The 144179-nt window shown below is 41.1% G+C and overlaps 6 protein-coding genes, 2 long non-coding RNA genes, 1 pseudogene and 1 gene segment (V, D, J or C); 4 read left to right on the plus strand and 6 right to left on the minus strand.

The window, feature by feature from the left end:
- Positions 1-6437: 6437 nt before the first annotated feature.
- On the plus strand, positions 6438-14913 carry LOC125310983 (C-reactive protein-like). The gene is given in 5 exon segments (XM_048268783.1): positions 6438-6738; positions 14179-14205; positions 14208-14271; positions 14495-14639; positions 14641-14913. Coding segments are annotated over 5 exon segments (810 nt in total).
- A 793-nt stretch (positions 14914-15706) lies between these two features.
- LOC125310122 (angiopoietin-4-like) lies at positions 15707-27577 on the minus strand. 3 transcript variants are annotated; one of them, XM_048267283.1, is made up of 8 exons: positions 27146-27577; positions 26290-26367; positions 26154-26181; positions 25946-26037; positions 25555-25672; positions 24806-24991; positions 24372-24620; positions 15707-15780 (listed from the first exon to the last, which is right to left on the minus strand). In XM_048267283.1, exons 1-8 carry the CDS (start codon positions 27146-27148, stop codon positions 15728-15730), a joined length of 807 nt encoding a protein of 268 aa, XP_048123240.1. In that variant the 5' UTR covers positions 27149-27577; the 3' UTR covers positions 15707-15727. The 3 variants fall into 3 exon arrangements, with proteins under 3 accessions (XP_048123240.1, XP_048123239.1, XP_048123241.1); XM_048267282.1 differs by lacking the exon at positions 15707-15780 and having other exon boundaries at positions 23743-24620; XM_048267284.1 differs by lacking the exon at positions 15707-15780 and having other exon boundaries at positions 23743-24620; positions 26980-27577.
- Positions 27578-30996: 3419 nt separating this feature from the next.
- On the minus strand, positions 30997-33275 carry LOC125310123. The gene is made up of 5 exons (XR_007196241.1): positions 33042-33275; positions 32356-32462; positions 31867-31945; positions 31182-31250; positions 30997-31058 (listed from the first exon to the last, which is right to left on the minus strand). It is a non-coding gene; the product is annotated as an uncharacterized LOC125310123 (long non-coding RNA).
- Positions 33276-39273: 5998 nt separating this feature from the next.
- On the plus strand, positions 39274-42312 carry LOC125310984. The gene is made up of 3 exons (XM_048268784.1): positions 39274-39709; positions 40946-41923; positions 42232-42312. The coding sequence occupies exons 1-3, from the start codon at positions 39380-39382 to the stop codon at positions 42310-42312; spliced, it is 1389 nt and encodes a 462-aa protein (XP_048124741.1). The 5' UTR covers positions 39274-39379.
- Positions 42313-47655: 5343 nt separating this feature from the next.
- selenoo2 (selenoprotein O2) lies at positions 47656-82085 on the minus strand. The gene is made up of 10 exons (XM_048268785.1): positions 81182-82085; positions 80389-80592; positions 79786-79963; positions 79336-79466; positions 78894-79171; positions 78302-78435; positions 77702-77733; positions 48278-48463; positions 47987-48152; positions 47656-47856 (listed from the first exon to the last, which is right to left on the minus strand). Exons 1-10 carry the CDS (start codon positions 81634-81636, stop codon positions 47656-47658), a joined length of 1965 nt encoding a protein of 654 aa, XP_048124742.1. The 5' UTR covers positions 81637-82085.
- On the minus strand, positions 68379-72924 carry LOC125310679 (annotated as a pseudogene).
- A 2424-nt stretch (positions 82086-84509) lies between the features above and the next one.
- LOC125310759 (tetraspanin-7-like) lies at positions 84510-86751 on the minus strand. Its single transcript, XM_048268433.1, has one exon. The coding sequence runs from the start codon at positions 86746-86748 to the stop codon at positions 85618-85620; it is 1131 nt and encodes a 376-aa protein (XP_048124390.1). The 5' UTR covers positions 86749-86751; the 3' UTR covers positions 84510-85617.
- Positions 86752-87256: 505 nt separating this feature from the next.
- On the plus strand, positions 87257-90818 carry LOC125310986. The segment is given in 2 exon segments: positions 87257-87332; positions 90433-90818. Coding segments are annotated over 2 exon segments (462 nt in total).
- A 15310-nt stretch (positions 90819-106128) lies between these two features.
- LOC125310898 lies at positions 106129-106792 on the minus strand. Its single transcript, XR_007196381.1, has 2 exons — positions 106757-106792; positions 106129-106246 (listed from the first exon to the last, which is right to left on the minus strand). It is a non-coding gene; the product is annotated as an uncharacterized LOC125310898 (long non-coding RNA).
- A 23635-nt stretch (positions 106793-130427) lies between these two features.
- LOC125310840 (carcinoembryonic antigen-related cell adhesion molecule 5-like) lies at positions 130428-134108 on the plus strand. Its single transcript, XM_048268573.1, has 7 exons — positions 130428-130624; positions 131219-131491; positions 131790-132086; positions 132221-132490; positions 132718-132996; positions 133233-133481; positions 133921-134108. The coding sequence occupies exons 1-7, from the start codon at positions 130480-130482 to the stop codon at positions 133941-133943; spliced, it is 1536 nt and encodes a 511-aa protein (XP_048124530.1). The 5' UTR covers positions 130428-130479; the 3' UTR covers positions 133944-134108.
- The last annotated feature ends 10071 nt before the right edge of the window (positions 134109-144179 follow it).

Consider the following 144179-nt stretch of genomic DNA (forward strand, 5'->3'; position numbering starts at 1 on the left):
TAAACATGTATCCACCGACGCTACAATACACTGCTAATTGTACCAGGGGTGCAAATAGCCTTACTCTTGTTTATCTGATCTAGCAACAGTAACATAGGTATGTGGGACTTGACAGGGTGAATGGTCGTGCAATTTGCGTATCAATGGTAATAATGTGAACGCACAATGGATCTACTTTGAAACTGGAACGGTCTTTGTGGACATGGAACGGATTTGTTCCTAAAATCCGTTATTAAAACGAATATGCTGTAGTGTAGACAAAGCCTCAGAGTCATCAAGGAATAAATACAGTGAGTGTAATGCCTGTGAAATAGGGCTGCAGCTATGGATTCTTTTTGGAATCGAGTATTCTAGCAATTATTTAATTGAGTAATCATAAAAAAAACATTTTGCGTTATGAAGTGCAATTTATTAATATGTACAACAAATGGCATGCTGTAAACTAGCCCTAATCACTTCTTATCGCTTCTGCAGCATTTACCATTACTACCAAATAATCTCCCTTACAAAGAATAATACAGTTTACAGTGCTACAATACAGTTATACTACAATACAGTGCAGTACTTTAGTATTTTCATGTCCAAAACACTGCATTTCTGCAGTAAAGTGCAGTAGGCTACTATGCAGTACAATGCAGTTTTTTCATGTCCAAAATAAGCTACTGTACAGTATTTCCTGCATAAGAACTGGAAATATTTCTTACAAAAACGTTTTGATACTAAGAAAACTGCCGTTTTGACACTTGAAGTAATGCATTTATTTTTCTATAATAATTATGTCTGGGGGTAGGCCTATTTGGTGAGGTAGCTCACCTAACACCGGGATTGTGTGTGTGCGTGTGTGTGTGTGTGTATGTGCGCGCAAGAGAGAGACAAGATGAGTGGGTGTGATGAGTTTTTTAGTGTATTGCTCACTTGCAATTGAACATGAATTAGTTTACTACTTAAAAGTTTTGACAACAATCATATCAGCGCGCGACATTAGTCTACAGCTGCTACAAATACTGTACGTTCTAACTAATACATTCAGTTAACATCAATGTTTACGTTGGCTTCTGTCGGCTACGCTTGATGGTGTTAACAACTGGATGCTTTCATCGTTGACATGCTGTTGTGATACGCCAGTTCTGCTTTGCAGTGGACACATTGCACCTTGTCTTGTCATGCCCTGGCTCATACCAGTGGTGGCTACGAACAGGGTCTCGAGAGCGTGAGTGACCTCGACAGAGACCGCTGTGGGTCACGAGAGCGTGAGTGACCTCGACAGAGACCGCTGTGAGCCAAGGAGGATGGAACCATCCGACGCAGACTCACACACCAATAAACATCCAAAAAAGTATGAAGCATTTATCTGTGACCTAAACATAGGACAGTTAATGTTGTTTGATTTTACTTTTTTGTTTGATTTTACTTGTTTGTTTGATGATAATAATAAAATAAGGGTCGTTTGATGTCAAATCACCCATAATTCAGACATTTTCCCAGTCTGAATCACAAGTATTGTTAAACTATGAACTATAAGCATTTTTTTGTCTTGATAAGGCATCTATCTTTTTGTATAGTTGTTTATTAACACCTCAGTCATACATGAATCTCATCTCAAATATTACAGTATAAATTAATATGTTACAAAATCTCTGTGTTAGTTTTGGATTATTTTGTTAACATAAATCACAAAAGCTAAAACATCACACTTCTACACATATATCTACTGTAGACTGTAATAAGGTCATGACAACAACACACATGAGTAGTTTAATAAAAAAACAAAATAAATAAATGTAAATGTCAATCTCTGTAACCCTATAGTCTAAATTAATGAATGCTAAAGAGAGTTCCTGTTACAGTATTTGCAGAAGGTTATTTCCCTGCCGAAGCAGTTTCTCTGTGAAGAAATTTCAGTCCGTCACTTGACATCCTCCACTTGAGGCTGTTGTTTCCATTCTTGAAAAGCTGGTTTCTTATCTATCAAATGACGAAAACGGAAATGAAAGATATCTCTGAGAGTATTACTGTTTTGCCACCAAAACACCATAACAACTACCAAGAAAACAGGACAACCTGTTCCAATTACTCTGCAATTTCCTTAAAGAGTTAGACTAAGCCATGCAGTACCTTAGTGTTGGCACACTATTATGTGTGATTAAGAAACGATTGCAGACTGGACATGCCACTCACCAAATCCAAGATGGCTTGTTGAATAATGTGGCTATTTGAGTCCACACCTGTCTCCAGTATGATGGATACCCTCACCACAGACTTTATAGTAGCTATGGCACAGTAATAGTAGTACAATGAACAGGAATATATTCACATTTTGATGATTGAAAACATTGAGGAAGAAATACAACCTTGAAGGGACAACAAATTTATTATGAGAAATAAATAAAATAAATTAATATTTTTTAACAAAAACAATGTGACACAAATACTACTAAAAGTTGAAGTTTCATTCCATAGAACATGACTCCAGGCAAACTCTCCAAAATAGCATTTTAGCAACATCGGCCATTTATATTTATAATCAAATGATAGGAAAGCCTTTTTGCTGGCATGTCTTATCTTTTAGCACAGTGGTTCTCAACCTTTTTTCAGTGATGTACCCCCTGTGAAATATTTTCTCAGCAAAGTACCCCCTAACCAGCGCAAAGCATTTTTAATTGAGAAAAAAGTATTTAAAACAGAGCATTGTGCCATCAGTGTCTAATTTATTAAACTTTGGAACTGATAAACACATACAAAATTCAAACATTTGAAAAAAAAAAACAATTTTGAACATTTTACATTTTAATAATCCAAGACTACATTTATTGCAAATGATTCAAACTAATGTAGGGAAAACAGTGACCATATAACCATTTAAAACTATAAAATGAACCATTTAAAACTCCATAAATATGCAAAACACTAATTTTTAGTGTTCTCTCTTGAACTATAAAAAGATTCATTTTATGAACTTATATTTTCCTAAAATATTTATTAAATAATTGTTTTTAAAGTATTTTTGCATGGATTCTACTTTTTAGATATATGTATATTTTAAAATCTCATGTACCCCCTGGAGTGCCTTCACGTACTGTACCCCCAGGGGTACGCATACCCCCATTTGAGAACCACTGTTTTAGCATAATAGTCATGACTGATGTTTTGCCTCCTATCATCCCCCTCACTATGTGTGGGGACAAAATAAATGTGGGTCTTTGTCCAGGCAAAGTTCCAGTTTATTGGAACTTTTTAATTATTGTTTTAACTGTGCTACAGGAATTCTGAGATTTCTTTCTAAAGACTGTTGTTGGTGCTTTCCCTCTATGTTATATCGGAATTATGTTCATACCTTGTTGCTGACAGTGGAACAAAAAAGGCTTTACATAATTCCACATTACCTGGCAATTCACAAATGACACCTGCATCTTCACCGTGATCGCAGTTTTGATCTCCCCAGGCATTTGAACTGCAGCTACTCAGTGACAGCTCTGTCCCCGTGCACGCCACATTGTCTAGCCAAATGGTCCCTGACCCTTGTCCAAAGTAGGCACTGCCTGGGGCTTCAGTTGCCTCTCCACAGCCAACCTCTCTGCACACCACCGTGGCAGCGTTTATGTCCCAGTCATCATCACACACGGTTCCCCACTGCCCGGAGTAATAGACCTCCACCCTGCCAGCGCAGGGGCTGCCTCCATACAGCCTCACAGTACTTGAGACAGGGGCCACTGCACAAACAATCAACACGTCATCAGAATACGAGGAAGGGTGTACTCTCAAAGTATTCATACTATTATTATTACAATTTCTCATTACTGCAAAGATTTCCTCTAAAATGCTTGAATTGTGGTGTGGATATGCATTTTTGAGGCAGATATGATTACTAGTGGATGTTTCACTACAACTGACAATTTATCAATACCATAAAACCTAAGAAATAAATATTATAAATGCTGTACTGTACATCAAGTAATGAAGACCCCACTGATCAATAGAGACATGCTAAGTGAATTATTCTACGGTATCTTTAATTGAAATTATTCTTACCCAATAGGAGAAAGAGACACAATAAAGTCTTCATGGTCACTGGTGTAACAAAAAAAATATTAACATAAAGCAAGAAATGTTTACGACAATATATTAATTATCATCATGTGTTTTCAGCATGTTTAGCCACATATAGATGCATCTGACCAAATGCTTAAGGCGTCATGTTGCCACTATTTGCAATGGAAATGCCCCCATGCCTCATGTGCAAGGGAAATGTATTTGCAGGATGATGCGTGCCAGCTGTTAACAGAATGAGTGTAATACCTAATATTATCAGACACAAAAGGACCAGTTTCCACTACATGGATTGAGCATAGTCCTAGACTAAAAGCTTTTTTTCAGTGGAGATTTTCATCTCAAATTCTGTCTTCTTTTAGTTTAAGACTTACAGTAAGTGGAGGACCTTAGAGCATTTCATTTTTACCCATTTTGTTAAGAGCCTTTCATATGTCAATGTAGTAAAAATGGAAGGAAAATTATAAAGCTCACCTCTTTAGTAGTGTTAGACTTCAGCTTTTGTGTGATGACCAGATTGTGGTCAGATGGTCTTAGTGGTCTCTAGATCCCAATACTGTCAGCCCCAACATGAGTGAACCAATCATCAGCCTCCACAGCTGACCTTAAATGCTCCTCCCTTTGAAGCTTGTTTAGAATGGAACCTTTTTCCAGGTATATTCTAGTTAAAGGTATGATTAATTTGGTTTGCAATTGTTAATAGTTAATAATATTACTGTGTTATTGTTGACTAAATACTGTTTAATGAACTTGCAATCAAATTCACCACAGTTCACACAAAGATGATTTTTAAAAGAAGGGTTCTGTCCCCCAGTTATTCAAACTGAGCCCTTCTAGCCTACTTAACGTTAATTGACCTGAGGGTAAGTCAAACAATGAAACCACAGATAGCGAAGATGAATTACTACAGAAGAGAATAGTGAAAACAGAGCAGATGATATTGAAATCTTCACACAAATTTGTGCCTATTGAACTGAAACTAAAGATTACTCCTCTGAGCCATTGTGAAACTGAATAGGGATACCCTTGTAATCCTTGTAGTCATGAGAAGGACTTATTACATTTTCAGAGGCTGTCCTAAGCTCAGTGCTGCATCTAGAACTTGACATGCTAGCAAGACGGGGAGAGGGCTACATAATGCTTTAAACCTAGCCAACATTTTGGTGAGGCCAAAAATTGGAATATTCATTAAAAAAACAAAATGCATGATCATTTTTTTTTTTATCTGACGTGGCCATTTTCAGTCTTGTTGTTTGAATGATCGCTCTCTTACAAGTGAGTGTTATTTGAGATAAATTATTATAATGCGTCTTTTTTTGTTATGCAGTGTTTGACTTTTGAACAAATTGAAGTATACATAGCAATTGTCTTAACTCATTGAATGCCAAGCTGTTTTCGGAAGCTTTGTCCTAGAGTGCCAGCAATCTAGACCATTGTTGATTATTTTAGCCACAGCATATTCTGTGTTATAGCTATGAACACATACAATGGCTCGTTTGAAAGGTGAGACTTTAAGCTCTCAGTGGGTGCAAACTGTGTATTTCTACACGCCTCTGTTCCTGAGAAATCCCAAGCTAAACAGTGGCTAGTTTTCATCAAAATCCCTGTTTTTTTTTCTAGAAATGGAGATATTGCGTCTTGCGTCTTTTATGAGTTACTATCATCGACATATTCAGCACTCTGGCAAGGGCGTGCCCTCTTGCAAGCGCGACTCGGCCCACCACCCACTCCGCTAGGCCTGGCTCATGGTGGAGATGGAACTCCCTCCTCAGCACGGTGTTCAGTCACTCCTTGTAAAGTTTTTGACCTGTCGTGGTCAGAGTCATCTTGTCTTAGTAGAAAGGTGGACTCATCCAGCGTTGTCTGGTGAAAACGCACCTGCTGCAATATCTTTTTCTTCGACTTTTTAATTTCTCTCTTCAGCACCTGCGAAGTTGCCTGCAAAGTTTCTGGGAAGAGATCTAACGAGACCTGCCACCTAGTGATAAACCCACGAAAATAAATGACCTGATTTTGACCTGGCGTGCATGTCACTGATAGGCTAATCAGTGACTGATTCGAAACAAAGCGGCAACCATCAAAAGCCGAGTTAAGATCAAACGTCCAGATAAAATGTCCAGATCTTGTGTTTTCATGAGTTTTCGATCGTCATATATCTCATTTCCATTCATCACAGAGTTCCCAAAATCACATATAAGGTGTGTTAGAGTGTCTAGTTTCGTAATTAAAAAAAAAAGCTAAAAACGTAATATTACGTTTTTGGCACTCAACGCATTGGCACTCAATGAGTTAAGTACAGCAGTCAGATTATCACCACAACTCACCTTCAAATTGTAACCCTATCTTTTAAATATCCTTAATGAAACACAAAGCCAGAGAGAGGTCAGTGGATGAGGTGTCCTCACACAGACTTCACCCTCATTCGAGTGGCTTGTAGGGAGTATGGGGCCGGGCCTTTCCACGTGCGCCAGTGCACCCCTGACGCCCAGCCTATGTTGTCCCCCGCTGGGTGCCAGTCTCCGTGGAGGTTGGCTGAGCCACAACGGCTGAACCACCAGCCGCCCCCACCCTCTGATGAGCTACATTCGCGCTCAGCGATGTCTCCAAAGATGCACGGGGAGCAGCCGTCATTGTCTTGGTCCTTTGTGCTGAATCCAAAGCCTTTCTGGTCAATGCCACTGTATGCTCTGCGTATAGCATCACCTGGTGGTCACTATGAAGTTACAGAAGAGGTCAGGCAGTATAGGGACATACAGGAGAAAAAGAACCTCATAAAATTACGCAAAAGTTCTAAGGAGGAGGTCAGGCACAGGATCAACATAATAGAGACTCTGCTTAATATTGTTTATTGCCGGGGGTCAACATTTATCCCCCCCTCCGGCCCCTGGCCCTTCATATTGAGTAATGATACTTCATATGAGTAAAGCGCTGCAACGTGAGAACAGTCTAGTAAATAATAATCTGATGCACCCTAATAATTATTATAACACCATAATCAGAAACGCACCGCCACCCCTACTGCAGATCAGCATTAGTCCTCCATGGCCTGGGTCTCCTTCAGAGGGAGAGGATAGACTCGACCACAAGGTGGCAGCATACCAGACAGGAGGTAGATTGCAAGTCCCATGGATGGTGAGGTGGAACATGATCGAACTTCATAACCACTTCTTGCGCAAGCCATTACAGTTCTACCATTTCACATGGTAAAACACAATTTGCAGATCTCACTTACAATTTTTAGCAAAACTTTGAACACATTCTCATTCTCAAAACACATTCTGCACTCTAATGCACATGCCATCCATACTGGTAAACACAAGTGGCAAAAATTAAATAGAAAGACATAAACATGTCATTGATTACACACAACCACTCAAAATTGATTTTCCCTTGTTTCAAATGATGTGACACAACCAGCCAGTTCAGAGAGCAAACAGGTTGTTGAAGGTAGGAATGAGAATGGAGAGAAGAAACTATGTGAGAGGACGAGGACGAGTGCATATGTGAGATGAGGGACGAGGAGGAAGGAGATTAGGGCAAGAAAGAGGATTTGTATTGGACACTGTACTGTACAGTGCATTGTAGGCTGTATACTGTACAATACTGTAAACAAGTCATATGGCCCTGAACATTGTGCTTTCCATTTGTTTACAGTACTGACTGATTTTGACTGGTTGCAAGTTCATATCAACAAAGAACAAGAATCAAAGGACAAGTTTGTGAGATGAAGGGTACTGTAAAAATAGGGGTCCAAGGAGGAGGAAGAACAAAAAAATAAACAGATTCCAAAAATAATTCAGTGGAAATGCATGGATTCCAGTTGCTGCTACTGGAAGAAACTGGAATCCATGCATTTCCACTGAATTATTTTTGGAATCTGATCCCTTATCATACCTGTTCATTCTTACTCGTTGCTCGACTTATCGTGACTAAATTCAAGATGGCTGCAAACGCTAAACTTCGTGAAGGTACTGTCTGTATAAATCATCTTGTAAGTAAACTACCAGTGCTTTTTCAAAGTTCTCAATGTCTCGTTTTAAATGTCAGGGCCCTCGGAAGTCTACCAATGAAGTGTGGAGATACATTGAGCCTCGTAAATGGGTGTAAAACAGTGATTTATTTGCATGGCTAGCCCGATGCCGAAGCACCACTATTGAAAAAGCTGTTGGTAGCATCGGCTAACTAGCCCAGATTTTGGAGTGCAGGGGACAAGCCGAGATGGGCTATGAGACATACGTTCACACTCGGTATCATGTTTCAATACACTTTAGGTCAATATCACACCGGAATTCTCCTTTAATTATGGTTTCCACCTGTCTCTTGTTCCTTGTCCACCTGTGCCCTGTTAACCCCTGTGTATTTAAACCCTCTGTCTCCCCTCAGTCCCCTGTCAGTCATTGATGTTGTAATGTGGTTGTCCGTATTAAAGATTCCTGTTTTGCGCCAAGCTTGCCTCTCCTCAACTTGCCTTGCACTTCGGTCCAGCTCTCCCCAGCAACCGTTACAAGCACATATCTGAAGGCACCACTGTTCAATATATAAGAAGTTTAGTGATGGCGAGCTGAAGCTTTCTGAACCAGTGAAGCTTTCAATCCAATTGTATCGAAAAAAGGTTCAGTACTCGAAGCTTCAGAACTCTATGAGGACCTCTGCTGGTGAAAGTTAAGGATAGCATTGTGTCACGAAGTGTTTCAGACATTAGCCATGAATGTCTTTTGAGTCGAAGATGAATAAATGTTGAGCATGAATTAATGGATAAAAAAATAATGTCATAAATAGGCCTAACTAAGCCTATTTTGTACCCTGCATAAATACAAATGTAATTGCCTTCTCTACAAAAACAATAAAGGTAGTATTTTGGCTGTGAACATTTCTTGTATTCGTAAACAAATACATCAATTTAGAAGGGAGATGAATAAAGAATTGGCATGCACATTGCACACACATTTCTGTGATTATATTGAGTACGTAGCCTAGACCAATTGTAATCTGGGTTGTGTTGTAACTGTGCGATTCAGTTCTGCACACGCCCGATACAGACGCACCTTATAACGGGAGTCGATCGTGCTGATAATTGAGCTAAAAGCCCGGGCTAATAAGCTTTCGTGTCAGCAGCACTATTGAGTCTGTTGGCTCTCCTTCTTCAACAACCCAGCGCCCCCCGTGTCGCGCAACTTTAATGCTTTGAATTAAATTTCGAAGCAGTCACGTGGGTGTGTGTGAAACAAAGCTTCGGACGTCACTGATCACTTGATTATCACAAAAGCGAATCAAGCTCGATACAAAGCTTCACTCCAAATTGGTTCATGCTTCGATACACGCTTCGAAGCAGGGGGTTCACGGGTGACATCACTAGAGAACTTTACAGATAAATGCTTGCTGGTTGAGAATTATATAATTGAAAGAGTCACCAGTCATGGTCACTGGTTTAGCATAAACATGTTTGACAATATGTATTAATTATTATCATCATGTATTTTCATCATGTTTAGCCGCATGTAGATGGCATCTGGCCATTTCCGTGGTTCCAAATGAATAAGGCGTCATGTTGCCACTATTTGCATTGGAAATGCCCTCCTGCCTCATGTGCAAGGGAGATGTATTTGCAAGATGATGCGTGCCAGCTTAATCCCTTAATCCTATTGGGTGTTGTGCAAAACATTGTGTGAGGGGCATGGGGTTCTTCCCCAGAAAAACAATCTTACATTTCATATAGATAGATACTTTATTGATCCCCAAGGGGAAATTCAAGAAATGAATATATTCAATGCTCAAAGATTTTGGGGATGGGTTATTGTAAAACTTAACCAAATCTGTTTCTGTAACTTGATAATCTTTCACTTCACTGTATATTTGAGAAATACGGAATTTATTGGTAGATGTAATTCATGCTGCTATCAGGTTACACCACTGATTCCCTAGCTGGTTCAAGTCTTGGGAAAGCCCATAAAGCATTTAGATTTTACCCATTTGTTAAAAACATAAATGTGAATGTGGTAAAAATGGAGGGGAAATCATAAAGCTCAGCTTTTTGTAGTGTGCTTCAGACTTCAGCGCTGACCCCAAAAATAGTCTTAGCGGTCTTGTCAGCCTCAAAATGAGCGAACCAATCAGCCACCACAAGTTTAAAAGAAACTTGTGGTGGCACTTTTAAAAGAAAAGTTCTGTCCCCCAGTTATTCAAAGCCTACTTAATTGACCTGAGGGTAAATCAAACAGTGAAACCACTGATAGAGAAGGTGAGTTACTGAAGAAAAAAATAGTGAAAACAGAGTAGATGATATTCAAATCTTCACACAAATTTGTACTAAAGGGTTTGCCTATTGAACTGAAACTTAATAATAATAATAATAATAATAATAATAATAATAATAATAATAATAATAATAATAAGCTTTATTTGTATAGCTCCTTTCATACACAGAATGCAGCTCAAAGTGCTTTACATTTGAAGCATGTAACACAATAATAGTCAGTCAGTCATTATCAATCACTTTTATGGCCGTTTATGATCCACTCAGCAACATATCAAAAATATAGAAAATGACATGTCATGTCAAGACTGGCAGCCTTAACCCTCTTACCCCCCACAAGCACGCCATATGGCAACTGTGGCAAGGAAAAACTCCCATATTCCAGGAAGAAACCTTGAGCAGAACCTGACTTAATAGGGGGAGCCCATCTGCTTCTGGCTGGCTGCGCAGCAGATGTAGAATAAAAAAGTAGTCTACATGATAAGATGAGTTAACTAAAAGCTTTCCTGTACAGGTATGTTTTCAGATCTTTTTTAAAAATATTTACTGAACTCGCCTGCTTGATGTACAGAGGCAGGGTGTTCCATAGTTTGGGGGCATAATGGATAAAAGCAGCTTCTCCACTTTGTTTGTGGAGCACTTTGGGTACAATTAAAAGATTAGAATTGGATTATCTAAGTTTCCTTTGTGGTTGATAAGATATTAAAAGCTCAGAGATATATGAAGGTGCTATGCCATTCAGAGCTTTGTAAGTAATTAACATAACCTTAAAATCAATTCTATAGGAAATTGGGAGCCAGTGCAGTTCAGCCACTTAAGACCACTCCTCTGAGCCATTGTGAAACTGAATAAGGATACCTCCTTTGTAATCCTGATGGTAACATAGTCAAATGTGCATCTACTTTGGAGACACTATGTCCTGATGAGATATTGTAATATAATTGGATTAACTGGAACCTTGGAAAAACAAGGTAATGAGCATTTCTTTGTAGTCATGATAAGTACTCATTGCAGTTAGTCACTGGTATGAACAAATGCAGTAAGTGCACTTGCAGTTGTGGGGTAGAGACATGATAGGTGGGGCACAACAGATGGCAGGGAATGTGAGCTTTATTGATGCCTGTCTTTCTTGACAATAAAAGATCCTACACAAAACAACCACACTCAAACAAAGGAGTCATTAATACAACTTGTTACTGACGCACTAATTGTCACAATTAATTCATTTAAAGGGATATTCCACCATTTGGGGAATTACACTCATTTTCCACCTCCCCTCGAGTTAACCCTCAGAACCCTAGACTGCTTTAAGGGCATTTTCACTACCTGTAGTTAAAAGCATTTATCCTGGTCATACTCACATGCTATATTGTTTTTACAGCAGAGGCTAGGCTACCCAGATCTGCCACAATTTAATGTATTGTAATAAACCTCCTGGGTAGGAAAAGGTCCCCCTCTAGCGACCCCCTTTGTCCCCCAGATAGACAACTCAGAGAATAGGCAGACCCCACACCACCACAGATAGTGCAAAAGTAGCTTTATTTCATAGACGCAGCCAGGCGGCTCCGGACATTATAGCCCATCAAATGACAGATTTGGGGGATCCTCAATAACAATCCGTGCAAAACAGCAATCCAATAAATAAGCACAGCAATTCATAAACACCACAAAGAGGAAAACGTCTCCATTCGGGTATCACAGCACACCGCTCCAGTGTTCACGATAAAAGGTTCCCCGCACCCCTGTCACTAATAAATTATATTGCACTAGTGACCCGGCTTTCATTTATAAAAACAGACACAGATACACGATAATCTAATTAGTTAAAAGGGAGACTTCCCTGCTCCCCAAGACCCTCCCCTGGGGCCTGATGGCACTGGACAGTGGATCGAACGTTCAGGTGGCCAGCGAGGTTCCAGTTTTTAAGTGTCATTTACACATGCTATATTTTTACATGATGATACCTTTCTGCGCTCCATATCTGTGACATGAACTGATCTGACCTGACTTGACCCGAGATGTGGTATTTAGGCTCTGCTCCTGCCATGCCCTTTGCTTAGTCTTTGTTAGGCATTGCTTTGTTACACTGCCTAGCCTTGCTACTGAACTCTGTTTTGCGGCACTCTGGTACTTTCGGACTTGTGTTTTGGATTATTCTCTTGGATTGCCCCTGTATGGAATACTGTTTGGACTAAAACTCCACTTTGTGGAAAAACTGAACTTTGTTAAGGTACGGTTGCAAAGTTGCCTCTGTTTGGATTTTTCTCTCCTTTGTTGGATTTTGTGATCTCCTCTGTGTCTTGGAAAAGAAGCTTCATGTTGGAATAAAGAGTTACTGTCTAGATAGTCTCTGCACTTGAGTCAACCCAACTGCTGGTAGCTCATTAGGTAAAGAGTCAATACTTGGATCCAGAGGCCCGGGTTCAATCCCCGAGCGTGACCAGAAGGATGTACTCCACTGATATGGTATCAACTGATAGCTCTGTGTCTCCTCTTTCCTCTGACATGCGCGGCATATCTATCCGATCACGGGTTCGTGAGTAATTCAAATGAGAGTAATGGGGGTGCAGCGTTGGTTTTTCTACATTACGTTATTTTGCAGTCACTTCGTCTGTAATTTCACATCAATATTCATAAATCCATCGTTCTTAGTGGAACGGCATAGACCACTCGTCTGACCACTCCTCTTAAGGAGAGTTTTCCTAAACGCATCATTCACGTCACTTCATGTGGGAATAAGAGATGGGAAACTGGGGGAAGATTTTGCTACCTGAGTTGACCAGTTGGGGGCTCGTAGTCCATGTGACCTTTCATGTCCAACAATTTTAATGTGAACTTGGGAATTTTCCAAAATTGCAAATGTCTTACACCATGGACCCCTTTTTGGCAATCAGAAACGGATGGCCAGAGGCGTAAAGTTTCTTAAAGCTGTGCTTAAATGATTTCATAACAGGCCAAATATAAAATAAGTATACATATTAAATATAGCCTAGATATCTGTAAATATTAGATCAGATTTACAGTTCTATGTCATGTTTCATGTTTTTGTAATGTATCACACAGTGATGCAGGTCTACTGCTGTGAATAGGCTAAATACAACTTTGATCATTTTTATAGCCTACTACTGTATAGTTAACTTTGGCCTTGGTGCCCTGACATGTGGCCTTTGTGCCCCCCCACCAAATATGCCCAACTGAAGGCCAAGTGGCCTTGCCCCTAGAATGGTGAAATTCCAAGCCTGGTTTCGTCATCCATGTTTTTCACACATTCCCAGAGCAAATCACATGAACACTCCCAGTGAGAAAAACAACGTAATCACAGGGGCGGTCCCTGATATTCCAGACAATCATTCATCTCTCGTAGTCTTATGATCCTTTCATGCCACCTGGGAATATCAGGGACCACACTTGTGATTGTGTTTTTCCCACTGCAAGTGTTCATTGTGCTTTGCCGTTGCTTTAATATGGTGTAAGAAGAATATGCAGCTTTAGTGACAAACGGCAAATTCCCAAGGTCACATTAAAATTGGACTACAAATGAACTACAACGTAATGACAAAAGTGACGAGACCACAACTCGGGTAGCAAAATCTTCCCCCAGTTTCCCACATGAAGTGACATGAATGACAATGTTTTCACTGGTAAAAATGTTTTTCCCATGCGCATGAATGTGTCAAACTTTATCTGGAAGACTCACTGGACATACAATGTCACAAGATGGCCAACTTGGATGTGGGCGGGATTGGATGTCCAACTTTGCCTTCCTACAATTTGCAGCTAATTAATTGAAATAATAAATTACATTCATGACTTCAAGCTTAGCATGAGCCTTGAAAATATCTCGCAATATATAATTTTTATCACTGTTTTCTGAATAGATCTATCAGGCAAAATGTTCACCTTTCCAACACTGCTAGAGTCAAACTCCAACCATCACAAAATAATTTCAGCTCTGTGACAGTCTGCCTCTGGTTGGTGTCAGTTCATATTCATGATTTTTTACTAAAATTGCTTTGAGTTTTTTTTAAATTTGAATTAATATGGACACAGATACTAGCAAGTCATCTTCTGTTCACTTTATTTCAGTCTCCATATCATGTGTCGTATATTGTTAAAACGTAATGTATCCAACAGTACACTGCAAAATTCATCCCTACCTACATAAACCATGGCATTGTATTTTTTCTTTTCCAGGTTCCTTACTCAACTTGCTCGAGACTACTCTCTCTTTTCTTTGGCATCCGATGCCAGTGCCAAGGACTTTGTAATCGCCTGGTACTCCATTTGTGCCACCTGGGAATCCAACTCTGGATTGTCTCGGGTCTGGATCAATGGGAATCCCAAGTGCAAGGAAGGTTGGATTCAAAGGTACTCTGGATAAAAATCCAACTATCATCCTGGGTCAAGAGCAGGACAGTGTGGATGGAGGGTATGATTCTAGCCAGTCATTCTTAGGGAAGATGACTGATGTACATTTGTGGGACTATGTCATCTCTGCTTGTGAGAGCCTGTGGTTTGCTAACAACTTGAATTTCACCCCTGGTAATGTCCTCAACTGGAAGGCCCTTGATTTCACCATCACTGGAGATGTTACAGTTGAGGACACGGGTTAATATTTGCCAGAGCAAGCTGGAGAATGCTCCGGAAACCCTAGAATTAAACACATTTTCTGTAATATTTAATGTTGTCACTCATTTCTCATTAAGGTTTTTTTTAAATCGCTTGTTTGCCTATGTTTGATGCATTTAAACCAGCAAAAGTACAAATATAATGCCATGGTTAATGTAAGTATGGATGGGTTTCTGTAAGAAATGTACAGTATATAGCATTGATTTTAAAGTATTCCTGTTTTTTTTTTGTTTTTTTTTATTATTGCATGAAACCGGGTCCAACTATCTAGGAGACATGTTCCATCATATGCCCACTCAACCCATTAGATCACAAAAGAGACTTTTACTGGTTGAACTCCCAAACTAAGTGTGGTTAAGCTGCTTTTAGTTAGTATGCAGTACAGTCAGATTGTGGAACCAACTACAGTATAACCACAGCAAAATTGCCCTGACAACTTCAAGACTAGATTTAAAACATTTTTTCCCTCTTTTGCATTTTCTTAGCTGATCTTATGTATTTTTACACATTTTTATTCAAATGTATTTTACGTCTCCTGTTTTATTTTATACTTTTATGTATCCATTTTATACCCATGTGTTCATTTGTGTTTATCTAGATTTATTATGACCGCCGCTAGCGAAGCGGTCATAAAGGGATTGTCAAAGTTTGTGGGTTTTTTTTTTTTTTTTTTTTTTTTTTTTTCAGCTAATTTTCCATCACTCAATGAAATTACTGGAGCAAGCACAGAAATCTTACTGGACCAGAAGCCTGAGTGTCTCAGCCTAAACCCTCTGAGTCACACTGGATGAGGTGTCCTCACACAGACTTCACCATCATTCGAGTGGCTTGTAGGGAGTATGGGGCCGGGCCTTTCCATGTGCACCCCTGACACGATTACTAGTAGTGGATGTTTCTCTACAATTGACAATTTATTAATACCATAAAAGATAAGAAATTAATATTATAAATGCCTTCCAATGAAGCACATGCTGTATATCAAGTAATGAAGACCCCACTGATCAATAGAGACATGAGAACTTTACAGATAATTGCTGGCTGATTATGAATTATTGTACTTGAAATTATTTTTACCCAATAGTCACTGGTTTAACAAAAAAAAATATTTGAAGCAACAAATGTTTGACAATATATATTAATTATTATGTGTTTTCATCATAAATGTTTAGCCACATATAGATGGCATCAGACAATTTCTGTGATTCCAAATGAATAAGCCTTCATGTTGTCAGTATTTGCATTGGAAATTCATTAATGCCTCAAGGGAAATGTATTTGCAAGTTGCGTGCCAGCTGTCTACAGAATACATGTAATACCTGTTAGGTTTTAATACCTTAATCCCAGGTTGCTGTGCAAGACAACATTTTGTGAGGGGCATGGGGTCCTTCCCCAGAACAAAAATAAAGATGCAATATACATTTCACATGCTCAAAGACAGGGCTGCCACTCCCCATACGCAGAGTACTCAGAGCGCGTAGGGCCCCAAGTACCTGGCGGGGGCTACAAAAATGTTAAGATAATTATTACATTTCAAAAAATATAGAAATTAGTTATGAACAGGTCCACTGTTGTGTACCCTATCGCTTAATTTGGGCAAATTAGGTGTTTTTACCTAATATATAAAAAGAGTAATAGTTATAAAGACATTATATAATCTAGATTTCATAATGCATGTGACAATTTGCAAATAGTTGACAGTTGTCAGTGTAGACAAAATTTTAGACTAGCAGTCTGCAAAGTGCACTGCAAGATTAGCAGCATGTTTTGGTATTTTTATTTAGCTTTTTGCTAATCACATTTTTTTGTATTTCAAAAATATTCACAGGATGAATGCTAAAATATGAGCAACACATAGCCAGCAGGAAGATTCAGATGATGATGATAAGCAACTATCCACAAGCATTTGAAGCAAGCCGCCAACAACCCCAGCATCCTGAACAACTCCAGCAACCGTCCACCGAAGGCTTCAGTTCAGTACAAAGCTGTGATGAACCATCCTCAAGTTCAGGTACACAACACACATGTCACCTCAGAAGGTGTTGTATCCACACCCATCACTGAAAGCCTTCCAGCAGATGATGAAGAGATGAATGTGCCATCTCCAACAGACCCCACCCTTTGGCCTGCACTTATTTCAGACACTGCTGTTGCTGCTGTTATTTTGTTCCTCTATGATGACAGGAACGATCTTTTGCCTTCTTCTTTACCCTGTGCCCAAAAAAGTGGGAAAGAGGTGGCTGAATGAACACACCTTTTAAAAGAATTATCTGGAGTAAAATGCACTTTAGATCAATTTACGGATGATTGGGAGTACATACGTTGAGTTGACATCAAAATCATGTCATTCGGATGTGTTTTGAGAAAGTTCGATTTTACCGTTTTTAGTCAAAACTCGTTAGCCTGGAAGTGATCAGGGAAAGTAATTTCGCCACTACAAAACGCTATTTTTATACCTCTTCTACAGTTCCAAACAACATTACACTTACGTGGTAGTGAGTAGAGGGTAAGAGAAGTAGAGAAGGGGTAGAGAGGGCAGAGAAGTAATTATTTACAGTTACTTCTTCCAAAAAGTAACTAAACTAGATGTACCCCATATCGGTACAAAATATGATCGCCGCTCAGTCCTGTACATCCCTTCCGCGATTGTCTCCATATTTTACTCCATCCCCCACTCTTGAAACTTTTGTGTATGCTTGTTTGGCATGCCTGAGTGTGTGTGTGCGGCTGCACAGAAAGTAGCCTACTGGTGCTGAAAAGGTGAATAGATTGTAGAATAGCCAAAGAAGTTGTAGCATTGTTATAAAACCTTTAAAATCTCTAAACAATCACAAGTAGGGCAGTTCATCACAGTTCATCCATTGCAACTGGATTGATGAAAGGTCACTTACACCTGTAGGCTACATTGTATTTGGGAAAAGCGAAAGGTATCAGCATAATTTTATTTATTTATTTATTTATTATGTATTTATAAACAAAAACATCTCTGTCAGTTCCATGCCGTTTTCAACAGCTAGGCCTATCAAAAACGAAGGTCATTTTTGGATGGATGGATTTTTTGTGAATGTTTCTTCTTCTACATAAGATTTTAGTAATCTTTAGTTCATGTAATACTTTATTGTCAATGCACAAATTAAGTAACAGTAGTCTGAAACGTTATTGTTAATGCACAAATTAAGTAACAGTAGACTGAAACGAAATGCTATTTTACATCTAACCAGTGGTGCAAATAACTGACATGTCCAAATGATGAAATGCGTCGCTAGACTGTTCATACACATTTTAACGGGCCAAAGTTGAAGAGCTGTTGTCCGTTATTGTTCGTGCAAATAGGCTGATTCATGTTCCCTTGCATTGTGTAACTGAGGTCCATGGCTAGTCTGGCTTTCACCAGACCAAGCTCAATCTTTTAAGAAATCAAAAAATAAATAGCGGGCAGATCAGGCTGGGTTGTTTAATTTTCCGATTGAGATATCCACGCTCTGGCTATTCTAAATGCAAAAATGCATCAGGGAGTTATGACAAAACTGTAACTAACAAACTAGATCCTAATAGAAAGCTGTTAGCTTCCCTAAGCTACAGGTAGGCTTATAAGGTAGGCCTATTTACAACATAAATTGTCAATAGGCTATGCTGGCTGGCGACACAAATAAAATCTCCTTTGGAAACCAATGGCTCACGCCTTACAGTATCAAGCGGACTTAAACTGCCATATCGTGACGAAAAAGTTGTAATAAAATTCACGCAGCTCCATGAGTCAAGGAAAGCGCGAATGAAGTAGCCACTTCTAAATGGGACCCACTACACAGTAGCTTAAGGTGTGTTGCTAAATCAGCCATAATGAAATGAAGGTGTCATTGTTTGGATACTTCACACACACGTGCTTTTTAATTTCACAGACTACAACTACCAAGCTGGAATCAAAGCACATCGATTCCCCCCCGCACGCACTTAAAACAAAATAAACAGGCGTCTCAGTCTCACGCATGTATAGGCAAAACTGTATCAGACCGGTGTAACGTTGGTAAATCTTCCATTGCACAGAATGATTTTTGTAGCACGTGCAACAAATGACAGTCGAAAGATACAATTACAGTGCTGCTATCAATTTGCTTGGTATAACCGCATAGTTTTCTACAAATGCAATCAATCAAATTGGCCTCCATCACTCAACCAACGCTAACGGTAACATTACCTATTGATATTATAAGATTAACGTACCTGCAGTAAAAAGCAAGCATGTCCGATAAACATCTTCAGATTTATTTCGGCTTCAAGAAAAATGGGAATTACATTTCATGTGAACATCGTCCTATCCTTATTAGACGTTCTCTGCAGTAGCCTAAACTACAGTCCTTTCCTTATTCTCCATGATCCCTTCTTTTTGAAAACACCAATTTGACTTGTCTTATGCAAATCTTTCTTTTTTATTTTCCACCCTGAAAATGGGCAAAATGACCCATTGACATCAATATGTTTATATAGAGTCACCACACTGCCACCTGTGGTTGTATAGAGAAACCTGTGGTAGCTCTATACAAAACATATTGATGTCAATGGTGCATTTTGCCCATGTTCAGGGTGGAAAAGATTTGCATAAGACAAGTCAAATTGGTGTTTTTAAAAATAAAAGATCATGGAGAATAAAGAAAAAAATATTTAAAAAAACTTTGTATATTCCCACAAGGTGTTTAGGTGCTCTGAAAATGAGAACCAAAATTATTTTTTAGACTTCTAAGGTCTGCTGTTCAGACCCTGAAGGAATTTATTTTCTGTTCATTGTTTTTTGTGAGAGTGTTTCTACTTATCTCAGTAAGGAAAATAAATCAAGAGCCTATGTTGGGTACAAATATGTCTTCTGAAGGCTTAAACAGAGCCCAGACAAAAACTCCAATAAAATTTGTATCAACTTTGAGGGACAGCTATGACCATGCAGGATTATCCAGACCAAACGTGACGATTTTGCTACATACTATTCCTATTTATGTACCAGCATGCAAAATTTGAGCCTCCTACATGGTTTAGTTCTTGCGCTGTGGGCTTGTGAACTTTGACAAAAAAAAAGAGGCTGGACAAAATCGACACCCCCCTCCCCCTGTAAAACTGGCTGTCTCTTGGAAAGTATTGATCTTACATAAGAGTAATTTTACAGTGTGTCTCCTGGGTAACATAGGTACACCTGGTAATTTTTTCAGAATTTTTTGAGACCTAAGTGCGTGGGCCCTGGCTGAATTGACGTGGAATGACCCATTACTTTTTCAAGGTAACTGTGGCAACACTGCCCCCAACACACACACACCATACCCTCACACATACACATACACATTCATAAACTCACAAACAAACACACACACACTCTCCACGAGTGAACACACACAGAAGCAAACACACACAAATTCACTTACATATACATAGCATGAGTTGCAAGATTAGGGGATGGAGACAATTTGATCATTTTTAAGGGGAAGGGGGTTGTCCTGTCAGAGAATTAGTTCTCTGCATTTTACCCATCCAGGGGTAGTGTTTCATACACACACACTTGGAGCAGTGAGCTGGGAGTCCACACATACTAGGAGCACACCTACACACCCGGAGCAGTGGGCAGTCCTTAATCCGGCGCCCAGCGAGCAGTTGGGGAGTTAGGTGCCTTACTCAAGGGCACCACATAACCAGTAGGCCGCGGATGCCCCAGAATGTGCAGGAGTGGTCATATTTTGTACTGCTATGCAGTCTTGGGCAAGTTACTTCAAAAGCGTAATGCATTATTTATTACTTGTTACTGTCATCTCAAAGTAATTTGCTACATTACAATATTATTGTCTTTGAATTGTAAGGCATTACACTACGTTTGCATTACTTTCACCAAAATAACAGGAAATATGGATTTGGTGTTCTCAATAGATCTTCATGTGTTCAATGCAGCTCATTACATGGCAGGAGGTGATGTGGTATGGAATAATGACTGAGCTAGGCTTAAGGCTAACAAAAGAACAATATAATGGTTGCAGTTATGGCTCATGGGACAATGTAGGCTGTAAAGGCCAAAGGTCACTCACAACTTAATATAGTAAAATATAGCCATAGTGAAATTGTATGTTGACTTGAAATGGTTTTTATCATTGCTGGTTGTCTTTCCTTCCACTTACAGTGTGTAGACTTAATGCAAATAGTTTGAGAATAATGGCTACGATCTTTGTAAAAGCAACATTTTAGTTATTCTCACTGCTTGAAATGAGAAGTATAGCCTAACCATGTTAGATCTGTTGCATGAATGTTTTGAATGAAAAAATTCCCTTTCTACAGTCATTTAAATAAGGCAATCAAATTCCAGGACCAGCATAGATGACTTTTTTAATTCTTGGATAATCTTCTCTGGTGCCAATTGAGCTTTTCTCAATTTTGAATTAAAAAGCAGTAACTTCAGTTACTGAGAATTGTACCAAGTAAAATATTACTGAAATTGTATTGGTAATGCCTTACATTACTGCATTACAGCAAAAAGCAATGCATTACTGTAATTACATTACTTTTTTAATGCATTACTCCCAACACTGCTGCTATGCGGTACATTTATAGCCTGGGAATACCCATACGAACCTTTGGCAAATTTGGGATTTGCGCTGTATGCTGCCATACAATAAATGAATATGTATATTTAGTGACTGTACACCCATCGGCCTGTAGTGTTGTGGTAGGGTTGAGTGATAAGGGACGGTGGTAAATTGAGATGTGGACACACAAAGCACACACACACACACACACACAAACACACACACTCCCATGGGTACACCCCCCCTCCCACACACATACACAAACCCCATTACCCCCAAACACACACACACACACACACACCGCACCCCCACAAAGTTTTTATCACTATTTCCCATCACTGTTATCTAAACAGATCTATCAGGCAAAATGTTCAACTTTAAAGGGGAACTTGGCAACTATTTCAACGTAATAAACCCGTTTAGAAATCATTTGGATGGTTAAATGACCTGTTCCGGTAAAAATGGTGACTTTCCCCGCTGCGCTTAGCGTCCCCAGGCGGAAAACCAACCTTGCAACATTGAGACTTACCGTCCCGGAAAGAGAAGTGAGAAACAAGAAACTCGTTTTAAATCGTGTTTCTTACCTTGTAACATCGTAACCAAACTTATGCTAACCGTTCGCTAGCTTGTAAACAAATCCATGTGCTTTATCGTTACCTTTTTCCAGTTTGAAATAGCATAATGCACAATTTCTCCAGCAGAGGGGGAAATCCTGCCAAGTTTCCCTTTAACGTACAGACATGTTGAAATAACCGTTTTGTAGGTCTGGAGTTGGACAACAGAGTAACTTTTTCAGATTTTCTTAAAAGTTTATACTTTTTGAGAAATAGGGGATTAAAAATGGTAAAAAGCTGATTTTTCCCACATAGACTTGAATGGCTGTGATGTCATAATGGCCTAAAGCCAGCTGCACTTGTTAAGCTCCCAGAGTAGTTCCCGGCAGAGCCATATAAAGGTACCTTTATATGGCTCTGGTTCCCGGGCTAATTAGAACACTGGCACAGGTGTCACCTGTGAATCAAACTGTCTCAGCTTCTAATGCATACAATCTGGTGCTCTCTAAAACTACACATCCTGTTTAAGTGTTTCCCTTGTGTCAATAAAAGTCACAGCCATATCTCATGCTTTGCGCATTATATCTCCAGAACGGTTTGACGCATATGCTTCAAATTTGGTTCAAGTGTTTGTATGGACTCAAAGATGAAGTGAGTTGATGTTGGAGGTCAAAGGTCAAGTCAATGAACACTAAGTGCGATATCTCAAGAATGCCTTGACATACATGCCTGAAATTTGGTATGAGTATTTGTATGGATTCAAAGATGAAGTGAATTGATGTTGGAGGTCAAATGTCAAGGTCAAAAACATCTTGAATGTTATATCTCAAGAACGCCTTGACACACAAGGTCTTTTGGTACGAGGGTTTGTATGAACTCAAAGATTAAGTGATTTAATGTTTTTTTTTTTCAGGTATTTCCCCACCAACATTAAGCCAGCAGCTTTCCATCCACTATTGTAATTCCTCTGGCATTACATTCTAGTTTATGTTTGTTTTTCCATTGTATACCTATGTTTTTATACCTTTGTTTATCTATTTATTTAAATGCATTTTACCTTACTTTTATTCTTTTATCCTTATTGTACTTCTATTACTTTAAGTTTTCTTTTTTTAAATGTTGCTTTTATTTTATCTTCCATTCTTATTTCTTTCTATCTTATTTCATTACATTTACCTTATTCATGTTTTTAGTTGTTTTACTTCATTCATATATTTTATTATTTCTTATTCATTTTTTTAAATCTTTTTACAACTTTTATTATATTTTGAATATTGTGATTTGCTGATGCTTGCTGAGTTCAACTGATGATGTAAAGAACATTGAACTGCCTTGGTAAGAAATGTGCTATATACTGTAAATAAAACTGCCTTGCCTAAATCGAAAGAGAGAGAGAGAGAGAGAGAGAGAGAGATGTGAATGCTCAGGTTAGGCAGAGCACGCAACGTCACAGGACCTAACAGCATCAACTGGCCCACTGAAGCCTGGTCTCTATCAAATAGCCGTCCATTCCATCAATCAATGAATCAAATCTTTATTTCAGACACCAAAAGGGTCCATAGCATTTAGGAAATGTATAAATATATTGGGCATACATAAATCAGAACAAAAAAAAGTAAAAGGTGTTTTGTGTGATCATGCCAAAGACTACATCCATAATGACCCAGAGACACAAGGAACAGGATGCGCAAACAGAAGTAGCACACAGAGATTGACATTTAATGAAACTTTATTTATACTTAATATACACTTTATTCCTACATAATATGCACTCAAAGCATAGTCAGATCCCAGTTAGTAGGCCCATTACACACAGAACGTAGACACAAGGCACATGGAAGAAGTCCAGAGTGTTAAAACGATCAGCAGCCACAGAACAGAAACTGATCATTAATCAAAACGTTCACAAAGCAAGGCAAAGAATATTCCAAAATCTAGAAGAGCAGTACTCCCACAAAAAAGATCCAGAATGGTCGGCCAGGTCTGTGGCGGCCCATTTTATGCACAGTATGTTGGGCCACTCCACAGGGTATAGACATGTGTGTGTGATTATGTTTACTCACTCTTCTAAAATATCAATAGCCTGATCACATCAGTCACCTCAACTAGATATACTGCAAAGCTGTGCGTGATGCGACTGCCGCCGCATAAAGTGAGAGAACTAAGAGAAATAAGAACACAATTTTCACTCAATGAAATTACTGGAGCAAGCACAGAAATCTTACTGGACCAGAAGCCTGAGTGTCTCAGATTAAACCCTCTGAGTGTCACACTGGATGAGGTGTCCTCACACAGACTTCACCATCATTCGAGTGGCTTGTAGGGAGTATGGGGCCGGGCCTTTCCACGTGCGCCAGTGCACCCCTGACGCCCAGCCTACGTTGTCCCCCGCTGGGTGCCAGTCTCCATGGAGGTTGGCTGAGCCACAACGGCTGAACCACCAGCCGCCCCCACCCTCTGATGAGCTGCATTCGCGCTCAGCGATGTCTCCAAAGATGCACGGGGAGCAGCCGTCATTGTCTCGGTCCTTTGTGCTGAATCCAAAGCCATTCTGGTCAATGCCACTGTATGCTCCGCGTATAGCATCACCTGGTTAGTATGAGGATTACATAGGCGATCAGGAACAATATCAACATCACTTCAGAGGTTTCAGGTAATGCTAGCCACTCTATTTTGTTGTGTGGGTATAGCCGCTAGTTTTTGACTTGAATTATTTTTCAGCAAAAATAAAAATAAATAAAAATAAATAAAAAAAATCAGCTTTGTTTCCATACCTGCAGTGCCTTTATAAGTTCCGACACTCAGTTTGTAGGCCGCCGCCTCATTGCCAATTCTGAAATCTCTGTACTCTGCAAAAGCTGATCCCCCCTCAAAGTCCCACAGGCCTACTCTGAGGATGGACTTCTGATCATTGCTCCTGGTAAGAGCCCACACTTTGGCCAGGCCCAACCAGTGATCCTCTGAAACGAGAGCCAGTTACAGTTATGTGAATGCTAGTACTGTACTTCATGGCACTGGAATCCACTGATCTTCATCTTAGCACAGCTGGAGTCATCTCTTGCAAATGTGTTAACACTCTTTTTCGAACCACTTAACATAGCTTTCAAAGACTCCAAACTGTGTGAACAAATGGGAAAGATTTATTCACAGCTAACAGATATTGCTTGAAAGTCTTTTACACAATTCTTCAATCAGCAATCACTCCTCATTCATAAAAGATACCACCTTTGCGTTGCTATTGCACTAAAGTGACTAAGTCCGCATACTGAACAACTTACAGGCTTTTGCAGGCAATCCACTTAATTATGCTGTCTGTACGGATTGTTCTGAGAAATACACTTATAGTGCAAATATTAAGGATGATTAATGCACCTTGAGAAAAGCGTAAAGGTTTCTTTGATGGGTATACTGATCATATATACGGTATATCTGGTGGTAGTGATGCTGTAGATCAAAAGGATGCTTATAGAACATGACAAATTAATTAATAAATGAAGGCAACAGAGCGGTCCCAGGGCCTTACTTTTGAGGTATCCAAAGCCATGTTTGTACTCTGCCCAGTTTCTTTGGAAGGATACTTTCCCCCCTGTACGTCTCTGGAACACTGTCCAGCCCCCATCAGCCAGCATCTCACAGTACACCTGCGTAAGGGTCAAACAAAAGGTACGTACACTGTCAGAAAAAAGTGACAGTTGAGGTTCTCTAAGGTTCAACATTTGCCAATGTATTCCACAGGGGTCACAATTGAATGCTTCTCAATTATACATGTACATAGCTGAGGTAAAAAAATAAAAAGAACTCTGCATCAATTTGATGACATACACTGTACATACATTGTATTTTATGGAACAGTTTAAGAACAGTGTCTGGCTGCATATAATCATTGAAAGAATTGGAAACATTTTCACCAGTACCTTGAAAGGTTTATGAACTCCTTTCGGCTGTATAATGTAAATTCCACTTTGAGCATTAGGACTGGAATCTTTGATGGCTGTACAGTCTTGGCCTGAAAGTCATGAGTGGAGAAGAAGATCATAATCTAAACTTTTTTGAGGATTTACAGCAAATTGTTAATTTGGAACTTTTTATTGCTCACGATACACAGACTCAGTGTTGCAATACCTTGAGACGTTAATGTGGGTTTTTGCACCTGGAAGTTGATTAAATAGAATTAAAATGAGCTATAATGTAAAAAATTAACCGATGAAGTTAAAACTGAAGTCATTCTCTGGCCAGCATGTCTTTAGGATAGCCTTACCTTATGCTGATGGGTCTGGTCAGTAAGGGTGCAGCAGAGAAGCAGCAGTCCAGCTATTGCTGACAGCTTTCTTTCCATCTGATTGCAAAAGAGAATTAGTTCACATCTAAACTGGGGAAATCATAAACTACCAATCCCAATCCAGTCATTCAACATTAAAGAAACTAAATTGGGTTTTTATGAAAAATAATATTTTTCATATTTTCTGCATTCCCTTTTAAAGATTTGGGAGATGGTATGTGCGTTTACATGATTCAGTTTTCATATATGTCAATTGATCTGACTACATCCAACTGAGAAAAGACAGTCCAGGACATACTATTCCACACACATCACAACAACCAGCACTTCTCTCACATTTAACAAGACACTCTGCTTGCCATTACACTAACATTTAAGCAGCTGATGAGAGAGAACTGCAGAATGAACTTGATTGTGGAATAACCTGCTCATTTCAGGTTATCTCTGACACAGCTGTTGTCAGAAACATGTTGCACAGAAAAAGAAACACTTAATCAGCATATTGCATATTTTTACAATATAAACCATGTTAACTTTACACAGTTGAAAATAGGTTTTTACACTAGTTGACAGTAGGTTGTTACTTGACTAGTCAATGTGACCACAGGCCTATGTTTATAAAGGCTTTGCTAAATGCTAGTGTAAAATACACAATCTGAATCTACTCACAGTTTCTTGTTTCAAAGTTCCAAAGTGTGTTCACTATTGCACAGGCAGTTCAAAGCCCAGCCTTTTATAGTGCCCAACCCCAGACGTTCTCCAGTTCCATTAGAATTCAAAGTATGTCCTCACTATGAAATGACTCAAATGCTGGGAACTAAACGAATGTGCTTACCATGTGAAGTTATGCTTGTTCAAAGGTTAAAACTGATTCCTGCTGTTCAGTAAATTACTCTTTTTCTCCTTATCTCTCCTGAGTGGTTAGCAGTGCTGTTCTTTCAGGCCTGACTTCACAAACACTCAGAGCAAACACACATACACACATTTTACACACCAGTGAAATGAGGGTGGAGCTTAAGACGTCATCCAATACAAGAGAGCCTTTCAACTGCTACGGGGCTCTCCAATCAGACTAATTACACCCCACTGTTCAAAGTGTGAGTATAAGTACAGTGATTGTGTTTTTCTGAACTATGAAAAACATAATGTGTCCTGTATTGAGCTGGATATTAAAATAGAAAAGTTACATTTTGCCATGTACTGTCAATTAGAGTTAAAAAAGTAACAAGGACCGTTCGTGCCCTGAAAGGCAAGTCTTTCACATTCATATTCGGTTACATCTGCCAAGATTGATGGAGAGAGCTGACACATTGAGTAACGAGTAATGAGTAATGAGTAAATTTTAGCTCTACCGTAAAACCTTATAGCGGCGTGGACAGAGAGAATGACTGCTAATGTGTTGAATCTTCACCTAAATAAAGTCAGGGTTTAACAGTCTAAATCAGTGGTCTCCCAGCGCACCTTCTAAAAATAGCCAACAGGTCGCCTGCAGATCACGCTCTAAAAACACCCTCCATTGTGAAGTTTTCAATAGATATTTAAGTCTAGACCAGAACCATTTTAAGAGTGTATATGGCCATACATCTATAACATTAAATTGATATTGGTGATACCTTACAAATTGTAGCTGCGTTAAATTTTAGCCTTTGGCTCCAAATCCGTTTCACATTCAATCTTTAAAGGGGAACTTGGCAACTATTTCAACGTAATAAACCCGTTTAGAAATTATTTGGATGGTTAAATGACCTGTTCCGGTGAAAATGGTGACTTTCCCCGCTGCGTCTAGCGTCCCCAGGCGGAAAACCAACCTTGCAACATTGAGACTACCGTCCCGGAAAGAGAAGTGAGAAACAAGAAACTCGTTTTAAATCGTGTTTCTTACCTTGTAACATCCACATAGTTCTGCCAAACTTATGCTAACCGTTTGCTAGCTTGTAAACAAATCCATGTGCTTTATCGTTACCTTTTCCCACAGTTTGAAATAGCATAATGCACAATTTCTCCAGCAGAGGGGGAAATCCTGCCAAGTTTCCCTTTAAACAACAACGGAAGCCGAGCGCATACACGCTGCTTGCATTCGACAGCATATAGTCTACACTTTCATATTGTGAACAAATTTCACGGATAAACTGTTAAACTATTGACTGTTAAAGCAACACCAAATAACTTTCCCTCTGCACGCACGCTATTTGTTTATCCAGCAGCGGATTTGCAAATAACGATGTCCACAGACAAGGTAGAATATGTTGCACGATTTATGAAAGTACGATAGTGTTAATTTCGTCAGACGAGACAAGAGGAAATATGTTCGTCAACAACCTTTTTTTTCATGACTAAGACGAGACGATGACGAGACAGCAGTCATGTCCTGAAACACTGACTAAGACTATCTTAAGATGCATTATTGTTGACGAAAAATACAGAGACTAAAATGTTTTGCATGAAATAAAAACTAAGATAAAATCTCCCTTCATGTTCGTCTACAAAATGAGAAGACAGAATATCTAGCTGTTATGTTTTCAAAATATTCGAATGAGTTCATAATGCAACAGCTTTCCTGTAGGCTAGTCTACGTGCTGCTGCTGCAACCCTGTGGCTGCAACACGAAAACTACATGGAACAAGAACACTAGAGATTTCTGCCAGAGTTAGCAAGCTAACTACCTAAGCTTTATGCCACAATGCTACATACCCAGAAGTTGAAGCTTCTCTCATACAAATTAACATCCCCAGAATGTCCATACGAAAATGTTCAGCATGTAATGTCAACTATTCATCTAGTTAGACTGATGATGCAAAGTTTGCTAGCAAGTAAGCTAATATGGAAAGTTAAGCTAGCAGGTTAGCTATGGCTAAGATGGAGAGTCTGTTTGGGGAATGTGTTGTGTTTGTTTGAGCATATAAGCCACCTAGCGGTAGGAGTAAAACATTAATAGTTTGGCCTACAACAGTGTTTCTCAAACTTTTTTCAGTTTCAGGACCACTTAACTAACCCTAGCTAAAAAAAAATTACATCTTACATAGACAGTGTTGCAGAACTGTTTGGATTTACATACAAGTTATATTGCAAACAACTCATCTATATTATATTTTACCACGTCTGCTTTCAAGGACCACTTGGGATAGCTTGCAGACCACCAGTGATCCCCGGACCACACTTTGAGAAACACTGGTCTACGAATATGACAGTGGTCCAGTCAAATCTTTTACTGTCTATGGTCAAATCCCAGCCGAGCTATAACTGTAGCTTGACTTACCTGTGCATGTAAACATACTGACTGACAAAAAATCAGAATGAGTAATTATAACAGACGAGTAGCCCTGTGGACACACAATATTGTTGGAAAATTGAGATGTGTGAAACACTATTTGACTCAAATGGTAATCAGAAATAATTTGTTATAAAAAAAAAGAAAATGTGTTGACTAAAACTGACTAAGACTAAGATACCTTTAGTTTTCTTTTGACTAAAACTACACTAAAATGACGAGACTTTTAGTCGACTAAAACTTGACTAACAAAAATGATATTTGAATGACTAAATATGACAAAGACTAAAAAGGACATTTCGTCACAAGACTAAGACTAAGACTAAATTAAAAATAGGTGATAAAATTAACACTAAAGTACGATGTATTGCGACATCAGATGCAAGTCAAATTTGTAGTTTCTTATGTCTTGAACCATCGAACTACGGACCCGGTACCCGATCTGGCAAACTTACATAGTGCGGTTATAGCCGATAGAGGTCTGCAAAGCGAATGCAGAAGTGCCGTTCACCCTGTTACAAGTTGATGAACCACTGAAACGATTTTGGAAACATTATTTTAAGGTACAAAAAACTCTTTGGTGTTGCTCTAAACCCTGACTTTATTTAGGTGAAGATTAAACACAGTTAGCAGTCATTCCATTTGTCCACGCCGCTATAAGGTTTTACAGTAGAGCTAAAATTTACTCATTAGGCTACTCGTTACTCAATGTGTAAGCTCTCTATCGTTCTTGGCAGATGTAACCGAATATGAATGTGAAAGACTTGCCTTTCAGGGCACGAACGGTCAAAAGCACGAACATTTAGAAATATCCTGGCGTCATTTTACGGACCAGGAGAAGTTTTCCATTAACGTAGCACATTTTAAAAGTGGGCCTATAGCCTGCACAATCTGTGTACACAGAACTTCTTCTCCCCTTACTTCCCCCGAAATACATTAATTCTATTCTATAGTGACACCTTATGACCGTCCCCAGGTATGAACTAGGGGCAGAAATAGACACTCACTTTCGGTTGATAAAACTGGACATAGTCAGTCATCCGCTTCAAAGTCACGCTACTGTAAGGCTAATAATTGCTGTGTCCTCACATTATCGCACGTGACAATTTACTTAAAAAGGTGATTTTCTCCTCTTCTGGCGTAATGTGACAGGAGAACCATGCCAACTTTGGATGCGGTTATCTTAGCGATACTTTTTGCAATACCCTCGATATACATATCGTTGGAAAGCTTAGTCAATGGCCGTTCATGTGAGCACATTAACTTAATTTTGTAAATTTTACCAAAACGACTGGTTTCGCCTTGCAGGGTCACATTTCACAGTGACCCTACACTTCCTGAGCAGTAGTATGTCTGTGTGATATCATACCTTATCGCAACATTGCCTGCAGCAGCACTTGCCTTCTTGCTTACAATTTACCTTAACATAGATCATCCCCCATCGGACTTGCAAAAGCAGGCTGGGACTGCTGGGTGGCACCTAAAAAAAAATAAAACACCATTTGCCATACATCTGGTTATTGTTGATTAAGATAAAAATCATAGAATTAAAAAAATAAGGAAAGGCAAGTCAATCTGGTGTACAAAAATAAATTATAAATACCTTCTGAAGGCACACTTGCCACCATCACCATCTATGTTAATTCTTGATATCAGTTTATTTGTGAGGACTCTGTCAATAAAAGATAGGATTAAACCAAATTATGCATGCTGTACAATAAATTGAGTTGCTGTACAATTTTTTAAATAATGATTATGATCAGTTTGGCAGATATTCACTGCTCACATTACCACCAACACAATGGTAAACGTGGCTAAATTGCAAAATTCAAGACCATTTTAAGTAGCTGCAATATTCATGATTAGTTTCTGTATTAAAGGTTGTATCAGCGATAGCTAGCTCGCTACTCTCTCCCCCTCACTCCCGTACAATTAAAACTCTCCTAAACGCACATCTTGTCAGTTATTGGTTGAAACACTTTATTTTGCCTTTGAGTGTTTGCCAACCCTTGTTGGTAGCAATTGTTTTTGTGTACAGATCTCAGAGCCTAGGCTACAGAGACGCATTTTTTTGGCGGCCTGCTTATGGGGCAGACAGCTAGCAGATCGTTAGGAAAGATTAGATGAATGTGATCATTTATGTTTGGGCCTTTTTTGGGCCTGAAATCGCTGATACAACCTTTAATGCATTACATAGCACATATGTCAAACAAATTAGAGCATGCACAATAACATACCCCATAGCCCTCACCATGGAAAAAAAATATATTCAAAACACAAACACTTACACCGCGTTGAAAGCAGCAGCGATGGCTACTAGACATCATCAAGCAGCAGGTAGTGCCATCAGGACAGACCAACTTTGACCTAGACAGTTGATGGAGCACACATAGCAACAGACACATAAAAACAGGGGATAAACTAAACACAGTTACAGACACAAATACATCCTCAAATACTTTTTTGTTTACTTCTATACTATTTGGTAAAGTTGCAAGCATAGTCTACAATGAAAGTAATGAGCGGTGCAAAATTATGATTTATTTATGTATTTTTGGACAACGTAGGGCTACCGGTAAGTAAAGCGGGAGATGTGTGTTGCTTATACTGTAAGCTGCAAAGCTGTGTGAAACACTAGAAAGGGTGTGTCGCGGTTCTGCCTTTTCACACACCGACACACAGGTTAGTGGATATGAGTATTGCGATTTAGGTTTCAAATTGCATATCGTTACAGCCCTAATGTAATTCTACGTGTATGTGTGTGTGTGTGTCTCTACCTGATGAGTGAACTCTCTTGCGGGCGTCTGTATGGAAGTGGCACACATTTGGAATATTCCAGAATGCACTCAGCATTCTCAGGGAAGCAGTCCTCATAACACACAGTCTGTAAACAGAGGGAACAGAAGGAGACTAAGATTAATAAATTAAAAAACACACAGAACATGAAAAGACCATCACTGAAGCACTGCTACACTCACATGCATGTTAAGTAAACACATGTCTCAGAGCAAGTACCCCCCACACACACACACACACACACACACACACACACACACACACACACACACACCCAAGTTAGCAAGGTAACGTTAACAACTTTCATCTGTGTCTCATGGTAATAGACATGTAAACACACTTTAAATGTAGCAGCTAGCTAAGTTAGCTAGAGCTAACCTACTTGTGCCAGATATTTCATTCAAACTAAAACTCTATTCATAACGACATCTCAGACAGAATTATTGCTAGATATGATATTAACACATCATTCAACACAGATATTCCACATAATGGTGAAGTTAGTTACTGGAAAAGCTAACATTCACAGCTAACATCATAACGTTAGCGATGTTAGCTCATAATAATTCTAACATATTTGGTTAACATTCCATTATGAAAACAATAAAAGCTATATTTCTAATAAATTCCCGTTTTCAATTGACACACAAAGTACTTTAATTCTTACCTTGAATGATAAGGACAGGCAGAGTTTGAACAGCTTACACATGTAATCAGCTGCATGACAGAAAAGTGACAGTTGACGTCACTGGTGGCTGGAGTTGAAATGTCAGTCAGGGGTGGGGGATGGGAATTGCTGTGTGTGCGCATGCGCTTATCAAGAGCGTTAAAAACAATCGTAGCCTATGTGAAAATTATTAACTGTTGCCATTTTAGACTGTTACATTGAAATGGCTACTAAACTGATTGATAGAAGTGTCCAAACAATAGTAACAATAGCCTAGTGGGCTATTATTACTACTATTATGATTATTATGGTTCTCATATGGTGTGACGTCAATTTCAGATCAATTTGACTGATTTAACATTAATCATATTGACCCAAGTTTTATAGTGACTACATGTCCCTGTTGAACCTCTTTACAATCACAAGCAAGCCAGCTTGTAAAGCTAAAATAGTATGAAATTATGCTCAACATGTTGGTCAAAGCCTTGACTAATTCTTGACATCAAATTGACATCAAGGTGCCCGCTGGGTACACTGTAATCCCACATTTTGTTTGAACCTATAAAAAGTTGTATATTGCACACAAATCTCAGAATATCCCACATATTACCAATTTTGAGTGTGCAGAATGGTTTTCATGAATTTGTAGAATCAACTGGGATCTTTCAGTTGTATCAACTTTCTGAGCAACAGGTGGCCCAGGAAAGAAGATTTGATTGGATTCCGCCAAAATGCACTTTTTTTTCCACTCTAAACTTGGGGATTTCCGCTCATCCCACAGGCGACAGAGATAGAAGTCACAGGCGGTTCATGACACAAGAGAGCAAGACACAGACTGTTTAAAATAGGAGCAAGACAGAAAAAAAAAAAAGCCAAGGTATTTACCCCCTTTTGTTTCTTATCTTGTTATCCGATTACCAACATAAGTTTGCTATTAGATAGCCTCCGCTAAGTAGCAGTTTAGCCAGTAACTGTAAATAAGTTAGCATTAGCCATTTTACACTAGCTATTACATAGGCCTGTGTGAGAATGCTAACGTAATCTCGCTAGCTAATATGTAATAACGTTCCGTCTTCTGACGACATGCCAAATTATTATGCAGCAACATTAAAATAAAGAAAGGAACATGAATTGGAAATGCAAATATTAGCATTTAATTGTGAGAAAGAGGGACAAATATTAAAGCATTACAGGCTGAAGCATGGTAGCTGTACTAGAAGCCGAACCGTTTCCTTGTCCTTCGAGGAGTGTCTGTGCACGTTTAGGTCCTTTGGCACGCTTAGGACTCACGTGTCGCGATTTCATTTGGCAGGTCAGTCGCAGCAATCTGCCCCAGCTTTCCCAATTAAGTTACGTTGTCAGCTTTGCGATTTCCTTGAATCTTGCCAAGAAACGGAATATTTCACCCATCTTCGTAGCAGACATCTTCGAGATCACCGAAAGGTCCATTGTCCGTTTAAAGGCTGTGATTTTGAGAGCAGTGTGTACTCAACTTTCAATGCACATAAAAGTAAGCAGCACAGAAATCATAACTGGAGGATGTTTAAATCAGAATTAATAGCTGGTGCTGGTTTAGAACACGAAAGCACAGACAATGATATTTCCCATAATGTTATGGTTGATACAGATAGCTTGGAGGACGTCACTGAAGACACATATGAAGCAGAATCTGACAATTTAGCAGAACATTTGGAGCATAACTTGGCAGCTCTGTTTTTTTTTTAAATGCAAACAGTGCTGCACATACCAGAAAAGTCTGTCCAGGAAGTCATTCAGCAACTCTGTCTGTTAGTTCAGTTGTCCCATCCACTTATATACAAAACAGTGAAAACTGTTCTCCAGAATTATTATCCTGACATTGATGAGTCAGTTGTAAAAGAAGTGGTTGAGGCTGTGACAGAAAGCAACATTGTCACTACCTGCTGTGACAAAGATGGATGTCTTGCGACCATAAAAAGAAGAATTTCCAGTGGTAATGCCTATTGAATATGTAGTGGAGAAAGGCAGCAAAACAGTTGCTTATGTTCCTCTCCTGCAAATGCTTCAAAAATTGCTTGGTAGGCAAGACATTTTACAGAAGGCTATGTCAAAGCCAGCTCATGTCCCAGATGAGTACAATACTTGTAGAGATACAAGGATACAAGGAAGTTTATTGTCACATGCATATAGTTACTGGAAGTAAGAAATGCAGTGAAATTAAATCTGGTGTCAGCCTATTTGTGCATTAATGGGGGGGGGTAAAAAGTGCAGTAGAAGAGGGGTTTAGTAGATTAAGTGGCAAGGGCTGCATAAAAAAGGTGGGGGGAGGATTGGGATTGGGTGGGGGGGCACCAACAAGGAGCACCCAAGAGCAACAGGGGAAAGGAAAAACTCCCTTACCAAGGAAGAAACCTTGGGCAGATCCACGGCTCAAGGGGCTAACCCAACTGCCAGGGGTCTTGGTGTGTGTGTTGGGGGATGACAGGGGAGATGGGATAGTGTGCTGTGTATGTGGGGAGAGGGCAGTGTGCAATATGTGTGTTGGAGAAGCTTCCTCATGAGAATGTGCTGTGTATTGGGGGGGCAGTGTGCTGTAAGTATGTTGGGGATGTGTGTTGGAGAAGCTTCCTGATGAAATAATGTGCTGTGTATGTAGGGGGGGGGGGGGACTTACTATTGCAAGCAGAGTACTGTATGTAATGTATGTGAGTGATGACAGTGAAGATGTGTGTGTGTGGGCAGGAGGGAGTGGAGCAGTGACTGTGTGTGTGTGTGTGTGTGTGTGTGTGTAGTGTGTAGGTGGGTAGGTGGGGGCAGTGTGCTGTAAGTATGTAGAGGATGTGTGTTGGAGAAGATCCTGAAGACAATGTGCTGTGTATGTGGGGGGGGCAGTGTGCAGCAAGTATGTAGAGGAGGCTTACTGTAGCAATCAGTGTGCTGTATGTATGTGAGGTGATGACAGTGATGATGTAAGTGTGTGTGTTTGGGGGTCAGGGACTTACTATTGCAAGCAGAGTACTGTATGTAATGTATGTGAGTGATGACAGTGAAGATGTGTGTGTGGGCCGGAGTGGAGCAGTGACTGTGTGTGTGTGTGTGTGTGGGTAGGTGGGGGCAGTGTGCTGTAAGTATGTAGAGGATGTGTGTTGGAGAAGATCCTGAAGACAATGTGCTGTGTATGTGGGGGGCAGTGTGCAGCAAGTATGTAGAGGAGTGCTGTATGTATGTGAAGTGATGACAGTGATGATGTAAGTGTGTGTGTTGGGGATGGAGGTGGGGTGGGGTGGGGGGGCAGAAAGGCTAGGCAATCAAGGACATGGGTAGATGGAGGAGAAATCAAAAATAATAAATAAAAAGTGTGCAAAAGTTGGAGAAAGTCAGATATGTGTGTGTGTGTGTGTGTGTTTTGACGTGTGATGAAATAAGAAAATAAATAAAAGGTCTGTAGCATAGGGAGAGGGATGTAAAAGTGCTAAAAGTCTTGTAGGTGTGGGGGGGGGGGGTCATGAGTGCAAAGTCAGTATAGTGTGAGTTCAGAGTTGGGAAATGTTTGAGAGTGCTGAGGAGTGAATGTGTGCAAAGTCAGTATAGTGTGAGTTCAGAGTTCGGATGGCCTGGGGATAAAAACTTCTCCTGAGTCTCTCAGTTCTGGCTTTGTGACTACATAGGCGTCTTCTTGATTTCAGCGGTAGGAATAATCCATTGTTAGGATGAGAAGAGTCCTTCAGAATCTTTTGGGCTCTTAGGCGTACTCTTCTGGAATAGATATCTTGTAGAGCAGGGAGTTGAGTTCTTATAGTACGTTCAGCTGAGCGCACTACTCTCTGAGTACTACAATCTCTAACTGTGGAGTTCCCATACCAGGTGATGATGCTACCAGTTAGAACACTCTCAACCGCTGAAGTGTAGAAGGCCTTCATGATGGATGTAGAAACTTTGAATTTCCTTAGCTGGCCTAAGGAAGTAGAGTCGTTGTCTGGACTTCTTCAGAACATATTGAGTGTTAACAGTCCATGTTAAGTCTTCAGTAATGTGGACACCAAGGTATTTAAAACTTGTGACTCTCTCTACAGGTTGCCCGCTGATCATTAGTGGGGTGTAACTGTAGTTCTGCTGCTGCCTTCTGTAATCCACTACCATTTCCTTGGTTTTATTGATATTCAGTGTCAAGCTGTTAGATTGACACCACTGTGCCACCTCATCAACCTGATCCAAGTAGAACTGTTCATTGTTGTTACTAATCAGGCCCAAGATCACTGTGTCATCTGCAAACTTGATGATGGAGGTATGACTACTGTTGGCTTTGCAGTCATGTGTGTAGATGTTGTACAGCAGTGGACTCAAAACACAGCCTTGGGGAGCACCAGTGCTGATCCAGTGACACAGGGTGGTGTTCAGTCCTAAGGCCTTCATCTTTGTGACCAAGGTGAGAGGTACTATCGTGTTGAATGCTGAACTAAAGTCAATGAACAGCATCCTCACATAATTCCCATTCCCTCCTCCAGGTGAGTTAAGGTGGTGTGCATGAGGTTTGAGATGGCATCCTCTGTAGACCTGTTGGCTCTGTAAGCAAATTGGAGGGGGTCGAAGGAGGCAGGGAGGGATGAGCAGATAATGTTTTTCACAAGCTTCTCAAAACACTTCATCACTGTAGGCGTCCAGGGCTACTGGGCGTCATTCAGACATGATGGACTTTGTTTTTTTTTTACTGGAACAATAACAGACTGCTTGAGGCAAGTAGGAACTGTCTCTTGAGCCAATGATGTGTTAAAGATATAAGTGAACACAGGAGCTAACTGAGCAGCGCAGGATTTCAAAACCCTGTTAGAAATTCCATCCGGTCCAGTAGCTTTTCTACAATTTACCCTCCTAAAGGCATTGCTCACATCGACCTCAGAGACACAGAAAGGTGCATCCTCATTTGCTTCACATGCTGCAGCTAGTCCAATATAGTCTGTGTTTTTCATGTCAAAGCGAGCATAAAAAAGCATTAAGTTCATCAGGGAGGGCTTTACTCACATTCATCATAGGAGGGGACTTTCTTTCAAAGCCAGTGATGGTTCGAGTCCTTTCCACACTTTCGTGCTGGATCACCCTCCAAGAAATCAGCTTCAACTCTGTCTCTATAGCGCCGCTTAGCATCTTTAATTGCACTAGCCTACGTAAACTATAAGATGCTGCTTTGTAATCCGTCATATCCCCTGAAATAAGCCCAGCATTATAAGTCATGGTGCGTGTCTTTAATGCCGTTCTCACTTCTCTATCCATCCATGGTTTCTGGTTAGGGAAGCTTCGGATCTTTACAGTTGGGATGATGGAATCAGTTAGCATATTGATGTAACTCAATGATACTTCCGTAAACTCATTGATGTCAGCAGAGTTCGTCTTGAACATCTCCCAGTCAACGTTGCTAAGGGCGTCCTGTAGCCTGGCTTCCGATTGGTCAGTCCAGCTTTGACCTCCTTCGTCACTGGGGGTCCGTCCGACTTCTCTGTTTGTACATAGGCAGTAGGAAAACAGCGGCATGATCTGATTTTCCGAAAGCTGGTAGAGACTTCGCTTTGTAACTGTTCTTGAACTGTGTGTAGCAGTGATCCAGTGTGTTGTCACCACGTGTAGGAAGTGAATGTGTTGAATAAATTCAGGCATGGACCGGTTCAGATGTACTTGATTGAAATCACCGCCACAATAAGCGCAGCTTCAGGGTGCGTGTGTTGTTGTCTATTTAACACTTCTTCACGATTCTGAAACCGCAGCATCTGTGTTGGCTTGTGGAGGAATGTAGACAGCGTTGAATATTACCGAAGTAAACTCACGGGCAGGTAGAAGGGTCGACAGACGATCGCTAGATGTTCTAGATGAGGCGAGCAGGACTTTGAGAGAACGGTGACATTTCTAGGATCACACCACTTGCTGTTCGTCATGATGCAAACACCGCCACCTTTTCGATTTTCCAGATTCCTCAGTCCTGTCAGAGCGAAAGCAGCAGAGAAAAACTCCACCGGAGTGATGGCACTGTCCGAACAAGTTCAGTTAGCCATGTCTCAGTAAAGCATAGAATGTTACAGTCCCTGATGTCTCTTTGAAACTGTATCCTCGCTCTTAGTTCATCCATCTTGTTCACAAGAGACTGGACATTGGCTAGGAGAATGCTAGGCAGTGGAGGCCTATGAGCTCTATTCCGCAATCTGTTACGGGCCCCGGCTCGTTTTCCTCGGTGTTTTTTCCTGATGGCAGATGGCAGGTGCTTCAGAGGAAATGACCTTCTGTGTAGTGATGAGTTTACAATTGCCCTGACCCTGTATATAGATGATTTTGAGGTTGCTAATCCATTAGGGACATCAAGGGGGAAGCATAAGATGTGTGCGATATACTGGACCATTGCGAACATACCAGCAAAATACAGATCGACACTTAATTCAATTCAGCTGGCACTTTTGTGCAATACAACAACAGTTAAAGAGTATGGCTATGACAAAGTACTGTACCCACTCATTTGTGATTTAGTCTCTCTTGAGCAACAAGGTGTTTACATTGAGCACCTTGGTGCATGTGTCAAAGGAACTGTGTTGTTTGTGTCTGCAGATAACTTGGGTGCACACTCTCTTGCAGGCTTTTTTGAGAGCTTCTCAGTGGAAAAATTCTGCAGATTCTGTATGGCATCCAGGACTGACACTCAACTCCAACAGGTACACTCTGGTGCATTTCAAATCAGAGATAAAGATACACATAACGTGCAGGTACAAGAGTCTTTGCATGATCCAACATTGTGGAAAAATACAGGTGTGAAAAGAGCTGGTCCACTCACTGCAAAATTGGAGTATTTCCATGTTATAGGTGGTTATCCTCCTGACCTTTTACATGATGTGTTCGAGGGCATAGTTCCCATAGAGATGTCTCTTTGCATTGCAGACTTGGTGGCAAAGAAGTACTTCACTCTAGATGTACTGAATGCGGCTATCCGATCTTTTCCATACTCATTCACAGACAAAACTGATCGGCCACAACAGATTGGTAAGGGCTTCTCCACCAAGGAAACAATAGGAGGTAATGGCCATGAGAATTGGTGCCTAATTCGACTCCTTCCTCTTCTCATTGGCCATTACATTCCTGAGGGCGATAACACTTGGGAAATACTCATGCTCCTTAAGGACATTGTTGCACTGGTTGTTGCCCAAAGACATACCACCGAGTCATTGTACATCCTTGAATTGAAGGTAGCTGAGCACAGAGAACTTCTGCAGAGCACATTCACAAAATTTAGGCTACCACCCAAACACCACTTCCTAGAGCATTACCCTCAGCTTATTAAGCTGTATGGTCCACTTTGTGAAGTGTGGACAATGCGATTTGAAGGAAAACATAAGTTCTTCAAAAAGGTTATTCGGGATGCTCAGAACTTTAAGAATGGACCAATGACGCTTGCTGTGAGACACCAGAAAGCTGTCAGCTACCAGTTAGACTGCAGTTCCTTTTACAGCCCACAGGTGGCGATGGCTAAAGTTACATCTGTACAGGTTGCTGATTTACCAGAGAACGTTCAGAGAGCGCTTGGTCAAAAACTCCCCAATACAGCTGCAGTTCTTGTTGCATCCTCTGTCTGTATTGATGGAATTGACTACAAAGCAGAGATGGTACTTTCAGCAGGATCATGTTCATGTCTTCCTGAATTTAATCTAATCACTCATGTTATTGCTGTGAACACAGAAATAATGTTTGTATGCAAAATCATGACGGCATGGTACACTGAACACCTTCGGGTCATATGAGCTTTGCAGTGCAGATGTTCCGCTCTTTTGTGTGCTTCAGCTTACAGACCTGAATGATCATTTCCCTCTTTCATCTTATAATGTACAGGGGAGACAAATGGTGACACCGAGACATTTTATTCATTGCTGAATGTTCTTTTTGATTTTTCTCCACAGATGGCCTCCCAAACAATGACTATGCGTGTTATCCTCTGCGACGGGGACATCAGGAAACTCATGCTGGCTTCAAGGCCCAGTTCAGTGGACGATTTGATCACCTGTCTGAAAATCACACTCTCACTTCAGTACAATTTCACTTTACAGTTTAGAGACCCAGAATTTGATAATGAACTTTGCAACCTCACTGATGTGTCTGAACTCCCAGATAAACCAACTGTGAAGATAATTCCTGTGCTTGAATTGGTGGAGATCGCAAGCGAAAATTTGGATGATAGTGTAAGTACAGCCGATACAGTGCTGCTGTCCACGTCATCACAGCAGATGAGAAAGCCATGGCCTGATGAGTTTTCCCTCCCCAAGTTCTCTGTAGATGTAGAATTTAGACTCCGACAAGGGAATTTAAGCTACCTCAAGGATGGAACATACTTGACCGTTTCAAAAGAGTTGAAACACGACATTCTCCACAAGATAGCTGAAACCCTATATGCAAGGTTCAAAGCATACCCCCAAAAAAAGGACCTTAGAGCAGTAGCGAAGGCATTAATTGCAGCTCATCCCTGTCTTCAAGAAACGGCATCGCCAACTGGTTACGATGGATGGATACAGAGCCTAGCGGATAAGATGGGTAACTACAGGTCAAAAATGAGGGCCCTGGGACACGAGGATGTCAAGGTGAATTCTGGTAAACGTGGAAGACACTCTGTTGGTGGGGAGCCACCAAACAAGAGCATCAAGAAACCGAAAAAAGGGGAAGTCAATTTCCTACCCAATTTTCCAGACGGACATGATGCCACGAGCCTTGAAAAGGCCCGACAACTACTGGTGGATGAGATGAAAAAGAAGAACCCAGATGCAGTCTTCATCAATCAGCAGATGGACTTCACGTTGTCTCTTAGAAGAAAGGAGGTTGTGATGGACAAGCCTCCTGTAAGCCAGATGATACAGCGTTGGCCGGCTCTCTTTGTTGAAAATCAGGTAAGGTTTGATTGTCTCTGTTAATGTCTGTAAAAGCCTAATATAATGCGGCCATGTGAAGTTAACATAATGTTACTGTAGCTTTTGATATACATTACCCCCCCACACACACATATTCAATACCCCCATCCCCCAGACGCACACACACACACAGGTACATCCCCCTCCATCATTTCATCACCCCAATTCCTTTTATGTGTACATGACAAAAAACAGAGTAGAGCCCTGTAATATGAAGTGTCAAGTGAACTACATAAATGATTGTTCACAGTGTCTTGATAAACATGATTTATTTCTGTGTGTTTCAGGTCTCCCAGGAATTCAGCAGAGTGGTAGGGAAAAACCTGAAACAGGAATTCTATGAGTCTCTGGATGCCTCTTTGCCCTAAACTGGTTGAAATCATCAGGTCAAAGAGAGGTCTAAAGGGACAACTTCTGGATGGTCTGTTGCGCCAAACAAAGGTTTGTAAGCTGAAGTGATACTACTGATTTTGGTGTATGGATGTCTTGAATGACAGCTGTCTCTAATGTTACTGTGTTGTCTCTGCTTTCACTGCAATCCAGACATCGGACACTGCTGACATCAGATGCCTTGTCCTGAGAGGGCTTCCAATACTCTTTGATGACAACTCAGCTGATTTCTTCAAGACTTGCTTTGTAAGTAGCATCACTGAAGTATAATTCTTCAGTTGTTAGATATATGACTAAGGCCAATAATGCCATGAAGATTTGCTTTAGGTAAGACATTTGTGGTTCATCCTAATGGGACACGAAATTACAATTTATATTATAATATAAAATGTGAAATCAGCATGCCATTCCTTATGTAATCTAGGTTTCATTTCACTTTATAATCTTAAATCAGTACTCAAATATGTTACTGTGTGCTCTGATTTTCCTTTGTACCTATAAGCCCAACATGACCACGAGGGTGGCTGGTCACAATTTTCAACCTGGACCTTTTTGTATTTCCAGTCTGAATATGTATTTGGTAATGCCAATGCACAATGCCCAATTATGATGTAATAACAATGTGTTGTATTTCTAAATAAATATATATATGTGTGTGTGTGTGTGTGTTATGTTTAGGTCACTGATGACGAGGACGTATACAGACACATTGGAATAGGAATCCTCTGCTTCACTGAGGAAGATGTTGCACCACATCCTCTGACTCCATCTTCTGTAGGAATCGTCTTGGAGGGGACTCTTGTGATGGACAATCTGGACATTCCAAATGCCATGTGCCTTCTGTTTGGCCTGACCTATGCACTCCACTTAAATTATCCTAAGTGCATGACCAACACATTCCGTTTCATTCAACAGGTCCTGTTGAGCATTGAGAAGACCGAGCTAAAAGGGAAAGTATTAACACTGACAAATCAGCTGTAAAGTGTGTGTGTGTTGGGGGCAGTTGTATTGTGTACCTAGCTGTGGTATTGTGGGGATGCTAAAAAGGTAAGTATTAACACTGACGAATCAGCTGTAAAGTGTATGTGTGTGGGAGACGGGGAGAGCGCAATTGTATTGTGTACCTAGCTGTTTGCAGGGTGGTATTGTGGGGATGCTAAAAGGGAAAGTATTAACACTGACAAATCAGCTGTAAAGTGTGTGTGTGTGTTGGGGGATGGGGGGCAGTTGTATTGTGTACCTAGCTGTGGTATTGTGGGGATGCTAAAAAGAAAAGTATTAACACTGACACATTTGCTGTAAAGTGTGAGTGTGAGTGTGAGTGAGTGTGTCTGAGTGAATGTGAATGAGATGGGGAGAGAGCAATTGTATTGTGTACCCAGGTTTTTGAAGGGTGGTATTGTGGTGGATGTTAATGTTTATAATAATACCTCAGTGTTTGTGTGTGTACACCTCTTCAGTGTTTGTGTGTGTGCACCTATCCAGTGTTTGAGAGTGGTACTTTTTGACTGCCTTGTTAATGCCCATGTTCATTTTTTGCATAAAGGTGCATTTTGATTATTTGTTACTTTTCATAGTATGCTATGAGCTGTAATATAATTTCTTTGTGGATGTGTGTGGGGTCTGGCCCATTTTGCCTTTTCCCACTTTGGGAAAGGTCTAGATAAGCTGACATGTTTTTTATAGTGTGTTCTTGATATTGCATTGATAATGCAGATGTATTCTACATCTTGTGTGTATGTAGAGTTTATATAGAGCTTATTTCTATTCTCTGTGATTTTGAATAAACTCTTAAGTGTTCTGAATAAAAACTGTTTCTCTTACTTTCATAGCTTAATCAGCTTAAAACACATTTAACTATAAGAAATGTCTAATGAACTTTTAATTAAATTAAAAAGACATTTTATGTTCACTTAACTAAAAGCTCAAGTTAAAATAGTAAGTATTTATAAGTTACATAAACATACATTGAAGGTATTCTTTCATCGCAAGTTTACGTTGTTGTAACATGCAAAACTAGTTTATTGTACTAAAATTCATAAGGCATTACTATTTGGCACATCGTACACTTGACGTAAATTTGTTAGTTTATTGAACAATACATAACATAAAATATTTAGGGCAACGTGTTACCTCGAAAATGTTATGTTTATTGAACGTATTAGGGTTTACAGTGTAGGGTATAGCTTACACTTTATAGGACTAGCCTATACAGGCTGCAACTTCACATGAAAAAAAGTTCACTTCCCCTCAAATAGAAGACACAATTCAAGCAAGTGGTCCACACAAAATGCACCGCACTGGTGCATCTGCCAATTTAAGACCTAAATAAATATAGGCTATTTAATATAGGCTATTTGGTTTGTGAACCACTCCGCTTCAGTCAAGGGCTCGATGGGAGCACGACACAGTCCAAACTGCAGGGTCCCCCTGGGGAATGCAAGGGGCTGAAGGCATTGAGCGCCTTTAAGAAAACTATGTATAAGTCTATGTGAATCAACAGTCAAATCCTCCACTTAGATAGATAGATAGATAGATAGATACTTTATTGATCCCCAAGGGGAAATTAAAAAAAAAAAAAAAAACATTAAACTTTAACATGCTATGCAGAAATGGCAGCCATGTACACAGGACCTATAGGCCTAGCCTACTTTCACAGAGGGGGCCTTACCCTAATCAAGAAAATTCTGTCATAATTTCAATATAGCCTAACAAAGGCAAAGTGTAGGCAAAACTCCTGAAGCTTCACAAATACAGGCTAGGCCTATTTTATATTTTAAATGTTAGACTTCAAAGACCCCACGGAAACCCTGGATATGGTACATTCAATGTAAACCGATAACTCTTGGTTAAATTAACAGATAGCTGGTTAAACAATAATATTTGTTATTTCATTTTCTTAAAGTGAGTGCTGACCAATTAAATTGGTTGTTGAGAAAAAAAAATCCATGAACAAATGAGATTGGTTAATGGATAACCTATGTGTCTTAGTTAAATTAACCAATATTTGCTTAACTAATGATGTTGGTTAATGAATAACTAATGTATTGGTTTAATAATTACCAATATATTTGTTAAATTAACTAATATATGCTTAACCAACGATATTAGTTGTTTTTTTAACCAATCTGTTTTTAGAGTGAACCTGTATCTTAGTGGATAGATTTACAATTGCTAACATAGTGAAATCAGAAAAAGCACTGTTCAAATATCAACTGAGAAACCAGGTAGTGACTTGCATTTGTTGTTTAATTCAGTAAGCAACTAACAGTCATGAAACACCTGCACTGATAGTATTAAGATGAGACAGGACACACCTCCTATTAAGCCACAGCTGTGTGTTGATGGCCTACCTAGACAAACAGTAAGGCACTTAGGATACAGTCTGAAAGCTCACTACTGTATACTGCTGCAGTCACACACAATGCATCCTGTTAAAAACAAACAAACAAAAAACCCTGAAGTTATATAATACAGAGCCCCTAAACGAGGTCAGTTTACTTAAACATACAGAGATCATAAATTGTGTGCAGAATACAGTTTCTATAACTTACTCGTGGGAACATTAAAGTAAATTGTGTGTGCATTAGAAGAATCATTTTCAGCGTACTAAAATGTGGGCACATTATTAAATTGAGCTCACAATGATACATAGAGTGCTCATCTAAAGTAAATTGTATGCACATTACGTTGTGAACTCAATTCACTAAATGGGCACAGATGATAATAAATGATGCACACATTGTAATGAATTCAGAAAATGTGGCTAATCCACATAGTGGATGTCCCCTATAATCAATAAATCATGTCAAACATTTTAAAATGGCAGAAGGCAATCACTTTTCCCTGTGTATTCCCCCTAACAGCAAGCTACAGAAAATATTGAGCCTTTTATCCAGTTCTTAGGGTTTGATTGTGTTGGGTTTGGTAATGGCTATTGTGTGTGTTTTCACAATGACTCACTTCTGCCTTTATGATCAAGGGGATTATGTGTAGACAATAGTTGCACAAGTTGGTCTTTTATGCTGTAATAGTTTGCTCAGCATAGAGTGCTGTATGCTTGCAATAGAGTTGCTCAGTTTGTTCAATTTACTCTGTTTCTTCCCTGCTACGTAGTGCTGTGTGACGTGTCAAAGATTTAACTAATATTGGAATCACTGTGTGGCACCACAGTTAACTACAATGAATGACTGATGTCACACAATAACCCAGTTGTCCAAAGTGGTGCCTCTGTATCCATTGCAGGAGACATAAGCATAATCCCATAATAAAACAGTGGCACCAACAAGTATATGTATTTATGACAAAACAGAAGCAGGCAGAAAATATATGAATATATGGTGTATTTGCATTCAGCATTACAGATTTACATAATGAACAAGTCTCTAGTCCAGAAATCAGTGAGCTTTCTTCAACTTCATTAGTATGAGCATTATTTAAGGTTGTTATTTAGGTCAATTTAGGTCCATACATATTTAAGCTTAACATAAAAAGGTATGTTTTATAGACTTTCCTTGTCATGACAGATGTAGTACTGCAGGCATGATTCAAGTACTATAGTGACCTAGATGTAAACAGTATAATGACACATACCGAAAACTGAGGAACTGACGACGTTGTAAAGTACAGCAATACAAGAGCTAGGAACTTCAGAAAATCAGTAATTCTGATATTGCATGCTGTACCTAGATGATTATGTTTTTGTGTGCGTGTATATAAAAGCTTAAAATCAGAAACACCCTTGTCCATCATGTTCAGACCTGTCACTGTCGACTGGTGGTCTGAGCAGTCATTTTCAACCACAGAAATGCCGAATTTTGTGTACACAAGCAAGAGCACAAAGTTGTATGGTATGTGCACACAGTGGACAGTCACAGGAAATGACCCGTCCACATCACAGTTGTCATCAAACGTATTACAATTCAAATCAAATATTTGGATACAAAGTGCCAGTACACACTTTAAAGTATTCACAGCAATAACACATTTGACATCTCTGCTTCAGATACACAGTCTCTATGCATAATGTGATTACAAGGGTTTCCTGCCAGTTGCCTCTCCTCCCATGATAACCGCAGACTGACTGGAAGAAGGGAAAAGAAAAAAAGATGTTTATGATCTAAACTCTCTTTATTCTTGCTGTTGATAGACTCCCGCCAAGGGAAAAATTCAGTCAAACCATCTATTTCCTAGGGCCCATGGCATATTCACATAGTAACAACTTCCTCAAATGCCTTGACTGAATTCAACCACCAATGTCAGCCTCAACATACAGTGCGCGGACGGGGATACAGTCTACAACCTCAGCACCTTCTCCATGGTCAGCTGGGGTTGGTGACTAGCCTGTCATAGGGGAGGCAACGTGCCACTGAGTCTGGATCCTTCCCGTACGCTCCCGCCGGCTCCACCTGGTCCGCCAACACCACCGCGTCCCCTTGATGAGCTTGCCCAAGCCAGCCAGGATGTTCCACACCAGGCTGTGCGGAGTAAGGCCTCTCAAGAAGCTTCAGAACCCGCTGAACCTACAAGCACCAAATTGTACATATCTTGTTTAAAAAGTCAGAAAAAGACGAAGTCTGGTCTCAGTTCTATATGGTTTTAATAAACTAAAGTGAGTAAAAAACAAGAGTCTAAAGCGGATTAGTATCTGACCTCTGAGAAGTCTCCTTTCTCTGCAGCTTCAATTGCATTCTGGGCAATGTAGTTGCGAAGAATGAACCGTGGGTTGGTGCTGTCCATAGTTTGGATCCTCTTCATGTTTAGTCTCTCCACATTGGGCTTGTCACACTCCTTCTCACACTCACGCGCCAACCTCCTCCTTTCAAGTTCAAAGAGGAAATGCAAAACAAAACATGGCATTCATAACATATCTCTACATCTTTCTCTGTACAATTTTGCTCACAAAAGCCTCCAACGTGCACCAGAGTTTGCATGTCGCCTAACCTGTATCGCTGGATCCACCGGAGCCAGTCGCCCCTCTGCTTGGCCGCCAGATCCTCCTTGTTGGTCTCCAGCAGCTCCTTCAGCCTGCCGAGCTTCCGCAGCTGCTTGGCCACCTCCGGCTTGCTGGCCATGATGCTGAACATGGCTGGGTTAGCCTGGCTCATGGAGAGCATCATCTCCAACTCACTGCACACAGAATGCCGGACAGGGGAGAGGTGGAGAATGACAAAGGATAAGATGAAGTATACAGTGATCTTGTGTCTGAAGTGGTGAGCAGCTGTGTGCATAATGGCAAAGCTACTTCATTTCCATAACCTAGACCATTGGTTCCCAAAGACTAGGTCGCGACCCACGGGTGGGCCGCAGGAGATTTTATTTGGGTCGACAGCACAATTTATGTTGTGTAATAGCCCTAGCTTATACCATTTAGCCAGGAAAGCTAACAGTTTTTTTATTAGGATCTAGTTTGTTAACTACAGTCATGGCCCTCTGTGCAATTTTGCATTTAGAATAGCTTTGAAACTGGGGGGCGAACGCGTTGCAGAGGGGACAGCATGGACATCTCACTCGCAAAATGGAACATTTCTGTGGGGCACCTGCCATTGACCTCGCAGTTGCAAAATGCAAGGGACATGAATCTGCCTTTTTGCACGAACATCCATGGCATTGTGCAAGTAGGCTGATTCATGTCCCTTGCATTTTGCAACTGCGAGGTTAATGGCAGGTGCCCCACAGAACTGTCCACGCTCTGGCACCCCGCCTGTGACGCGTTCGCCCCCCAGTTTCATGAGCTATTCTATATATAAAAATGCACATTGGGAGACAAAACCATGACTGTGGTAGTTAACAAACTACACCCTAATAGAAAACTATTAGCTTTCCTGGTTAAATGGTATCAGTTAGGCCTTTTACACAACATAAGTTGTCTTGGTGACCCAAATAAAAATTTTGCGACCCAGTCTTTGGGAACCAATGGTTTAAGGTCACCAAGTATTATTAGTATTAGTACCAAGTAGTATTGTCCGTAGGAAAAAAATACATAGTTTTCTATTAGGATATAGTTTGTTTACCACAGTCACAGCCCTAGAATAGCCCTGAAACCGTCGCAGAGGGGACAGCGTGCATCTCACTCGCAAAATATAACATTTCTGTGGGGCGCCTGCCATGGACCTTGCAGTTGCAAAATGCAAGGGACATGAATCAGCGCAAACATTAGCGGACAGCTGCTTCCGTTGACCGATTAAAATCTAGTTACCATGCTGTCAACTAAAGCAGACATACGTACTGTATACTGGACATGGCTATTCAATTTGAGCCATAGGCTGTCGATATTTTCGATTGTAGATACACTCTTTAAAGTTAATAGCAACTTCCTCACATTCCTTATTAATTCGGATTTAAAACGCACTACAGTGCATTATATTAGGCTACAATTTAAATGGACATTTTAAACGCTATGATTTCCTCTCGTTTTCCACCTCGTGAACTCTACTAGGATAGCCTACAATAAATGCTATTCTTAAAAAGCCTCTTGTTCCATTCTTACAACATAGCCTGTCACAACATACCGTGACAGGCGTATCTTTTCAGTAGTCATTTCCAACTTTCCACGCTGATGATGCTCAAAATGCAACACAACTGTGCTCAAAGCAGGATAAGAAAAAGCTGAAGTTGTGTGTTTGTACAAAACTTTTTACAGCTTTGAATATTTTAACATTGTTTCATGTGTAATTGAGATTGCAGAATTGTGGGAAACCGAGTCAGTGCATCACCAATCCCTGTAATAGTAGTGGTAGTAGGCGCTATTACGTACAGTGGGCATCGCTTTCAAATGACCACTTCATTCGCGCATTACGCGGCGTGAAGCTGCGTGAAGCTTTAGTACCACTTTCAGCCACTGGGCGTCGCTCTGCCACTGTACATCGCTCTGCCTGCCGTCCCTTACATAATTGCCGAGAGTAATCCCAGCCTACAAATTCAATAACAAAATAAATCATGCATAATTAAACATTACCTCGATTTAGGCTACTTGGGTATGGCTTAAGGCTTGACTACACGAAAATCGAAATCGAAATTCGCTGTCTACATTATTGTCAGTGTTGGGGTTAACGCAACTACGCAAATCAAAACAGTGGTGTGATAATTGAGCCAGTAGAGAAATAACTGTTCAGAATTAATCTGTAGCCTTGGGTAGGCTTCTGCAGAAAACAATGTTGTTGCCGATTTAATACTATCTGGCGACGTTTTTAACAGGCTACCCAATAGAGGCTTATGACCCACGCTTTGGTTTCAGAATTAATTTGTCCCTACTTCTTGACTGCAATGTAGTCAATTGACTGCTTGACATGTCATTTTTATTTTTCTGTACAATAAACAATTACATCTGCTTTATGCCGCAGAATTACATTCATATTTGGCTGACTGCTGACGCGCCACTTCCCTCCCCATATTCCAAGATTAAGATAGTATGAAGTGCTTTTTGTATAGGCTACTATCATAAAAAAATAGTTAAAACGAATAGCTATTTGCAATTTGACAAAACACTGGTCCTCATTTTGCGAATCGCGAGGGACGATATGAGCCTGTTGCATTTAGTTAGATGTCCGAGTCACGTATAATGTTTGAAAACCACTGGCTCGTAATCACAATAATTTAACACACGACAGTTGGATAACCTACTTCATCATGTGTGTGAGTAGCATAGAGATCGTTAAAATCAATAAAGTATGGCTCTCCGTTTGGGACATCGAAAACTTATATTTTTAATAGACTACCGTCGAAGATGCTGACTTGCAAAAGCCTCGGGATAACACGTTATCTCCACTATCATCAGTCATGCCCCTTGATTAAAGTGGGGAATGAAATAAACGTTTGAGAACAAGTTATAGCTTATTAACAAGTTACCTACAGTCCAGAACACAGAATCTGTTGCAATATTCTGATGATCGGCGATGATATCGGCAAATGTTTGTTTTCCAAAGTAAGAATTTCACTTCACCATTCACCTTCGACAATCCCTGGCCTACCTGGTATCATTACAAACATTATTATGTGTCCTAAAACTGGCATATTGTATGGCATTGTGTCATGTAGCCTAAGTTCGTTGCAAAATCTAGAGAAATGTGTGAGGTGGTCAGCGGGGGACAATTGAGACACACATTGGATTGTGTTATTACTTGAACATTCCACACTATCCACAGCTGTGGTAGGCCTATCAGGGGCAGGAGGATTACTGTCAGCGCAGGCTTTATATAAAATTCTTCAACAGAAGGCCTCGAATGTTGTCTTGTTTGTGGAGCGCTTTGCTTCGCTTCTGTAATTTCGGCTTCATTGAAAATGAGGGCTTCCCTCAATGACCCTCCGAGAATAAATAAAGGTTGAATGAATGAATGAATGCAGGCTTGCCCAAAATAAAGGCATGTGGTTTGCGCAGCCTACAGTAAATAACAGACCCGCCAGAATGTGCGTTATGATGTTTTTGGTACCCTACGCACACTGCATGTTCTTAACAAGGATCATCAGTAATATTCGACCATTAATTTGGGTAAATGGGCAAGCGTGACCACCTTGATTGGCTGATTGGCTGATGATTGTAACGCGGGCATGATTCCAAACACCTCCCTTACGATGATGAATGACAGGTCTCAGAATGCATGCGCTACACAAGGAGGAAGATGATGAATAACTGGGGCCGTAGGCTATTCACAAAGGCTTTTATCTTACTAGGAGTAGGCTACTCCTAAATCGCATTTAAAGATTTTAGATTGGAGTTTTCTCTTAAAAGTTATTCACAAAGCCTTTCAGACAACTCCTAAACTAGGAGTGAGTCTTCGTGGCTATGGATGACGCCATTACTCATGCACGAGCTTGACTGAAGTGACCACCTTGATTGGCTGACGATTGTAACGCTGAATTCCAAACACCTCTCTTCCGATGATGACTGACAGGTGACAGGTCTGAGAATGCGCGGCTACACAAGTAGTGCGAAGGACGGAAGATGATTAATAACTAAATAAAAAGGCTAGCCTAAAATGAATAAAGAGTAAGGCAAAACAAATAGCTTAGTAGCCTAATGAAACATAGGCCTATGGATTGATGCAGTAGCCTACCTTTGCAACATTATTAAATTAATCTGTCACCATATCCCTAGGCTATGTTTGCAAAGAGGAGAACATTTTAATTTGATTCACAGTGAAACGTTACATTTCATTTACATGTTAACAATGAGTAGTTTTGGTTGTTGTTGGTGGCGTTATTGCATCCCTTTTATGAATGCAAAATTGTTCCCTCGCGATAGGAAGCTCCTGTTGCGCATAGGCTACGCATGTCAAAACATCGCAAAGTAAAATGCCACAAAAAAGCTGTTTATGAATAGGTCTTAGTGAGTTAGGAGTCCTCTCGACTTAAGCTGTTCCAGACTTAGGTGCTACTTTTAGGTCTAAAATGCTTCATGAATTACTTTTTGTGAAAAATTAGGAGTCCTAAAGTTAGGAGTAACACAAATTCTTTGTGAATACGGCCCCTGAATAAAAAGGCCTAGCCTAAATGAATCAAGGCTAAACAAATAGCCTAGTAGCCCAATGAAACATAATGGATTGATGTAGTATCTTTTTGTAACATTATTAAATTATTCTGTTACTATGCCTACGCTTGCAAAAGAGAACATTTTAATTTGATTCACAATAATGTTACATTTAATTTACATGTTGACAATGATTAGCCTAGTTTGGTTGTTGTTGGCCTACGTTATTGCATGTTAGTTATGCCTACAATGCAAAATTTGCTTCCTCGCGATTGGAAGCTCCTGTAGCTGCATAGGATTTCAAAACCGCAGGTTTGTGAATAGGTCTGTGAGTAAGGAGTCCTCTTGACTTCTTTTAAGCTGTCAGAGTTGGGAAGGTGTGATTTTTTGGGGAAGGGCCGGATTAACTGGGCACAATTTGTCTGATGGCCCCTTCCCCAGCCAACGGAATCGGGTGGTTAGTTAATAGGCCTATCGTGAAGATTTTCCTGCCATCTAACACAACACAGACCCCGCTTCTCTCGCGTCAGTCACTGACATGAACGAAACACAGAACCCGCTTCTCTCACGGCAGTCACTGACAGTAACCTAGAATAAATGCATGGGGAAAAACACTTCCCCATGACAAAGACATCGTAAAACACTGAAAGTTAATATTTTGTCACTAGCAACATTCATCTGTCCTTTGTCAAATGTATTATGTTCCAAGTACCCTATGCGTAATTCTGCTTCATAAAGTTGAACAAATACATTTGCTTATTTCACAGAAAAATATAAATAGCCAGTCTACAGTGCAGAGTTGGTAAATTATGGTAGGCCAACCTGCAGTGAACGCATAAACAGGGAAATTATTTATCTTGCAGCTGAGTAGCCTCAGGTGCGCGTGAGACATAAGGCCGAACATGCAAGCGCTTAATGAATCGCGGTTTCTCACGACAATCGCGACCGTTAAACTTAAATAGGTTAACATCACTCTAAGTTCGCCTTCAAGCAAGGAAAACGATGATTTGAAGACATCTGTTTCGTTGGAAGGGCAAGGGGTAACAACAGGGCAACACAGAGACAGGCCCGATGGCAGGGATGTTATGAGAGTATTAAAATATGGGATATTCACGGAAAACATTAAAACGGCAAGACAGCCGGAAAGTTAAAATAATGTGATAAACACAGAAAAAGTTGGCATGCATTGTTTCGGTCCCCGTGCACAGGGATTATTTGTCATACTATTAATCACATATGATTATTTGTGAAATTGTGCAAACAGGCGCAACACATTTGAAAAGGAAGGACTGGTAGCATGCAAGCTCACGGAAAGATTGATTTAAGAACGTTATCACAAAGTGTGTGGCTGTGGCGCTGGGCGGAAGACAATTGGCAGTGGAGGGTCATGTCTTTTTAACAATTCTGTCAGAGGGTCATTGAACAATTTCTAGCAGGCAAGAGAGGGTCATGCAACTTCCAACTGAAGCACTCAAAATTCCTCCGGTGGCCCCTTCAATAAATAACGATCAGTCCCTAGATTGCTGCTGGGCTATATGTCTTGGTTCTGTTAACAACTCATTGTCAAACGCATAGCCTATCTCATCGGTTGCATCCATTACAAACAAACATGCAATGTGAACGCCTGGGATTGGGGAGAGCACTAAATGCTCTACTGAATAAGCACGAAGTCAAACCTTTAAATGAAAAACACTCTTTAATAATCCAAAAAATAAACCGCTAATGAAGTAAACTTGTGACCATCAAAAATCGCTTATCGCTTGTAACTCCGTGATAACAGGACGTAACAGGAAGGCATTTGGCTGAGCAACGGAGGTTAATATGCTCCATGTTTTGTCCAAATGATGACTGTCATCGTTGCACTCGGAGAAAACCGGAATGTTTCATTCGTCCCCGTTTCAATCGTCCCGGTTACCTAGCCTACTCAAAACGCAGATAGAACCTTATTATTCTAAGGTAGCGAAAATAGCGCTTCAGCATGATTCATGCCCAATTAATTCCCCTGTTAAAGTGTTCGCCTTTGTAGTTTGGTTTCGTGATAGCCTATGATAAACGGCTTATGGCCAAATATGTGAAAAACGTTAAAATACAGTAGGTGATAAACCCGAAAAAAGTTGACAGTGATTTTTTCATAATCACTTTGGAGGTCATAGAAAAATGTATTGCTGGCGAGGGAGGGTCACGCCTTTTGGACTAATGCTCCCAAAACTCCTCCTGTAGCCCCTTAAATAAATAAAAAACGAACAGTCCCTAATGAAGTAAACTTGTGACCATCAAAAATCGTTTATCGCCTGTAACTCCGGTCAAGACAAGCAAGTTTACCTGTGCAAGTTCACCGAGCACAGGCACCGACAAAGGCAAAATGTGCCGTTCCACCATATCTGTTATCACCGGCCATTGCAGAAAACGGCATCATGCCAAAAGGGGCAGAAACCTCCAGGAACTTAAACGGTCCTCACCGACAGAAACCTCCTTCTCCATGGGCTTGTGGAACTGTCAATCCGCAGTCAACAAAACGGACTTCATAGCTGGCTATGCCAACCACCTTTCATTGGAACTCCTTGCTCTCACTGAGACTTGGATCAAACCAGAGAACACTGCCACCCCGGCTGCACTCTCCACTAACCTTACACTATCCCACACCCCTCGCCTATCTGGACGAGGAGGCGGGACGGGCCTGCTGATCTCCAACAAATGGAAATTCACCCCGCTACTGCCTTCAAACAAATATGTCTCATTCGAATTCCATGCCATCACAGTGATCGCCCCAGCAAAACTCTACGTGCTGGTCATCTACCGCCCTCCAGGCCAACTAGGCGACTTTATGGACGAACTTGACACTCTGCTATCCTCCATCCCTGAGCATGACTGTCCGCTTCTTGTTCTCGGTGATATGAACATCCACTTAGATGCCCCAGGCTCAGGGGACTTTTGGCCCTGGTCCACCTTTGACCTCGAACTGGTTCAAAGCCCACCCGACTCACAAAGCTGGCAAAGAGCTTGACTTGATCTTCACTCGGAACTGCAGCACAGACACCCTCATGGTGACGCCTCTCCATCTTTCTGACCACTTCTTCATCCAGTTCAACGTCAACCTGACAGAACAGCCTCCGGCTCCTCAGCCGATGGTCACGTTCCGCCGCAACATCCGGAACCTGTCTCCAACGCACTTCTCCTCTGTGGTTGTGTAAGACGTTACTCGTCAGGACCAATGAGGGAACTGGGAGTGGTCGAAGGAAATCGTGAAGCTGTCCGCGCGCTGTTGGAAATAACAATTGATTATAGAACCCCTGTTAACCTAATGATTCTGACCCCGCTAGATATGAAGAAGTTTCGGTCAACGTAATATTACTATCCATAGTAGGCCGATGTGGGCCTACCCACAATGCTGTTACAAGAATGCCTTCTAGCTATTTAATTAGACGATCTTCCCCAAGAATAGTGTGCGAGGCCCTCCTCGGCCGATTAATTCGAGGAGGCTTCACTTGAGTAATGATCCTAGTGTGAAAGTCGGTCAGAGGCTATAGTGCTGGCCTGGACCACTATGCTCATCTGGACAGAAAACCTTACCGAAGCTACAGAGGGTTCAGGGTGTGCTAAGGTTAGCTGTCTAATTCCAGACTACTAATAAAATCAGTGACCCACCACAGTACAGTACGATGGCCAGTTCTCCTGGTAGCATGCCTACACTTTCACTGATTTAGCCCCCACGGCCCTGGAGACTAATCCTAGCCATTCCTCCTGGCCCATCTTCAACTTGAGGGATATCTAAAGAAACTCTAGAAAACTATGCGGGTCAAAGCATAACAATTTATTTGTCAGACACAAGCTATTCATCCAATACATTATAGAAGGTACATCTAAATGAATAATGTGAAAGTCACGAAAACAGGTTAAAGGAACATTTAGGAAACCATATGAAGCAATCAGAGAATGAACATACCAGCTCAGAGGATGATGACTACACACCTTAGTGGTGTGGGAGATTCTGACTACAGAATGGCTCCTAGAATGCTCTGTGAACCTCACTTAAATACGGTAGGCTACCTAGTTTGTGGTTGGTTACATTGATATGGATCACATGATTGGAGGTCAGCTGATTTGGGATCACATGGTTGGAGGTCATCTGATTTGAGAGTACTTTGATGAGACTTGAGATTGTTGTAGTGAGAGTGAATCAATCAAGACATGACAAGGTATACATTTGATTACATTTCCTGTCCCTATAGTTAACTGCTCCTGTGGACATGTGACAGTAGGCCCACAATAGGCCCACACTTAGTAGTTGATCAAGAGTCAATATATGACTGAAAAGATTATCATCAGCCTGGTAATTAGGATCCTTACAGTTGCCTCCGGTCTACCTCCACTCAACACCTTCTCCTCTCTGGAGGTTAATGAAGCCACTGACTCGCTCTGCTCCACACTGACCTCGTGTCTAGACGAGCTGTGCCCTCTTACCACAAGGCCAGCTCGATCCAAACATTCTCATCCATGGCTAAATGATACCCTCTGATCGCAGCGCACCAAACTCAGAGCCGCGGAGAGGAAATGGCACAAATCCAAACTAGCTGACGACCTCAAAAACTACCAGACACTCCTGACCTCCTTCTCAGCCAGCATCACTGCTGCTAAGACTGCTTTCTACAATGACAAAATCAACAGCGCTACAGACACTCGAAAACTTTTCTCAACCTTCAAATCGCTACTCAACCCTCAGCTGCCTCCTCCTCCATCCAGCCTTACTGCAGATACCCTCGCCTCATTTTTTACAAACAAAGTGGCGGAAATCAGCAGTCAATTCTCTACATGCCCACTCAACGCATCTGACTCAGATACCGCACTCCTACAACCTCTAGGGACTGCTGGAACATCTTTTTCAGCATTCACGCCTCTCTCCGAGAGTGAAGTGTCCAGACTCCTGACATGCAGCCGTCCTACCACATGCTCGCTGGACCCTATACCTACGAGCCTACTTCAGTCCATCAGCCCGACCATCGCTCCAGCTATCACACATGTGATCAATGCCTCGCTAACCTCCGGCACATTTCCAACAGCGCTCAAAATGGCCCGGTAACACCGTTACTTAAGAAAGCTTCTCTCAACCCTGCTCAAGTCGAAACTACCGCCCTGTCTACTAGGCAGTCTCACTACTGCCTTTCCTATCCAAAGGCATTGAACGAGCAGTCTCCAAACAGGTCTCTGACGTCCTTTCACAGAACAACCTTCTGGATCCAAATCAGTCTGGGTTCAAAAGCGGCCACTCTACCGAAACGGCTCTGCTGTCTGTAACAGAAGCCTTAAAAGAAGCCAGGCTGACCGCCGGTCATCAGTACTCATTCTGCTTGACTTATTGGCTGCCTTTGACACAGTTAATCACCGTATCCTTCTCTCTATACTTTCGCTGACATGGGAATCTCCGGTTCTGCTCTCTCCTGGTTTGAATCCTACCTCACAGGACGCTCGTTTAACGTATCATGTCTTGGTCAGCTATCTGCACCTCACCATCTCCCCACAGGGGTCCCCCAGGGCTCAGTGCTGGGCCCCCTCCTCTTTGCTATCTACACCACCTCCTTGGGACAGATTATCCGTTCGCCGCGGCTTCTCATACCACTGCTATGCAGGCGACACACAGCTCTATCTGTCCTTTCCACCTGACGACCCCCTGGTTTCAGCACGGATCTCCGATTGCCTCTCAGACATAGCTACATGGATGAAGGCACACCACCTCCAGCTGAACCTCTCAAAGACTGAACTGCTGGTCATCCCAGCTAAACCTACCATACACCACGACATCAACATCAAATTTGACTCCCTGTCTGTTTCACCGACCAGGACTGCAAGAAATCTAGGAGTTGTTCTCGACAACCAACTAAACTTATCAGATCATGTTGCCTCAGTCGCCCGGTCATGCCGTTTCGCACTCTACAACATACGGAAAATCAGGACTTACTTGACTCAAGATGCTACCCAACTTCTGGTTCAGGCAATAGTCATCTCACGACTCGACTACTGCAATGCCCTCCTGACAGGTCTCCCAGCCTGCGCGAGTGAAACCACTTCAGATGATCCAGAACGCTGGGCGGGCGCCTGGTCTACAACCAACCCAAAAGGGCACATGTTACCCGCTGCTCATCCAGCTACACTGGCTACCTATGGCGGCCAGCATCAAATTCAAGTCTCTAACGCTTGCCTACAAAGTAGTCTCGGTTCTGCTCCCACCTACTTGAATGCCCTCATACAGACTTACACTACCTCCAGACCGCTGCGCTCCTCTGACGAATCGGCGCCTAGCTCTACCACCGGTGCGCTCAAGCCAATCCAAACTTTTCTCATCTGTTGTTCCTAGTTGGTGGAACACACTGCCAGTTCCTACAAGGGCAGGGACATCCTTTTCCACTTTCAAAAAACTCCTGAAGACCCAGCTCTTTAGAGAACATCTACTCTCATAGCAACACTTCCAACAAGTCTTACTGATCCTAGCACTCACCAGCTGTTTTAAACTGACAAGTAACTGTTAAAAACAGCACTCACCCGACGCACTTATTCTTACTGTACTCTAATGTTTTTTTAAACTGTCCTAAAATTGTGAGAATTGTTCTAACACTTACTGTTTACCATGTTGTTAGTCGCTTTGGTTAAAAAAGCATCAGCCAAATGTAATGTAATGTAATGTAATGTAATGTAATGTAATGTAATAACAGGACGTAACAGGAAGGCATTTGGCTGAGCAACGGAGGTTAATACTCTATATTTTGTCCAAATGATGTCTGTCTATCATCGTTGCACTCGGAGAAAACCAGAATGTTTAATTTGTCCCATCGTCTCTACGGCTGCAAACGGGATTCACTCGCAGTTAACCAAATATTTCTTTATTAGGGCAGGGCAGGCATATTTCTGGCTATTACATTATTTCTAAACCAGTCTGCTAAAGTCTGTAGTGAAGTCTGTGTAGGGTTTTCCAGGCTCCATTTCTTTTTACGAGACACCCTGCTCACTTGAGCCATCTACCGGTTGTTTGGGTTGTTGCAGCGTCTCACTGGAAAAATACAAATTAAAGTTGCGTGATCCCACGCGCGGACCGCAAGTGAAGCTGGCCAAGTCGAAGCACTGCCCACTGTATATAGATATGGCACTGTAGAATGGTTGGGGGTGGGGGCATAGACAAGTTTGATAACCTGTGGCCTTAAACAATATTGGTGGTTGCATGTTTGCTCTGAAGTGAAATGGGTCGCGATGGTCTGTCATTTTTAAAAAGTATGTCCCCAGAAAAAAAGTTTGGGAAACACTGAACTAGACTACTCAAAAGGCTGTGCACTGGTCATTGAAAACTGGTCAATAGCAGTGGTAACACAGTCATAGTAATAGTAAAGCAGCAGTTTTGTTTTGTTTTTTTGATCGAATAAAAGCTACACTCTACTAAGACACTAACAAAGCGTCCTCTGCACACTTTGTCATGCATAGACAATGCTATTTATAAGAATGGGAATATGACCCTTCCTAGTATAACCAAGTGAATGGGAGGGCGGTTTAATGAACACAAGGACTTCTCTCAGTTTTAAGTAGCAACTATTTTTGTTTTCAGGGATGCAATTAGTGCCAGGTGAACAAAGAAACTCTTATCAGTGTTTTCACATGGTTACTTGAGAGGAGAGACTGACAAACACAGACAGGCATTGTTGGCTCAGCAAGCTCAGTAAACCTGACACTACAGTAAGAACCTACCAATTCTCCAGTTGTGCTTGTCTTGCTATGCACGGGACAATGTAGGGCGTAAAGGCCAAAGGTCACTCACAACTTAATATAGTAAAATATAGCCATAGTGAAATTGTATGTTGACTTTAAATGGTTTTTATCATTGCTGGTTGTCTTTCCTTCCACTTACAGTGGTGTAGACTTAATGCAAATAGTTTGAGAATAATGGCTACGATCTTTGTAAAAGCAACATTTTAGTTATTCTCACTGCTTGAAATGAGAAGTATAGCCTAACCATGTTAGATCTGTTGCATGAATGGCAGAGATAACTCAAATTCCCTTTCTACAGTCATTTAAATAAGGCAATCAAATTCCAGGACCAGCATAGATGACTTTTTTAATTCTTGGATAATCTTCTCTGGTGCCAACTGAGCTTTTCTTAATTTTGGATTAAAAAGCAAAGTAACTTCAGTTACTGAGAATTGTACCGAGTAAAATATTACTGAAATTGTATTGGTAATGCCTTACATTACTGCATTACAGCAAAAAGCAATGCATTACTGTAATTACATTACTTTTTTAATGCATTACTCCCAACACTGCTGCTATGCGGTACATTTATAGCCTGAAAATACCCATACGAACCTTTGGCAAATTTGGGATTTGCGCTGTATGCTGCCATACAATAAATTAATATGTATATTTGGTGACTGTACACCCATCGGCCTGTAGTGTTGTGGTAGGGTTGAGTGATAGGGGACGGTGGTAAATTGAGATGTGGACACGCAAAGCACACACACACACACACACACAAACACACACACTCCCATGGGTACACCCCCCCCCCACACACACACACACACACACACACACACCGCACCCCCACAAAGTTTTTATCACTATTTCCCATCACTGTTATCTAAACAGATCTATCAGGCAAAATGTTCAACTTTAAAAAGAGGTCCAACACTGATCAAGTCAAACTCCAACCATCACAAAATCAGTTCAGCTCTGTGACAGTCTGCCTCAGGTTGGTGTTGGTTCATATTCATGATTTTTACTAAAATTGCTTTGGGTTAATAATAATAATTATAATTATAATGCTATTATTAATAATAATGCTAATGTATATATTTGTATTATGTTATTATGGACCCTTGCATAAACACATCAATCATGGCATTGTATTTTTTCTTTTGCAGGTTCTGTACCAAGCTTACTGGAGACTATTCTCTCTTTCTTTCTTTGGCATCCAAAAACCATGACAATGACTTCCTAATCGATAAAGTGACATCGTTTAACGTGTACATCCGTAACGAAAAGCTTACTTTTAAGCTACAAGATGAGCAAAACACCTGGAACTCGATTCGCGCCACCTGGGAATCCAATCTGGATTGTCTCAGGTCTGGATCAATGGGAATCCAAGTGCAAGGAAGGTTGGATTCAACGGTAATCTGGATAAAACGGAGGGTATAAAGATGGCGAGTCATTCGTAGGGAAGATGACTGATGTCCATATGTGGGACTATGTCATCTCTGCTTGTCAGATCAAACGGTTTGCTAACAAGTTGAATTTCACCCCTGGTAATGTCCTCAACTGGAAAGCCCTTAATTTCACCATCATTGGCGATGTTCATCAGCAAGCCATCAGCGAGGCTTAATTTGTGCCAGAGCAAGCCATCAGCGAGGCTTCATTTGTGCCAGAGCAAGCCATCAGCGAGGCTTCATTTGTGCCAGAGCAAGCCAGAACCTTCCTGAAACTCCCAGATCTGGACCGGCACCTATTTCTTTCACTCCGCCACTTCTTTAATTAAAGACCTGTAGCATTAAACAAATAATATTTCATATTTAAATATTATATATTTAATATTCTGTCACTCATTTCTCACTAAGGTTTATTGTATATCGCTTGTTTGCCTATGTTTGATGCATTTAAACTAGCAAAAGTAAAAATATAATGCTATGGTTTATGTAGGTATGGATGGCTTTCTGTAAGAAATATATACAGTATAATATAGAAATATATTTAAATCTTTGCATGTAACAGGGCCAACTATGCCCACTAGATCACAAGAGAGACTTTTACTGGTCGAAGCCACTGATAAAACCATGTGTGGGGAAGCTGCTTTTAGTTATTATGCATTCAGATTGTGGAACCAACTGCCTAACCACAGCAAAAGTGCCCTGACAACCAACAACTTCAAGACCAGATTTAATTATTGCATTTACTTAGCTGATCTTCTGTATTTTTATACATTTTTATTGAAATGTATTTTATCTTTTTTGCTTTTATTTATTTATGTTTGTTTTTCCATTGTATACCTATGTTTTTATACCTTTGTTTATTACATTACATTACATTACATTACATTACATTTGGCTGACGCTTTTTTAACCAAAGCGACTAACAACATGGTAAACAGTAAGTTTTAGAACAATTCTCACAATTTTAGGACAGTTTAAAAAAACATTAGAGTACAGTAAGAATAAGTGCGTTGGTGAGTGCTGTTTTTAACAGTTACTTGTCAGTTTAAAACGGCTGGTGAGTGCTAGGATCAGTAAGACTTGTTGTAAGTGTTGCTATGAGAGTAGATGTTCTCTAAAGAGCTGGGTCTTCAGGAGTTTTTTGAAAGTGAAAAAGGATGTCCCTGCCCTTGTAGGAACTGGCAGTGTGTTCCACCAACGAGGAACAACAGATGAGAAAAGTTTGGATTGGCTTGGCGTGCACCGTGGTGGTAGAGCTAGGCGTCGTTCGTCAGAGGAGCCTTGCGGTCTGGAGGTAGTGTAAGTCTGTATGAGGGCATTCAAGTAGGTGGGAGCAGAACCGGAGACTACTTTGTAGGCAAGCGTTAGAGACTTGAATTTGATGCGGGCCGCCATAGGTAGCCAGTGTAGCTGGATGAGCAGCGGGGTAACATGTGCCCTTTTAGGTTGGTTGTAGACCAGGCGCGCCGCCGCGTTCTGGATCATCTGAAGTGGTTTCACTGCGCAGGCTGGGAGACCTGTCAGGAGGGCATTACAGTAGTCGAGTCGTGAGATGACTATTGCCTGAACCAGAAGTTGGGTAGCATCTTGAGTCAAGTAAGTCCTGATTTTCCGTATGTTGTAGAGTGCGGCTTGCATGACCGGGCGACTGAGGCAACATGATCTTAGAAGTTTAGTTGGTTGTCGAGAACAACTCCTAGATTTCTTGCAGTCCTGGTCGGTGAAACAGACAGGGAGTCAAATTTGATGTTGATGTCGTGGTGTATGGTAGGTTTAGCTGGGATGACCAGCAGTTCAGTCTTTGAGAGGTTCAGCTGGAGGTGGTGTGCCTTCATCCATGTAGCTATGTCTGAAAGGCAATCCGAGATCCGTGCTGAAACCAGGGGGTCGTCAGGTGGAAAGGACAGATAGAGCTGTGTGTCGTCTGCATAGCAGTGGTATGAGAAGCCGTCTTGAACGGATAATCTGTCCCAAGGAGGTGGTGTAGATAGCAAAGAGGAGGGGGCCCAGCACTGAGCCCTGGGGGACCCCTGTGGTGAGATGGTGAGGTGCAGATAGCTGACCAAGCCATGATACGTTAAACGAGCGTCCTGTGAGGTAGGATTCAAACCAGGAGAGAGCAGAACCGGAGATTCCCATGTCAGCGAGTATAGAGAGAAGGATACGGTGATTAACCGTGTCAAAGGCAACCCGATAAGTCAAGCAGGATGAGTACTGATGACCGAGCGGTCGCCCTGGCTTCTTTAAGGCTTCTGTTACAGACAGCAGAGCCGTTTCGGTGGAGTGGCGGCTTTTGAACCCAGACTGATTTGGATCCAGAAGGTTGTTCTGTGAAAGGAAGTCAGAGACCTGTTTGGAGACTGCTCGTTCAATGCCTTTGGATAGGAAAGGCAGTAGTGAGACAGGGCGGTAGTTCTCGACTTGAGCAGGGTTGAGAGAAGCTTTCTTAAGTAACGGTGTTACCCGGGCCATTTTGAACGCTGTTGGAAATGTGCCGGAGGTTAGCGAGGCATTGATCACATGTGTGATAGCTGGAGCGATGGTTTATCTATTTATTTAAATGCATTTTACCTTACTTTTATCCTTATTGTACTTCTATTACTTTAAGTTTTCTTTTAAATGTTGCTTTTATTTTATCTTCCATTCTTATTTCTTTCTTACTTATTTCATTACATTTACCTTATTCATGTTTTAGTTGTTTTACTTCATTCATATTTTGATTATTTCTTATTCATTTTTTTTAAATCATTTTTACGACTTTTTATTATATTTTGAATATTGTGATTTGCTGATGCTTGCTGAGTTCAACTGATGATGTAAAGAACATTGAACTGCCTTGGTAAGAAATGTGCTATATACTGTAAATAAAACTGCCTTGCCTAAAATCGAGAGAGAGAGAGAGAGAGAGAATATAGAGAGAGAGAGAGAATATAGAGAGGAGAGAGAGAGAAAATATAATATAGAAAATATATTTAAATCTTTGCATGTAACAGGGCCAACTATGCCCACTAGATCACAAGAGAGACTTTTACTGGTCGAAGCCACTGATAAAAACCATGTGGGGAAGCTGCTTTTTAGTTATTATGCATTCAGATTGTGGAACCAACTGCCTAACCACAGCAAAAGTGCCCTGACAACCAACAACTTCAAGACCAGATTTAATTATTGCATTTACTTTAGCTGATCTTCTGTATTTTTATACATTTTATTGAAATGTATTTTATCTTTTTGCTTTATTTATTTATGTTTGTTTTTCCATTGTATACCCATGTTTTTATACCTTTGTTTATTACATTTACATTACATTACATTACATTACATTTGGCTGACGCTTTTTAACCAAAGCGACTAACAACATGGTAAACAGTAAGTTTTAGAACAATTCTCACAATTTTAGGACAGTTTAAAAAACATTAGAGTACAGTAAGAATAAGTGCGTTGGTGAGTGCTGTTTTAACAGTTACTTGTCAGTTTAAAACGGCTGGTGAGTGCTAGGATCAGTAAGACTTGTTGTAAGTGTTGCTATGAGAGTAGATGTTCTCTAAAGAGCTGGGTCTTCAGGAGTTTTTGAAAGTGAAAAAGGATGTCCCTGCCCTTTGTAGGAATCTGGCAGTGTGTTCCACCAACGAGGAACAACAGATGAGAAAAAGTTTGATTGGCTTGAGCGCACCGGTGGTAGAGCTAGACGCCGCTTAGTCCAGAGGAGCGCAGCGGTCTGGAGGTAGTGTAAGTCTGTATGAGGGCATTCAAGTAGGTGGGAGCAGAACCGAGACTACTTTGTAGGCAAGCGTTAGAGACTTGAATTTGATGCGGGCCGCCATAGGTAGCCAGTGTAGCTGGATGAGCAGCGGGGTAACATGTGCCCTTTAGGTTGGTTGTAGACCAGGCCCGCCAAGGTTCTGGATCATCTGAAGTGGTTTCACTGCGCAGGCTGGGAGACCTGTCAGGAGGGCATTACAGTAGTCGAATGGGTGAGATGACTATTGCCTGAACCAGAAGTTGGGTAGCATCTTGAGTCAAGTAAGTCCTGATTTTCCGTGATGTTGTAGAGTGCTAAACGGCATGACCGGGCTTAATTGAGGCAACATGATCTTAGAAGTTTAGTTGGTTGTCGAGAACAACTCCTAGATTTCTTGCAGTCCTGGTCGGTGAAACAGACAGGGAGTCAAATTTGATGTTGATGTCGGGTGTATGGTAGGTTTAGCTGGGATGACCAGCAGTTCAGTCTTTGAGAGGTTCAGCTGGAGGTGGTGTGCCTTCATCCATGTAGCTATGTCTGAAAGGCAATCCGAGATCCGTGCTGAAACCAGGGGTCGCCAGGTGGAAAGGACAGATAGAGCTGTGTGTCGTCTGCATAGCAGTGGTATGGAGAAGCCGTATAACGGATAATCTGTCCCAAGGAGGTGGTGTAGATAGCAAAGAGGAGGGGGCCCAGCACTGAGCCCTGGGGGACCCCTGTGGTGAGATGGTGAGGTGCAGATAGCTGACCAAGCCATGATAATGCTAAACGAAAGGCCCTGTGAGGTAGGATTCAAACCAGGAGAGAGCAGAACCGAGATTCCCATGTCAGCGAAAGTATAGAGAGAAGGATACGGTGATTAACCGTGTCAAAGGCAGCCGATAAGTCAAGCAGGATGAGTACTGATGACCGAGCGGTCGCCTGGCTTCTTTTAAGGCTTCTGTTACAGACAGCAGAGCCGTTTCGGTAGAGTGGCAGCTTTTTGAACCCAGACTGATTTGGATCCAGAAGGTTGTTCTGTGAAAGGAAGTCAGAGACCTGTTTGGAGACTGCTCGTTCAATGCCTTTGGATAGGAAAGGCAGTAGTGAGACTGCCTAGTAGACAGGGCGGTAGTTCTCGACTTGAGCAGGGTTGAGAGAAGCTTTCTTAAGTAACGGTGTTACCGGGCCATTTTGAACGCTGTTGGAAATGTGCCGGAGGTTAGCGAGGCATTGATCACATGTGTGATAGCTGGAGCGATGGTTTATCTATTTATTTAAATGCATTTTACCTTACTTTTATCCTTATTGTACTTCTATTACTTTAAGTTTTCTTTTTAAATGTTGCTTTTATTTTATCTTCCATTCTTATTTCTTTCTTACTTATTTCATTACATTTACCTTATTCATGTTTTTAGTTGTTTTACTTCATTCATATATTTGATTATTTCTTATTCATTTTTTTAAATCATTTTACGACTTTTATTATATTTTGAATATTGTGATTTGCTGATGCTTGCTGAGTTCAACTGATGATGTAAAGAACATTGAACTGCCTTGGTAAGAAATGTGCTATATACTGTAAATAAAACTGCCTTGCCTAAATCGAGAGAGAGAGAGAGGAGAGAGAATATAGAGAGAGGAGAGAGAGAATATAGAGAGAGGAGAGAGAGAGAGAAAATATATATAGAGAAAATATATATAGAGAGAGGAGAGAGAGAGAAAATATATATAGAGAAAATATATATAGAGAGAGGAGAGAGAGAATATAGAGAGAGAAAATATAGAGAGAACATTTATATATATATATATAGAGAGAGAGAAAATATATATAGATAGAGGAGAGAGAAAATGTATATGTATATATCTATATATATACATACACACATATATATATAGATATCTATATCGAGAGAGAGAGAGAGCGAGAGCGAGAGAGAGAGAGAGAGAGAGGTTAGGCAGTGCACGCAACGTCACAGGACCTAACAGCATCAACTGGCCCACTGAAGCCTGGTCTCTATCAAATAGCCGTCCATTCCATCAATCAATGAATCAAATCTTTATTTCAGACACCAAAAGGGTCCATAGCATTTAGGAAATGTATAAATATATTGGGCATACATAAATCAGAACAAAAAAAAGTAAAAGGTGTTTTGTGTGATCATGCCAAAGACTACATCCATAATGACCCAGAGACACAAGGAACAGGAGGCGCAAACAGAAGTAGCACACAGAGATTGACATTTAATGAAACTTTATTTATACTTAATATACCACTTTATTCCTACATAATATGCACTCAAAGCATAGTCAGATCCCAGTTAGTAGGCCCAATACACACAGAACGTAGACACAAGGCACATGGAAGAAGTCCAGACTGTTAAAACGATCAGCAGCCACAGAACAGAAACTGATCATAAATCAAAACGTTCACAAAGCAAGGCAAAGAATATTCCAAAATCTAAAAGAGCAGTACTCCCACAAAAAAAGATCCAGAATGGTCGGCCAGGTCTGTGGCGGCCCATTTTATGCACAGTATGTTGGGCCACTCCACAGGGTATAGACATGTGTGTGTGATTATGTTTACTCACTCTTCTAAAATATCAATAGCCTGATCACATCAGTCACCTCAACTAGATATACTGCAAAGCTGTCCGTGATGCGACTGCCGCCAAGATAAAGTGAGAGAACTAAGAGAAATAAGAACACAATTTTCACTCAATGAAATTACTGGAGCAAGCACAGAAATCTTACTGGACCAGAAGCCTGAGTGTCTCAGATTAAACCCTCTGAGTGTCACACTGGATGAGGTGTCCTCACACAGACTTCACCATCATTTGAGTGGCTTGTAGGGAGTATGGGGCCGGGCCTTTCCACGTCGCCAGTGCACCCTGGCGCCCAGCCCTCGTTGTCCCCCGCTGGGTGCCAGTCTCCATGGAGGTTGGCTGAGCCACAACGGCTGAACCACCAGCCGCCCCACCCTCTGATGAGCTGCATTTCGGCCAGCGATGTCTCTAAAGATGCACGGGGAGCAGCCGTCATTGTCTCGGTCCTTTGTGCTGAATCCAAAGCCATTCTGGTCAATACCACTGTATGCTCCGCGTATAGCATCACCTGGTCAGTATGAGGATTACATAGGCGATCAGGAACAATATCAACATCACTTCAGAGGTTTCAGGTAATGCTAGCCACTCTATTTTGTTGTGTGGGTATAGCCACTAGTTTTTGACTTGAATTATTTTTCAGCAAAAATAAAAAAAATAAAATAAATTAGCTTTGTTAATATTCACAGACATATTAAAAAGTTGCGAACATAATCTCATCTAAATTTGCAGTCATATTTCCATACCTGCAGTGCCTTTATAAGTTCCGACACTCAGTTGGTAGGCCGCCGCCTCATCGCCAATTCTGAAATCTCTGTACTCTGCAAAAGCTGATCCCCCCTCAAAGTCCCACAGGCCTACTCTGAGGATGGACTTCTGATCATTGCTCCTGGTAAGAGCCCACACTTTGGCCAGGCCCAACCAGTGATCCTCTGAAACGAGAGCCAGTTACAGTTATGTGAATGCTAGTACTGTACTTCATGGCACTGGGATCCACTGATCTTCATCTTAGCACAGCTGGAGTCATCTCTTGCAAATGTGTTAACACTCTTTTTCGAACCACTTAACATAGCTTTCAAAGACTCCAAACTGTGTGAACAAATGGGAAAGATTTATTCACAGCTAACAGATATTGCTTGAAAGTCTTTTACACAATTCTTCAATCAGCAATCACTCCTCATTCATAAAAGATACCACCTTTGCGTTGCTATTGCACTAAAGTGACTTAGTACGCATACTGAACAACTTACAGGCTTTTGCAGGCAATCCACTTAATTATGCTGTCTGTACGGATTGTTCTGAGAAACACACTTATAGTGCAAATATTAAGGATGATTAATGCACCTTGAGAAAAGCGTAAAGGTTTGTTTGATGGGTATACTGATCATATATACGGTATATCTGGTGGTAGTGATGCTGTAGATCAAAAGGATGCTTATAGAACATGACAAATTAATTAATAAATGAAGGCAACAGAGCGGTCCCAGGGCCTTACTTTCGAGGTATCCAAAGCCATGTTTGTACTCTGCCCAGTTTCTTTGGAAGGATACTTCCCCCCCTGTACGTCTCTGGAACACTGTCCAGCCCCCATCGGCCAGCATCTCACAGTACACCTGCGTAAGGGTCAAACAAAAGGTACGTACACTGTCAGAAAAAAGTGACAGTTGAGGTTCTCTAAGGTTCAACATTTGCCAATGTATTCCACAGGGGTCACAATTGAATGCTTCTCAATTATACATGTACATAGCTGAGGTAAAAAAAGAAAAAGAACTCTGCATCAATTTGATGACGTATTTTATGGAACAGTTTAAGAACAGTGTCTGGCTGCATATAATCATTGAAAGAATTGGAAACATTTTCACCAGTACCTTGAAAGGTACTGGAACTCCTTTCGGCTGTATAATGTAAATTCCACTTTGAGCATTAGGACTGGAATCTTTGATGGCTGTACAGTCTTGGCCTGAAAGTCATGAGTGGAGAAGATCATAATCTAAACTTTTTTCAGGATTTACAGCAAATTGTTAATTTGGAACTTTTTATTGCTCACGATACACAGACTCAGTGTTGCAATACCTTGAGACGTTAATGTGGGTTTTTGCACCTGGAAGTTGATTAAATAGAATTAAAATGAGCTATAATGTAAAAAAATTAACCGATGAAGTTAAAACTGAAGTCATTCTCTGGCCAGCATGTCTTTAGGATAGCCTTACCTTATGCTGATGGGTCTGGTCAGTAAAGGTGCAGCAGAGAAGCAGCAGTCCAGCTATTGCTGACAGCTTTCTTTCCATCTGATTGCAAAAGAGAATTAGTTCACATCTAAACTGATTGTGGAATAACCTGCTCATTTCAGGTTCTCTCTGACACAGCTGTTAGAAACATGTTGCACAGAAAAAGAAACACTTAATCAGCATATTGCATATTTTTACAATATAAACCATGTTAACTTTACACAGTTGAAAATAGTTTTTTACACTAGTTGACAGTAGGTTGTTACTTGACTAGTCAATGTGACCACAGGCCTATGTTTATAAAGGCTTTGCTAAATGCTAGTGTAAAATACACAATCTGAATCTACTCACAGTTTCTTGTTTCAAAGTTCCAAAGTGTGTTCACTATTCTGCCGTGCAAAGGCAAAAGGCCGTAACTTCAGTTATCAAAAATGAGTGTCATTTTTGGAACAATGGGCATCAATTTTATCATGTGGACAAATATCTTGAGTCAATTTTGTTGTTTTCTTATCAAAATAAGATGCTGTTTTTGGCGTAACTTCAAAAAGCAGAGGGTAAGCCAAGGCATAGCCCGTAACATCAGTTGTGGTTCTTTAGCTTTGTTTCATGGGCTCTATAGAACGCTGGAATTAAGTTACAGTGCACCGTAATTTCAGCGCAGCAAACCATATTAACATTGGTGGTGGGTAAAACAAAGGCAGAGTGTCTTATGCCTATGTATTATATGTAGGCCTAATTGAAGCACTTCAGCCACACTTCAATAAAGTGTGACCTAGTTAACTGTTCCTGATCCACAAATAGCCTACATGATAGATGTTGTGCCAGGCGACTGCAAGACACCATAAATGTCTCAAAGCCTGGATACTATTAACTAGTAGCCTAGTACACATTTTCTCGTGCCATACAGGGTGGCTAGCTGCCTGCCAATCTGCAAGTCCACTCACTGGCAGAAAACAAAGCGAGTGGGTTGGGACGCCTCACGATACACCTCCCCGTCCCTCCCCGGCGAGGAGAACATGTCGCACACAAACTAACCCAGCAGATAGAACTTAGATTGCAGCTTACCTTTAACAAAATCCATGGAAAACAACATCCACTGAGAACACAAATCCATTGTTTAAATCCATCTCAAGTTTTCAGCAAGCCCATTCGCAATATAATTATGTGCAGGCTAGCTAGCCTAAAATCTATAAAAGTGCAACGTTGTTCGGATGTTGTCATTCAATTTTAAGTGTCACTATGAGTAAGCTATTAGCTAAAGCTAGACAGTGTTGGTTGCAAAATATTTGACTCCCATACGAACAAAACTACACAGCATGTCCTTAAGTCGATGTCCCTTTAATTTGTCAAGAAAGAAATCCAATCAATGTGTGACTCCTCCGCCGCCCGCACGACACAGACAGTAAATTATTATGTGTCCATGAGTAGCAAAATTCCTGTAATTGCATACGTTTCCAATGGCATTGGCTTGGATCATTTTGTGGCTGTTTTTTGGTTTTCTGGCTCTTAAAGTGTTATTTTACTTAAATTAAGTACAACGATAAAGTTTTAAAAAGTTCCAGTGTAGCCTTCTCATTATTTTGTAATATTCTGTTGATGGAGGCCTAATATTAAGCCTTACTAGACAAAACTCACTAAATGTTATCTTAAGGCTATCATTGTTATCATATAAATGTTTCTATAGAGTGATAAAAGTCCAAATGGTCAATAAATTAGAAGTTAAGGTATTTTGCCTTTGTATGACCCATTATTGTTTTGCAGATAATGCAAAGGCAGAGTACAGTAACTTCCAAATAAGGGTCAAAGGTCAAGTTTGAGCTGATTTTTTTTTCCATGTAGATACATGTATTCATTATGACAATTACTTGGCAAATTTTCAGTGTCCTACCTATCATACAATTGGCTGGACAACAAAAAAACTTTAAAGTCATTTTTCTCAGTTTCACACTCTGGCGAGTTAAGGTCTTTTGCCTTTGTAGGGCAGTATTGCACAGGCAGTTCAAAGCCCAGCCTTTTCTAGTACCCAACCCCAGACGTTCTCCAGTTCCATTAGAATTCAAAGTATGTCCTCACTATGAAATGACTCAAATGCTGGGAACTAAACGAATGTGCTTACCATGTGAAGTTATGCTTGTTCAAAGGTTAAAACTGATTCCTGCTGTTCAGTAAATTACTCTTTTTTCTCCTTATCTCTCCTGAGTGGTTAGCAGTGCTGTTCTTTCAGGCCTGACTTCACAAACACTCAGAGCAAAAGCAAACACACATACACACATTTTGCACACCCGTGAAATGAGGGTGGAGCTTAAGACGTCATCCAATACAAGAGAGCCTTTCAACTGCTACGGGGCTCTCCAATCAGACTAATTACACCCCACTGTTCAAAGTGTGAGTATAAGTACAGTGATTGAATTGTCAATTAGAGTTAAAAAGTAACAAGGAACCTGTATCTTAGTGGATAGATTTACAATTGCTAACATAGTGAAATCAGAAAAAGCACTGTTCAAATATCAACTGAGAAACCAGGTAGTGACTTGCATTTGTTGTTTAATTCAGTAAGCAACTAACAGTCATGAAACACCTACACTGATAGTATTAAGATGAGACAGGACACACCTCCTATTAAGCCACAGCTGTGTGTTGATGGCCTACCTAGACAAACAGTAAGGCACTTAGCATACAGTCTGAAAGCTCACTACTGTATACTGCTGCGGTCACACACTATGCATCCTGTTAAAAACAAACAAACAAAAAACCCTGAAGTTATATAATACAGAGCCCCTAAACGTCCAGTTAAAATAAAATAAATAAATATAAAACAACTGATATATTGTGAGGTCAGTTTACTTAAACATGCACACAGAGATCATAAAGTGTGCAGAATACAGTTTCTATAACTTACTCGTGGGCACATTAAAGTAAATTGTGTGTGCATTAGAAGAATCATTTTCAGCGTACTAAAATGTGGGCACATTATTAAATTGAGCTCACAATGATACATAGAGTGCTCATCTAAAGTAAATTGTCTGCACATTACGTTGTGAACTCAATTTACTAAATGGGCACAGATGATAATAAATTATGCACACATTGTAATGAATTCAGAAAATTTGGCTAATCCACATAGTGGATAATCAATAAATCATGTCAAACATTGTTAAAGCACAATCAGGTCAAACATTTTAAAATGGCAGAAGGCAATCACTTTTCCCTGTGTATTCCCCCTAACAGCAAGCTACAGAAAATATTGAGCCTTTTATCCAGTTCTTAGGGTTTGATTGTGTTGGGTTTGGTAATGGCTATTGTGTGTGTTTTCACAATGACTCACTTCTGCCTTTATGATCAAGGGGATTATGTGTAGACCATAGTTGCACAAGTTGGTCTTTTATGCTGTAATAGTTTCTGAGTTGCTCAGTTTGTTCAATTTACTCTGTTTCTTCTCTGCTACGTAGCGCTGTGTGACATGTCAAAGATTTAACTAATATTGGAATCACTGTGTGGCACCACAGTTAACTACAATGAATGACTGATGTCACACAATAACCCAGTTGTCCAAAGTGGTGCCTCTGTATCCATTGCAGGAGACATAAGCATAATCCCATAATAAAACAGTGGCACCAACAAGTATATGTATTTATGACAAAACAGAAGCAGACAGAAAATATATGAATATATGGTGTATTTGCATTCAGCATTACAGATTTACATAATGAACAAGTCTCTAGTCCAGAAATCAGTGAGCTTTCTTCAACTTCATTAGTATGAGCATTATTTAAGGTTGTTATTTAGGTTCATACATATTTAAGCTTAACATAAAAAGGTATGTTTTATAGACGTTCCTTGTCATGACAGATGTAGTACTGCAGGCATGATTCAAGTACTATAGTGACCTAGATGTAAACAGTATAATGACACATACCGAAAACTGAGGAGCTGACGACGTTGTAAAGTACAGCAATACAAGAGCTAGGAACTTCAGAAAATCAGTAATTCTGATATTGCATGCTGTACCTAGATGATTATGTTTTTGTGTGCATGTATATAAAAGCTTAAAATCAGAAACACCCTTGTCCATCATGTTCAGACCTGTCACTGTTGACTGGTGGTCTGAGCAGTCATTTTCAACCACAGAAATGCCGAATTTTGTGTACACAAGCAAGAGCACAAAGTTGTATGGTATGTGCACACAGTGGACAGTCACAGGAAATGACCCGTCCACATCACAGTTGTCATCAAACGTATTACAATTCAAATCAAATATTTGGATACAAAGTGCCAGTACACACTTTAAAGTATTCACAGCAATAACAAATTTGACATCTCTGCTTCAGATACACAGTCTCTATGCATAATGTGATTACAAGGGTTTCCTGCCAGTTGCCTCTCCTCCCATGATAACCGCAGACTGACTGGAAGAAGGGAAAAGAAAAAAAGAGATGTTTATGATATAAACTCTCTTTATTCTTGCTGTTGATAGACTCCCGCCAAGGGAAAAATTCAGTCAAACCATCTATTTCCTAGGGCCCATGGCATATTCACATAGTAACAACTTCCTCAAATGCCTTGACTGAATTCAACCACCAATGTCAGCCTCAACATACAGTACGTGACCGGGATACAGTCTACAACCTCAGCACCTTCTCCGCAATCAGCTGGGGTTGGGGAGAGCCTATGAGGATCATGTAACGCAGACCTCCCTCGCCCAAGAGGGCGGCTTGCTGTCATAGGGGAGGCAACGTGCCACTGAGTCTGGATCCTTCCCGTTACGCTCCACTTCGGCTCCACCTGGTCCGCCAACACCACACGTCCCTTGATGAGCTTGCCCAAGCCAGCCAGGATGTTCCACACCAGGCTGTGCGGAGTAAGGCCTCTCAAGAAGCTTCAGAACCCGCTGAACCTACAAGCACCAAATTGTACATATCTTGTTTAAAAAGTCAGAAAAAGACGAAGTCTGGTCTCAGTTCTATATGGTTTTAATAAACTAAAGTGAGTAAAAAACAAGAGTCTAAAGCGGATTAGTATCTGACCTCTGAGAAGTCTCCTTTCTCTGCAGCTTCAATTGCATTCTGGGCAATGTAGTTGCGAAGAATGAACCGTGGGTTGGTGCTGTCCATAGTTTGGATCCTCTTCATGTTTAGTCTCTCCACATTGGGCTTGTCACACTCCTTCTCACACTCACGCGCCAACCTCCTCCTATTCAAGTTCAAAGAGGAAATGCAAAACAAAACATGGCATTCATAACATATCTCTACATCTTTCTCTGTACAACTTTGCTCACAAAAGCCTCCAACGTGCACCAGAGTTTGCATGTCGCCTAACCTGTATCGCTGATCCACCGGAGCCAGTCAGCCTCTGCTTGGCCGCCAGATCCTCCTTGTTGGTCTCCCAGCAGCTCCTTCAGCCTGCCGAGCTTCCCGCAGAGCTGCTTGGCCACCTCCGCTTGCTGGCCATGATGCTGAACATGGCTGGGTTAGCCTGGCTCATGGAGAGCATCATCTCCAACTCACTGCACACAGAATGCCGGACAGGGGAGAGGTGGAGAATGACAAAGGATAAGATGAAGTATACAGTGATCTTGTGTCAGAAGTGGTGAGCAGCTGTGTGCATAATGGCAAAGCTACTTCATTTCCATAACCTAGACCATTGGTTCCCAAAGATTAGGTCGCGACCCAATGGGTGGGGGCTGCAGGGAGATTTTATTTGGGTCGACAGCACAATTTATGTTGTGTAATAGGCCTAGCTTATACCATTTAGCCAGGAAAGCTAACAGTTTTTTTATTAGGATCTAGTTTGTTAACTACAGTCATGGCCCTCTGTGCAATTTTGCATTTAGAATAGCTTTGAAACTGGGGGGCGAACGCGTTGCAGAGGGGACAGCATGGACATCTCATTCGCAAAATGGAACATTTCTGTGGGGCACCTGCCATTGACCTCGCAGTTGCAAAATGCAAGCGACATGAATCAGCGCAAACATTAGCGGACAGCTGCTTCCGTTGACCTATTAAAATCTAGTTACCATGCTGTCAACTAAAGCAGACATACGTACTGTATACTAGACATGGCTATTCAATTTGAGCCATTGGCTGTCAATATTTTCGATTGTAGATACACTCTTTAAAGTTAATAGCAACTTCCTCACATTCCTTATTAATTCGGATTTAAAACGCACTACAGTGCATTATATTAGGCTACAATTTAAATGGACATTTTAAACGCTATTATTTCCTCTCGTTTTCCACCTCGTGAACTCTACTAGGATAGCCTACAATAAATGCTATTGCGCAAAAGCCTCTTGTTCCATTCTTACAACATAGCCTGTCACAACATACCGTGACAGGCGTATCTTTTCAGTAGTCATTTCCAACTTTCCACGCTGATGATGCTCAAAATGCAACACAACTGTGCTCAAAGCAGGATAAGAAAAAGCTGAGGTTGTGTGTTTGTACAAAACTTTTTACAGCTTTGAATATATTAACATTGTTTCATGTGTAATTGAGATTGCAGAATTGTGGGAAACCGAGTCAGTGCATCACCAATCCCTGTAATAGTAGTGGTAGTAGGCGCTATTACGTATATAGATATGGCACTGTAGAATGGTTGGGGGTGGGGGCATAGACAAGTTTGATAACCTGTGGCCTTAAACAATATTGGTGGTTGCATGTTTGCTCTGAAGTGAAATGGGTCGCGATGGTCTGTCATTTTTAAAAAGTATGTCCCCAGAAAAAAAGTTTGGGAAACACTGAACTAGACTACTCAAAAGGCTGTGCACTGGTCATTGAAAACTGGTCAATAGCAGTGGTAACACAGTCATAGTAATAGTAAAGCAGCAGTTTTGTTTTGTTTTTTTGATCGAATAAAAGCTACACTCTACTAAGACACTAACAAAGCCGCCCTCTGCACACTTTGTCATGCATAGACAATGCTATTTATAAGAATGGGAATATGACCCTTCCTAGTATAACCAAGTGAATGGGAGGGCGGTTTAATGAACACAAGGACTTCTCTCAGTTTTAAGTAGCAACTATTTTTGTTTTCAGGGATGCAATTAGTGCCAGGTGAACAAAGAAACTCTTATCAGTGTTTTCACATGGTTACTTGAGAGGAGAGACTGACAAACACAGACAGGCATTGTTGGCTCAGCAAGCTCAGTAAACCTGACACTACAGTAAGAACCTACCAATTCTCCAGTTGTGCTTGTCTTGCTATGCACTGCAAGCATTGTATTGAAAGGAAGACAAGGTATCATTAGGGAACAGCATATTCTCAATTACACTTTCCAGAACATTTAAGTTTTTACTTCATTTCTATGCACAATTGGCAAATGTGTTATTTACTGGCGACTCCTAACATATATTTGAACATTTCTAAAATGTTACAAATATACTAAGTCACTTTTGTGAACACTGATTTCACTAATAGTGACAATCTAGGCTACATCTGAGTAGTACTCAATAGAGTCTCAATTACAACCAATTTAGTTCAAGCCTAAGTTCAGCCGGGTCATGGACCATTCTAAGAGGGTGCTATCATCCACCATGGTTATGGACCATTCTAAGAGTGTGCTATCATCCACCATGGTCATGGACCATTCTAAGAGTGTGCTATCATCCACCATGGTCATGGACCATTCTAAGAGTGTGCTATCATCCACCATGGTCATGGACCATTCTAAGAGTGTGCTATCATCCACCATGGGCATGGACCATTCTAAGAGTGTGCTATCATCCACCATGGTTCCCTGCCCTCACCGGGGCTCCATGGTGGGATGGTTGGCCACCTTGAGCTCCTCCATTGGGGCACCCTGTTCCAGCAGGAGTCCCACCACCCGCTCCACCGTGGCCTCCTCCGCCTCGCCCTCCATGGGCCACGGCACCTGGCTCAGGAGGCGAAATGTGTTGGTGAAGTCAGCACCTTATGAGATGAGATGAGATGAGATGCGATGAGATGAGAGAGAGACGGAGAGAGAGAGTGATAGAGAGAGAGAATGAAAAACAAAAAACATGGATGACACAAAGGGAGAGATATGAAGAGCAGTGAAATGAAGCACACGGTCACCCAGTCTGGGCAATGAAAGAACATGTAAAGCTACTATCTATCTCCCCTGGGTACTGTCTCCCCTCCCCTGTCTTATGCCTAATATTTCAGATGACTCAGCGTGCACAGTGGTGTACACACCCTCTTTGCCAAGTAAAACAATCCTCTCCAAAGTACGTAGTCTCTTCTTTCAATTTTACAACCACTTTTTGAAGGCCGAACACATTTGAAGTGTACAAAAGAATGATAACCTGCTTTACCCTGTTAAAGTACTTATGTTATCCTTAATCTTCATAGTGTGTCTGCCCCACACACATTCATTCTAATACTAATACCTGTGTTGTACATTGTCCCTAGCAGGTCTTCCACCAGCTCCTGGTCCTCTGGCTCCTCACGCTGGAGGAGGCCCAGCTTCTTCCTCATGTTGGCCATGTAGAAGCGCTCGTACATGGGCATGTAGTCATCAAGGATGGCCCCAGCTTGCGACCCCTGTAACTCTTTCCCAAGAGCCTCTGCCAGACGGACAAGGTTCCAGCGACAGACGTACGGTTGAGCCTCGTAAGTGTAGCGTTTTCTTTTGTCTGAGGCATTGCATGCAAACTCAGGGTCAAACCTGACAGAGGGAGCAAAACAAAATAAACAGACAATCCTATGTTATGTGCCAAGTTAATCTCTGAATTGTTCCCAGTGAAGACCAATAGTTGTACTACATTAATGAGAAAAGTATTATTGTTTAGAACTGGGGTAACGTATTGTGCAGTGCAAGCTACAAAATACCTATCCATGAAGCCAAAAGGACCATAGTCTATAGTGAGACCCAGGATGCTCATGTTGTCGGTGTTGAGTACACCATGGCAGAAGCCCACACTCTGCCACAAGGCCACCAGCTTGGCTGTCCTCATGCTCACCTAAAATAACATGATATCATAAAATGGACATAAACATTTCAAACATCCAAACAAAGATCCTTGATTACTAGCTCCGCTTGAACCCTCTCTGATGCAAACATAGTCTGGAGAATTCCTGATGCATATAGATATTTATGACATCAAAATATCACAGGCTTTGTATGGAGCATTATACATTATATTTATTGCTAGTTTGTATGCATTTTATACTTAATGGAGACATGCCATTTAAAATAAACAATTAAGTACATAAAACAAGTTTGGTTTCATGGCTAAATGTTGTAATTTGTTATTTATTTAGCATAACATTTCTTCCTACCTCTTTGAAGAAGGCTGCATTTCTCTCCTTGCGATCTGAATGGCTCTTCTGGATGTTGGGGTAGAAGGTCTCGATCACATAATCCAGCAGCTGGGCACGGATGTCATGGCGACCCACACTGGGGCCCTGCCTGTTGGTGAAGTCATCAACAGGGTGGAAGATCTCAAATGACCCGAACCTGGGTAAACAAATGACAACAGATTTGTTTATTTACTTGTTTGTTTTCAAAACGGTGCATGGTAAATTTTAGTTTCAAGGATGTATACGAGTTGATTAAAATGGGCTTGCATAACTTCAGTGACATAAATTGCTCTAAATGTGTTGCAGTGAGATGCAGCATTCTGATTTAGAAGACAAATACTCGCCATTTTTATAGCTGCCTCTGTGCCAGATCCAAATGCCTTGTCCAATATTTGATCTGACAGTAGCAATAAATCTTGAGAAGCTCACTCGTAGCTGCAAACAGCTTTATGCTCTTGTTGCCCAGTGACATTTTGGACATTACAAAATCATTGCCCTGCAGTACTGCAGCAAAATACCAGGCCCAGCTCAGCTTTCAGCTTTCCACTGGATCCAGAACAGGTAAGCAAAGTGACCCTTCACCTGATGAATGTCGGGGCGATGCGCAGGACAACTGAGCACCTCTCAGGCTGTGGGTTTCCACTGTAGAAAACATCCCGCATCACATAGGTGTCAGAGGTCACGAGGGAGCCTGCACGGGTAGTGGGCACTCCCAGGGCAAACATGGCTTCACTGCACAGAAACTCACGAATGCTGGAGCGCAACACTTTACGCCCATCTGACTGCCTGCATCACAGGGAGAATAAACTAGTCATAGTAATAGCAACCAGCTTTACTGATAGATAGATAGATAGATAGATAGATAGATAGATGGATAGATAGATACTTTATTGATCCCCAGGGGAATTTCAAGGCCTTGTGTTGACGATCTGTAAATAATGCATTACATTTAAAAGAAAGATCTTTTTTCCACTGAGTGAGAGGCAGTGTGATATTTCTTGTGCAAGGAGAGCACGAGTGTGCCTAATCCATTAAGCAGCTCCAGAATGGAGGCAGGCTGCCACATTCTGGCGATTAGGGTATTAGGGCCAAATGGGTAAGGTTCTAGAATGTCTTGAGAACTGTCAGTATTATTCATGAATACATTTTTTTTTTATCTTCTGAAAAAAGGCTAACTAACTATGCAGTTAAAATCAACCTGTAGCCAAGCAGTAAATAAAGAAATATTGAGACAAACTGAATTTAGCACTAACATCACAAAACTATAAAAATCTAAAAAAAAAAACAAAAAAAAAAACAACATCAGCATTATTTTTAACTTTTACTTTGTTATTAACGTTTTCGTGGTTTCACGTAGGCCTACTGAACACAGTACCTGGAGTATGGTGTCAGTCCAGCCCCTTTAACTTGGATTTCCCATCGTCCACACGGGTTGTCATGATTTTGGCCGCGGGATTCCACTTCGCCTAAATAGCAGACCGCTCCATCACCCAGCTGTCCAGCAAACTGACCGAACTGGTGACCGCAATAGCAATGAGCAGCGGGCTCGGAACCTGGCATCAGTTTCGAGCCACTGAGGTACTCTGCACCATGAGAGTCTCTCAATACATCCTCTGCACTCAGTCCCAGCAAAGACAAAGCTGGTTCCGACACTGCCACAAATTTGGGGTTGTCAAGCGACTGCGGCGTAACTCGAGAGAAACAGGCCCCTTTCACGGTCCTCGACCCGGGTTCCCTCGATGAATCCACAGGTAGTGTTCGCAAAACAACATTATTAAAAGCGAGACGTTCAAGAGGTGTACGACTGAGCACGGAGCCCATGAGGTCCATGTCGAGAGTGGAAAACACCACTCAAATGCTGACCTCCTCTGGATTACTATTACGCGTAGCCTAGGCTATGAGTGCAGAGGTCTACGACCGAAAAAAAATAACCCTCATCTGCTGCTGCAGTTTAGAGGAGGATTAATCCACTCAAGCTCCTGGCACAATGTATTTGCGCGAGAACGAGTGCCACGGTTTTGCGACATGTAAGATATGTAACGTGTCTAAATAGTTGCCGACTCATAATTAATCATTCATCCGATCCTTCCAAACCAAACAGTGTAAAAGTCCAAACAACATACTCTTTGACATCCACCTTTTTTGTTTGGTGTAACTTGTTATTGTATCCTGTCTGAAACAGAGACCGAGAAATGAAAGGTGCCATTTGTTCTCCAACCCGTTCGTATCTAGCCTAGGCTATTTAAATTAGATTCAACTCTATTGTCATCGTGCAGAGTACAATACAAAGCCAACGAAATGCAGTTTGCATCTAACCAGAATTGCAAAAAAGCAGAAAAGTGCAATGTGATAGGCCTATACAAAGTATAGACAGGTGATGCATAGGCAGGACAAGAATAAAGTACAGTGTAGACAGTAGTATGCAATAGGTTTACAGAGGATGGTTTAGAGTAATATAAATTAGATATAAATATGTGCAGTGTATAGATATAAGAGCAGAATAAATATGGCAACTAAATGAATAATGTGAACAACATGTACAGATGTGCAATGTAGTAGCAGTAAGAATAATATAGAGATATGCACTGTATTAACAGAATATAGTATGAGAAAAAACAGAATAAATATGGTAGTATGAACCATATAGACATATATGTACAGTATGTACAGCTATGTGCAGTGTGGTTACAGTACCATTGTAGTGCAGATACAGTATTATAAGAGTATTAAGAATAAGTGTATGTGCAGGATGGATAGTATGAAGAGCACTAGAATAAGGCTATGTATAAGTGTAATTAAAGTATGTATTTGTAAATAAATAGAACACTATGGGTGGAATTGTCCTCATATGGTCTCATCGTTGTCCCTTTTTCAACAGAGTGGAGCATGATTTCAATGATATAAAGCATGATTTCGATATAGAATAAATGACTAGCCTAATAATGCAAACAGAGTAGTAGTCTACAAGTGAGGTGTTTAATTATGGCCTTCCATACATACCCAATGTCAAAGCCACTGTTACCACTGAAGCTTTTGTGTGAATAGTATTTGCTTTTTCGAGTGTCAATTTGTGTGTATTGTCTTGACAAAGTGTATTTGTGCGACTATTATTAGGGGTCCAAGTACAGAAGTAGTTCCCTGTAAACTTCTGAAACTAACACCAACTGTATTTCCGTTTCCATGCCAACATTTTCCTGCCATTTTAAAAAATCTTCTCAGAGGCCATTCTTCCAAGTGGTATGCTATACAACTACAGAATAACACCAACAATTGTTTTATTGGTTGCTCCTCTTCAGAGTTACACATCAGTAAAATGTATTTGCCCATAATGGTTCTAGAATCTATTATCATTACCTTCTCAGATAAAGTTCCAATCACAACCAAACCAAACACCAAATTCTGTGAAATGCCACACATGGAGGGTGCTAAAACTGCCACATGTCAAGATCTCAAGATTCGCTAAACGCTTCACGTGGAAATGTGTAATGTGGTGTGCTATACTTTGCCCCATTTCCTCAGTGACCTTTAACCTTTTCCTGCTTAAGCACTTATTCCATTTTGCTTGGACACCAATAATCACAGCTTGCATTTATATTTATTTCTATAATAATAATAATAATAATAATAATAATAATGATAATAATAATAATGATGATAATAATAATATTATCAATTATGCTGTTTTTCTACACACATCTCAGCTGTCTCTCCGGCTACAGGCCTAAATGAAAAGCACAACAGTGTGTTCCCATAGATCTAACTCTCTTGAGAGTAAATGAGATGCTGTTTAGATGCCCATTACTCTTCAGCATGTCAGGCCACATAGAGTGGGAGACAATATTGGTCGCCTCTGCCTGAGACAATTTAGCACCTCGCTGCACATGGATCGGGGGGTTAGAGACATAAAAATGGGTTTGCTGCGTCAATGTCTCTTAAAACCCAGAGGATTTTATGGTTCTACTACCAGTTATTTGGGAAAGCGAGTAAATGCACAACCAAACCATTCAGCTGCAGCTTCTATTTCAGTGGATCTTGAGTTTGGATTTTATCCTGTATCTCTCACCGCAATCAACTTCTGTGATCTACCTTGTTATGCTCAGTGAGTTAGAGCGATTTTGAATTTAAGCCACATAACAATGATCTTGTTCAGTGCCTCTTTATGAGAGAGTTGGCGCGTTAACTTTCAGCTCTGTGAGTCTGTAGATGCAGTAGATGTGTAGTGCAGTTATCCTGGCGGCCCTGGACATTTGAATTGATAGGAATGTTTTGGCCAAACTTGTCAGACCAGATCAATTTCAAGTCAAGGGAAAGCCCATGACCACAGATCTTCTGCTCGCATATAGATTGATTGGATTTATTTATTTATGTATTTATTTATTTATTTATTTTTGTTGGGGGGGCAGTATACCAAGTAATGAATATATAGACTCTTAAACGAATGTTTACAAAATGTTTGGTGCACAGATTTAGAGGCTGGAGGGATAGACCTACTAGATGGCACAATCATACTACTAACCCAATTTGAGCCATTTTGTATTTTTTTATTTACATACAGCACATCCTTACAGTCTGCTGAACTGCAGATGTTTATCTTTCTCTTTCTCTTTTAAAGTTTTTTTTTGTTCTGTTGCTCACACAAATTCATTCCATGAGGTAAATGACCTCAGATAACTGTTTCCTTCATGTCATCAGTAGCCATCTGATACAGTATCTGATACATTTTATTTGATTTCAACGGCAATAATGTCAGCTAAGACAAGGACAAAAAGATTTGCACCATCCTGATATACAAGATAGATGTGTAGTGACCTCAGTGGCAAATCAAATTCTGATTTATTGTTATCCACAATCAATATGGGAAACATATATGAATAATCAATTAATAATACACATGACAAGGTGATTCTTAAGTGGGATATACAATAAACAGATATTGATTTCCTTGGCATGTCTTGGCCTTGGCATGTCATTACGTTAACATTATTTCCATTTCTATAGCTATTGCAGTGGATAACAGCCGTATTGCACCTGAACAATTTTCATGATGCATATTTGTAAATTAAAGTAAAATATCACACACATTTATATACATTTTTTATAATACTCAATACAATTTCTACAGATAACTTGTATTTTCAAAGTAGTTATCAAATTAGTAAATGTTTTGTTACAATTACCAATATTTTGTTTTACATACCCAAAAGATGTCCCGTTGTGAATATCCCTTGTATTAATTAATCCCATATTCTCTTGTGTTGTGCTCTTAACTTTTTTGAGTGCTTCTTAAAGGATGTGTTATTATTCATTCACTATCTGAAATGCCTTAAGGATATAATACTTGAAGTAGCGTGAAACATACTCATTTGTAAGTCCATGCATAAATAACTATATACAGAAGTAAATCTGATAAAGGTCTTGGTTACCTTAGTGATAGTTGTATTTAGTTTTTTTCAAGTACAGTTGTTTTTGTACTGTCTCTGCTGTCCTGTGTTATACAGTATTAACTCGAAACAATCAGAATCAGCAGGATAGAGATGTTGGCATTCCTTCAGTAGGCTATCTATCTAAAGTGTCCAAATGGATCAGGAATGGCTCATGGATATCTAACAATGGTTTCACAATAACGACAGCAATGACTGCAAACATATTAATGGTTTGTCCATTTGGTCGAGACTGTAGTTTGGAATTCAGGTGGTCAGGTGAATTTCGACCAGCTGTGCACTTCCATGGCACAGTCCTGAGGCACAGCCCTGTCCAGTTATGGTAGTGCAGAGGTCACAGGGATCCCAGTGGGTACGCGACCCACACATGTTAATGAACTCCTGGTCGCTGTAACCGAGGTGCCAACCGGTTGGCGAGTAGGCATGCCAGTGTGATGCCTGCGACTTGGATGAAAGCCAGCCCAAGCACAGTTGCAGCGATGTGAAAGACATTGTCGTTGACAAAGCTGAACACTTTCCGGAAGCATCCGTGCGGATGGATCCCAGCAGCTGCCGCCACTCCTTGGCTGCCCCCCTCCGGCAGCGGTCGGTTGCGACAGCCCTTACGTCGCACGCAGCAGCTGTCGGGCACCGACGTCCAGGTGATGTTCCCGGGCAACACTGCCGAGCCGCCAGAGAAATCTTGGGTTGCCCAGTCAGAGCTGAGCCAGTCGTGCCATCCCTCGGCCCCGCAGCACTCGAGCACCCTCTGAAGGCTGTCCAGGGCGTCAGCCCGACCGTCGTCCTCGCCGTAGGCTGCCACTGCCTGGTGCAGGCCACTGCGGAAGCCCCCGGCAATGTCCTCGCGGTAGAAGAGCCCGGAGAGGCCGGCGGCAAGCCCGCCCATCAGTGCGGCCAGCTGGAAGAAGCCATAGGCGCGTAGCAGGCATGGCAGGTTGGCGGCCACCCCCAGGCAGCCCAGGAATCCCCAGGCGGTGATGGCAGCGCCGGTGGCCAGGAGAATGAGCGGCGCGTTGGGGTAGCGGTTGGACGACAGCAGCATGTAGTCGGCCAGGGAGGCCTGCGCCCACACGCCCAGTGTGAAGATGGCCAGCCCGGCCGCCCAGAACATGCAGCTGAAGGCCAGCAGCGCCAGCCGCAGTAGGGGCATGACGCCCACCGCCCGGCAGCATGGTGGGGCATTGCCCACGTGGGCCACTGGGGGCGCCAGCGAGGCCTCGGAGCACAGCGACAAGGAGAGACGCTGCTGCTGCTGCTGCTGCTGCTGATGCTGTTGCAGCTGCTGTTGCAGCTGCTGCTGCGAGTCGTGCTGATCCTGGAAGGGTGAGAGCAGGTATCCGGGGAGCGCCGACGGCCGGCGGGAGACTGCCGTAGGGGTGAGGAGGCTCGGACCCCTGGGCGAGGACAGCCGTCGTGCTGCGTGCTGCTCGCGCTCCCACTCGCTGGATCGGCGTGGGCTCGGCCGCGCTGACAGCGAGTCGTAGGGCAGTGCACAGCTCATGGCCCCGGCTTTGGCTTTATCTACCTCCTCTCTCTCTCTCTTTCTCTCTCTCTGTCTCTCTCTCTCTCTCTCTCTTTCTCTCTCTCTCTCTCTTACGCTCTCGCTCCTCCCTATTGCCCGATTCCCTTTGTTCCCGTGTCTTGTGCAGATGTCCCCCCCTTCTCACTAACTATCAACACGACCAATCCCCTCCAGTCCCCCCAAGATTGTGCTTTATGGCTAGTTGTTAACCCCCCCTCACCATCACCTCACACCCTCATCTCACCGTAAATCTGCCAAGTCGAGGAGGAGAATGGCGGCGTTATCTTCGGCCACAGGAGCCCATTTCCCTTTGCTGTGTTTAAAATGTTTATTCCGGGCATTCCTTCCACCTGCTTGCTCTCCAGTGTGCATCTCTATCCAAAAAAGCCTGATGTCCGTCTTTCTTTCTCTCTCTCGTTCTTTCCTCTTTCTTTCGTTTTCTTTTCTTTCCGTTTGTCCTGCTGGACTGCACAACACAGCGGTAAGAATGGGAATGTGCCTCGACCAAATCCTTCCGGTGATTCGAGAGCCACTGGTCAGGATTTTAGTACCGTGCCTGAGCTGTTGGTTGAACCAGTGGATGTTAAAAAACATGACTAGTTTGATGGTTAGATTATCATAACTCTTTAAACCCTGGACAGACCACTCTCTTATACATTTTTCGCCACTGATACCAATGTGGAAGACTGGTGATGTCATGGATCAATACTAGTCAAGGACATGTTCTGGTATTTCACTTTATTATACACCTTGAGATTAGATGGGGAAAGTGGCAGCCCCATAAAGAAATGTTGGTCATCCATTCTACATCAGATGAGCTATGTTAGATGTTACAGAAATGCAAATCTTATTTTGCCACAAGACTTACTGTCATGTTCTGGGTTCAATATTTAATAAAAGAATAATTACCATTTTGGCCTGCAATTTTGTTACACTAATGCACTCTAATTTTCCACCTAAATATTTATGGCCTGAAATAAATTACATTGTGACATTTGCGCTATAGTGACATTTCCCTCATAGATTTCTATACCATAATGCAAACAGGATTGATTTTAAGCCATATTCATATCATAATTAAGAGGGCAGGGATATAATTAGCTAATCACTCTAGGGTTGATTATATGGGCATTTAAAGGTGAGTGGATAGGAAATTTTGTTTGGTCCACGGTGCTTTCCCTATGACAATTAATGGTGCATAAAATGTTGTCTCACTTGGCTGCTCTCTTGTCTCAGTGTCATACTGAAACAGCAGAGACTGAAGCCTTACCCTTCTACACCATACTGGTTACCATCTAAGCATCTTTCAAAAACAGTGGCCTTCTAGAAACATAATTAAATTGGAGACACTACATGTATACAGTTGTGGCTGAAATTGTTGTTCCCCTTCCACGAAAAAACAAAAAAACCTTGTTTTCTTTTAAATAATTTGAAACTGACAAAAGTAATTGAAATTCATCACTGTTTATTCCATGTTTAATGAAAATTCACAGAATATTTTATATATACCATATATATTTATACATAAAAACAAAATGATGGTGCCCCTCACCTAATAGTGTGTTGCACAAAGTTTAGAGGCAATCACTTCTGTAGCTCTGAATGAGACGTCTGCATGTCAGTTTAATCCACTCTTCCTGAGAAAAGTGCTCCAAAATGTTCTGATAGCCTTTACCTTCAACATGATTCTGCTCTGATCCCCTCAGGTAACTCTGATTTGTTTTAGCCCATGTTCATTTGGTGCACACAATATGATGTCAAACTGTAAAGATACTTTCCCACTTTTCAATAGGGCAGATGACTGAATACAAATACATCTGAGATACTAATTAAGGTGTTAGCTATAAACATCACTAAAGTCATTCATATTTTTGGGGGTGTATCTGAAGTAATCTGAAGGCTAATGTCATAATTTCAGCCCTGACTGTACCTAACCTTACAACCTATTCTGCTTAATAGTTTATCAATGTATAATTTACATAAACACAACAATGCAGACTTCCCAAACCCAGGAACCCACCCAGAAACACTGACTTTTATTTGGAAGCTGTCCTTCTCTTGGGATTGTGGGGAGTTTCCTGGATGCCTTGCAAGTTGCACAATTCTCTCAGCAACAGTCACTTATGTAGCAGCAGTGATTAGCATACGGTAATGTTTATTACCATGAGGGACCTCTGGAGCTCACTCCCACCACAAAATATCATCCCGGCGGTAATAACGAACCATGATGAGCCTCAAAATAGAACAGTATCTCCCCAGGCAGTTGGTAGAAATGGCCTGTTGTGAAATATGTGCCTTCCGTCATGACGCCCACGCTTCCTCCAGTCACCTGCCCCCGGAATCTCGCTCTCACACTGAACCAGTTTACAGACAACCATTAAAGCCCCCCCCACACACACACACACACACACACACACTAATTAAATGCGCTTCTAGATAGATGTGCTCTTTGGAAAAGGACAGGCATAAATCAGGCTGAGGACTTCTCCCGCTGAGGAGAGTTTTCCTACAGACCTGTGTGAAAATAATTATTTGTCTACTAGTGTCTAGCATCAGTCCTTTTACATTTTAATGTCTTAGTATTGGGACGACTATTTTGCTCACTAATATAGAGTAATATTATTGGGTAATAATTTCAGTATGTTAGTACTGGGTTGACTATTGCTCACCTAAACTTCTTCAGGGCTCCTGTTCATAAAAGCATATGAGTTTATTAATGTCTTGGATGATTCTGTTATTAGTCAGATGATTATTGGGCATTCATAAAACATAAAAAATGACATCAGCTGCATGACAGAACCATGAGAACATTCAGCGATAATAATGTATGGTGTCATTTCATGCTATTTTCCATGTATCTTATTTGAAGAAAATGTATATTGATTGATTTTGAAATACAGTTGTAGAGCATTGATGTGCATTTTTTTCATAATCATCTTAAAATTGTTGTAAATACTGAAGTTGATATTGTGCAGCCACTAACTTAAATGCAGTAACCAAAGGTTACCAATGGAGAGCAGACAATAGAGACATGTATAAACAGTCTTACTGCAATATGCACAAACTATGGATTTATTGTTACATTCATACTGAATGTTATTTGAACTTTGTATGTTGTGTAAATGTAAAATAGCTATTCAGAGTCAGACTGACCAGCTCCTTTTTTGTTACACATGGCTGAGAATATTTGCATAGGAAGCCCATTTTCATAAAGCACATGGTCTAAAATCTGCAAGGCCAGTGGTTTGGAACAAGGAGACGACCTCAGACAGCCATAGCCACAGCAGAACTTTAAATAACTGAAATGTTGTCAGTCACCATCTCTGCCTGGATAATGATCCTCTGGAGTCATGGCAAAATGTTTTTGAATGCATAGCAGAGATGAGATCTTGTTGTTAACTATTTTGTTTGTTTCCCTATCTTATTTTTTGTGCTCTTCATATTCAGATGTATTTATATTGAATTGTGAGTTTATGATTCATGGCTTATTGTGATAATTTATTCATGATTTATTGTGATATTTGGTAAGTTAACAAATGAAAAAAAAACAGACCTCTAAATGTGCCGTTTAATTAACAAAGCCTTTAATTAAATTTTTTTTTTTCAATCCATCAACTTAACTCTTGTTTCAAATTCATGTTGTATGTCTTGCTTCCTCTCCAGGTTCCAGTGGATCTGTAGTTTTGACTCAGTCCCCGGACATTCAGTCTGTCCAACCTGGCGCTACGGTATCCATCACCTGCACAGCCAGCAGCTCTGTGTACTGTTCGACCCATCAGGTGGAGGAGCTCTCCTGGTACCAGCAGAGAGACAGCAGTGCTCCCACTCTCCTGGTCTCCAAAGTCAGTTCCCTGCAGGCTGGCGTGCCCACTCGTTACAGCGGGAAAGGCAACGGGCTGACCTACACTCTGATCATCAGCTCCGTGCAGATAGATGATGCTGCCGTGTACAGACTGCGCACAGGCCATTCACACAGTGGTAAAGAGCTGTACAAAAACCCCCCTCAACCAGAGGGCATGCGACAGCTGGAGGCCTATATGAGGAGATGAGGAGGTAAGGGTTGAGACCATTTTTTTTTTCAGAAAGATTAATATGGCTGCCATTTATTTCATTATTTTCATTGTTCATTTTTATCCAATGTATATATTCATAATACAATTAGAAGTGTGAGACTTTTTGTTATCTATTTGTCTTTGTAGTATTTGTAGTGTTAAGTGCGCTTTGACTATTGGGTATAACTACTGTTAAAAGTGCTATTAAATGGAAATTAAAATGGAAATCCTTGCTGAAATCATAATGATATTCAGGGCTCTATAAGGAACTTTCATCATATAAACAAACTCCTGAAACTTGTCAGTTACTTTCAACATATAGCTACTACATTAAACATAAAACATTTGCAAGGATATACATATGGAAGACTACATGGGCCCTATTAAGGAGGAATTATTTACTATCGGTCTGATATCCTGGAATATTTGTTCAGGCTCTTTTTGATGCCATGGAGCGACGGTGGACTTTGGGCCTCTGCACAACAGTTTTGGATGTAAGTTTACTTTCCACTTCAATATATTCCTTCACATTTTCATCAGATTTTTATATATTGTGCACCACATTATTGACTTGTATGAAATGTGTTTGCTCGTTAGCACGTCACAACTTGCAATAGATTCAGATTCAGTCTATAGGTCTAATAATAACACATAAGTAAAACAGAAAGTTTATGCAATACAGTATGTGTGGTAATCAATATTTAATATGATTTTCTGTGAGAATTTTCAATATTTGGTTGTTACTTTTAAAGCAAAACTTGTCTGACTTAAATGCACTGGACACAGAGTTTTTGTATAGCCACTAACAGGATTTGTATCATGGTGGTACACATTTGGAAAAGTTGCTAGAGTTGAAGTTGGATGTAAGTCTTTGTCACATGTACATAGACAAGTACTATGTTAATAGTAGTGAGCTGTACATATTTACCTATGTTATTTAGTTTTGTGAGCTGTACATATTTACCTATGTTATTTAGTTTTGTGAGCTGTACATATTTACCTATGTTATTTAGTTTTGTGAGCTGTACATATTTACCTATGTTATTTAGTTTTGTGAGCTGTACATATTTACCTATGTTATTTAGTTTTGTGAGCTGTACATATTTACCTATGTTATTTCTACTTGCATGTTTTCTTTAAGTGTTAAGGATTGTGATTGTTTTGTTTTGTTGTTGTTTCGCTGTTTGTTGTAATCTTATGTATAATCTTATATTATTGTTGTAGGCCTACCCTAGGCAATTAACTTTGAAATACTTCAGATATTTGAGTTCATAATTCTAATTACTACAAATAACATTTTCTGTAATAATAGTTCTGGTAAAATTGTGCATCATACAATATGAATTAGCAAGGAATCTAGGGGCAGATGAATTGATTGGTACTGACATTTGCCCTTCATTTTCTCAGTATATTAGTGCCTCCTATTTAATGATGTGAAAGCACATTAGCAATATTTGAACATGATAAGCTAATACAGACTGCTTTGTGCGTTTAAAGTGCTTACTGCGTCACTCTGAATATATTTGTTTGTAATAATATAATATGTCCTTACAAACACATCAGTTGGCATTATCAAGTAATGTGTATGAGTGCATTTCTTGTAATCCTCTACTCTTGACAATCGTTCATCCGTATTTTTCTTATTGTTATATTTTTTGTAAATAAATATTTTTGAATTTATGCTCCGCAGTTACTTTCCGTTTTTGGCCATCTCCTATCTTTTGCTCATGTCCCACAAAACCCCTAGGCTGGGACGTGACACCAACATCTTTATCAGCCTAGTGTGAGCATTTAGCCACATGAGGCTGATAAAGAATAGAGGCTTTTCATTTCCTGGGTACCACTGCCCCTCCATGCTGGCCCCCTCAAATGCTGGGAGACTGAAAGCAGTTATCGCAGAATAACATGGCAACCATTGTGCCCAAGATTACGACATTTCTATGGTATGTTGGTCTCAAGTCAGCCCATAACCACTCATTTGTGGTGTTGTCACGGTTAGCTGGGAAGAGCTGGACCGAAGCGCGAGGCAAGGCCACACGAGCTTGGAGCAAAGGGGAGTCTTTAATAGCACTTAGCAAACCACGTGTAACACACGACATGAAACAACTAATAACCGACGAAGACAGAGGGTTTAAATACACAGGGGTAACAGGGCACAGGTGGACAATGAACAAGAGACAGGTGGAAACCATAATTAAGCTAACAGACTAATGAGTATCAGGTGAGGGGCGGGGACACAAGCATAAGCAACAGACACATGGCAAAACAAAGGAACACATGGAACAGGACACAGGAAGTAAACAAGAGGAGCAGACATGATGGAAAAACACTAAACAGGGAAAACAGAACAGGGACGGACCCTTACAGGTGTAGTGCCACCTAGTGAATCACCTAGTGAAGTCAATCATATCATAGATATTGCTTATTACACATTGTAGTAGACAACTGGATGTGAATATTTCTTTTCTTCTAATTTTCCCTTCCTACCCAAAACATCTGGGGGGCCATATTAAACCTGAAACCTAATCTGTCCCCCGGGCCTTATGCTTGACACCCCTGCTCTAGACACATACCCTGGAAATCCAGAGTTCTTATGAGAGCACAATGGAATTGTCTCTGCGAGACACTCTGGCAATGAGCAATGATGCATGTTACTTTTTCCCCTTGCATTCCGGGGGACCAGCTAAACTGATGAAGACAGCGCTGCAACGTTTGAGGACAGTACACATTGGTCGTAGTGTTATCCGATTGCGTCGAAGTTCGAAATCATTCAGAGTAAACATGGTCTAGTGTTATCCAATTGCGTGCAGTGAGATTTTTAAGTGCATGCTTGTTGCCGCCCCTCGAGTTGGGCCATTACATTGTTCGTGGCCAGACCCTTAATCTTTCTAGATTACCAGGGTCTGGATTTTCCAGGCTACTAGACACACACCAAGTTTTGTGAATTTTGTTTTGAAATTTGCCATGTTTACACCTGGCCCCATTTGCTCACATCTCCATAAGTTTAATTTGGCTTATTCAATAACACATCAGAATCAACCAAAACTATTTTGCAGTATCTTGTGATATGAAGGTTCAAAGTTAATGGAATTTGATATGCTGCATCGCTACTACATCCATTAGATACACGTCAAACAATTGCATCCAAAGGGGGCACTACAACTGACATATTTCAAGCTTCTAGATAATATTTCTATGCTATGATCCCCGTTTGTGGATTTGGGCATGTGCATCTTCATGAAAACAGCTTGGAAGCAGCTTCTAGTGTGCAGACTTTACATTTACACACATGCACATACAGTACACACACACATGCAGATAGTATACACAGACACATATATTGCGCACACGCACACACAGTTACAATGGCAGAGTACAGAAGTTTATACACTGACACTCATCAATCTAAACGTACAGCACAGTGATGTGTAATATGAGCACCGCATAATGGCAAAGTGTACATGTGCAATATGGATACAGATGAATATTTGGGAGTATACAGAATTCAGCAGCCAAACACCCACACACTCCCACACATACACGGACACACAAATGCCTGCACATACATACATACATACATACATACATACATACATACATATATACATACATACAGACACACACACACACACACACACACACACAAATGCCGCACACAGGTGCATACATACACAAAGGTATACACACACACACACACACAGACACACTGGCAAACTGTGGACAAAATCTATTTATACCACAAAGCAGTTTGTAATATCATAATGGAAGAAGTGTATAATGCGGATACAGAAGTATACTTGGGTGTCACCAAAGGATACTTTGTCCGTTGTTGGAGATTTATCATTGTGAGCTAGTGCACACAAGTTTTTGACCATGTAGAGAATATTAGGATGAGTGTGGCTTTAGAACACATATTGTATATTTTTGTACAAAACTTGACTATTTTGTGGAATATATATATATATAATATTATACAGTATATCTGAGTTTCAACAATAATTGAGCAACTATCAGGAGAGCATGTAAAGAGTTGCAGGGCTTGGGGATGGAGAGAGATGGTGTGATTTATTGTCTTCGGACAGTACATTCAGCACCATGTGGCGGCCATGTTATACACTGCTATGTGCGGTGCATCAACCTGTTTGAGGTGTGACCAAATGTGGCAGACCCACCCAATACTCTTGTGTTACCCTTTCTTCAGCAAATAATGACTAGTAGTTACATAACACTTAATCATACACAACCTCCATCACATAAGACTATAGAAGGAGTGTCTCTTGTGTATACTGATTTATTGGCCCTCTAAAAGTACAATGGGCATCTCACATATAATTGATGCATAATTAATTGGTTGGTTGACTTGTTATCAAGAATGCTTGTGCTTAGATAGGCAAGGGAAGGATATGATTTGATTTCCACTTGCTTTCTAACAGGCTAGCTTTAAAAAAAAAACTAAAAAAAAAACGGGATTTGTGTGTCTTTTAATTTTGTCAATGTATGTGCTCCTCTAGAATTAAGCCGATAGCTAAATTGACATTGTTACATTTAGACACATATTATTCTAAATACACCCAGAAAACAAAGGACAGAACTATGATTCAACATTTTTTTAATTAGCATATATTGACACCTCTTTTCACCTATACTTAGAAACTCAGCACACAGGACCTTGCCTTGATTATCAGTTAAAAAATATTGATTAAGCGATAAAGGCATTGTTTCTATCCCTGATACGACTGTGTGCTACCACACAAAAGGGATATATATATAAGGGCACAGAGCAAGGTCTGGAGGAGAGATTATATCCCGGTCTTCGGAGCAAAATGATGTCCAAAACCTGTGTAACCTGTGTATTTCTGTTGTCCGTCTGCCTGACAGGTAGGTTTGATAAGTAGTTTTCCCAAAACTGTGACTATTTAAGAGTTTTGATGTGTACACTTTGGATAATGGAAGACGGGATTTAATTGTGTTACAGGAGCTACTGGCAGCGAGAAACCATGTGAGTCCAGCCAAGGGCAGTCACTGGACATCATGCAATTGTGCTGTGTTCTATTAAGCAGTGCCAAAAATATGTTTGTTTCAAATCAAACTGCATATTGATTGATGGTGGTGGTGATGGTGTGTGTGTGTGTGTGTGTGTGTGTGTGTGTCAGATATAATTTAAAAACTGTGTTAATGTGTTGTTTTAAAACAGATGGACCCGAGTCGTTACACATCTCAGGGGCCGATGTGATCACAGAAGGAATCAAGAGCACTTTTGAGTGTTCTGCCAAATGCTACCCAAACTGCACGTACACCTGGAATGTGGATGGGGAGATAGTACATGGCAGTGGGCTTGATTTGACTGCATTAGACTCAATGTCACAAGTCCTCAACTGTGTGGCTACGAATCCAGCCACGGGAGAGAGTGCCAGTATTAACAAGACGGTGCAAGTGGCAGGTACGGAGGCTTGTGATGGATGGGTGGCTTGGGTGCTTTTATGAGAGACGACGAAGCTCATGCTGAGAATGGAAGAGCAAAGGGCCACGCACATGAGTGCTGGATTACTTAGATTACATTATTCAATGCATCAAATGCTTGACCTCTTTTGAAAGCTCAGACCCTGTAGATTCTTACGGTAAAGTCATATGCTATTTGAAACAAGCAGGGATGGATTACTGCACGGGCCTACCAGGCCCATGAACCCAAGGGGTTAGGGGCCCTGAAGCCCAAGCCATTGCATGGAATCATTGCCTCAATATCAACAAACAGGATGTAGGCTATGTATCTGATTGAATTTAGTATTGTCCATCCCCAAAATGCACCAGAATACAGGAAATCACATCAAACAAATTAAAAAATTTCTGGGGGAGGACCCCCAACCCCACCCCCTCCCTCATATGCGACAATTAGTGGGGGACCCGAAGGTTTGTTCACTTTGTGAACATGCTCATATGTGTCAATCCAACATCGGTAATGGACAAAAGTTTTTCTAAACAAATTTTTCTAATTCATTGGTTTTGTATGAGCTGGATTATACATCTATCAAATGTATTATGAATAAAACAACATGGATAGTCCATTACTATAGGTTCTTACTGACATTTCAAGGTCATTTATGCTGGGTTGGGAAAGCCTATTGCCATCCATGTTCAACCAAGAATGAAAGGTACAGAGATAGGCCTACCAAGTCACATTTGTATCACTATGGTGCTTCGTGATATGGTGCATATAATTAATGTACAGAATGGGGGTGGAGGGGGGCACTGTAACAAAACCCCTCGCAGGGAATAATGAGACTATAGCTATATATATATATATATAGCTATAGCTACTTATCTGATAACTACTAAAACTATATCAACTTTTTCCACTAACAAGATTGCACTGTCAATACTAACCCTTAATCATGTTTCTGGAGCACTAATGAGGAGCATTTGTATTCTTTTCAGAGGGCCCTTTAAATGTCAGCATCACAGCACCTGAAATGCTGGTGAGTGGAGTTGAGTCTACATTTGTCTGCTCTGCTGTTTGCTTCCCGTCCTGTAATTACAGCTGGTACATTGATGAGCAAACATGGAAAGACTCCAGTAAACTACATTACATGACACCAGCTGAGAGCAGATCAGAAACTGTGATTTGTAAGGCACAGAACTCCTTATCTGGCCTGTTTATGGAATCCATCCATACTGTTTTGGTGGCACGTAAGTAACATATTTCAATAAGTAATATGTAATTACATTATTATTATTATTGATTGGTGATAATAACAACAACATCAACAACAATAACAACAACAATGATAAATATAGCTGCAAGCAGCAATGTGGGGGCCAAGCAGTAGGCCGGAGAAACCACGGCAACTCAATGCTGTTAGCTCAATGCTGCAATCAGACATATGGCCATAAGCTGTCAGAGCAAGTTTCATGTCTAGCACGTTAAAAAATACAAGCCAACTTGCATTTTTGCTATTTGCAGCGATCCTAGAGGTCAAAGGTCACCAAATACTAAGTCCTTATACTAAGTTTGGTTTTGATAGATACTATGGTGGCTGAGATATGAGCTCACTTCCTGTTTGGCGGCTTCACCACCAATTGTGATTGGCTGCTACAAACGCTTCCGTCAATTGTTACAGAAATCAATGCACTGTCAAGGCATGGTCTGAGGATTGTCTGTGCCAATTTTGGTGAGGATCAGATTAAATTTGTGACCTAGGGGAAATTTGTTAGTGTTTTTGATTAAATCCAATATGGCGGCCGAATCAATTATGTTGATGTCATAAGTTGCCATCTGTCGACATAAAGATGTTCCAGAGTATTACCAGACACCATTAGTACATTGTAATTCTAAGCACAACAGCAGCTACAGGCCAAAAAGCATGTTTCTGAATTACAGTGCCCCCTAGAGGTCAAAGGTCACCACATTTCTTGAGTGTCCTCCTGATGGGGTCATAAGTCCACCTACCAAGTTTGGTTGTGATAACTGCAAGGGTTGCTGAGATATGAGCTCACTTCCTGTTTGGCGGCTTCGCCGCAAATTTCGATTGGCTGTTACGGGACAACGGTAATAGTTCCGAAGACGAAAATCACATGCTGAATGAGGCTTGGTCTGAAGATGATCTGTGTCAAATTTGGTGGGAATCAGAGAAACAATGTGACCCCTGATACATTTAATGGCGGTTGAAATGAATCATGGGACTGTCCCCAATCAGTGTGCCAAATTTCACAAATTTTTACCAGACGGTTCTATGGGCTGCCATAGACTTCAATGGCAGAGGAAAGATGAATAATAAGAATATGTAGAAACACAATAGGTGCCTTCACAGCTTCGCTGCTTGGCCCCCGATAATAATAAGTATAGTATAGTATATATACTCTTTTGATCCCGTGAGGGAAATTTGGTCTCTGCATTTATGCCAATCCGTGAATTAGTGAAACACACTCAGCACACAATGAACACAGTGAGGTGAAGCACACACTAATCCCGGCGCAGTGAGCTGCCTGCAACAACAGCGGCGCTCGGGGAGCAGTGAGGGGTTAGGTGCCTTGCTCAAGGGCACTTCAACCGTGCCTACTGGTTGGGGTTCGAACCGGCAACCCTCCGGTTACAAGTCCGAAGCGCTAACCAGTAGGCCACTGCTAAGGGGCTCAATATGTAATTTCAGTATAATATTTTTTCAAATTAAATCAAACATGACGAAAGACTTCATTGCAATGACAGATAGTCATTAAATATTCAGTAGGCTATCAATACTTTTATTTTTAATGGGCAAACTCTCCCATGTGTGTAAGGGTGCGTAAGCATAAAAAAGTGTGCAACTAAGCACTTTTCAGCCTGCACGCATTCTGCCCTTCACGTAAGTCTGTCATTTATGCGCCATGAAGCCAGTTACGCACTTTGGCAGAGCTACTCCAAAATCTAGGTGTTTCTTATGTATACAACTCTTGCGCGCATTCTGCCACTGACTTCAACACCTTTCCAGCTCCGCACGTCTGAGTGCTGTATTAAGGTTGAGCGCCACCAGGTGAAATAGCATATTGCTCAATGTCGGCAGTGTCTGTGTCAGTCTACTGCTTTGTTAGCGTAGATAAAATGATATTTTGAGAAGCAGCTGCCATTGAAACCTTCTTTCTCAACAGTGAGTTTTATATTTTGAATCTACATACCTCAAGCACGTCTTGACACTTTATATAAACAAAGAGCAAAAGTGAAATTTCACAATTTCAAAGTCAATTCTTTGTTAGGCTATGTGATGGCACACCATGTAGGCCATTCGCTATTCAGTTCACTTACGTTTTCAAAATCAAAGACTGGTTTGTGTTCTTTCTGGATTTCAAATGGCATTAAGTATAACTGAAAAGCGTAACTGAACGCGTAACTGAAAAGTGTGCAACTGGAAGCGCGTAAACAATGGCTTACATACGATTTACTCGCAAATGGGAGAATCCTGCTCTAAGGGTTTAAACCACCTACTGCTTCCATGTCAGTATATGGTTCTACCATGCTGAGTTTAAATCACTGAAAATTACAAATGCACCACAAAATGAAAAGGCTAAGAGACACTGTTGGTGTCTCTGTTTATAACACAAGAAATCAGATTATTAGGTATTTCCTCTATTTGGTAAAGCAGCTTGATCTTCACGTGATTGATGTTCTTCAGAGGGGCCTCAGGAAGCAATCATTAGAGGACCATCATCTGTGATGGTAGGGGACACAGTCACCTACTATTGCTTTGCTGACTGCAATCCTGCATGCAACATCACATGGCGTTTCGAAGGGAAAACCTTGACCGGCGACCCAGTGTCTGTGTCGATTCTCCAACGAGAGGAGGTGGTGCTGGGCAACAAGCTGGACGTCAGTGTGGAGAACTTCTTTGAAACACAGCTACTGGAGTGTACCGCTGTCAACGTTCTGTCTGGCAAGTCTGATAGCATCACCAAGGTTCTTAATGTGACTGGTAAGGAACAACGCACAATTTCTGTGCACTGTTTAAAACCTTTTAACAGCTTTTTAGTTTGTACAACAGTGACAATGGGTTCAGCACTGGATAATACCTGAGCTGCTCACGTGAATCAATAAAACAATCTTTCTTCCTCTCCTCCACCAGATACAATTGCTGTTCAGTCCAGCACTGCAGCGCAGCCAATAGCAAAGAGCTCCTACTCTCTGCAGTGTGTTGGAGCAGAGGAAGGGTCTGATATTCAGTGGACCAAAAATGGGGAAGCATTGTCTACAACTGACGGAGTCCAGCTTTCTGATAATAATGTTGTCCTCGTATTTGATCCACTCCGTCAATCGCACACGGGCGTATATCAGTGTGTTGTTGAAGAGCAAGGGAAAACCATCCCTGGAATCCCATATGAGTTGAATGTCATCTGTGAGTACATTGGAATGCATGATGTGGTTGTAATGACAAGTCCAGTGGTGTATTTTTGGTCAGATGTTGTATTCCAAGGGTTGTATTACATTGTTGTTATTGTTGTACGTCACTTTGGACAAAAGTGTCTGTGAAGAAACATAAATATAAACATATTCCATGTGTGCATTGTGTTTTATAGATGGGCCAGAAACTGCTGCAATGACTATCTTCGGTGGAAATCTAATTAATAAGAAGTTGATCAATGACCTTCTCCTTCTCCCTGGATCATCTGCAACATTCACCTGCTCATCTGAATGCTACCCAGCATGTACCTACGAGTGGACTTTGGGGGGGGGAGTTGTATCCACAGATGCCACTTTCTCGATCAGCTCAGCAAGTGTGGCTGATGAGGGTGTTCTACTCTGTACGGCCTCCAATCCAGAAGATCATACTGTGCCTATAAGCTTTGCCTTTGCTTCTGTGCTCATTGAGCTGATTGGTGAGTTGGCTAACCTCCATGAAGCATTTTACCACTCCTACAATTATGTCTTCTGATAAGAAAAATGCTTTGAGAAATGGGTGTGTAAAAGTCGCCTAGATAACACATTATTATATTCATGAAGCATATCATTCAGCCTTGTACTTGAGAGAAACTGTGATAATGAATGTACTGTAATCATTGTTGCATGTAATGCAATTAACTGTTTAGGAGTAGATGCTTGCAGACACTCATAATAATCCTCATTCCGTGCAGATGGCCCAAAGAATGTCACTATCACTGGACCAAACTCAGTACAAGTAGGGGTGAAGGCCACTTTTGAGTGTTCAGCTGTCTGCACCCCACCTTGTTTCTACACATGGGAGGTCTATGGGAGAACACTGCATGGCAGTGAGGTGGACCTCACCATCAGTAAATATGTGGCCACTGAAACCCTGATATGCAAAGCGGAGAATACATTCACTGAAAAGGCCATTACTGCAAATGCAATAATTGACGTTACAGGTAATACAGTTTCTTTATGAAGCTTAAAATGTTTTAACTTTGATTGTTTTGTTTAATACATGTATATGTTTTCCGTTTCTGTCTTCTGCAGATCCTGACCTGAGGTGTGGCTGTTAAATTCTGATTTGTTGCTGAAATAAAAATAAATGGTTGTTTTAACAGTGCTTCATTTAAATTAGAGATTGTTAAAAGTACATTTGTATTGTAGTCAAACATCTAAACTTCAAATAGTAATGGTTCTTCCTTGCAAAACAGCTGTATAACTGTATATATACATTAATATAGTAATATATTATGCATTTCACTGAAAAAATAAATGTATTTTTCTTGTATATTTCCAAATTATTACACACACACAAGCATACTTATATCTAAAATGAACCATGAATAAATTATATCAATAACTTACAATACCCATTGTAATACATTAAAATAAGGTTCATAGAGATCCTGCACTCTAAACTTCTCCTTACAGTGCCTCCGACTACATCCTAGTCTTTTGGACAGCTCTATCTTGGCGATCAGAAACAGGTGGTCAGAGGCACAAAGTTTATAGACATTAAAGGTGTGGCCAGTCCATGTTCAGTAATTTAATGGCGTGATTTTGTGATCAAACGCTGGGCGCCGGGTTCAAAAGGGTTGTTCTTATGTTTCTTAATCAGTCATGGGTGTGTTTTGGGCGTAACATCCTTTCAACCAATGAGAATGACATCTGTTATTCCCTTTAACAGCAAGCAGCGCAACTTCAAACAGCGCATCTGTATTTTGATAGTCCGCGGCGCATTTGAAGGAATCCGCTTGCACGTGAGACTGTATGGAACAGGGATTCCACTAAACCTTGCTTTACTAAAACCTGTTTGTGACTAGCAGAGTATAGCCTACATGCATCTGCACTCACCTTATTAGAACTCATAGGCAAAGTGAAACTAACTAACTTACCCCAATACAGTTCGAATGACTGAATAAAAATCCTAAGGATATTTATCCTGCACAAGAGTTGCTGCTTACATCTCGTGATAGTGCGTCTTTGCCTATGCTTCATATGCACTTTTCACTATAGACCAGGGTTTTCTTGGTCAGTGGCATAATGATTTTTAGAGAGTGTAATAAGATTCTTGGATCATGCAGCAGAACACACCTTAGGGTACGTTCAGACTAAGCGTCTTTTTCGCAGCTGCCAGCGTCCGTTTTACATTATAATCCTATGGAGTAGACTGTGTTTTCAAAAAAGTCATCGGCTTCTTTTAAAACACGACTGCAACCATCTTTTTCTGCATCTCAGAAGTTGAAAATATTCAACTTCTAGCAGAAAAACGCCATACGTCATGCTGCCTTTTTTACAGCTGACCAATCACAAGCAGATTGCCGAGACCTGTGGTTTCCCATGACAACAAGTAAAAAATGGAGAAGGTGACAGAACACTGGTCGAGAGACTTGTTTTAGTGTCTGAGCATAGGGAATTGTTTGACATGACTTCACAAGTTTACCATAACATACCAAAAGCAATAGCCAGCCCCAATTATTTCTTCCGTGATATTTTGTATCCACACCTAACATTAGTCACTTCCGGACGCTTTTTTGGAACAAGAGCGCTGGCAGATTTTTTTCCAAACTGGAAACGCGGTCTGCATAACTTCTTTTGTCAGAAAAAGACGCTAAGTCTGAACATACCCTTATGTTGTTAATTGCCACACCCCTGGGCGCAAGGTTTAATAAAAGTGTTGCACATGGCGAAAAAATACTTCTTTATTGAGTTGCGCTCCACAGACGAACGACGTCTAGCTCTAACGTCTAGCTCAGGTCAATCCAAACTTTTTTCATCTGTTGTTCCTCATTGGTGGAACTCTCTACCAGTCCCTACTAGAGCAGGGACATCCCTCTCCATCTTCAAAAAACTCCTGAAGACCCAGCTCTTCAGAGAACATCTACTCTCGTAGCACTACTTACAACTAGTCTTGCTGATCCTAGCACTTATCACCTGACTAGAACTGACTCTCGATTGTTTAAAAAACAGCTCTCACTGAATGTGTCAGCCAAATGTAATGTAATGTAATGTAATGTAATGAGTGTAAGATAATAAGCCTTGCGTCCCGCTTTGCACCACCTTGTGCCGGGTGCACAATAGGGCCCTTAGTACCTTTCCTACATAAACGTACCAGCTGTAGAACAAAACACAAATAAGGGACTGTTCGTTATTTATAAACGGGGCCACTGGAGGGATTTTGAGTGCTTTAATCAAAAGTTGCATGACCCTCCACTGTCTGCAAGATAATTTTCAATGACCCTCCAACAGCATATTCAAAAAAGACATGACCCTCCCCAGCCATTTGTCGAAACCTTCTGCCCACACTCTTAAGCGCTAAGAAAACACATCGACTTACGCTATCGTCCTAAAGTCAACCTCTGCTTTCTGATCTTACACATCACACTTCACCAAGATGGTGGCCATTTCAGTAGATCTACTCACTAACATTGTTGTGGAAACACAATAAGCATGGAAACTAAATGCACACTTCCTGCAACTGCATAGCCTACTTGAAAAGTTACTCCTCTAGTAAGTATTCACATGAAATAAAACAATAAAACATTGAGACCATTCAACAAAGCACACTGGGTAATAACAAATTTAACACATGTTGCTATGGACTTGTTGCTATGGACTCGTCTCTAGGCTTCCTCAGTCATTGTAAAGCTGCCGAAGCTGAACATTATCCAAAACTCAATTTCTCAGACGAGTGTCAATTTGGGAGCTTGCTACACTCCTTCCTTCTCAAATGACTTGAAAAGGCCGTTTGCACAATTTCACAAATAATCACAGGGACCGAACATGCCAACTTTTCCCAGGTTTATCATTTTAACTTTTTCCCGCTGTCTTGCCGTTTTAATATTTTCCCGTAGAATATCCCATATTAGGCCTACTGTAATATTCTCATAACATTAGTCCTGCATTCTGGCCTGTCTCTGTGTTGTCCTGTTGTTACCCCTTGCCCTTCCAGTGAAACAGATGTATTCAAATAATCGTTTTGCTTGCTTGAATGCAAACTCAGAGTGATGTTAACCTAGGCCTATTTAAGTTAACAATGTGGTTGTCGTGAGAGCACGATTCATTGGCGCTTGCAGTGTTCGGCCGTAAGCTTTGTCTACGTGCGCACCTGCCAGGCTACTCAGCTACGAGTAGACAAAGAATTCCCCCTGTAAATTCACTCCAAGTTGGCCTACCATAACGTAACTCTACACTGTAGACCAGCCATCACCAAATGGCGGACCCCGGTCCGAGTCCGGACCGTGACGTGATCCTATCCGGACCCAGACCATAATAGCCTAATTTAGATTTTCACGTAAGATTTCAAAGCTGCGCTAAATGTTTCGTTGGTTAGGATAACAGCATTTACTTCAGGAGCTTCAGGAACCATCATTTTGCTTGCTGCTACTCAGCTAGTGAAATCTGTGAAGTCTGATAAAGTCGAGTCAGTGAGTACCGACTTTAGTAGCCTACTATGGAGAAGAGACTGATAGCCTGAAACGAGCGAGGAGAGGAGAAGGGACGAGAAACAATCAGATGGATATCTAAGTTAACGATAAGTAAGTTATTTTCAAATCATCGATTGCTCAAAGAGGAGAAAGCTAGACAGCGAGTACAGAGCTTTATATAACGATACTGGGGCAATACCACGCAAAACTGTCACGTTAACGCCAACTAAATATGGTGACAGTTTTGCGCGTAATTGCCCTGTACCTCCCCAGATAGCAAAATGTATTTGGCCCGGATCCGGCCCAGATCCACCTTCAGATCTGGGCCGGATTACAAAACGGACCTGGGCGGTGTCTTTTGGCACAACGGGCCAATACCGTTCCGCATCCGTTTTCATGATCTGGCCCAGCTCTGAACCGGATGTGTTTTTTATTTGGCGGATCCGGGCCAAATGTGCAAATTATCGTCATGATCTGGGCCAGATCCGGACCAGATAAGTGTTTAGTGGCGATTTGCGGCCTTATTTGGGCCAAATGTGCACTTTATCATAATGATCTGGGCCAGATGAGGTTCGATAAGTGTTCGATTGGCGATGCGGCCCTTATTTGGGCCAAATGTGCACTTTATCATAATGATCTGGGCCAGATCCAGATCAGATGAGTATTCGATAGTGCCGATTATGGCCCTTATTTGGGCCAAATGCGGACCAGCTCATTTTACGCCTGGCACCCATTTGTACTATATAGTCAATGTCACTAACAAATCAAGGAGTTACAGTATTTGTTCAGAATTTCAAGCTTTAAAAGTTAAGATTGTCAAATGTATAAAGGATTACTAATAAAGCTTTTTAAACAGTAACATCCAATACCCCTAGTTGAACTCAGTAGCCAGTAGTTTGATCATGTATATTGAGTGTTAAATTATCAACATCTTGGAATAAATTATCTAAAAATCAAAACCTTGTACTAATGTATTTCAGAAAAGAAGCACAAATTCAAAATTTTACTTACTTTATTAAATTTCATTTATCACACACACTTTCCCTCTCAATTTATTACACACACATATGTAGCATGCACTGGGTGGTGGGTGGATCTTGTCCTTACTGCCCCTGTTGAGACAAGAAAGGCAAATCAGCACACATGACAATCCTTGGCTAATGCTTCCTTTACAAAAATGACATTACTCAACATTATCAAGATAGTTAATGATTTGAGTTGAATTTGAGAATGAATGATTTGTGATGCAGTGTGTAATGCTTCCACTAGATTGGAAATGTAAAAATCTTGTTTGAGAAAGATGACAAGTCTTAGTCTTGGAACAAGAAAATTTGAAAAATGTGAAAATGGAGGGTACAAATTAGAAGACAAAGTGGAACGTCTATTTCTATCCCTGTTCAAACAATTTAAGCAAAAAAAACAGCGTTCCACATTCAGTTTTTAGAGAGACAGTTATCTTTGATTATGAGTGCATCACCGGGACTCGAATTTCCAAATGACGATTGTCCGTCATACCTAATCCAGAAGTTTAATCCTGATAACACCTTTATGTAATATATTTTGGTTTTGAGTTTTAAATGTCAGAAACATAGGCTAAACAGTGCTACAAGACTTACACTTACCTTACTGAAAGGCAGGATTGCAGACAGGGCACGCCAATTCACACCAGTCACGCCACCTCAACGCCGGTCCTGGGGCTGAAGACAGACATTTTATTAAATATCTTTTATTTTATATCCTTTATATTTTTCTGAATGACTGATATTTATGACAGCACACTTTATGCAGATTAGCCTATAGCCTAGGCCTACTATTTTTTATTACAACTCTACCTCTTTAATTCAGCTGTCTGGTTGAAGCCTGGAAATGTTGTAAACAAAGTAGCATAGTTGGCTAGTTTAGCCTATCATAGTCTACTGATTGGACTGTTCAGTTTCCCCATGTGTGTTGAAGTTTCAAGATAATACTTGTTCTCCTTGGGACAGGCCCTTTTGGGAAACGTTGGTATTGAGATGATCAGTCAACTTCAATGCAAGAGTTTTAAACAAATATGTGCAGCAATGATAGCTAATGATGCTAAGCGGATTTAATAGTAATTTAGCTAGTCGTCTTCTATGCGTCCTTGCTTTCACGATTGTGAATGTTTTATTTAAGTCGCGCGTGTTCATTGAGCAGTTGAGGGAGGGAGAGGGAGGGAGCGCGAGAGAGAACGGGGCAAGGAGAGGGGGTTTACTTATATAATGTTTGGTAAAGTTGCACACATAGTCTACAATGAAAGCAAGGAGAGGTATGAAATTATTATTTATTTATTTGTTTTTGGACAACGTAGACTACCGATAAGTAAAGCGGGAGATGTGGGTTGCTTTTGCGCCGTGTATGCTGCAAAGCAGTGCGTGAAACACTAGAAAGGGTGTGTCGCGATTCTGCCTTTTCACACCGCGACACAGTATCGTGGATATGAATGTCGCGATTTCGGGCTCGAATCGTATATCGTTACAGCCCTACTGATAACACCTTTATGTAATATATTTTGTTTTTTGAGGAAATATCAGAAACATAGGCTAAACAGTGTTACAAGACTTACACTTACTGAAAGGCGGGATTGCAGACAGGGCACGCCGAATTCACGCCACCTCAACGCCTCGGTCCTGGGGCTGAAGAGACTGGGGAGGAGGGAGAAGGCATGATTCATTCCATACTTGGATACCCGTCTGACAGTATAAAATCGTTATTTTAACATACTAACACGTATCTCACAACATAAATAACTTCGCCAACATCCCAATTGTTCCATTGTTAGGGACCTGAAACCGGTCTATACGGCTCTGTACATTTTCATGGTGGAATACGTCGAATAAGTCGACTAATCGCTGCAGCACTACAAAGAATCTGTCACTGTTTATGTTATAACTAGATTGTAACTCTGTAAAGTGTTTTCCATTGCTGCCGCTTCAGTTTTCTCAACCACGATTACCCGAAGTTTGAAAATGCTCCCCTCCCGCTATGTAGTCAAGATGGCGCACGCTGAGGGCGAAAGATTCTAGAGTGAAATATGTATCCAGCGTTCCACGTTCAGCTTTTAGAGAGACCGTTATCTTTGATTACGAGTGCACCATCGGGGATTCGAATTTCCAAATGACGATTGTCCGTCGTACAAACGAGAATTTTAATCCCTGATAACACCTTTATGTAATATATTTTGGTTTTTGAATTTTAAATGTCAGAAACATAGGCTAAACAGTGCTACAAGACTGATCACTTACCTTACTGAAAGGGAGGGATTGCAGACAGGGGCAGCGCGCCAGTCACGCCACCTGAACGCCTCAGTCCTGGGGCTGAAGAGACGGGGCGGAGGGGAGAAGGCATGATTCATTTGATACTTGGATACACGCCTAGACTGCTAACTGTATAAAATCATTATTTTAACATACAAACACGTATCTCACTACATAGAACACATCTCAATTATTTTCTGGCTTACAGAGGATGCGGTAGCGTTAAGGAATCAGGCTAGCATGCTAGCCTGGAAATTGTGAGTTAAAATCTCAGCCTAAGTTGCTCTAAGGGAGACTAGCCCTGAAGAAACAAGTAAATTGACCAAATTAAGTCGCCCCGATAAAAAGCGTTGCTAAATTAATTTGTACATGGCTAAAATTAACATTTCATTAACCCTTGCTTACCCCAAAAAGCTAACGTTAGCTAATTGTCCAAGATCAGTTTAAAGTAGCGTAAACGTCAACAGGATCCATTAACATTATATGAAAGCAAAAATAATGTATTTCATTCTAATATAGTTGAAGCAAATAGGCTTACCTGAAACAAATCAAACGAACTCTTCTTTTCACTAGCTCTTGTGTTCACCAACCGCCTCCGTTAACGTCTAACTCAGCTCTGGCTGCAGTAAGGCAGTCGACAAAATCGTTAGAACTAAAAAATTAAGCTTGCGTTTCACGACGGCTGGCAGATCAGTTGTGACTGTGCTTCCCGCCCCCTGGTGTCTGATCCGGGTCAATGTCTCCATCACGACAGTAAAACAGAGGTGACAGTTACATGGATTTGCCAGTTTGAAGGCGGAGTCTGTCCGGAGTCTACTGCTATCTGGGTCTTCTATATATTGTAACAATTTGATAGCGACACACACAGTTGTCCAATCAAATGGTTTATTAGCTGAGAAAGAGAGCAGGGACACAGACACAGAACACAATACACACGGAGCAGGTCAAGTACACACACACACTACACATACAGGGGAGGAAGCAGCCCCCCACACAAAAAGGATCACACACGAGGGAGAACTAAAAGGGAAACATGTTACAATAAAGACGCTAACATTACACTCAAAACCAGAGGTGGAAAGTAACGAAATACATTTACTCACGTTACTGTATTGAGTAGTTTTTCTGTGTATTTTGTATTTTTTTTAAGTAGTTTATAAAATCGGTATTTTAAATTTTACTTGATTACATTTTGAGTGAAGTATTGTACTTCTCTACATCAAAAATCCCATCCATTACTTGAGTAAAAAAAAAGACTAACGAAAACGGAAAGGGAGAGAAAAAAATCGCGGCCTAAACCACTAGCCTAGTGATAATGATCAGCATGTAGCCTACAACAGGACATGAATCAAGCTGGCGCCATGCAGTCTTTCTGAAAGTGATGGAGACTGGATCACGAAATGCATCAGATTAGCCTAACCTATGAAAGTGTATTTTCCCCTATTCCAATCGGTTGTCTCAGTTAGTTTTAGCACTAATGATTGCGGAGATATTTAAGCAAACACCATGGGATTTCGTGTTTTGACGTTTGTGCTCACCTTTATTTGGAAAGAAGTTTATTAGCAGTTGTTTCCCCTCATTTTGATGTCTCTCTTTTTCCTGTTTTGGCCTTTGTTTTTAGTAACCTGACTTGGCTTTCTTGGAGAAAGACATTGCACCAGCAGCAAAACAATTAGCATTCCACTAGCGATGCTCAACTAAATAAACAAAAGATAGACTACCTTATGAATCGTGCAGGCGGACTAAACCATTTAGCTCTTTAGCAAGGGAGAGTGAGAGTGACCTTACACAGTTTTCACTATGTTTTGTATACAAAATCCAGTCAGTCAAACTTTAAATTTCGTCTGACATTCATTTTGACATTTAATTTGGAAGTTAAAATATTCAGGTAAAATAAATATATGGTGGAAATAAGTATTGAACGCTTATTTTTTTCCAGTAATTAGCCTAAACTTCCTAGCCTGAGGAGCCAGACCCACATTAAAATGTAGGGTCTGGGCACTCACGGTTCGCAGTGCTCAGTCCAAGGGGCGGGATAATCGGTTGTCTTTCAAATTCCCTCTGCACGCAATAGGACAGCGCTGAGTCCCATGCGTTTTCCTACCAGCAGAGCTAGTTGGCTAGTTCAAACTTTTGCCAACTTAAAACAAGCTTAACTCGTGTCACACTGTTGGCCAACAGCAACATCCATCTTCTTTGTTTTCAAGTAGCAGGGAATTCAAGCCAAACCGTTGCAACTCTGACATCAATCATTATGTTAAGCCCGCCTAACGACTCTATACACGATTTGATTGGCCTGATAGAAGTTTAATTTTTCGAGCTCACAAGCCAACGCTCACTAGACTAGCCCTGGAAGCAAATGTAATTTGCTGCCGCTAGTTTGCGTCTAGATTTCTAGGCTATAAACTTCCAGTAAGTCTTTTCGAAATTTTCACCACACTATATTAACACACATATAAAAAATCCAAACATAAGAGTTTTGTGTATTAAATTGGAATGACAGAAAAAAAGGATTGAACGTGCCTACTGAAATTTCTTCAATACTTTGTGGAAAAGCCTTTGTTTGTAAAGACAGCTTCAAGACATTTCCTGTATGACAAAACTTATTGGTCGCAGTATCAGGTCTGATTTTGGCCCATTGTTCTAAACAGATTCCAGGGGTCCCTCTTGTGAATCCTGATCTTTAGTTACTTCCAGAACTATTTAATTGAATTGGCTGCCTTCAAGTCTTTCTAGAGCTTTCTCCGAGTGGTCCTTGGCTCTTGGAATTGACTATCCTTCTGACTCCCTGGTCAGAAATATTACGAGATCCTGTGCATGGCCGGTTGATGATGCAGTGATGTTTCTTCCACTTGCAGATAATGGCTCCCATGCTGCTTACTGGAAGATTCTGATGTTTTGAAATGCATCTGTAACCAGTTTCATTGATATGTTTTGCAACAATAAGGTTGCAAAGGTCTTGGGAGAGCTTTTTGCTTTTATCCATCATGAAATGTTTCTTGTGTGACACCTTGGTAATGAAAAACCTTTTTATAGCCCATCAATATGTAGGCTACTAACCAAGCTTATATTAATTTGCACAGATAGAAAGGATAACTACTCTCTATACAGATTCCAGCTCGTTCCTTCCCTTTCCTTGCCTTAGTGCTTTTTTTAGCGTGTTTAATACATTTCCCCTGTGTTATTCCACTTCATTACATGACTCTACTTATGGAGTTGTTTGTTTTTATGTGTGGATTACCTGAGTTATTACTAATGCCTGGTGAAAATGTTGTGCCGCCTGTATTCCTGTATTTTCAAGGCCCCTCTCCTCCATTGGGGCCCTATACATCCCACTTTCCCCCCCAGTACGACGCTTTTTAAACTGCTGAACCTTCTGCTCGTTTCCAAATATAAAAAAACCTCTCTGCAACTCAATATTGGCCTGCCTGTCTCAGCTGCCTGTGAGGGGCTTTTCAGTTGTGCTGGATTACTGTTCACTGCAAAGCGACCCAAGGATGAGTGCAACTAACTTTGAAAATCAACTACTGCTCAAACTTAAAGGAGAACTCCGGTGATTTTTCACATAGATCTCCATTTCTCAACGTCCTTTTCAGGCAAGTACCTCTACTCGGCAGCCATTTTGCAACAGTTTTTGGGCACTTATCGTGCATCTATTTCAGCAGAAATGCGTGTGCGTGAGGCTTCACGACACCAATCTTGCTCCAGCAGCGAGATCACAACAGATGATTGGCACGATGTCTTCACAGCACACCACACGATTGGCTCAATGTATTTTACAACACACCACATGATTGGCTCAATGTATTCACATGTCGACGTTTTGCCGCGGAAGGGTTGTGATATGTGTAGACATATGATGTGTAGACAACTACCATATTGACGTTACAAACTAACCCCATGCATTACTATGGAGGATTTTTTGAGTGCTGTATCTCCTCATTAGAAAGTCTTTGGTAAAACTGGTTGTTCTTGTACCCCAAAAAAAAAAAAAAAGTAACTAAGTAACTTTTACTTAAAGTACATTTTAAATGAACTACTTTTTACTTTTACTTGAGTACATTTTTCAGATCGGTATTTTAACTTGTACTTGAGTAATTTTGTACTTTTTCCACCTCTGCTCAAAACTAAGGAGAAATACAGACATAAACCCCAAATGTTCACTCCTACATCCCAGCATGCCCTACGTGGGAGAACGCTACGCAATGTCTTGTGCGCCGACGTTACAATATTCTGAGACAGGCGATTTTAAGCGCCAATTTGAAGCACCTCTACTAGACAAAGCATATATTTTGAGCAAGCATAGGGTAGGCTAGGCCCATTCAACAGTGAACTGAGACCACAGAATATTTTACGATTTAAGAAGGCAATATGATTGATCCACCACAATCTAGTTAAGCCTACATGCATTCACTGCCCAACAACGTGATATTCCTGGGTTTCCAGGATTTCGGGTCAACATAAAAAAAACTAAAAAAATTAAATTAAACTTGCTTATTTATGGGTTCAAGGAACCAGCTGTGAAATATCCATCCTTGTCTCAGCTCAAATTTTATTTTAAGTTCACGTTAAGATCTTAAAAATAGCCACGGCTAGGCTACTCAGTTTTTCAATTAGGCTACTCTTATCTTGCCTTATTTCTCCTCATTTCGAATGTTGCCTTTTAGGCTACTTATTTTATTTCACATTAAACATTAAACATTAGGCCTACAATCTTCTATTTCTTGAATTTCCCCTTGGGGATCAATAAAGTATCTATCTATCTATCTACAACTAGGCCATCCATCCATCCTAATATTATACATACATAGCCTAAACACGCTCGTTAAACATTATGATGCTCCGGACCTTTGCTTGAGGAAATTTTCCGTAACTGGACCTCGCTGAAGATTAATTGAATAAGCCTACCCCTGCTGTAGACCATAAACTGGCTATTTATATGACCAAATGTATTTGTTCAAGTTGTTTATGAAGCAGAATTACGCACTGCTACTTGGAACGTAACACATTTTTGTTGGCAGGAGAGAAAATGACAGCGATTAACAAATTGCACTTGTTGCTGGTTACCAATAAATACTATATATTTTTTTGCAAACAACAAAAACAGAAAGGATGGAGACAGCAAAGCTAGAGATGGGCAGGAACAAGGTCAATTGGTAGAAATGCTTGTCAAAACTTTAGGAGCTGGATGTGTGGATGAATGAAGCACAAGTATGCTTATGTTAAGCATGCACACTGTTTAAAGTTAGGCTACACGGTAAACTACAAGTAAACAAAAGTTAAATTTAGCTTATTTAGGGCTGGATAAAGTTGACCAAATGGATATAGGCTGTTAGGCGTGAATAAAGTAGGCTACTTTGTTGCTCCAACCCTTCCAACGTTAATGGGAATGTTGACATTTTCCTAGTGATGGGCAAATGAAGCTTTGGTGAACCACTGAACCACAGCAGTGTGAACCTAGCAACACCTAGCTGAAAAGCAACATAAAAATCCTTAGCAAACCAATATTTTTGGTTACATATACTGGTTTGGGTAAGGACTTTTATGTTGAAAAATCTACATGTGGCAGCCATATTGGATTTTTTCATTAGTGTTGCTAGCTTCACACTGCTGTGGTTTAGTGGTTCACCAAAGCTTCATTTGCCCATCACTACATTTTCCTATTTTGCGTGAGAAACCCGTGAAATCTCCCTTATTTTCATTGTTCAATGTTGACAGAGCTATGGAACAAAAGAGAACGTTATATGGCGACAGAAATCAACAATCAAACAAGCCACTTTGATTTTTTTGCTGTTTTCATTAATACAAAAAGATGGGTGACCCCCCCCTAGACAAAAAAAAGTTAGGTGACCCTCCCCTCAACAAAGAATAAAAAGACATGACCCTCCCCTATTTTCCTCCGGTGGCCCCGTTTATAAATAACAAACAGTCCCTAAATAAAATAAATAGAGTTTAGGCTCATTAAGGTACCCTAGTCCTTGTTGGTATGGGTACATTCTAACCAGGGAGGCTGGGGACTCGCCAGCGGCAGAAAAAAGGGCAAAAGGGGGATGAATTTGTTTCCTTTCTTCTTCCTTTTATCTTTGAGGCTGTGAGAGGCCATGGCAAAGCCTATCTGCTGGACCTTAAAGAAGCTAACGCTGGTCACAGCCTAGATTACAGCTTTTTAGTGATGAGGGAGGACCACCTCGAGCCTTCATTGTCTTTCCATTAGGACTACTCCAGTGGCGGACATTACTTGAGTACATTTACTCAATTACTGTACTTAAGTCGCTTTTTCATGTATCTGTACTTTACTTGACTATTTAAATTCTGTTAAACTTTTTACTTTTACTCCAGTACATTTCTAGGCCAAATGTCTTACTTTTTACTCCACTACATTTTGTGACAGCTGAAGTACAGCTGAAGTTCCTTTTGGAAAAAAGACTGCTCGAATACATGTGTAGCCTACTTACATGTGTATTTCCTATTAAGCGAGCTAGGCTTTAGATAATGGTGTCAGGATCCTGCCTGGATGGAGTGACTTTGTGCCACCCTGGTGGCCATTTTGTGTAGTGTCCTGTATGTGCTGTGTTTGCCTGGTTCCCCATGTGCTTTGTGTTTACCTGCCTGTCACCTGTCTTTGTCTCTGCCCCATCTCCTTATTTGGTCTGTGCTTCCTGTCTTGTTAGTTTTCCCTCCGTTTCTGCTTCCACACCTGTTCCCCGTTATTGTCTCGTTGGTCTCGTCCAGTCCTCTGTCAGTGGTGGACATTACTTGAGTACATTTACTCAATTACTGTACTTAAGTCGCTTTTTCATGTATCTGTACTTTACTTAAGTATTTCAATTTTGTTTTGTTTTACTTTTACTCCAGGACATTTCAAGGCCAAATATCTTATTTTTTACTCCACTACATTTTGTGACAGCTGAAGTACAGCTGAAGTTCCTTTTGGAAAAAAGACTGTCGAAATACATTTGTTACATGTATATTTTCTATTAAACGAGCTAGGCTTTAAATAATGGTGTTGCCTAACCTATGTTATTGTCAAATCCACTATTTACTGTAGGCCTACCTTGTTGACCCCTTTTCACAATATTGATGTTACCATAACTAGCCTTTTGACACCATCGAGCAAATGATAGACAATGGTAGACAAATTGACTCTATCAAACACAAAAGGGAACATCTTGATTTGGTCTGAAAGTGTAAAGCATTCAATTAAAAAAAATTTGGTTACTTTGAAATATCTAAGATAAGACATCACATTAGTTTGTTTTTAGTTCTTTCTACATACAATTATTAGCTGATTTTGCACTTGCATGGAGGAGAAAGGCTCAATAAATGCCTATGTCTGTGCCATATCATTTCAACAATAGTAAATGCAACTATAGTCATAATACATTTCAGGACTTTTCCTTTTGATACTTAAGTACATTTGAAGGCAAGTACTTTTGTACTTCCACTCAAGTGGAAATGGAAAAGGAGGACTTTTACTTTTACTGGAGTAACATTTGACCATATGTATCTCTACGTTCACTCAAGTACAGGATTTGTGTACATCGCCCACCACTGCTTTCTGTTAATTGGTCTGTGTATTTCTAACCCCCTGTTTCTCTGTCGGATCATCTCTCTGTGTCGTCCTGTATGTAAGTTAGTTTGTAATTGTCAAGTTTGTAGTTAAAAAATAAAGTGTGTTTTCTGTCTGAATGAGTCTTGCGCGTGGGTCCAATCTTCAATATCCTGAGAGTACGATCTGACCACGATGGACCCAGCAGACTCCGAACCACCCTGGGGGGAAACCTGATCAGATTATTTACTTTTTTGAGAGATTAAATGCTGTCTTCCATAGCAGCACGTCCTTGGAGAGGAAGTTGGCGGCAGTGACTCTAATTGAAAGGAATCTCTCATCCAATTGCTGTCTCAGACAGCTGACTTTAGGAAAAGCCTGCAGGCACTCCTTGTTCCTTCCAGTGAGGCTGCTAGCCCCCAGCCAGATCTTGCCCCCACATCCACTGGCTTCGGGCCATAGTGCCAGGGCCTTAGGGTGGGACAGGTGAGCCTCCAACCAGCCGATCCCACTGCGGATCTTCAGCCTGCTCAGGTGCAGTTCTCTCCACACGCTGAGGTCTCTCAGGAGTCCCCATTCTGCAGAACCAGACTTGCCCTCAAGCTTCCCTTCCGAAGGAGACGTGGTGCCAAGCGTGGGCCAACCCGGTCATCCGACACCATGCCTCCTGGTGCCCAGCCCAGAGGTGCCCGCTCCTGTGCCCGCACCCCAGCCGCCCGAGGCCACACCTGCTGTGGCCTCGGGCGGCCACGCCTTCCTCTGACTGTCTGGCCCCGCCTCTGCCCCTCTCTGTACCTGTGCCCGTCACCATCCCTGTTTCTGTGCCAGTCTCTGTGCCTGCCACCATCCTAGTCACCATCCCTGTTTCTGTCCCTGTCCCCGTTACTATCCCGGTCACCATTCCCATTTTTGTACCTGTATCCTCTGTGTTTGCGTCTCCGGTGTCGTCCGTGTCTGAGTCTGCCCCGTTTAAATCTGCCAACTTCCAGCCCAACCTTGCCTAGTCCATGTCTGCTTGTGCCCTGTCTGAGCCCACCTGCTCCCGTTCATTGCTTATGTTTGACAAAAAAGGCAGAAAAAGTATTATATTCATGTGTACTGAAATAAATAATACTTTTATAATATATTTATAATTGTATAATACTTTTCTGTAATTCAACCCTTTAATACGTAAGCTTAAATTAACACATGTATTTTGTACTATGAATTTGTGAGTGCCTTAAGCAACTTCTTTTGAGTTCCTTTGACTTATTAACATGGATGGATGGCGTAGTGTGGACACATCCAGTGGCGAAGTAAAGCATAGATTGAAAGGCTACTAATTGAACAGAAAATAAACTGGCGAAAAAAGTTTGAAAAAGTCCTGAGTATGTCACTATGTGAGCACTGAAAGTAATTGTGGTGAATAATTACTTAATATTAACTTAGACTGGCAAACTTCAGGAACACTCAGGAATCAGGTTTATTCTGTTACAAGCAGAGAGGGTAAAAATGGTCCGTGGTTAAAAAAAAAAAAAAAAAAAAGAGGTGGTAAACTATAAATTCTGTAATCAGGTGGACCACGACTCGATCCCCGGTAAGGCGGACCATGGTATACCAGTTTGTATCCTGATCACATTGCTATAGGCTATAGGGTGTCCCTCGTAGACCACACAATCACTATTCAATTCCTACATCAATCTAAGTTCATTGTTAACTCCAGAAGGAAAAAATATGTTATATAAATATAAGTATACAGTTTATTAAATTACAATAAAGAGAGAACAAAATGTCAGGATGTAGTCAGTATGTCAGAATGGCCTAATCACCATAAAAAGTAAGAAATATGAAATCTTACAGACAGACTACCTATAATGAAATAATAGGCCTACATAGTAATTTATTTAGCATGCATTAAGTGTATAGGTGTCCAGTCTGAATGCTATAGCCTACATAAACCTTTAAGTTAATTGATCTAATACTGTAGTCTACACATCTCTGCCAGTAGCATTTCGAAAAGGCCAAAGGGGAGGGGGGACTCCCCCTCTATCATTTCATATGGTAGCCTGTCAGAATAAACTTGCCCAGTAATTTCTCTAAGGACTTTATTATGTCTCAGATGTGAATAAGCCTTGACCCAAGATTGTATTTTATTGGTGAGCTAATTATAAGAAATGAAACTTAATTATAAGCTGTCATCGCAAACGCGAATTCCCGTAGTTGGTTAATATTAATTTGAATATTCTTGAATTTCCCCTAGGGATCAATAAAGTATCTATCTATCTATCTATCTATCTATCTATCTATCTATCTATCTAATATTATTAGGCTATTAGCTGGGAAGGAATACATGAAAAATCATGAGGATTGGGCACTTCTGGAAAAGTTTTTGATTTCTGGCAGGGTGTTAGGTATGGGCCAATGGTTTTTAAAAATTCATGAATACAAGTTGGTGTGTCCCTCTAGTGGCCAGTATCGATAAAAAACAGAATGGTGCCTGCATAAAAGAGAAAAGGTTATATCTCAGCTTCCTTTAGTCTTAAATTGTTGTATAATGACACTTTTTCTACTTGATTTGATACAAGGAAGATGAAATACTTCAAGACACACCAGTGACCTACTCTGGATTCTTCTCTCATGGCCAACGCAAAGGCCAAGGGCCATAGTTGGTGTTTTCCCTGTTTTTTATGAGGCCTCATCTATGGCCATGCAGAAACAATCAATGCTTGTGGTCATGAAGGCAACCGATTTCGTGAATCCTGGTCAGGTTCCAGTCATAGTGGCTGACTGCCCTCTGTATACACAACAGAAAAAATGGCAGTAGAAGTTCCCTGACGAGGTTGGCGAATCAAACATTGTGTGCTTCATGGGCTTCCTTCATATTGAAATGATGTCCCAAGAGTGTGGAGGTAAGTTGTTGGCTCTGGATGGGACCGGATGTTTGCCTGGTACTGGTGTTGCAGCATCTCTACTTAGCGGCAAGCATGTCATGGTATGCCTACCAGCTTACCCTTGCCTGGCTTCATGTACTCAAAATACAGGCATATGAGGAGTACTGCCAAGAGGGCTATGGGCCTCATGAAAGCATGGAGATGTGGGAGAGTCGAGTCAGGAATAATGCTCCAATAAACTCTTACTGAGGTCATGATCAACTGCTGCCTCATCCGTGGTCAGCGAGTGGGGAAATGGCCACTGACCCTGAATGCCCTCGAAGATTTGTGCCCGTGGTTATTTGCCTTTGGGCATACAAATTATGCCCGCTGGATGCCATTATTTCTGAAGGACATGACAAACCTGCCAGATACCCATCCAGCAGTCCACAAGGCGTTCATGGAGGGGAAGTTTGTGGTCTAACGTGGAGATAAAAAATTCTCCCTTATGGCGCTTGATCAGAGCCAGGAACACAGTATTAAGTTTCTGAAACTTAAGTTTCTCCAGCACGAGGAGAAGGAGATCAACGAGCTCTCAAAACCGGAAGTGCTACGGGCCATTGATGAGTTTGAGGTTGCCTGTTTCTCTGCCTCAAGCGAGAAGGAAAGTCTGGAACATCCAGAGTCCTCAATCATCTGAAAGAACTATGCGATCTTGCAAAGGAAGATAAAATAGTCAATCCTTTCAAAAAAAAAATGGGTACAGAGCTCATAACCCTAGACACTGGTGAGGTCATTGACCATGAGATCTCCAGTTCCCTCAGGGAAGCTCCTAACATCGGCAAAGCCATGTTCACAGAGTTTGTAAGGGACAGAATAGAAAAAGCCATCAAGCCACCAAGCTTGATATGACAGCAGTTATACACATCATCAAAACCCAGCGTGCCAGACTGTTTGGGGAGTACACTCAGATAGAACACGAGTCTCCGCTAAGATACCTCTGCCAAAGGGAGCTCAATGGCTGAAGTTCCTCAAGGACAGTCAAAATAAAGATGAGCTGTTTTAGTGACGAACTTCAGAGGACCACAGCTGGCTCAAAGTACCACCTCCTCACAACAAAGGCTAACTTGGTCCTGAGCAACAAACCTACTGACCTAGAAGCATTGTCACCATGTCAGAGGAAGCAGACACACGAATGATGCTACATTTACATCACGCTGCTGAACAGGGTCACACCAAGGCTGACTGCAGCAAGAATATTGGACACCATAATGCAGCGCAATATGAATAAACTTGTGCAGGCCAGGTTCAACAATATGAAACTTTAGAAACTTCAATTGTAAAATGACGAATGGTTAACTCAGAATTGTTTATGAAAAGGTATTATGCTATTTAAAGGTGGATACACGCAATTTAGAGGTGCATAAACGCTATTTCCGAATTTCAGGAAGTGCGAAAACGGAGTTTACGTGCATTTAGGCTATACACTACATTCCTGATAGCATGGCTTTGTCTTATTCAACCCCCTGCTACCAAAATGAACAGCATATCTATGCTTTCAAGTCTTTAGTGCTTGTCTTTGGTGCCTTATGCAACTTCTTTAAGTTCCTTTCACTTATCAAACAGAGGGTGGCGTAGTCTATCCATGTAGCCACTTGCCGTGGGGTCTCAAAGCAGCTTTACAAGCTTGAACTGAAAGAAACTGAGCTTTTGTTGGTGGAGCTCGTCAGCGTTAAATGTAAAATAGTATTGCCATGGTGATTATTCTTCAGGGCAAGGGACATTTGTCCTCAGGGCCGTGCAGAGACCTTTTGTGGGGCAGGGGCTCAAATTCAAAAAAGGGCACATGGAACAAGATTTGTTAACAATATAGCCTAAGTCATCTTTATCACATTTGCTTGCGGACCACTAGGAATATCTGGCGGAGTTGGACCACACTTTAACACTGGTCTACGGGAAGATGAAGTTGGGAGCATATTTCATAACAGCCTAGGCTATCTGCGCCTGCCTTCTTCTAGTGCAGGGGTTTTCAACCGGTGGTCCGCGGCGTCATTGCAGGTGGTCCGTGACATGCATTCCAGCCTGCGTATTATTTCACAATTAATAACTTTTTTCCATCATTCATTTTTCCAAACCATTTCCAGAATTGTTGCGCATTGGTGTGAATAATGAACTTATTGAACATATCTAAAATACTGTAACGATTTGATAGTGACACACACAGCTGTCCAATCAAAAGGTTTATTAGCTAAGAACGAGAGCAGGGACACAGACATACCAAGACACCATTACATAGGAAACACAAGGAAAGTCAATAAAACAAGCACGATACACGAACAGGGTAGTCACATACAATACACCGGGTAAAATACATAAGGTACAACGTAAAGAAAGACTACACAAGCTAACACATAAATGACATGGTAAATGCAATTACACTCACTAAAACCGACATTACACAAACCAGCATTCACACACATTGCGTTCTGGGAGGCTAGCACTCAGTCCAAAAGACACCGAGGTTACACAGCCCCCTTGCAAGCTCTTGCCGTCCTCGGCAATATCTCCTCGCTTAGCCATTGCCATAACGTCGGTGTGGGCATTCACCCGCTCAGTCCATCAGTCTGTGGTACCGCCAACAACACGTGGGGTGCACACGCCGCAGGAGCTCACTCTCCTCTCCAGACGGGGCCCTAGGTGGCCTTACTACCGTAGACTGTGGCACCAAGCACTGGAACTCACGGTCAACTGTCGCTGCACCTCCGTTGCTCCACTCCACAGTCGCACCGACCAGGATAGGCAGGCACCAGCTCCGCTGCAGCCGGACCACGCTGAGCTCTCAGGCCGTCAGCTACCAGTTTCGCCGTCCCTCCTCGCGCTGCCTCCTCGCAGAGCTGTCCTCCTTTTGTCCCCGCCCGCCTCCACTTCGCCATGGTCACGAATTTAAGGCTTGGCCCCCTTTCTGCCTGGTGTGCTATCACCCAACACAGCTTAACCTTTTTTTTTTTTTTTTTTCTCTGGCGCCGGCCAACAGGTCAACTAGAACGGGCACCCACACAGCACGGTGCCTCTCACACGTACCCAAACGTTTTAAAGCTCAGAGGGCCTTTCCGTCGAAGCTGCCCCACCGTCGTGAGTTCGCTGCCCCCAGCGCGTCTGCTAACTGTCCGTCGTCCAGGAACCTCTTCCTCGCCGCTCTCCCTTGGCTCTGCTCACGCGTCGCGGCCACCACCAGCTCCAGCCTCGAACCGCCCGGTGCGGAGTCACTGCCCAGGCCAGCACCGTCTTCTCCGCGAATGCTTCTTCAGGCCCCTCTTCCGGCAAGATCTCCTCCCATGGCAGCAGGCAGGTCCAGACCACAGCTCCTCTCCTCCGGCGGCAGTAACGATAGAAGGCCTCAAGCTCTTTAGCAGCCCTTACAAGGGCTCTCTCTGGATCCTCTTGCGTGGGCCTCCACCCAGTGGTATGGTCATCCATTCCCAGCTTCTCTCGCTGGGCAGAGGCCATGTTTGAAAGTCGCTTCTGACACCAATGTAAAGATTTGATAGCAACACACACAATTGTCCAATCAAAAGGTTTATTAGCTGAGAATGAGAGCAGGGACACAGACATACCAAGACACCACTACTTAGGAAACACAAGGGAAGTCAATAAAACAAGCACGATACACAAACAGGGTAGTCACATACAATACACCGGGTAAAATACATGAGGTACAACGTAAAGAAAGACTACACAAGTTAACACATACATGACATGGTAAATGCAATTACACTCACTAAAACCGACATTACACAAACCAGCATTCACACACATTGCATTCTGGGAGGCTAGCACTCAGTCCAAAAGACACCGACGTTACAATACTATAGAGGAGATAAGATTCAAACTGACACGGGATAGGCCTACATAACAGGTCTATCCTGTGCTTTGCTAATGCTGTGTTTTGCGTCCCCAACGTCACACACGCACATTCATAAGGTAGGCTCCAGTCTGCGCGATATAGACCAGCTCGGACGGAGTTCACGTTATGTTTCGTTGAAAAGAAGCTTAATAGTTTTGTAAAATTTGGAGAGGAGTGGAGCTGTTATCTAACGTTTATAACTAAGGTGAAGTTAGCTAGTCAGTACCAGCATGGATCGCTATTTTAGTAGCCTAAGGAAAGTACCAGATGTCAGGACAGATGGACAGGATTCTGCTGCATGCTCTTCAGACAAAGCTACAACTTCGGAGGAAACATAGTGGAACGAGAAAGAAAATACAGTGACGATTAAATGTTAAATATGGATTTAAAGTAACGATTGACAAAACTGGAGAGGATCACTGTTTCGTATGTTCAACGTTGAGGCCATGAAACCGCCGTCATATGGAGACACACATTACAGTTTCTTGAGTAGCCTATACAGATTTTGCGTGATGTCAAAGACAGCCGCTCATGAGAAAGAGTGCTGTGAGGTGTGTTTTACCCTTTCCAACTATACCTCTGTGAGAGCCCCCACACACACACACACACACACACAGTAGTGGTCCGTGGATTACTTGTTAGTCAGGATGGTGGTCCCTAGCACAGAAGCAGTTGAAAACCCCTGTTCTAGTGGCTCGAGGCAGTTGCTTGCATAAACTAGCCTACTGACAGTCAGAGAGACACAGTGGTCATGACATGGATTTGCCCATGTGGCCTAGTTGGTCACTAAATAACAGAGTATACATGATTCAGTATAACAATGCATGATTTTCCTTTGCAATTTCACCTCCCACGCAGGGGTTCTCCCACGCATGTCCCTAGGGCCATTGAACTGTTCAATGCCTCACTTAAGGGAAGAGGAGAGATAGACTTCTCTGCATAGTCTGTCTGCCTCTTCACCCCCTACATGTTTGGAGACTGTCTGTCCACTAGCCACTTTTACCACTGTCTTTATGCCTCACTGTTTGCGTGCTATATTAGCACATTAGCACATATGCATACCCCCTCCCCCCCCTCCATGCCACAGCCGAACTGTGGCCACACTTATACATTTTCTTAAATAGTTAAATATATAGATATATAGACTTTACTTTACTTTATTTCTGCATTGTTGTTGGGTAGGGCAGCCGTGGCCCACTGGTTAGCACTCTGGACTTGTAACCGGAGGGTTGCCGGTTCGAACCCCGACCAGTGGGCTGCGGCTAAAGTGCCCTTGAGCAAGGCACCTAACCCCTCACTGCTCCCCAAGCGCTGCCGTTGTAGCAGGCAGCTCACTGCGCCAGGATTAGTGTGTGTTTCACTTCACTGTGTGTTCACTGTGTGCTGTTTGTGTTTCACTAACTCACTGATTGGGTTAAATGCAGAGACCAAATTTCCCTCACGGGATCAAAAAAGTATATATACATACTACTATACTTGTTGCACTGTTGGACTTTTTGGTGCTTTTATATTATATACTTAGTCACTCTTTCTGCTGTTAAAGAATGTGTTTGTGATGTCTGTACACTGCTGAGACCTTGAATTTCCCCTGGGGATCAATAAAGTATCTATCTATCTATCTATGCTGGGATACGAGAGCGAACATTTGGGGGGTTTATGTCTGTATTTCTCCTTAGTTTTGAGTGTAATGTTAGCGTCTTTATTGTAACATGTTTCCCTTTTAGTTCTCCCTTGTGTGTGATCCTCTTTGTGTGGGGGGCTACGTCCACCCCCTGTATGTATAGTGTGTGTGTGTACTTGACCTGCCCCTTGTGTATTGTGTTCTGTGTCTGTGTCCCTGCCCTCGATCTCAAATAAAGCTTGCATTGAATGAAGCTCTGTGTCCTGAAACCTGAAAACGTTACAGTGGCGTCAGAAATGAAAGCAATGGAGGCCTCTTATGTGGGAGCGTGCGGTGGAGCTGTTCGAGGGCTGTTCGAGCTCCCGCCGCAACCAGCTCTTGTAAGGGCTCCAAGACGGCGCACCAAGGCTCGACGGAGGAGGGAGAGGAGACGAGGCGCGGTGATTAAAGCTTGGCTCCGCTCAGCTCAGGAGACCCCGGGCGACCTCTGCACTGGAGAAGAGCAACTGCTGGAGCTGTGCGACTTGGAGGAGTTCGAGCCGGTGACAGACGAGGGCGGAGAACTGAGCGACAGGGAGGACGGCAGCGAAGACGGCAGCAGTGCGGGAGCCGCTCAACCAGCAACGCCAGTCGGGGAGGGCCCGGAGCGGAAAGAGGGTGGGGGCCCTCTAGTGCAGTGTTTCTCAAACTTTTTCAGACGAAGGACCACTTAACCAATAAAAAAGAAACGCACGGACCACCTACCTAAAAAAAAAAAAGATTAGACCTACTTCAACAGTATAGTTACCTTAATTTATTATTTAAACTGATGGCATAGCTTACATAGGCAGTGTTGCAGAACTGTTTGGATTTACATACAAGTTGGTTCAATATTGCAAACAACTCATCTATATTATATTTTACCACATCTGCTCGCGGACCACTTGGGATAGCTTGCGGACCACCAGTGGTCCCCGGACCACACTTTGAGAAACACTGCTCTAGTGTGTGACTGTTTTTGTGTGAGTTGTGACTTTTGGGTGCGTGTGAGAGGCACCGTGCTGTGTGGGCGCCTTTAAAAAAACAAAAAAAACAAAAAAAAAAAGTTTGTTGTGTGGAGTTCGATAGCATGGCCACCTCGGGGTTGTGCCTTCGCTGAGGCCGCGAAAGAATGGAACGGGCCGGGAGCAGAGCAGGACAGCTCTGTGAGGAGGCAACACGAGGAGGGACGCCGAAGACGGTAGCTGCAGCGGAAGAGCTCAGCGTGGTCCGGTTGCTGCGGAGTCGGTGCCTGTCTGTCTTGGTCGGTGAATCGACGGAGCGGAGCGGCGTTGGTACAGCTACATCTGACCCCCCTCGAACCCCGGTGCTTGGTACAGTGACGACGGTTGGAAAGGCCACCTAGGGCCCCGCCAGGAGAGGAGGAGTGCCGCGGTGACACACCGCGGAAAGTGCAGCCTGAGGGCGGCTGCTGAGAGGGAGCTGGTGACGAGCGGTGACGCCCGCACTGGATTGCTAGCAGCGTGGCGGCCCGTTGAGTGAGCTCCTGCGGCGTGCACCCCACGTGAGTTGGCGGTACTGTTGCACTGGACTGAGTGGCGGGCGACGCGCCCCGACGTTAGCATGTGGCTCCCTCGTGGTCATTGCCGAGGACAGCAATGGCTTGTTGGAGGAGCTGCGTAACGTCGGCACACAAGACATTGCGTAGTGTTCTCCCACGCAAGGCATGCTGGGATGTGGGAGCGAACATTTGGGGTTTATGTCTGTATTTCTCCTTAGTTTTGAGTGTAATGTTAGCGTCTTTATTGTAACATGTTTCCCTTTTAGTTCTCCCTCGTGTGTGATCCTTTTTGATGTGGGGGGCTGCGTCCACCCCCTGTTTGTGTAGTGTGTGTGTGTACTTGACCTGCCCCTTGTGTACTGTATACTGAATCTGTGTCCTTGCCCTCGATCTCAAATAAAGTTTGCACTGAATGAAACTCTGTGTCCTGAAACCTGAAAACATTACAGTAGGCTAATGTTAATTGGCAGAAAGATTGAACATGGTTTGCTATTACGAAAGTAGACATCAGCCAGCTAGCGGCAGTCACAACTAAGCAAGGAGATGGTTAACGGTGTGTTTGTATTAGGGCTGTCAGTCATAACATGTAATCGCGATGCAGTAAGGATCAAGCATACACGTTAATTTTTTAGATCCCGATTGACGCAAAGTGCGTCAAAAAAACAAAAACACACTCTCTTCTTTGTTACATTGCTCCGGAACTGTTCATCGCAACCTGAAACCATGAAACCTGTATTGCGCGACAGAGCAAAAGTGGGGCTTTCCAAGGCACTTGTCTGTACGATCAAGTATGAAAATAAAAAATCATGAAATGAAAGACACAGGGCTATCCATTGGTACTATGTATATCGATCCTTCTGGCTTGTAAAAACAGACGATGTGACTGCAAAAGAATAACGTCATGTAGGCCTACACAAACCAACGCTGCACTCCCATTACTCTCGTTTGAATTACTCGCGGACCCGTGATCGGATAGATATGCCACGCATGTCAGATGAAAGGGCTATCATCCTTCTGGGTTATAAAACAGACGAAGTGACAGCAAAATAATAACTTCATATAGCTGGACTTACCCCACGTTTTTGTGGCAAAGCATGTTTATAATCCAACACTATCGTGTGTTTCATAATCTGTTAAAGTTTTGAGATCCTAGCAAATTCCTGCATGGCATCCAATTCAAGGCTCACATTGCATCCCAATTTGTTGCACAAAGAAACCCCTTTTTTGCCTCTTCTTTGTTCATGGCAATGCAGTAAAAGAATCATTATGAGTGCATACACCATATAGGCCCACACAGGCCAGCTCAGATCAGTTGTGTCACAGATATGGAGTGCAGAAAGGTCAGTTTTCATCACTAAATTAAAAAAGTGCCATTTATTTCTGTAAGGCGCACACCACATATGTCTGTAAATTGCTCAGCCCCAGAGAATCCCTTCACCATGGCAATGATATTGCCAGATTCAGGACAGTCTACACACACATGTAAGGCAAGTCGAGCTGCCAGCGTGCAGTGGTAATATACATGTCAAAATATAAGACTTTTTATAATACGCTTTTTGTATTTTTATTATAAACATAATAACTAATGGTGATATAACATAATGGTGATAACATTGCTTGGGGCCCCCACAGACTCTAGAATCGCCTCTGTGTGTGTGTGTGAGTGTGAGTGTGAGTGAGAGTGAGTGAGTGAGTGTTACGGCATTGGACATTGTGCTGCGTCCCAAACATTCTAGAACTCCGCTCTTCAAGCCAGTCTCAAAAAGGAGGACAAATACGCATCCTGCTTGATGTTGCGCAGGACGCAGGACAGGACATTGAAAATCAGGACTGTCCTCCCTAAAGCCGGACGTCTGGCCACCCTAGTTACCACACCTGAATTTGGGTAACCAAGAACTTTTCATACCGAACTTTGAAACAAGTTTGGTTTATAGTCTGCGTCCTGTACAAAATAGATATTCAGAAATGGTGTTGATGCACTATCTACTTATTTGATGAACAGTCAGTCAGATCACATGAACTGAGTGGAATTGAGAATTTATCTAATTTGTTCTGTCTTCTGGCAAACAAAAGTCAGCCTTGTTATTTACTTAATTTACTTATCTATCAACTCATTTACTTATCTATGAAATCATTTCCTTATCTAGCAAATCATTTCCTTTACTTAGCCTATTTCATAACTTACTAATCTCCTTTTAAATAATGATGTAACCACCCTTTCTCGACAATTGGTTTGACACAATAACCAATAGAGCAGTAAAGTACAGGAAGCCATTGTCTGCATTTTAGTAACACTTGTACTATAACCAAGTATGGCATTTTTTAATTCATCTGATATTTCTCAATATAACCTCTAAAACCACCCCACAAGTCCCACACAGGGTTACCTCAGAACAACTCCCTTAGGTATTTGACCTTTGTGATGTCACATAATAACTTTTTAACAACCTCCTTGTAGAGGTCCATTCTCACAAATTAACTGATGGGCCCACAATCCATGGTTACCATTGGAATCCCAATTGATTGGGAAACAAAATACTGGTATACTGTACAAACAAGTTTGACATTTTAATTACAAAAGGCTATAAGTCCTCACGCGTGAGGCTTAGAATACATACTCTGGAGAGACTGTCAGCCTTAGCAAGTTGTAGGTAGAGTAGCTCAGTGGTACCCAAAGTGGGGGTTATTATGAGACAGCAAGGAGGGGTTATGAGATGATTTACATATATATATATATATATACACACATATTTTTTTAAACATATTTTAGCCATAATTGACAAAAGATAAAAATAGTAGTTACATTTCAAATAAAAACCTTTTCTTTGCCCCTACTGACCTCTGATGAGATTAATGACATTAGCATCAGCATCAGTTTCATCATGGTTCAGTATGGTTGTTAAATTATAAATAATATTATGGTTGTTAGGCTGTTGTTTTCTTTTGTGGTATTATGCTTGTGTTTCGATAGGCCTATTAGTGCATGTGCCCTGTTGCATGCAATGTTTACTTCTATCACCTCTGAAGACAGAGGGAGTCGCAAGTCACTGGTACCGTTATTTTGGGGGCGTGCGGGCTGAACAGTTTGGGAACCCTCTATCTACTCTTTTTTATTAGAGTAGATAGATGGACAGATGGCCATACAGTGACAGGGAGAAAATGGTGTTATGCATACTTATTTGATTAATAGTCAGGTGAGATGACATGAACTGGGTAAAATGTACAGTTTCCTTAACATAGTTTCTTTGTCTTCCGGCAAATAAAAGTCAGCCTTTATGTCCTAACGCCTTTTAATAACATGACCAGCCCTCCCTCACCTATTTCTGAGAACTGATATGAGAGCTTGACCCAATACTATAAGTGCACGTGTTGAGTCATGTCTGTAGTCTGAGTAGCAATCTAATGGCATTATTATAACCATTATGACAGTTCTTATTTAATCTGTTGCTAGTTTCTAATAGCTTCTAACCTAACAGTGTAAAGCAGTGTTAACTATATAACAACTACACTGGGTCTCCCTTGACCTGGCACATAATGACAACAGCTTCCTTTTAACCACACCATATTGTGCTTCACAATTACATGCTTTTATTTCCTGCAAATATGGTTTTATCTGTTTTAATTTCTTAGTTTCCATAAGAGCGTGAGACACAGATACCGGTTATTTCTATAGCCCACAAGGAACTCAGGTGTTGTTGAAGTAATCTTTTTTTCCATTCTGTTTTCATGCTTCTCTTGAACAAAAGCTTCAGCAGTTCCCTGCAGTCGTGAATTTTAAAGATCCTGCAAACAAAGGTCAGGACTTATCACCTTTTAATCACATAGCCAGCCCTTCTCTTCTATTCTTAGAAGTCAGCATGAGAGCATGACCTGATAACCAATAGAAAAGCTGTGTGCAAGTGATTAAGTCTTTGTTTGTGTCTCTGATATGAATCTGTACAACCACCTGACCAGACGAGTATAAATGAGACTGCCCGGCAAGTTCTGGAGCAGATGTTGCATCCCAGTATCGACACCATAATGATGTTCCACACAGCCTGTCTGTTTCTGCTGTCTGCCTGCCTGGCTGGTAGGTCGAGAGGTAATCTCAATCATAATTTAAAAGCAAGCTTTGGATAGTGCAGTAAGAACATGTGATGTGTTACAGGAGCTACTGCCAGTGAGAAGCTGCAGAGCAGGACCTTGGAGACCAACATACCATGTGAGTCCAGCCAAAGAGTGGGCAGTCTTGCGTTGCCTTTAAGAATATGTGCTATGCTTTGACCTCTGTTTTTAGTGCTAAAATATGATCATTTCAAATCAACGTCAAAGTTTCTCTCTGAAGACTATTAGAGCTTTAAGTCAGACACTGAGGAACAGATCACAGTTGTGCATATCTAATCAGTGCACAGTATAGCCTGATCAAATGGCCATGTAATGGCCTTACATTAATTAATAGTGCATACATTGATCTCACTAGAAAGTATTTTAATATCTTCATGTCTTTTGAAAACAAATTAACAGATGGGCCCCAGTCTATGAACATTGAGGGGGTGAATGTGGTTACCATTGGAATTCCATACGGCTTCAGTTGTACTGCAGAATGCTCCCCACCCTGTTTGTACACCATGACCCTGGATGGGCTAACAAAATATTCAAATCAGTATGACATCATTTTCAAAACTATTGTGCCCTCAAAAGTCCTCACCTGTGAGGCGAAGAATCCATCCACTGGAGAGACCGGCTCCATTAGCAAGACACTGCATGTGGCAGGTACAGTGGTGGGTGATGGCTGGGTGCTATCTGAAGGGATGAGGCTCATGCCAAGAGAGAGAAATACCTTATAGACCCTTTCAACAATAAAAACAAAAACAATGCTTGAACATTCTTTTTGGTTCCCAATCTACTTCCTCTGCATTAAGATAACATATGGAATGTTAAAACGGAAGCCTTGTGGGGCCAACATGATGCTGATAATGGAACTCTCTTGAAAGGGTCTATAATTCATATACTGCACGGGCTGTGTCACATGGGTGTACTATTAGAGTAAAATGCAACAGTGTGTCAGCGCATTACAATAACCCAATGTACATGTTTTAATCAATCTGTTTTTTTTATTAACTTGTAAAACTACTACAAGACAGTTTCAACTTTTTGATAAACTCACTTGGGCATTTGACCTTTACAATGGCACACAAGTAACAACCCCTTTTAAGCCTGTTTTCACTTGTGAAATTGTAAGCCTGTATTTCCGAGAGTACAATCTAATTGCATTACAATACTAATGTCTGTATTATCTTAGCTTAAAAGGTTGCACTGTCAATCCTTATTTCTTCACCATTAATGTGGCACATGTGTACATTGCAGATGGACCTTACAATGCCAGTATTCAAGCACCTAAATGGCTGGTGAATGGAGTTAAATCTACATTTGTGTGCTCTGCTGTTTGCTATCCTTCCTGTGAATACACTTGGTACGCTGGTAACCCAGCAACATCATCACCACTGTCAACAAGCACCAGCAATGAACTTCATTACCTGACACCACAGTACCAAACAGGACTGCTGGATGTATTTTGTGAGGTTCAAAACACTCTTTCTCAACTTTTTGTGGAAACCAGCGTTGCTGTTTGGGTGCCACGTAAGTATGCAAGAGTAATTGTGTTGATATTCTAAACATGTGTACACACAAACATCTGTAAGTAAATACCTAGTAAATAATCTGAATCATACATGTTAGTCACCTTAGCATGCTTAAACCACTTAACTATAAATACTTATCAATAACTACTGTTATTATTATTATTAATTAATTAACAGACATTGCGTTCACAGAAACTCTGAAAGTAAAAAAAAAACTAGGGTTTTCTCTTGTTTTGACAAAGCAGATGTCACTCACTGTTGGAAAATAAGTTGTTCATGTGTTTGATGTTCCTCAGAGGGGCCTACGGACATATACATGAGTGGCCCGACATCTGCGATGGTAGGGACCAAAGAAACCTACTACTGCTTTGCCTATTGCACTCCCAGTTGCAACTACATTTGGTATTACCAAAACAAAACCTTTACTGGTGACGAAGCAAATGTGCCCATCCTGAACCGAAACAAGCCACTGTTTGCAAATATACTGGTCATCCAAGTGGAGCAATCCCATAAAAAGGAGTCCTTAGTGTGCTCAGCTGTGAATGTTCTGACCGGCAAGACTGTAAACCACACAATGATTATCAATGTGGCTGGTGAGCAATTTAAATTAAATTTAATTCAAATGAAATGCAATTAACGAAAACTTGATGTTACCATGACCACTTCTCTTCATGTCACAATCCTTTCAGAAATCAGTCATAACAGTCTATCCTTCTCTTTCCACCAGATCCAATCTGTGTTCTCCCCATCACTGCAACACCACCTATTGCAGACAGCTCCTATTCCCTGAAGTGTGTTGGGGCACAGCAAAATGCTTATATTTACTGGACCAAGAATGGGAAAACATTGTCCACTAGTGACACAGTCCATCTAGCTGATAATAATGTTATCCTTACGTTTGATCCACTCCGTGCCTCTGACACAGGCGTATATCAGTGTATTGCCAATGAGCAAGGAAATGTCATCCCTGGAGTTCCCTATGAACTGAAGGTCATCTGTGAGTATAATAGAATGAAATGCATCGAGTTATGTGGATTGACAACACATTTTATTTCCTTTTCATGCCTTGGCAATCCAGTCTGTGCTCATATTCATGTGAACATATTCCTAATGCAATTTAAATAGAACCATTAGTCATAGAACCACATAGAACCATTAGTCATTGCTTTGTGTATCTTACACCTTATCCCTTTGTCCTGATCTCTTGCCCTGTCCTTTTTATAGATGGGCCACTGAATACCGAGATAACTGTATCTGGTGACAAATTAGTGGGACAGACTACACTCCTACTCCCAGGGACTTCTGCCACATTTTACTGCTCAGCTAAATGCTACCCAGCATGCACCTACGTGTGGTATAATTTCAATGGTGACATAATCGGCAAAAATGCCAGCTTCTCCTTCACCCCAGCAAGTGTAGCTGATGAAGGTTTAATTACATGTGTGGCATTCAATCCAATTACCCAAAACTATACCACCGTAAACACAAACATTGAATTGATTGGTAAGTTAGACAGAATATGTATTCTGACTGGAAAAATGCTTTTAGATAGCCTACATTAGTCAGTAGATGTAGAAATGAAACTTCAGAAATAGTTAACATGTATGCTCATGGAGTGACATATTTCACTTACAATTTAAAGTAATTATTCTTCAATGAATTGTACAGTCTACCACTTTGGAGTACATGTTTAATTCACAGTTTTTTCTCTCTTTCCCCAACAACTACATTTCTTGCAGGTGGCCCAAAGAATGTCACTATCACTGGACCAAACTCAGTACAAGTAGGGGTGAAGGCCACTTTTGAGTGTTCAGCTGTCTGTACCCCATCTTGCGTCTACACATGGGAGGTCTATGGGAGAACAATACATGGCAGTAAGGTGGATCTTACCATCAGTAAATATGTGGCAACTGAAACCCTGCTATGCATAGCACAGAATATTATCACTGGGAAGCTTGCAGGAGCAAATGAAACACTTGATGTTACAGGTAGGAATCTATAATCCACTCTATAAACCAGCTGCCAAGTAGTTTTTCCATGTGATCTGATATGATAGCTAATACAAATAACACCACCATTTGTCATCATCTTTAAAACGTTTTCAAATTATCGGATGAGCAGACACACTTGCCATTCCCACTAGCCATCCAGGCTATGCACATTAGTTCTGTGGTTTGGTTAAAAAAACATGAAATAAGAAAGGTTTTACAGCATGTCACCAGCAATATCACAGACACCAGTTAGCATGCTATCAAGCTTTCATCAGTGTCACTGGGCAGTTGGTGGTGTTTGTAAGAATTTTGGATAACTCTTAAATAGGCAGCAAAACCATATGATGCTGCTTCAAATATAGAGGTTGATTTCTCAAATTGTGAAATTTTCAATTTTCTTATTAATAAATTGAATCATTGTTTCTTTCTCCTGCAGATACTAACTGGTGTGGATGTTGAACACATTGCCAGATTGAATGTCTTACATACAATAAGTGTATGTTGAAATACTTCTTTGATGTCTCCTTCAGAAAAGTACAGTTATATACGACAAGGAAGGACAAGATTGAAATCACAAAACATCATAGTTATTTTGCACTCTGAAATATGTAGCTAAAATGCTAACTGTATATGTTCATGTCACTGTATATACTCAATTGTTTTTTTGTCTATGTCATTGACAAAAATAAAATCTTTTTTACATATAATCTTGTACGTGTATTTGGAGATGCCCACACAAACCGGAAGGTGTAGAAAGTTGGTTTTGTTTCTGTTCTGTTGCAGGACACTGTCCATGAGGTTTAGGAAGCTTTTGTTCCACCCAATAGAAAATGTTAAAAAGTATGGGTCCAAACAAAGGATGTATAGCCAAATGTAAAGCCAATGTATATAAGCAACTTAGTGGAGAACTGGTGTAATGTAACCTAATGTGATAGCACTGGTGATTCAGAGGTGATGAGATACCTCTGGATTGGTGTGATATTGGTCATGGTTTTACATTTTACTGGTCATACTTGTAAAGCAAATGAGTAAATAAGTATTTTTTTAAATAACTAGTAAGGAAACACTTTATAACTAGATGTACCGCATAGCGGTACAAAATATGACCGCCGCTCAGTCCTGTACATCCGTTCCACGAAAATAAATCACACTTCAATTTGTCTCCATATTTTACTCCATCCCCCACTCTTGAAACTTTTGTGTATGCTTGTTTGGCATGCCTGAGTGTGTGTGTGCGGCTGCACAGAAAGTAGCCTACTGGTGCTGAAAAGGTGAATAGATTGTAGAATAGCCAAAGAAGATGTAGCATTGTTATAAAACCTTTAAAATCTCTAAACAATCACAAGTAGGGCAGTTCATCACAGTTCATCCATTGCAACTGGATTGATGAAAGGTCACTTACACCTGTAGGCTACATTGTATTTGGGAAAAGCAAAAGGTATCAGCATAATGTTATTTATTTATTTATTTATTTATTTATTTATTTATTTGTGTATTTATAAACAAAAACATCTCTGTCAGTTCCATGCCGTTTTCAACAGCTATCAAAAACAAAGGTCATTTTGGATGGATGGATTTTTTTTTGTGAATGTTTCTTCTTCTACATAAGATTTTAGTTATCTTTAGTTCATGTAATACTTTATTGTCAATGCACAAATTAAGTAACAGTAGTCTGAAACGTTATTGTTAATGCACAAATTAAGTAACAGTAGCCTAGTCTGAAACGAAATGCTGTTTTACATCTAACCAGTGGTGCAAATAACTGACATGTCCAAATGGGCCTTGATGAAATGCGCCGCTAGACTGTTCATACACATTTTAACGGGCCAAAGTTGAAGAGCTTTTGTCCGTTATTGTTAAATGCAAATATAGGCTGATTCATGTTCCCTTGCATTGTGTAACTGAGGTCCATGGCTAGTCTGGCTTTCATCAGACCAAGCTCAATCTTTTAAGAAATCAAAAAAATAAATAGCGGGCAGATCAGGCTGGGTTCACCCAGCCTAGTCCATAGGCACCCGATATTGTTTAATTTTCCGATTGAGATATACACGCTCTGGCTATTCTAAATGCAAAAATGCATCAGGGAGTTATGACAAAACGGTAACTAACAAACTAGATCCTAATAGAAAGCTGTTAGCTTCCCTAAGCTACAGGTAGGATTATAAGGTAGGCCTATTTACAACATAAATTGTCAATAGGCTATGCTGGCGACACAAATAAAATCTCCTTTGAAACCAATAGGCTTACTACGCCTTACAGTATCAAGCGGACTTAAACTGCCATATCGTTGGCGAAAAATTGTAATAACATTCAAGCAGCTCCATGAGTCAAGGAAAGCGCGAATGAAGTAGCCACTTCTAGATGGGACCCACTACACAGTAGCTTAAGGTGTTGCTAAAGCAGCCATAATGAAATGAAGGTGTCATTGTTTGGACACTTCACACACACGTGCTTTTTAATTTCACAGACTACAACTACCAAGCTGTAATCAAAGCACATCGATTCCCCTCTCACACCATGCACGCACTTAAAACAAAATAAACAGGCGTCTCAGTCTCACGCATGTATAGGCAAAACTGTATCAGACCGGTGTAACGTTGGTCACTCTTCCATTGCACAGAATGATTTTGTAGCACGTGCAATAAATGACAGTCGAAAGATACAAACAGTGTTGCTATCAATTTGCTTGGACATTACCTAGGTCCTTATTGATATTACAAGATTAACGTACCTGCAGTAAAAACCAAGCATGTCCGATAAACATCCTCAGATTTATTTCGGCTTCAAGAAGAAATGGGAATTACACTTTATGTGAACATCGTCCTATCCTATTAGATGTCTGCTGCGGTAAATTACAGTCCTTGTAGGAAGCGTCCATTGTTTTTTCCAACCCACTTTTAACTTCCAACAAAATTACGTCTCACTGCAACGATGCGCCATCTAGTGGACAAACGACTACTTATCGCCAATACTGAAAATGCAGCCATGATGATGATGATGAATATTTATTTTGGCTTTCTTTTAATCCTACTGAATTTGTAATTATGTATCGGCCGTTCTAATACCGATAGTATGTGGGTGCCTGTGTGTGTGCATGTGTATATGTGTGCACCGCCATTTACAGGCCAATGAGTGTACAGTCACTAAATGTACACATAACCTAATTTTTAGACCCCCATGGATGAAATTCTACGAAACTTGGCATACCCCCCAGAGAATGCCAGGTCAATCATACACATAACATTTGGTGCAGTTCTGAACATCTTAACTGAAGATAGGGGCAATTAAAGCAAAATAATATTGCATTTTCATTTTTTTACGGGGGTGGGGTGCAAATCACAAATGAGATTATGAGCCAGGTTGATGTGGGCCCTTGAGACCAACATACCATAAAAAAGATTCTTCATCCTCAGTGCCACGGTTCAGGTAGTTATTTAGGAAAAACTGTTTTTTTTTTTATGGTTCGGGGGCCCAGCCCGGGGTGGGGGGGGGGGTCTGGTGGTGGTCCCCGGGTACGAAATGAAATTTGTCCGTAAAAGTCTAGTGGGGCTACATACCCACCAAATTTCATGTACCCCGGTGGTTCGGTGTCCCGGTATCAATGACCAAAAAATTCAGGGAGTAGATTACGGGAAAAATCTTGAATTATGTGCATGTGTGCGTGTACAAATTTATGTTTATGTGTGTGGGTGTGTGGGTGTGTGTGTATGTGCGTGCTTGTGTGTTTGCCTGCGTATGTGTGTTTGTGCATGTGCATGCATGCGTACATATGTCTACTGTGTGAGTATGTGTCATACATTATGATTACTGTAAATGTATATGTGTGTGCGTGTGTATCTGTTTATGCACATGTGTGCACATGGAATGGGTTAACATGACCCCTGGAGGCAAACATCTGGAAAAAAATTGGTCATCCTAGGCCCTACAGTTCTCAAGATATTCACAGAGAACTGTGTCTGCCCCCCCCTTTCGGGGGTCCAGTCCAGCGGGGGCTACAGATCAAAACGAAGAATGACGGTTCCATGCTATCCATGAGGGGGTACATGCCCACCAAGTTTTGTGTACCCGGTCTTTCAGTGTCCCGGGAATCCTTTGTTGGTGTCGCGTCACTAAATGTACACATAAATTATTTTATTGTAAGGCCCCCCATGAACGAAAAAGTACACAAAACTTGGCATGCATTCGGAGGGTGTCATAATGATCCTACACTTTTAATTTCGTGCAGTTTTGACCTCGTCAGCCAGAGATATTGTGATGAAAACACCTAATTTTTGCTTTTTAATTTTTAACTAGGTGGCGCTATACATGAAATAAGTGGTAATGGGATGGGTTGACATGCCCCCTTAAGACCAACATACATAAAAAAGATGGACCTCCTAGGCCCTACGGTTCTCGAGATATTCACAGAAAACTGTCTCCGCCACCTACAGGCCAGTTGGTGTATAGTTACATAAATTAATTTATTGTGTGGCCCCCATGAACGGAATTCCACAAAACTTGGCGTGCATACAGAGGGTGTCATAATGATCCTACAATTCCAATTTCGTGCAGTTTTGACTATGTTAGGTCACAGATACCTTCAATTACAACACCTCATTTTTACTTTTTTGTGTTTAACTAGGTGGCGCTATACATGAAATGAGTGGTTATGGAATGGGTTGACATGGCCCCTTGAGATCAACATACAAAAAAAATGGTCCTCCTAAACCCTACGGTTTTCGAGATATTCACAGAAAACTGTGTCTGCCCTACCCTCCTTTCGGGGGGTCCAGTCCAGCGGGGGGGCTACAGATCAAAACGAAAAACGATGGTTCCATGCTATCCATGTGGGGTTACATGCCCACCAAGTTTTCGTGTACCCCCGGTCTTTCAGTGTCCCGGGGAATCATTGACGGAAATTTGGGCATGCGAAAAAAAAAAAAAAAAAATCTGACTAAACCTATATGACCGCCCGCCTTAAACGCCGGCGGTCATAATACAGTATCCTAAAAAGTTGGGGGTTCAATTCCCAACTTCTACTGTTGTGCCATTGGCCTTTAATTATAGTGCATGAAAATGCACTGTTCTGTTATCCGAAGTCTTCTTCTTCTTCTTCTTCTTCTTCTTCTTCCCACTAAATTTCTGCATCTAATTCAGCTTTAACCGTTTAACGTAGAAACTTCATTCAAACTTTGTAACGTAGGTCTTGAAAAGGACACGTGGGGAATGTATTTTTCACTTTTGTAAACTTTATACTTTTGAGATATTAATAAAAAACAAGCTTATTTTTCTTAATGACTTAACATGGGTTGATGACATCACAATGGGCTAATTAACTTGATTTGCACCTGTATCAACTTCCAGCTGCTCACTACTAGGACCGATCAAAGGGCCAGTTAAACTGATTGCACCTGTATCAACTGCTTTCTGCTTAACTAGGCCAACTCTCTCTGTGTCTCTCCATTCTACAAGGATATAAGGCACATTCCATCCAACTGTCTATCCATTCATCCTCTTCAAACCATTCACTCATCCATCCATTAAACTATCCACCAACAACCATTAAACAATCTGCCTATCAACATCCATTCAACTTTCTGTCTATCAACATCCATTACACTATCTAAATTCAACTTTTAAACTATATACTCTGTCTCAGGCTTTAAGCATACAATCTGGCTCTATTAAGACTACAGTACAGATTCTGTTCCTATTTCCTCTGCCCACAACTGTTTCAAAATAAATGTCCTCACTACAATAATTCACTATTAAATAATTTAACTATTTAAACTACTCAACTATTTAACTGTTTAGACATTTCAACTGTCAGTTGTTATCAACTATGACTCCTGCCAACTGTTTCCAAATAAAAGTTTGTTTTGCATTTTATGTTAATATACAGTATATTTATATTTTCATGCACTGGTAATTTCCTCGAAATTACATTTTCTAGTTGACATGTGTAAGTCGCTATGGATAAAATTGTCTGCTAAATGAATGAACGTAAATGTAACTTGTACAACTCATTTGTAAATGCTTCGTAAGGCATACAAAGTCTTCACTTTGGATGAGCACACAAAATACCATAACCACTTGTGACTCCTGAGTTAATGATGAATTAGGAAGTGGTTTATAAAACATGTATCATTAGTACATGTGTATTTAACAACTGTTAAATGATGGAAATATTACTTCATCAACAAAATATTATTGCATCATTTATTAAAATATTAAAAAATATTTATAAACATATTTTAGATATAGGCTTATTTACTATGACCAAACCAACACACCAACTGTGTGTACAAAAGCTTTACTGATGAGAAATAATGTATGATCAATACTTTATAAATGATGAACAAACCATTTACTAATAGTTTACAAATGCTTAATAAATAATTAATTATGTGTAGTTATTATAAAGTGTTATCACAAGTACTCTTCATATTCCTTTTTAAGGCGGGGATCACATTAGCCAGCAGCAAGCGGCAGGTTTCCTATTGTTCTCTATGGTTCGGCAGTGGAACGGTGCTAACGCTGGCGTAATGCTAACTTGGTTCAACTTTCAAAGCGCAACGCTAGGATATTCAATTGACAAACCGTTTGTGTTGCTTAAGAACGAGACAAAACTTATTATGGTCTGAGCGTTGCATTACGTTTGCTGCTGCCGCTGACTGATGTAATCCTCGCCTTAAACTGTACTTCTACTCATTACTCGATAAAGTGTTTAAGCCAGTAATCTACTTTTTACTCCAGTACATTTTCCATATACTTACAACATTTTTTTTTCTGTATCCATATACAAATCAGCCCTACATCGTCAGGGAGAGAGATCCAGATGCCGACGTGCTAGCTGCCGAGATGCTAGCTGCCTCTAAGAAAAAATAAGTAGGCCACAGCTTCTCATTAGACCACAATACACACACAATGACGACTGAGTCGAACACATTGCCTTGTATAGTGAGAACTTTCAGACAGACAGCTTGTTGATGACTGCTCTTAGATCAACATTTGCAAAGCATTTTGTTTGTAATTATGGGTAATTAATTTGTCCATTCTGAGATAGGGATATGGAGAGAGAAGGGTATTAAGGTTTTGCACCTACGTCATAATGTCATGTGACCGTTTGTTTACAACTAGAGTGGTAGGCAAGAATGGTAGGCAAGGCACTGCAGAGAGTGGTAGGCAAGCCTACAACAGTCTGTTGCATAGGCTACACATAGTTACAAATAGCTTCAAAATTGAAATTTTAATATCAAATATTGACCGGGATGCCGACCACTTGTGTAGGCCCTAACAGTTGGTTTTACAATAAGAAGCAAAAAGGCAACGAACGACCGTTTAGCCTACCTATCCTCCTGGTTGTGGAGGATGATCGTTAGCAGCTGTGAAGTCTTTTATTCTCAAGATAGCCTAATGGTGTAGCCTACTGTCTACGTGAAGCGTAGGCTAAAATACTACTATCTACAGTCATCCAAAATGAATTGCCAGAGATAGGCTATGAAGGAAAAAGTGCAGCATTTTAAACATGGCAAGATTATTTTTTTACGAACAGTTTGTTCTAATTTGTCTCGTGAAATTCGTGCTTGTGGACATCAATCACCTATCTTCTGTCCTTCTATTTCAAGTTATCATGGGTGTCATTTGATTATATAATCACAACAAATGCTAATAAATGAAAACAGAATAGGCTTATGTGCTATAGGCTAACGTTCCAGGTCAGGCTAACTCCCGTATGTCAAAATAAACTGATTTGATCCTAATTGTTTAGCGATCACACACAACAACTTAACACAGCAACCTCAAACACCACTGTTGAACCTAGTCTACTGCTTCAGTCATGTAAGAAATAAGCAGTATATGAATTATCTTTATCCGTTTAATCAAGTCCACATGACCAAAATAACAACATATTTAAAGGCTGAGCTAGCATAACAGTCTAATATAGGCGATGCTGCAATGGATAACTAATAAACGTTAATAGGTGGAGTGAGGGGTAGATAGTGGGAGTAGCTAGGGAACCATTAGCCTTGTTTATCTTATGTCTGATTGGCCCTCTGAAGCTGCTTTACCTAATTAAGAAGTACAAGTGCCGTTTTTGCCCGTATTACTGTAGTAAGAAATTTTGGCCTTAAAGGTGTCTCACCATATAAGTGTGTGCTATATTCAACCATTTACTCTTTTGGTATGGTTTGTGCAAATGGTGAAGAAAGAGACGCTGCTGTAAGCAGAAAGTGAAGGAGAGATTTATGAGGTAACAACTGTGGAATTTCATGTTCAAGGTGTTTGCGCAGCCATGCTGTGTGTGTGTGTGTTCCATGCTGAGTGTATGTGTGCTGTGTGTGTGTGTGCCATACTGTGTGTCCTCCAAGGAGGCTGGGTAGGCCTAGTTCGACGGGCTGGCGCCCCTAAGACCTTATTTACTGCCTTGGGGTCAATCTTGACTGGATTCCATGGACCTTGGTTGTTGTGGGATACAGCCTTAAAGATATAGTTGACTCTGGGGTAACTATGTCGTAAACACGTTTGCATACCATTAATGGAGATGTCATGTCTTGTCTGAACTGTCAGTAGGGTATAAGAAGTGTTTCCTTGTTTGTAACATCAGACTGCGTCTGTTAGCAACACAACGTAAGTCTCCGGATTCGTGAATAAAGCTCTCTGAGATTTCTGACTTCACTCCTGGCTGACTGAGACTTCATTTCTGAAACAATCCCTAGACAATTTCTGTTCCTACAATTACTTATTTTGCACTTTCCTGCACAACTTGAAAATATAAAAATGGAAAGTAACTTGTAACTTTGTTAACAATATACTTTTTAAGAAATGGTTAGTTCTTTAACAGTACTCTATCCACCACTGATACACATGCAAAAGATTTCTGATTACAGCTCAGTCTAAAGTAGTTCACAGATACATGTACATGTGCAAATGTGTATGCAAATCCTAACCAAGCAAAATTACCTCGTTAAAGGTCTTATCCAGTGTTTTCAGAACTTAAGTATTTAAAACTCCTTTGGAGACTTGTGTAAGCCTCTTAGCATGGGCCAGAAACTCACAATTGAATTAAAACAAATGGTGAATAATAAACCAATTAGTTATATGGTTCTGAGGCTTTTAAACATTAGCAACGTTTGCAAATACATACTTCCTCATGGTGACACACTGGACCTATCATCTCACAATGAGTTGAGTCCACACCCTCATCTGTCAGGAGCAGAAACTGCTGGGCCTGTATACAGTGTAGCAAAATGGATTCAATTCATTTTTTTTCCTCATTAATCTACACACAATACTCCAACACTCCACAAAAAGCAGGTGTTTGGAGTGTTTCGGAAAAGTATTTAGACCCTTTGTTCCTTTGAGAGGATGAGAGAAGTGTAAAGAAGGACAAACATCAGTGCATCACTCCACCAATCAGGCCTTTATGGTAGAGTGGACAGATACAGTAGAAGTCATTTTCTGCCGGGATTTCCCAAAAAGCACCTCAACGACTCTCAGACCATGAGAAGTAAAATCATCTGAGCTGCATTGATGTTTGTCCTTCTTAACACTTCTCTCATCCTCTCAAAGGAACTCTGGATCTCATTCATAGTGACCATTGGGTCCTTGGCCACTGTTCGCTTGGGCACTTTCAATGCTGCAGAAATGTTCTTGTCTTCACACAACCCTGTCTTGCGGGTCTACGGACAATTCTCTTGACCTCGTGGCTTGGTTTTCACTCTGACATACACCATCAACTGTGAGACCTTATATAAAGAGATGTGTGCCTCTCCTAATAATGTCCAGTGAATTCATTTAGGTACAGGTGGACTCCAATCAAGTTGTAGAAGCATCTCAAGGACCATTGATAGAAGTAGGATGCACCAGAGCTCAATTGCAAGCATCATAACAAAGGGTATGAATACTTATGTAAATGGAATATTTCAGTCTTTTATTCTTTATAAATTTACAAAACATTCCAAAAACCTGTTTTTTTGTGGAGTGTTGGAGTATTGTATGTAGATTAATGAGGGAAAAAATGAATTGAATCCATTTTAAAATTAGTCTGAAACAAAAAAATGTGGAAAACTTGAAAGGGTCTGAAAATGTTTGCACTGTTGCACTGTAGATGTCAGCTAGTGAACTAGGACCGTTTCTACCCTTTTTGTAACCGGAGGGTTGCCGGTTCGAACCCCAACTAGGAACAGCTGAAATGCCCTTGAGCAAGGCACCTAACCCCTCACTGCTCCCCGAGCGCCGCTGTAGCAGGGAGCTCACTGTGTCGGGATTAGTGTGTGCTTCACCTCACTGTGTGTTCACTGTGTGCTGAGTGTGTTTCACTAATTCACAGATTGGGATAAATGCAGAGACCAAATTTCCCTCACGGGATCAAAAGAGTATGGACCCTTTCAAGAGAGTTCCATTATCAGCATCATAGTTGGCCCCACAAGACTTCCTTTTTAACATTCCATATGTTATCTTAATGCAGAGGAAGTAGATTGGGGCCCAAATAGAACGTTCAAGCATTGTTTTTGTTTTTATTGTTGAAAGGGTCTGTTGTTTATTTAATGTCTTAAACAAAAATTCTTTCATATAGCACCTTTAAGACATGCTCCTACTACACCCAGTCCTAAGTCTGGGTAGAGAAGCCATTGGCGTTGGCATGGCAGCATACAAAACCAACTTGTGAAAAGGCTTTGTTCATTGCCATAAGTGCACCAACACTGTCAATTG

This window comes from Alosa alosa, chromosome 17, assembly GCF_017589495.1.
Source record: "Alosa alosa isolate M-15738 ecotype Scorff River chromosome 17, AALO_Geno_1.1, whole genome shotgun sequence".
NCBI lineage: Eukaryota > Metazoa > Chordata > Actinopteri > Clupeiformes > Clupeidae > Alosa > Alosa alosa.

Excerpts from the sequence above, each read along its gene's own strand:
- LOC125310840 (XM_048268573.1), top strand. The coding sequence starts at position 130,480 with ATGACCCTGGATGGGCTAACAAAATATTCAAATCAGTATGACATCATT. Across the intron at positions 131,492-131,789 it reads CGTTGCTGTTTGGGTGCCAC|AGGGGCCTACGGACATATAC; the intron begins GTAAGTATGCAA and ends GATGTTCCTCAG. Across the intron at positions 133,482-133,920 it reads TGAAACACTTGATGTTACAG|ATACTAACTGGTGTGGATGT; the intron begins GTAGGAATCTAT and ends TTTCTCCTGCAG.
- LOC125310759 (XM_048268433.1), bottom strand. The coding sequence starts at position 86,748 with ATGAGCTGTGCACTGCCCTACGACTCGCTGTCAGCGCGGCCGAGCCCA.
- LOC125310122 (XM_048267283.1), bottom strand. Across the intron at positions 26,038-26,153 it reads ACCCACATTAACGTCTCAAG|GCCAAGACTGTACAGCCATC; the intron begins GTATTGCAACAC and ends CATGACTTTCAG. Across the intron at positions 24,621-24,805 it reads AACTTATAAAGGCACTGCAG|GTGATGCTATACGCGGAGCA; the intron begins GTATGGAAACAA and ends CATACTAACCAG.
- LOC125310984 (XM_048268784.1), top strand. The coding sequence starts at position 39,380 with ATGTGTGCGATATACTGGACCATTGCGAACATACCAGCAAAATACAGA. Across the intron at positions 39,710-40,945 it reads CTGACACTCAACTCCAACAG|ATGGCCTCCCAAACAATGAC; the intron begins GTACACTCTGGT and ends TTTTCTCCACAG. Across the intron at positions 41,924-42,231 it reads CTCTCTTTGTTGAAAATCAG|GTCTCCCAGGAATTCAGCAG; the intron begins GTAAGGTTTGAT and ends TGTGTGTTTCAG.
- selenoo2 (XM_048268785.1), bottom strand. The coding sequence starts at position 81,636 with ATGGACCTCATGGGCTCCGTGCTCAGTCGTACACCTCTTGAACGTCTC. Across the intron at positions 80,593-81,181 it reads GGACTGACACCATACTCCAG|GCAGTCAGATGGGCGTAAAG; the intron begins GTACTGTGTTCA and ends CCTGTGATGCAG. Across the intron at positions 48,153-48,277 it reads CGGTGGATCCAGCGATACAG|GAGGAGGTTGGCGCGTGAGT; the intron begins GTTAGGCGACAT and ends TGAACTTGAAAG.